At 32.0% G+C, this 144,179-nt stretch overlaps 7 protein-coding genes and 1 pseudogene across 7 annotated transcripts in view; 5 read left to right on the top strand and 3 right to left on the bottom strand.

Annotated features, from left to right (window-relative positions):
- The window catches only part of LOC125830556 (cadmium/zinc-transporting ATPase HMA3-like), a 12,035-nt gene extending 11,707 nt beyond the window's left edge, over window positions 1-328 (top strand). The window contains 1 exon segment of the mRNA XM_049509739.1: window positions 1-328. This exon segment is cut by the window's left edge and continues 437 nt beyond it. Coding sequence (XP_049365696.1) covers window positions 1-198 — 198 coding nt within the window. The 3' untranslated portion in view covers window positions 199-328.
- Window positions 329-28,117: 27,789 nt separating this feature from the next.
- On the top strand, window positions 28,118-34,192 carry LOC125830560 (26S proteasome non-ATPase regulatory subunit 6 homolog). The gene is made up of 8 exons (XM_049509744.1): window positions 28,118-28,364; window positions 28,465-28,579; window positions 31,803-31,893; window positions 32,000-32,145; window positions 32,244-32,463; window positions 32,607-32,715; window positions 33,578-33,746; window positions 33,836-34,192. The coding sequence occupies exons 1-8, from the start codon at window positions 28,229-28,231 to the stop codon at window positions 34,008-34,010; spliced, it is 1,161 nt and encodes a 386-aa protein (XP_049365701.1). The 5' UTR covers window positions 28,118-28,228; the 3' UTR covers window positions 34,011-34,192.
- Window positions 34,193-61,319: 27,127 nt separating this feature from the next.
- LOC125830559 (uncharacterized) lies at window positions 61,320-74,825 on the top strand. Its single transcript, XM_049509743.1, has 12 exons — window positions 61,320-61,667; window positions 62,356-62,484; window positions 63,256-63,450; window positions 64,638-64,685; window positions 64,757-64,885; window positions 66,365-66,489; window positions 66,939-67,049; window positions 72,163-72,271; window positions 72,382-72,500; window positions 72,868-73,021; window positions 74,044-74,188; window positions 74,513-74,825. The coding sequence occupies exons 1-12, from the start codon at window positions 61,560-61,562 to the stop codon at window positions 74,566-74,568; spliced, it is 1,428 nt and encodes a 475-aa protein (XP_049365700.1). The 5' UTR covers window positions 61,320-61,559; the 3' UTR covers window positions 74,569-74,825.
- Window positions 74,826-77,721: 2,896 nt separating this feature from the next.
- LOC125830564 (ER membrane protein complex subunit 8/9 homolog) lies at window positions 77,722-83,908 on the top strand. The gene is made up of 5 exons (XM_049509747.1): window positions 77,722-78,029; window positions 78,395-78,541; window positions 78,652-78,714; window positions 83,313-83,479; window positions 83,583-83,908. The coding sequence occupies exons 1-5, from the start codon at window positions 77,823-77,825 to the stop codon at window positions 83,611-83,613; spliced, it is 615 nt and encodes a 204-aa protein (XP_049365704.1). The 5' UTR covers window positions 77,722-77,822; the 3' UTR covers window positions 83,614-83,908.
- Window positions 83,909-114,279: 30,371 nt separating this feature from the next.
- Window positions 114,280-118,596, bottom strand: LOC125830562 (nudix hydrolase 20, chloroplastic-like). Its single transcript, XM_049509745.1, has 9 exons — window positions 118,289-118,596; window positions 118,148-118,212; window positions 116,588-116,771; window positions 116,381-116,461; window positions 115,663-115,788; window positions 115,297-115,376; window positions 115,060-115,175; window positions 114,728-114,848; window positions 114,280-114,459 (listed from the first exon to the last, which is right to left on the bottom strand). The coding sequence occupies exons 1-9, from the start codon at window positions 118,547-118,549 to the stop codon at window positions 114,390-114,392; spliced, it is 1,104 nt and encodes a 367-aa protein (XP_049365702.1). The 5' UTR covers window positions 118,550-118,596; the 3' UTR covers window positions 114,280-114,389.
- Window positions 118,597-120,077: 1,481 nt separating this feature from the next.
- On the bottom strand, window positions 120,078-122,980 carry LOC125830589 (putative late blight resistance protein homolog R1B-16). The gene is made up of 2 exons (XM_049509769.1): window positions 120,256-122,980; window positions 120,078-120,091 (listed from the first exon to the last, which is right to left on the bottom strand). The coding sequence occupies exons 1-2, from the start codon at window positions 122,906-122,908 to the stop codon at window positions 120,078-120,080; spliced, it is 2,667 nt and encodes an 888-aa protein (XP_049365726.1). The 5' UTR covers window positions 122,909-122,980.
- Window positions 122,981-124,467: 1,487 nt separating this feature from the next.
- Window positions 124,468-126,702, bottom strand: LOC125830568 (putative late blight resistance protein homolog R1B-13; annotated as a pseudogene).
- Window positions 126,703-129,976: 3,274 nt separating this feature from the next.
- On the top strand, window positions 129,977-131,449 carry LOC125830588 (subtilisin-like protease). The gene has a single exon (XM_049509768.1). It carries the CDS (start codon window positions 129,977-129,979, stop codon window positions 131,447-131,449), a length of 1,473 nt encoding a protein of 490 aa, XP_049365725.1.
- The last annotated feature ends 12,730 nt before the right edge of the window (window positions 131,450-144,179 follow it).

Here is a 144,179-nt window from a genome sequence, read left to right as displayed (position 1 = left end):
ACCACCCGATCAACCATCAATATCTTACGGGACAACCATCATCATCATCTAGACTGCAGTGGTCGTAAGGTTTGTTCGCCAATTGAGAAGAGACACATTGGTGGATGCTGTGAAACCTTCAGAAAAGAATGTTGCCCCAAGAACAATCATTTTGCAGCAACTTTTGGAGGAGGTTTATCAGAAATTGTTTTAGAGTAAGATGCAATCTTAAAGTGTAAATATGTTGCAACTTTTCTACCTATTTTATCTTCAAGAAGCTGAGATGCTATTTTGTATTAACATAGCTATTACAATGGCTTGTATATTAATCCTAAAAATGGTTTGTGTATTTGCTGAATTCTAACAATGTTGGAAACTTCAATGTCATTTACATGAAAAAATCAGCTCATGTTCAAGGCCAACTATGCTTATTTATGCACAACTAAATTTTTCAATCCTATTATATATCCCGGTCCAAAATTCAAGGTCATGATGATACCTATCCTAACACGGTCGGTAGGTAAGCCAAAGCCTCCTCCAACACAAAAACACTTGAAAAAACTCTAAAGAAGTAAAGCAATAGATTAAATAGACTTAAAGCTCGATCATTCATAAGTAAAGATATATGAAATGCAGAAGTTAAATAAATCCCAAAACCTAGTGTCACCGGTACAAACGTTGCTAAAGATAGTAAAATTGTCCACTACTACAAGAGTAGTATTGAGTACAAAACACGTGTATCCCATAGGCATCACGCCGATCGAGAAAGAGTTGACAACCATATCGTAAAAAGAATGCTAAGACCAAGGGGAATTCAAGACTTAAAGTTGTTCTTGACATCTAAAATCATATATTAAGAAATTATTATAAATGCCCAAAGGGATTCAAACCCTCATCAAGGAGGGAAAAAAAAGAAGCTTAAGTGGGTTCCATTTCTACCATTGGACTAAGAGGTTAATTTGCTACGGAGTTCCCAAATTTTGTAGGTTTTTTCAATATAAATACTGAGTTTGCATAAAATTTATAGGGTTCTCGAGAAATCCGTATATTCCCATCCAACACCATTTCCTTTCCTGTTGGGCTATAATTGGTATTTATCATCGGCCTCAAGGCTTGAAAACAATACTCAAGGCTTTAGTAACTCATTGTTGAAAATCATTTCAAAAAGGACTCAAAATCAGTTCACAATCACCATTTTACTAAGTTCTTGGGTTCTCCCCAAATTTCTCATTTCAAAAGCTTGATTTGAACACTTAAATTCATGAATAACAATGGGTAATAGAAGATTAGAATTAAGAATCATTACCCAATTGTTTAATTATTTAAAGATAATTTTATTTGTGGATTTGATCAACAAGTAGTAACACTAACACCATGTAATATTGTCTTGTCGATATTTATGATAATATTTTAAAATTATAATTTGATTTAAAAAATTATACTTTTAAAAAAGTAGATTGACCTTGCACAACTCATAGCCCACGTACTTGTGAATTGAGCTAACCATTTTTTGGCCTACAAAAAAAAAGGGCTAGCCTGACCTGGGCCATCAAATTTCAGAGTCTGTATGAGTTAGCCCAAATAGGATAGATCAGCCCATATTGACAGCTCTATTCACCACACTCCAAAAACTCACAATTGTTTGTATTAATAAGATCAGCAAAAACCTTTGTAATACTGGTGTGCTAGAGAACTCAACTCACTAATCATTGATGCTTGATGGTATAAAAGGAATAAAAATAAAATCATACTAGTTATAAACCTTATTGGGAAAAGTCAGAGATTAAAAAAAAAAGACCAATACCAATTTACTTTACTAGATTTAGTAGATCTCATATGTCATCTATAGATAATTTTTAAATTTTCAATGAGAAAAATATTTACAAATATCTTTGTTCAAAAAAAAGTAGAAGATCGTATCTATTTATTAAAGAATTAATAGTAATTAAATTTCAACTATCCAATTTAAATAAGAGGATCTGTAATAAAAAAAAAGCCAAATTTAAGTTGAATGAATGTCAAAATTTAGACTCCACTTTATATTCAGGAAAAATCTTGTTAGGTAGAAATATCTTTTATAGAAAAAAAAGTTATAATGCATTTAAGAATGTGAGATTCTATAATTAGTTTTTTGGCAAAAACTGTATAAGATAAATTAATAAGTCAAGATAAATTATTTTTGACCAAAAAATTGTGTGTGAACTGGTTAAGTAATTAAGCATATAAATAAGTATACAACTAATTGTGTTCTAATTACACTCTAGAAGTATACAAAACAATCGAAGGATGCAAGAAATCTGAGGTATAGTTTATTTTTTTCTTCTTTCGTTGATTTGTTTGAAAAATAGATTTCTATGTTCTTTGAACTCTATCTTCTTTTTCTCATTTTAATAATTTTATATGAATTATTCGGCCTGGTGTATTGTGTGTAGCTGTGTAAAACTTAAAAAAAAACGAAATTCTTCTTATTACCGAACATTTTAGAAATGGTGCAAACTAATAAAATCATGTAAACCGAATAAATTAAAATTCATAGTTGATAAATTGTGCATTAAATTTAATTTTAGATCTAATGCTGTTATACATGTGAAATTCATTAGATCTAACAAGCTATTTATAGGTAGATATATCTATGTATAATGTTTTATTAGGATACACAAACATAAAATTCTGTCATACTTTAATTGAATAATTTAATTTACAATCTAACTTTTTCATCTACATTAGAGATGTATCAATTCTATGTGGCTTTCCCCTATGTAGAAGCATTTTTTTTTTTTTGATGAACTATAGGAAGGTTTTGAAAGACTTTTAATCCATAATGACTTTGAAATATGTATTTGTCTTTATTTGCTTAAAATATGGACTAAAGTTTGGCTTGTATTACATACACAAAATGATGAACATGAATCATTGTGGTAAAGAAGTGATCGTTGAAGAAAAGGAGATAGACAAGATCTCTAATTTACCTAAGGATATTTTCAATGAAATATTTAAGGACATGTCAATTCGAGAATTGACAAAAATGTGTGTTCTATCAAAGAAATGGAAACATTTCTCAGCTATGATGAAAAGTTCATGGAAGAGATTGAATATGATTTTTATAACATAGTTGACAATAATATTATCTTGCAGCATGTTGAATCCATAGTCAAATTTGTTCTGGATTTGTAAACTATATTTTGCGATCATCGAAACCTTGACCTTTGGTTACTTATGTAACAAAAAAAGATGTCAAGGAACTTACCTTAAATAATTACAACCACAATCCTTATACTTTGCCTTTTGACATATTTTCTTGCTCAACTCTCAAGTATTTAGATGTTATCAATTGCATAGTAAACCTACCTTGTCCCACCACATTATTTCCAAATCTCCATGAATTGAACTTGGAGTTCATTACATTTAATCCAACCATAGCAAATCACGTCTTGAATATCCCATTACTTTCAACCTTAACATTCACTTTTTGTGATGGCCTTCATTTCCTCAACATATTTGCTCCTAAGATCGAGTTCTTGACTATTCATGAGAGTCATGAAATTCGTGCAGATTTTTTTGATAACTTTTCAGATATTAGGGTGTTGTGCATGGTCTTATTCCTTGAAGAATCAGGAAACTATGAACAAGGGAGGTTCATTACATGGTCAAGGCTTCTTTGTTTAGGCCCTAATTTGACCAGGCTTGCTTTGAGTAATGCTTGTATTCGGGTAAGTATAAGTTGATCAAGACATATTTCAAAATTTTATTATAGAGATCTCAATGAATGTTTAAGCTCATATATACTTAACCATTAATTTATTTATTTTCATTTTGGTTTTTTCTTTTACCAAACTTTTGGGTGCAGAAATTATTCCAAAGAGTTTTCCATCCAAACTCCACCATTTGGAGCATGTAAAGTTGCGCATTGAGATTGGTGATCTAAACCAAGTCTCTAGTGTTTTTTCCTTGATTGGAAGTTCTCCTTCCGTGCGCTCACTAGAGATGGATGTAAGATTATCTCACCTTCAATAATTTTCGATTGAGTTTAATTAAGTTATGTATACATCAATAGTATTGTAAGAAATTTTACTCTATTGTAAACCAAGTCTCTAGTGTTTTTTCCTTGATTGGAAGTTCTCCTTCCTTGCACTCACTAGAGATAGATGTAAGATTATCTCACCTTCAATAATTTTCGATTGAGTTAAATTATGTATACATCAATAGTATTGTAAGAAATTTTACTCTATCAACTAACTTTTACGTGTTGTAGTAAATTATCTGTCTTATTTTAAAGTGTTGCTATAAGTGTAGAAGTTTTTACACTAATGCATTACTAACCTTTTTTTCTTTTTGCACCATATGAAATTCAATAGGTTTTCAATACCATGAGTACAAGAAGCACAAATGAAGTTATACATTATCTAGCCAATCCAAATTGTATTGACCAACAATTTGAGAAGCTTGAATATGTGAAACTAAAAGAGTTTGAGGGGACACCATGTGAACTCATTTTCTTGAAGCTCATGTTGGCGAATTCCCCTTCACTTTCCAAGTTGATTGTTGGACCTTCTAATGAACTTGATGAAGCCAAGGTAGTGAGTTTTCGTGAACAACTAATGATGTTCTTAAAATCATCAACACAAGTAGACCTCATCGTAGCACCTTATGGTCAAAATGTATATAGAATGAGTGCACGAAGGTGGATCCAAAATTTTAATTCTATGAATTTGTGATTCTAATACTAAAAAGTGAACCCATCATCTTGTTTATGTTAGGGATTCCTTTCATGCTTTGACTTTTAATATCATGTCTCAATGTTAAAGTTCATTAATGAAACTTGTGATTTATTAATTAAAGAAAGAAAATACTATATATATGAAGTCTAATATTCAATAACATTTTATCACGAGAGAACAAAGTACAATGAGATTAATTGTCATTTTATAAGAAGAAAAAATTATACAAAAATTAGTTTTATAAGAAGAAAAAATTATTTTAAAAAGATGAGAATTACCTTCTAAGACATTACTTTAGCTAACTTTGATAGTTTAGGGGTTAGAGATAGTTCCTATTAAGCAAGGGTTTGTAATTAATCTAAAGATATGTTGAGGCTCACTGTTTTAGTGAAGTTGGGACAAATCTTGTAGTGAAGTAGGTCACACTTTTTCACTTTTGTGAGCCGGATATTTTTCACGTTAAATTAATAAACTACTTTATTAATTTTGTGTACAACATATGTAGTACAACCATATCTTGGTACTGTCACTCTTGTACACAAAAAATCTACATTTGGTCCTACTTCTGATATGTTTGAATTTCTGTTGGGAGATTTTATAGAAAAATGTTGTATAACAATAATGGAATATAAAGGTAAAAGGCAGAGAGTACTAAAAAAAAAAGCCTAATAATGCAAAAACTTCATCTTAATATGTAGATTATTTTTGAAGAATTATCATGCCTTTAAATAAATATTGAAATGGAAATTTATCCCCTTTTAAATATTTAAATAAGTTGTATTTATCAGATATTTTTATAATGGGCAAGACTCATCTATTCATTCCGTTAATTGATGGACGTAAAGTTAACACTCTATAAATTAGGGTTAACTTATATCACTAAAGTCGCTAATATACGATAGAGCAAGGGAGAAAAAATAATTTATGTACGAGTCTTTTTGCTGCTCTATCTATCATGTACGCTTTCTATGCTAAAATATATGTGAGATTATTAAGTTCAAATTTTTTATATATATGTCGAATTTATGTAATAGCATAAACATTTGTGTTTATATTTACAATATTTCCTTATATAGTTATGTTAGTTTCCTTTTCAAGAAATAATTACTTACCTTTATGATTGTCCTTAGCTTGTGTTTAGTCAAAGATGCCTAGAATATGACCTCAGATTTTAAATTTTGAAAACTTTTTTTAAAAGTATATCTTGATGGATTTTTATGCCTTATCTTTTTGGGGTTGAAAACTTGTGGTGTTGAAATTTGAAGAAAAGGTGGATGATGGTGATGTGTAAATAACACTTTTCGAAACTGATAATAAATCTAGTAGGATTCTTCTCCATTAGTGTCATGTTGTTTATTACGTTAGTGAGAGGTAGTAAAATTAGCTAATAAAATGGCTCAGTTGATTTGGAGGTGGTTATTGGATAACTCGTGATCAATCATTCTTTAGTATTTTTTATATTTCCTATGTGATTTGCATGCTAATACATAGTGGGGGTTTATCTAGCGCTCACCCGAAGGACAGAGGTTGTAGCGGCCGCGAGTTATCCTGGGATTCCAAAAAAATATATTATAAATTGTCAAATTGTTTAAGTTTGGATTGATTATTAACTCACTCATTTATTAGCTCAATTTATTTTAATCAATTAATTTAAGTCTCAAAATTTGGATTGATATCTAGCCTAAATTGATCCATCAAAAATCTTAGCAAAATACTTTCGAATAGACAATTTTTTTAAAAATTTGATATGTTATATATATTCATAATAAAGAAAAAATAATAATAGTTATGTTAGGTAGTAAAAATTATAAAAGAATAAATAAAGCAATTAAAATTTAAATTTAGTAGTAATAAATGGGTGGATTGGATTTTAACCCGCTTATTAGGCCATTTCAGCCAAGTAACAATGACCTACCCCATTTATTCACTATGTCCATATTGAGTGACACAAATTCAGTTCAACCTATTTCATTTGACATCTATTCAAAACAAATAATGTAACATCAAAAATTTACACGTTTTGCCTTTCAAATAAATTGGTCTTTAATTTTTATCCTTCAAATGACTTGATCTTTAGTTTTTTCCCTGTAGCAATCGAACTTAGTGAAGCATAAGTTACTTAGAAACTGAACTGAACGCATGTCCAATTATAACTTGTGATATATTATGATACGAAAATATACTTATGACCCGAAAAAAAATATTTATCACAAGAGGTATACATTAAAAATCAATACAAAATAGGGGTAAAAGTGAGAATGACCTCCTTAATATTGTGAATAAGAAATAAAGCTGTCATGTAAGTTGATTGTGAACCAAGGACAATTTCTTTGTGTTTACTTCAAATCTTTCAACAAAACATTTCTCTCATCTTTTCTCCTATGCCTTCCATCTTAAAACATAATATATATTTTTTTGCTTATACCAAACACACACAAAAAAAATCACTTATTTTTGTTCAATATCATAACGATTGTACACAAATTCTAAAAGACAGATAATATGAGTTGAAAAACATATATATATATATATATATATATATATATATATATATAACAATATACTAACGTGAGTTTACCATATGCTTTGTTATCATAAGTTGAATTATTTCTAGTTACCATACATGTATATGTACGTCAAGCGAGGAGCTAGAGATGAAGGTATAAGTCTTCAATTCTAACTCCGTCTTTGACGTATATGAAGGTTATTAGAACCTTGTTATAACAAATAATAAAATAAAAATAAACAAGTGTGAATAAGAAATTCGCATGAGAAGAAGAGAGCGAAAGGTAGTCAGGGACAACTTGCCGATACAAAATCTTTAATAGGAAAATTACAAAGAGATCATCGGCAAGTCATCCCTGGCTGCAATCCACTCTCCATTTCTATCATGTAAACTCTCTTCCACACAAAAAAATTAAAACAATTATTTATATGTATCTTACATGGAGTGGTCATATATTACTCTATATATATACTAGCAAAATAATATATTCTCATGTCCTCATTTAGATCACATTGCCTTTTCAAGCACCTGTGGGTCGTTTTATTATTCTGCAGATTTACGTAAATTCAATAATTTTAGCATAAATTTTATATGTATTATGCGTATTCTTTTTCATCTTAATTTATGTGATAGTGATTAATTTTTTAGCGTCAATTAAATAAAATCCTTTTTATCACAGTTCTTTCATATATTTTGTAAATATTTCGAATTATTATGACTTATATATTTTATACATAATTTTTAAATATGTAAATTTTATTTTAAAATTAAAAACTTAAAGATTCTACATGCAAATTCAAGGTCAAAATCGAGTAGCTTGAATCTTGATAAGAAAAAAATTACAACATAAGTTGAGAGTTGAGACCGAGGAATCATTAAAAATTTATTAAATATCTATAAATATCTTATTATGAATTCAGTTATTACCATTATTAACTTAAAATTATTATAGAAAATTTATAAACTTTTAAATTTTGTGTATGTCTCCATTTTACTACAAAATTACTGTAACAGAACCTTTCTTTAGTAATTGACATGTTCTGTTGAGAATCAAACATTTGGACTGACTCACTAAAGAGAAAATATTTTTGGATTTGACTTGTCATATTCTATCGACGTTTTGTATAAAAAAGAAATGGATCTGACTCCTCTTAGGTACTTTTCTCTTTCATTTTGTCAAGTACATATTTAAATAAAAGAAAAATATATTATTTAATTTTTAAAAATCAAGATTGTATTTATATTAATAAGTACGGAGAAGGGCCTAAAATGCCCCTCAATTATTTGAATTGATACAAAATTCCCCTACATCCACCTATCGGTCTTAAAATACCCCTAGCGTCCACCTTTTGGCTTCGGTCCTAAAATATCCCTAACGTCCATCTTTCGGCTCAAAAATACCCTCGATGTAATCCTTTGACTCATATTTGCCCTTATTATTAATAGCTCCCTTAAAGTAAAATTATTAAATATTTATTTATTAAATTGCTTAATGTGATTGGTCCAAATTTAAACGCTCCTCAAATAAATAATAAAAATTCTATTTTTAAAAATTCTATTTTTCTATAAAACCACTTATGATTCATATTTTGACCCGATACACTTGAAAATAATATTGAAAAAATAATTAATTTCATGATATCTTCCTATTGGCCTATTTTAAATCGACCCCAATTTATTATAAATTAACCCAACTCATAAATGGGGATCCAACTAAAATCCATAATTACCCTGACTGATTGTCCATCTAAAAAAATATTATTTTCATTAATATAAAATTTTCTCTCAATTATGCAAATGTCTTGTTCGTTTTCTCTTTTATTCCTTTTTGTAATCTCTTATTCTTAATTAATTAGGATATCCGGGAATCAAACTTGAAATGAACTCACATAATTATATTCTTTTAATTAGTATTATTGTCATGATGGGATGAGAGTGGGGATAAGAGAATATTTTTATTTTTGTATTTTTAATTTTGGGTACACACAAAAGAAAAATGTAATATTTGTACATATTTGCTTAATTAAGTCATCTTTTATTGAACTAATTATTTCTATATGAATGCATCTTATTTTCCTTCTTTTTTTCTCTCTTGTTTGTCTGTCATACATTAAAAACAAAATAAAATAGTGGATAAGATCCAAATAGATAAAAAATGAAAGAGATACAAAATGAAGAGCCGGGGAGGGAGAAGTGTAGAGAGTAGATTTCTAACCTTTTTATAATTTTAAATTTACTAAGAAATTCAAAATCAATTCAATCATGTGAGCTTATATATTAAGTAATTTCAAATTATTTTAAAGGAAAAGAGCCTAAAATGCCTTTAAACTATAAGATTTGGTACAATATTACCCTTCATCTACTTAATGAGCATGATCCGTTAGTCATAAGGGTAACAAATTTTTAAAATGTACTCTTCAAATTTTATAAGAAAAAAATATCCTCCACAAATTTTGATAATCATTAATATCATTTTTTGTATTCAATTGAGCCCTCAAAATTTGCATTTAATGAATGTCTTAATCTTAATCGTTCAGATCCTAGTCATTACGTTGATTTGTTTTCAAGTTGTGAATCTTAATCATTCGGATCTTAATCATTAAGTGCATTTTTTTTCTTTTTTGACTACCACTTAGGGATCGTTTGGTAGAGTGTATTAGAAAAAATAATGTGTGCATTTCGTTTGGTAGAGTGTATAACAATAATCTTAAACATAATATATTAGTAATGTTTGTATTAGTTATACATAAATTATTTCTTATGCATTGTTTTGTTTGGTGTATTAAAAATTGCATGCATCCCATAAAAGTATTTATTTACAAAGATATTATCCACAATTATGATGAAAAAGATGTAAAATGAGTTTTGAGAGGTAATTGGATCTATAACCTTGTTAATGCATGCATTAAATCTCTTGCATTACTAATACCTAGAAATCCATGGTATTAGTAATGCACACCTTAGGGATCGTTTTGTAGTTGTATAAAAAAAAGTCTTATCCATGTATTAGAGTCCATAAAATTAACCTATACGTCATTTGGTATGTGGATAAGAAAAAAGTTATTTCATGTACATAATTAATACGACGTTTGGTAGGTGGATAAGAAAAAAGTAATTCGTGTATAAAATTAATATACGATAGAGCAAGGGGAGAAAAATTAATTTATGTACGAGTCTTTTTGCTGCTCTATCTATCATTTACGCTTTCTATGATGAAATATATGTGAGATTATTATGTTCAAAATTTTTATATATATGTTGAAATTATGTAATAGCATAAACATTTGTGTTTATATTTACAATATTATATAGTTATGTTAGTTTCCTTTTTAAGAAATAATTACTTACCTTTATGATTGTCCTTAGCTTGTGTTTAGTCAAAGAGGCCTAGAATATAACCTCAGATTTTAAATTTTGAAAACTTTTTTTAAAAGTTTATCTTGATGGATTTTTATGCCTTATCTTTTTGGGGTTGAAAACTTGTGGTGCTGAAATTTGAAGAAAAGGTGGATGATGGTGATGTGTAAATAACACTTTTCGAAACTGATAATAAATTTAGTAGGATTCTTCTCCATTAGTGTCATGTTGTTTATTACGTTAGTAAGAGGTAGTAAAATTAGCAAATAAAATGGCTCAGTTGATACCTTTCTCTTCATTTCGTCAAAGAACATATCTAATTGAGAGAGAAATATATGTTGTTTAATTTTTAAAGATCAAAATTATATGATATTAATAAGTATTATAAACATAGTTAAGTAAATAAATTTTAAAAACATACTTTTCAAATTTGATAAGAAAAAAATATCCTTCACAAATTTTGATAATCATTAATATCGCTAATTTCAACTTATTTTTTTGTATTCAATTGAGACCTCAAAATTTGCATTTAATGAAAGTCTTAATCTTAATCATTCAGATCCTAGTCATTACGTCCATTTTTTTCAAGTTCTAAATCTTAATCATTAAGTGAGTTTTCTTTTCTTTTTTTACGACCGCTCAGGGGTCGTTTGGTAGAGTTATTAGAAAAAATAATGCATGCATTTCGTTTGGTAGAGTGTATAAAAATAATCCTAAACAGAGTGTATTAGTAATATTTGTATTAGTTATACTTGCATTAATTATACATAGATTATTTCGCAAGCATTGTTTGATTTAGGGGTCGTTTGGTAGAGTGTATAAGAATAATGTTGAATATGATGTATTAGTAATGCATGCATTAGTAATGCAAGCATTAGTAATGCTTGCATTAGTTATGCTTGCATTATTTCTTATACATTGTTTGGTTTAATGTATTGGAAATAGAGGGCCTTGTATAAAGACTATTAAAAAAATATTTGTTTACAAAAATACCCCCACATTCTTTTACAAAAATAAAATAAAATAATACTAATAATAATAATATTATAATAATAATAATAATAATTATTATTATTATTATTATTATTAGAGGGTAGTTTTGTCATTAGTTAATCTAATGCATGCATTAAAACCACTGCATTGCTAATACCTAGAAATCCATGGTATTAGCAATACACACCTTAATACACAATAGAGTGTATAACTAATGAAAGCATTAGTTATACATAGGTTGGAAAAGAGTACCAAACAAGGTACTAGTAATACACAATGCTAATGCATGCGTTATTTTTCCTAATACACTCTACCAAACGACCCCTTAGTGTATTAAAATTTGCATGTATTGCATAAAAGTATTTATTTACAAAGATATCATCCACAATTATGTTGGAAAAGATGTAAAATGGATTTTGAGGGGTAATTGGGTCTATAACCATGTTAATGCATGCATTAAATCCCTTGCATTACTAATACCTAGAAATCCATGGTATTACTAATACACACCTTAGGGATCGTTTGGTAGTTGTATAAAAAAAGTCTTATCCATGTATTAGAGTCCATAAACCTATGCGGCATTTAGTATGTGGATAAGAAAAAATTTATTCCATGTACATAATTAATATAATGTTTGGTGGTAGATAAGAAAAAAACTTATTCATGTATAAAATTAATACGATGTTTGGTTGACAAATTTGAAATTCGTATAACTAATACATGTATAAGTTATGAGGAAATTTGTGTATTATTCATGAGGAGTAGAAGGTGGAATAATTAATACGTGTATAACTAATACATTGATAAAAATTGAAATGACAATGTTACCCTTATCACTCCCACTTGACTACTTTCTGTAGAAATCTCACATAAGTATGGAGAAATCAAGGATTGTATTGATGAAAAATAATGTTGAGTTACGAGTTCCATATATATGAGAAGAGTCATATTCTAGCTATACTAGGAATCCTACTACAACACAAATATATTCTATACATGATATCCTAGTTGACTTTAACCTCCTACACAATCCAGTAGCTTAGTCATACATAATTTAGGATTTAGTAGTCTTGTCCTAGTATGACTCTAATTCTAACTCGTCAGCCTACTTTGATGGACATGTTCCATCAGTTTTCAGGCTTCCTTCAACACTTCCCCTCAAGCTAGTGATTGATGAACTGTAACTCCTAGCTTGCTGCAAAACCCAAAAAAAACCTTCTTCGTTAAGGCTTTCGTATGAATATCAGCTAATTGATCCTTAGACTTCACAAACTGAGTAAGAAGTTGTCCTCTGGCCACTTTCTCACGAACAAAATGCTAGTTCATTTCAACATGTTTGGTTCTAGCATGCATAACTGGATTAACCGTCATGTACAAGGAGCTCATATTATCACAATACAACGTAGGAACATATCGAAGGAACACTCCAAGGTCATGAATAAGATACATGATCCAAGTCATCTATACGGCAGTGGAGGCTAGTGCTCTATACTCAGCTTCAGCACTCGATCGGGCTACTGTGGTCTGTTTCTTGGAGGTCCAAGAAATACAATTTGCACCTAGGTAGATGTTATAGCCTGTAGTTGATCTCCTAGTGGTGGTACAACCTCCCCAATCATCATCTTAGTATCCATACAACCTACATGGTGATTGTGAAATAATTCTGAGTCTAAAGTGTATAGTACCTTTGATGTACCTGAGAATCTTTTTTACCCCTTGAAGATGTTCAATGTTTGGGCTTTGCATAAACAGGCTTGCTAAACTCACAGCATGGGTGATATCAGGTCTTGTGAGGGTCAAATATTGAAGTCTCCCTACTATCATTATGTACAATGAGGCATCTACAAGACTTCCCACAGCTTCATGCAAACCATGTTTTTGAGCTAAAGGAGTGGCTATAGCCTTTGCCAAAGTCATCTCTATCTTGGCCAGCAGCTCAGCAACATACTTTCTTTGACTTAAGTGAATTCCTCATTCGAAATACTTCACCTCAATTCCTAGAAAGAAGTGTAAAGGGCCAAGATCTTTCATAGCAAACTCTTTCTCAAGTTATAGAACCAATTCTAAGACATGTGATGGATTACTTCCTATGACAATAATATCATCCACATATAACAAGAGAAATATTTTGCCTTTGTAAGCTTGCAAAGTAAATAATGAAGGGTCAGCCTTAGTACAAATGAAACCAAGGTGTAAGAGATGCATGCTAAACCTATCAAACCAGGCTCTTGGTGCTTGTTTAAGACCATACAATGCCTTTTTAAGTAGACACACATACTAAGGATATTGGGATCAATAAAACTAGGGGGTTGACTCATGTACACCTTCTCTTGTGGGAAGCCATGGAGAAATGCATTTTTGACATCTAGTTGTCTAATTTCCCACTTTGAACTAACAACAATGGATAGAACCACCCTAATAGTCGTGGCTTTAACCATAGGACTAAATGTTTCTTCAAAATCTATCCCTTCAAGCTGCGAGAGTCTCCTTGCCACAAGTCTGGCCTTGTACCTATCTACTGTTCCATCAACTTTCAATTTTGTCTTGAACACCCATTTGGAGCCAACCAAGTTTATACTAGGGGATTTGGGCACCAAAATCCATGTCTTGTTAGTATGTAACACATCAATTTCTCCATGCATTGCTACAAGCCAATGAGGTGACCTTAGTGCTTCCTTAGTATTATTTGGTTCTCTCAAAATTTATGTGCTACTACGAGCAACAAGTGATAAGTGGTGTTTCTTCGCCTTGTGTCTGGTGATCATATGAAGCCCCTGTGGTGCAAGAAGTATCTCTTTAGAAAATTGTTTTTCCACCATTTTCTGAAATTTTAGAAAGATCTCAAAGAATTCAGATTTCTTTTTCAGTGTATAAATCCATGTATATCTCGTGTGATCATCAACAAAAACGACATAATATTTCACATGTTGGAAAGATTCGATAGGAGCAGGTCCTCATAAGTCACAACTCAAACCAAATGGAAGTTTACAACTCTTTCCCAACTGATAACTAGAACAAACAGTAGGCATTTTATTCCAACTACTAATATTGATGCAACTATTACTACTCCAAACTTTTAAAGACTTCAAACTAGCTATAGGGTGTCCTAATCTAGTATGCCACATGATGTTTGACGTGTTCCAATCGTGTGCAACAGTTAAAGCATAGAGATTGCTATCTTCCAAAGCATAGAGTCTATTCCTTTTAGATCCTTTTGCCAGCAGTGTCCTTGTCCTCTTGTCCTTTACAACAAAGTTAGTTTCATCAAATTCAAGAGTGCAACAATTATCCTTTGCAAGTTTACTAACTAAGAGTAAATTTTTATTAATCTTAGGAACTACAATGACTTCTTTTAACTTTAGACCTGATCCGGATATGTTCCCAACATGTGTTATGTCTAACTTTGATCCATTCCAATAATGATTTTATCTGGTCCATTGTAGTGTTTAAGATCAGTTAGGATACCTGAGTTATGTGTCATATGCATAACTAAACCCTGCATAGCTAACACTTGTATAACAATTACCTGCATAACTAATACCCACATAACTAATACTCACATTACTAATACTTGCATAACTAATACCTACATAATTCTATTCAGCTACTAAACGATCCCTTAATACACAATAAAGTGGATAAGTAATGCAAGCATTAGTTATATATAGTATAAAAAGTGTACCAAAATAAGATATATTGCTAATATACAGAACTAATGCATGCATTATTTCTGCTAATACACTCTACCAAACAACCACAAATATAAAAATAATATTAAATAAAGTGTATTAGTAAAGCTTATGTTAGTAATGTTTATATTAGTCATGCTTGCATTAATTATACATAGATAATTTCTTATGCATGATGTGATTTGATATATTAAAAATAGTACATATTGCATAAAAATATATTTATTTATAAAAATACCCTTCCCAATATAGACGTAAGGAAGTCTACCTCAGAATATGTTTTCTTGTTTAGTTATGAACCATTAGGGTAATTAGTTAGCTCTAATAATTTCTATATAAACACAGATGGTGTGTAATTAATGGCATAGAGAATATAGCAATCCTACTCTTTATTCTCTCCTCATTCAATTAGGATTTAGGTTATGGTATAGGGGTTGTTCCAACATATTGTGACAATCATCATCGACCAGTAAATTTCAACCGTGAATCATATCTTACTCTTCATCCTAATTTTCCACTTCTGCTATGTGAAGAACAAGTAAGTTCTCTTTTATAGATTACATATGTTATCTAATAATATTTAGATTAACATGTTATGAAATTTTACACAAACAAAATAATGGCTGGTTCGTTTAATTTTTCTATATTAGAAATTTAGAGTTTAAATATGAATAAAAGAACTTGAGCTTCATTTTTCCAATAATTGGCTCACTTCATAACATTTGCTATAGTATTAAAAAAAAAAAACTTGGGAGTCTAAAAGATTCATTTTTTAAAATTATATTGAATTAAAATACGTTTTTGGATCTTTGTTTGCATCCTATTCAAATTTAACAACAAAAATGTAAACATGCTAAAATATAAGGGAGAAAAGGACTCCTAAATCTAAAAGGAATTAAAAGCGGGCAAAAAATTTGCGTGAAACTTGAGGAAAAAAGGATTCGTAAACCTAAAATGATGGAAATTAAAATACCTAATATTATAATAATTATTTAATAACAATTATATTGAAAAATATAACTAAATAATAATATTATCAATTATACATTTTTTTTAATAAAGAATAAAAAGACCAATCAACCATTCTAAAGATTTTTATGTTTCTAATATTGTTTGTTAATTCTCTCAACAAATTAGAGCTAACATTTATTATTAGTATTGGTAACTTGGACTAAAATTTAATATATAGACTATAATATATACATGTTGTACTAGTGTACTGGACTAAAATTTCATCTCAATATATATGTTGTACTAGTGTACCAAATAAAAAGTATATATGTATAAAGATATTGGATTGGAAATGGGAATAGAATATTTTAAAGACATGAGTAGTGGACTTTAATTTATCCAAGTTTGGTCAAATATGCGTGTCATAATTTCCTTTGAGGAGAATAAGTTGGTGGTCCTATGTAGGCAAAAAGAAAGGAGAATTTTTCAATCATTTTTATCAATTTTGAAGCATATTTTAGTAGTGACATATCAAGAAATCCATACAAAGATATTAAAATAAATATTGAAGTGTAATGCTAATTGAAATTTAAAATTGCGACTTAAGCCAATTTTAAACCCTTTTATATTACAATGTTAGAATCTTTTCTTTTTACGTCTAAAAAGATAAGTGTTGACAATACCTCTAAATTTGGCGTGAATTATTACTTAAGTTTTCCAATTATTGACAACCTTAAAAATACATATCTACTTTATTAACTAATTTAAAAACACCCTTCTTATGCCACATGTCGTCCATCCATGCATATACGTGAAATTTTATACTGATATGGTGTACACCCCGGGAAGGTCATTTTGGAAATTTTCATAAAATTATCATTTATACCTCTCGATAGTTGCCCCGAATCATGTTTGATTAGTTTATGATGTTGGTTTTGGAATTCGATTGAAAAGTTGTAGCTTTTGAAAGTTTTGATTTTTTGGAAGGTTCAAAGTTGTTAAAAGTGATTTTTGGTAACAACCAAAGTTTCGAGTCTCGAAATGGAACTTCGTTAGTTCCATCAACTCTTGAATGTGGAATTTGGTCTAGGAGTGTTTGTCATCTTTTATTTCAGAATTGTTTCGTGAATTTGATGCCTTGAGTTGGAAGTTTAAGTGAATTTAGATCTTTGGTTGACTTTGGTCAATATTAGGAGTTTGAATGCTCGGATCAGAATTTTCACAATTTCATTGGATTCAGGAGATGGTTTTAGGCCTAGAGTTTCGAGAGTATTTTGGTATTTTCGAGTGTTAAGTTAGTTTATTGCAACTTTTACAGGTTTCGGGTTAAGGAGACCTCAGATCCATGATTTGATGGTTCCATTGAGTCTGAAACATCGAGTTTAGCTGGATAGCATATCTGATTTATGGACTTAAGATCCCCATCGAATCCCGAGGTTCCTTTGGTGCAAGTTTGTTTCATTAGGTGTTTTAGCTTTTAAGTTTTGGCCTAAGTTTTACTTCGATTAACATTCTTGGAAAACATGCTCTGGTGATAATTCTCTCAGTGCGGTTAGCTTTGAAATGCTGAATTTTGCTTCGAACAGCCCTTTGTGTGGTTCCCCAGGTTTCCAGGCTAATTTTGAGCTATGTTGAGGATTTTGGCTTACAACAGAGTTTTGGTATGGGGCTCATTTTTTGACGAGACAACCTAGGTTAGAAGTTTTGACTACTCAATTGAGTCCAAAATGTCGAATTTGGAAGGATAGCATATCACGTTCGCGTGTAGGGGGTTTCGAACGAATCTCAAGCACCCCACCAGAGATTCAAGACATGTCAAACATAGCTGATATACATCAGTTGGTGCAGACAATAATGACCTTCATGTTCACGGGTATTGGGTTGCAAAGACCAGTTGACCTGGTCATCGCATTCACGATGGGCTAGCTCCCTTACCTCTATAATTGTGGGGCCTCTACCGCATTCGCGGGCCCCCGGTTTCCTTTGCCTTTGAGTTTGTGGGCACCTCACCGCATTCGCGAAAGGTTCTCAAGTCGAGCCTCCGCGTTCACGAAGGGTTAATTGATTTGCTATTTTATTTAAAGACCAGACCTGATCAATAATAGAAGTTACTCTTCAAAGTGTGATTTCTTTTATAGCTCCAAATTTGGTGATTCAAAGCCTGCATTGTTCAGAAAGTGCGAGGCTATGTGGGTGTGTGATCGGGGATCATTGAGGCTCGTCGTTTGTGCTAAAAGTATGTTGTAAAGGACTGCCTTAGTCTATTTCTTATTCTTTAAATATCAATTCGTTGCATGTTGATGGTTTCTGTTATCCCGAGTTTCGAATTGTGTTTCGTTTTGGAACACAAATTCGGGGAACTATTTTGGTCTTTTTGACGAAATTGTCTTTTAGAATTCCGTCGTGGGTCTCACATTTTTCATTTTGACTCTAATTTGGGTTCGTATTTGTTTTATGTGATTTTAGTGTCTAAGCAATTGTATTAACATTGTGATTGTATATTTGATAGTGTGACAATATTCGAAGGCTGCTCGAAAGGGAAAAACTCCAAGACGTGATTTGAAGCGCATACGGTCAGCCTAAAAGTGGGCTACAAATTCTCATTCCTTAGATTGAGCTTGATTATGTGAAAGCATGGTGTTTTGTGTGAATTTGGTGTAGGTATACCTAGTGGATCAATCTAGCTTGCTTAGAATTCATATTTTAGGCTTATATCAGGCTTTTCGAGATTAGTAGCATGTTAATTGCTATTTGTGAGCATCCTTACCTTGTGGCATGCCTTTGTTGATGTTATTATTGATTGTTGAAGCATGTTTAACATTAGTCTAGGATTAGACTAGTCTTTGCCATATACTTGCGATATTTGAAGCCATTAGGCCTTAGACTCTTTTCTGAAATTAGCTCCTTGTAGAATGGTATAGTAGACTTGAGAATGATAGAATGAGCCTTAGATTAGACTTTGACTCAACTTTAACGACCTTCTAGCCAGTCTCCCTTTTTCTATGGCCCCGTGATTTATGGTTAGGATTTCAACTTCGCTTGGCAACTATAAACTGAAATTGATTTGAGCTTGGCGTATTGTGTTGATTATATGAGATCCTTCGGCAGCCATTATAGTCGCAAATTCAAGGTCTGATCATGTTGCTCTTTATCCTCTACGGAGTCGTTGCACATTGACTACATATTATTGCCCTTTGGAGGTTATCCACGGTTTGAGGTCCATGCTCTGCACTCCTTGTCTATGGGCGACTCTTATTGGTTACTTGAGAATCTATCTAGGGTTTGAGGTTCGGGCTACGCATTTTTTAGGCTCTGGACTTACCCTGATATGTTTTAGTAGTTGTAGCTATTTTGTGTACCTCTCGTGCTTATGGGGGTCCACTAGAGTTTTCATTTAAACTTGCGCACATGTGTACCTTCTAGGTTTATGGGATCCAACTAGGTTTAGTTAGTTGAACTTATTTCATTTGTCTTTAGTACACTCATGTGCATTTCTTTTAGCTTTCTATTTTCTTGACCTGTGATGCCTATTGAGTATCTATTGCTTTGGTCCTCATGCTACACTCTGCATCTGTTTCATGATAAGGTTTCGATCATCAGCTACCATTGATATTCAAGCCTGTTACAGCTGTTATTCAGAGGCGAGGGTGAGCACTTGACGTCCTAGACCTACCTGTCTCTATCTATATTTTGATAGATTGTTTTTGCTTTTTGAGACAAGCTTTGTATTTTGGGTCCACTTTTGGGACTTATATTTGTTTATAGTAGAAAACTCTATACTTGTGACTTTCAGGTTCTGGGAGGAATCTATTGTATATATATTTTGGATTCCTTCCGCCTCTTCTCTTATTTTTGTTGTTAATTTATTGTTTTTACTTTATTTATACCTCTATATCCATTTCTTGTTGTTCTGGGTTATGGGTTGGCTTACCTACGGGTGGGTTATAGTAGGTGACATCATAACTCAAGGTATAGTATTCTGACCATCACGATAGTCAATTTAATGAGTTGACCAGTTTTACTCATTGTGATAGCGAGACTTTGGGTCGCGATCGTGATGAGCAAATGTTGCCTGGATAGAATATTTTCTTAAAATCGGGATTTTTTCATATTTCTTTCATTTTTTAATCTTAGAAACTCGGTAGAGGCAATTTGAAGGTAATTTTTTGAGATAACATAATTGGGTAAGTATTTGAGACCCTAAAACTTTATTTCCCATTTATTATTCATGATTTTAAACATCAAATTAGGATTTCGAACTTCAAGGTTTGGAGGTTTTCAACAGCTTAAAGCTTAGATAAAACAGTGATTTAAGATTGATTTCAACTCCATTTTAGTGTGGTTTTCACAATTGATTTCTAATTTTTTTGGGTAATATGATTTTACAAGAATTTCCAACTTTAACCCTAATTTTCAAAAATGGGTTTTGGGGTCAATTTTGCTCCATTTTCCAAAATCTTTGATATGAGTGTTATTAGTTTAGAATTCTTATTGTGATTACCTATTTGATTAGATTGTGTTGATTTGGAGATCCAATGGAAAGGAAAAGCTCAAGTATCAGGGTGATTGATTATTTATTTGAGGTAAGTGGACTTCTTGACCTTTGTTAAGCATATAGAATCTCGTATTTTCTTATTGTATGTGTTGGGGAGTAATGATATTCTGTGAAGGATTTGATAATTATGGTCGCATGTTCATACTGAATAAATCTAATGATGAAAATGGAAATAGAAAGGCAACTTGATGGTATATTGATGCGTGATGTGTTGTGGATGGTTTGAATGATTTTATTGATTCTTTATTGACAATGTATCATGATTATGTTGATATGAATTGTGTATTGATATGAAAATTGTCATCTTATCATTATTGTGTGAACATGCTTATTTGGATCGGTCCAGAAACATTGTGATGAAATCTATTGATGACTATGCCAAAGGAAAATAGTTTCAGTGATGCTGAAGTGAAATGGTTCCGGCAATTGATACGTGTCGAAGGAAAATGGTTCTGATGGATACATGAACCTTGTGAGTCCCCCATGGGTTTCGCCTGAGTCTTAGCGAATGCGCATCGTTAAGAAATATATGTATCACTATAATTGACATTTCATTTCATTGCATTGCACATCACTACTATTTGTGAACCTTGTGAGTGTTTGTTGGGAAATTTGTGATTAATGATTATGATACGATGTATTGGTGATATGTATACATTGTAGTGTTATTATACGTACAATGTGCTATATGAAATGTGAATAGTAGGCTGGGATGATTTTATGCAGGTTGTAGTTGTGGAGGTTCAGTTGGAGTGTTAGGAGTACCAGTATTCTATATTGCTTTTGTGTAGTTTACGAGCTCCGATCTTTGTGATTGCTCCTTCTTTTCTTCTATGTTCGAGGCTTATTGTGGAGAGTTGTGAAGTAGTTGCTTGTCATCTCGACAGACTCCTCTTCCTCTTTTACTATGTTCTTATTCTATTCTAGAAACAAAGACATCTAGACTTCTATTTCTTGAATCTATTGTAATACTTATAGGCTTGCACATGTGACAATCCGATCTTTGAGGGTTATAATTGAGTTATGTTATGTTATCTGCATTATTGAGATTATGATAGTCTTTAATTATGTTTTACTTTCGCATTTATCTTTATATTGGGTTTTAGGTTGACTTGTCTTGGTGGAATAAGATAAGTGTCATCACGTTCATTTTTGGATCGTGATAAATATCTTGAGCGGGTCAAGATCTCCTGCTAACTGAATACCCTACTAGCAATGTCTATTAAATACTGAATAAAATAGATAAACTGGAGTCCTTCAAAAGTAAGGAGGTCTCACCAAATCCTGATAAAAAAAAGTCCTAGTGATGCGTTTGTTATTGATCCTAAATACCTGAACATGCATCATTTAAGGATGTAGAGTCAAATGACGTTAGTACATGAAATGTATGGTATGTAAAATAACTGAATGAAATGACTATGGTAAAGTGACGTCAGGGTAAAAGACGAACTTAACTAATGAATCCAATCACTAAGCCCTTACTAGGGACTTTAGGAGGAGTTGCAAGAATCAACGACATGATCCTATCCTACACTGGCGGCGTAGTTATGGGGTTTGGATTATCTAACCATTACCTAATTCAGTGCTCAATACTACTCTCAAAATAATGTAATAATGCTCAATAATTGTATGATGTCCCATTTAGGAAAAGTCCCACTTTAGGAGAAAACCCTAGCATTGGTGTTTCTTAAAGTTCTTGAGCGTAGGAATTTAGGAGTGAATGCGAGGGTTTAATTATGGAAAAATGATTTACTACATGTTTAAGACCCTCTTTGGATGCATCACAATACACAACAAAATCCTCTATACCCTCTAGCAGGGTCAACCTTGAATAGTAGTCAACCAAGTTTTCAATTCTCGAAAGCTTTTCTCATAAGCCTCAGACTATTGAAATTTTGTCTTCTTTCGGGTCAACTTAGTCAGCGAAGCAACAATAGATGAAAATCCTTATACAAACCTTCTGTAATATCCAGCCATATCCAAGAAACTTCTAATATCAGTTGGAGTTGTGGGTCTGGGACAATTCTTTACCACTTCTATTTTTTGAAAGTCAACTTGGATACCTTCGTTGGATATTATGTGGCCTAGGAACACCACTGACTTTAGCCATAATATACACTTTGAAAACATGGTGAATAACTCACGGTCTTTAAGAGTCTGAAGAACTATTCTAAGGTGACTAACATGATCCTTCTCACTTCTGGAATATATTAAGATATCATCGATGAACACAATAACAAACATATCCAAGTACTGCTTAAACACTTTATTCATGAGATCCATAAATGTTGCAGGAGCGTTAGTCAAACCGAAGAACTTAACCAAAATGATCATAATGGGTTTTGATAGTCGTTTTAGGGATGTCACTTTCTCTAACTTTCAACTGATGATAACCGGATCTGAAGTATATCTTAGAGAAACAAGTGACACCCTGTAGTTGGTCAAACTTATCGATTTTAGGAAGGGGATACTTATTCTTTGCTCATTTGTATTTTGTATTCAAGAACATTATAAATGCAAGTCTTCCAACAGAAAGTTTTTCAGCAATTTTGTATTTGTTGTCTGATAATTGTATTCATCTATATTTGTATATAAAAAAACAATAAATTATTCAAATATTTTGTGTTTTGTATTCAAATATATGGACCAAAATACTTCAAGAATAAATGTACTCACTTACATTTGTATTCAAATGTTAATAGTTTGAACATTTGTTTTGTCTGTAGATACAACTGTTAGATAATTGTATTTGAATAAATACAACTGTTAGGTAATTGTATAAATGAAAGTAAGCTACAATTAAATATAAATAAATTGTTACATAATTGCATTCATATGCAGTTTGCATTTAAATGTTAAAAAAAATGCAATAGAATGAATACTAGTAAGTTGTTACATAATTGTTAGAATACATAATTGTTCAAAATATTCCTGTATGCTAGTGGATGAAAGATTTCCAAGAAATTCTGTTGGATTTTTCTATTTTGGTATAGAATTTGCATCTTCAATTCTGAAAGTTTTTTGAATTTTGAAAATAAACAATTTAACACTATTGTTGTAAACTCTCATTTTAAACTAACAAATTCTCAGGAGTAATTTTAATAATCATATTTGAAAAACACGATTTACTCAAATTAGTTAAGTTGTATTTATATTTTTTTTTTCAAGTTCACTGAAAAATATAATGAAATGTAATATATAGCAAATTTGGACTATAGCTACATATTGTAACTATTGAAACTGTAACTAAGAAGCTTTAATTAGGGTCAAATATTAGTTGTTTCTGAAGAGGGAAACTTCCAAAAACAGCAAATATTAGGCCTTAAATAGAACTCCTTAACTACAATTTCACTCATTACAGTTTGCAACTATACTTTTGTTTGCTACGCATTTGTATTCATTATATTCTTTTGTTGACTGTGGAGAAAAAAATACAAATATAAATTGATTTGTATCAAAATTAATACATATTAGAAGGACAGAGAGGCGAGAGGCAAGCAAGATCGAGAGAGGGAGGAGAGAAGCGAGTGAGATAAGGAGAGGGAGGAGAGAGATGAGCGAGTTCGAAAGAGGGAGGAGAGAGGTGAACGAGATCGAGAGAGGGAGGAGTGAGGAGTGAGGATGAACACATGTTGTATTCATTGTATCACGAATACAATTGATACATAATACAAACATAATTAATACAAAATACAACCACAAATTTTCGAATACAAATTGATATAAAATAAAATGTGAAAATTTCGTATATGACATATATTAGACTAATATTTTCAAGTTATAACAGTAGAATTAAACGTTCAAGTTGTAACAATAAAAAATTTAAGGTTGTAACAATTTCTTAAAAAAAAAAACTTTTAAAAATAATTGTAAAAATTTGTTTTGAAAAAAATAAAATAATTCGTTTCTAAAAAAAAAAGAGGTAAAAAAACGGAAATAAGTGTGTTAATTAAATTTGAATTGATTGAAGATAATTACTAATTAGCATAAATTAAGGAAATTCAAACTAATTAAGAATATTTAGTTTCCTTATTTCACTCTAATTTGTTAAAATTAATTAAAAATTCTGATTTCATCCATTTTCTTCCACGTTTCTCTCTCTTCGATTTTTTCCCAAAAATCTTGTCACTCTCATCTAATTCATATTCGTTTTATTCAATAATCTTTATTTTCTAGACGGCTTCTTATTAGTATTAATAAAACATGGTGGTAGATGGGATCATTCAGGTTAGTGTTCTTTGCGATTTTTTATTTGTATTGTAATACAAACCAAACGTTCAAAAAAATTATGAACAGTGATTCTGGAAAAAAAAATATTCAGATTTTGTTTGTGAATAATAGTTTTAATTATGGCGTTTTTGGTATGAATATTCACTTTTGAAATTACATAAAATTTGTTTGAAATTGGTATAGATTTTTGTTTGAACATTCATTTTTTTTGTATGTTTCTGGTTAAAAAATTACATAAAATTTATTTGAATTTGGTATATTGGTTATACCATGTTGGTACGATTTTAGAATTATATTTGAATGAATTTCGTATACTATTTGTCTAATAAATGACAATTAATAGTTAAAAGTGGTATTATTTTGGTATTATAGTGGCATGATTCTGCTGTGAAAAAGTGACGACTTATGTCATGAAATAGGTATGAAAAATGTGCATGATAATTATATGAAATTTGTATACTGATTTCAGATTTTTTGTTGTGTATAATAATTTGAATTATGACGTTTTAAAAAAAAAATGTATAATGATATATTTTGGTATGAACATTGAATTTGTTCATTATTTGTCTGGCGCATTTTTTTTGGTATATTTTTGGTTAAAAAAATAGATAATTTTTTCTTTGGAATTTGTGTATTTATACTACCAAGCATGTATGACAATCGATAATGTTTTGGTATGATTTTTGGTTTGATTGATTTTTTTTTTGGCATTATATTATAATGAATTTTGAGAATAATAATGTAATGAATTTGGTATACTGTGTATTAAAGAAATGACCATTAATATTTCTAAGTTGGAATTATTTTGGTATTCTAGTGGCATGATCTTGGTATGAATAATTGATAACTTTTGGCATGAAATAGGTAAGAAATGTGTGAATAAGAATTGTATGAAATTTGTACACTGATATAACATATGTGTTTTTACTTTTGTATTCTGTAATAACATATGAAATTGTTTTAAAATAACATATGTATTTTTACTTTTGTATGAATTTTGTAAGCATAAAAATGGTATGAAATTTGTAAATTGATATAACATATGTATAAAAGTTATTTGTACTTTTGTATGATATAATATTGACACAATAATTTATGATGAAACAGAAAAATATGCAATTCAAAAAGTGTCGGAGCAGAAATTATTGTCGCCTGGTTCAAAAAGAAATGTAGGGAGACCACAACTTGTAAATGGTTTGCTGATGTGAAATTCAAGAGGTCTAAGATTATGTGCAGTACATGTCATCGGAAGGAACACAATAAGAAATGTTCAAATTACCCTTCTGAAAAAAAGACATAATTTATTTTTATTTTGATTTGGTTGTTTTATTGTGGCAAACTCATGTTTTGATTTATTTTGTCTTTTAAGTTAATGAATTATAATTTCAGAATATTTATTATGTATGCTAGTTAATCATTTGTGTATTCAGTGTTTTTCAAATGTATACTAAAAAAATAGGTAATGTTTGTATGTGATTGATATTGACTGGAAAACTTAAGTCAAATCTTAGTATGAAATTGGTATACATTTGGTATCCAACTGACGTCCCAGTGGTAAAATTGAAAAAAAAAACAATATGTAATTGAGATTTCAACTGAAATAGCCAACGTAAAACTAGTTAATATTGTATCCAATTTGTATAAATTTAGTATTGAATTGATATCCCATTGGAAAATTGAAAAATCAACATGTGGTTGAGATTTCAATCAAATTAGACAACCTAAACAAGTTAATGTTGTATTCAATTGGTATCCAACGGATATCCCACTTGAAAATGAAAAAAACAAAATGTAACTGATATTTCAACCAAATTAGATAATCTAAAACAAGTTAATGTTTGATCCAATTTATATACACTTGGTATCCAACTTGAAATTTTAGAACAAAGACAAAAAATAAAAATGTATAAAATTAGTATCCAACGGGTATAAATCCGGGAAGAATAAATCTGATTGTAAAACAATGCATATTATATATTGTTGTTAGAAATTGTAGAAAAAGAAATATACATCACCCAAAAATCAAAACATGTAATTAAAAGTCTAAACTGCAATAATTAATACAAGTTCTATATTTTCCTCTCTCTTCAATTTATATTCCATATTCAAGTGTGATTTTTTTTTTTATCATATTTAAGCTAAAACTTAAGAAATCCTTATTAAAGATTTTATGATCTCATATTATCTATATTTATCAACAAATTTCAGAATTAAATATACTTATTTCACCAACAAAACAATATTTTAGATATAGAAAAACACACCCAAAACAAGTTCAAAACTTAAGTAAAACGGTTTTTTTCCCTCAAGAAATCAAGTTTTAGATTTATTAAAATAAAAATCGAAATCAAAATTTCAAAATATAGAATTCTTAAGTCTAAAAAAATCAGATTAAAAAAAACAATATCAAAATTTAAAATAAAAAAAACATCAAGAAAAGCAAAATAATTAGATTAAAGAGAGAGAAAATTACATGTTAAAATATACGATGATAAATTTATTTATTTTTTAAAAATTAAAGGACCCAATAGTCATTAATAAATAAAAGTTATTTGAATAAGTTAAAAAACCCTTTAAAAGGTGTAATAGATAAATTACAAATTGATTCTCTCTCATTAATATTATTTCTTTCACCTATTAATTATATAAAAGTAACTGCAATCAATATAATTAAATAATTAATAATATAAAAATATAAAAAGATTAATCATTTAATAAAGTAAATTTTAATTGATTTTTAAATAAAGTTAAATTTAATTGATATGTTATAACCCGTAATTAAACTGTTATAAGTAAGAATTTTTTAAGAGTAGGTTTAAAACTCGTAATATTATCTCTTAAATGTGTATATGGTGTGATTTTTTTCCAAATAAAAATCTCTCACCTATATTTGATGGAATACAATTGATACATAATACATTTGACATAGATGATGAATTCATATTATATTCGTATGAATCAGGAATAAAATTGATATAAAATACAAATATAGTTGATACAAAATACAAAAATAGTTTTCCAAAAACAATTGATATAAAATACAAATCTCTCACCTATATTTGATTAAATACAATTGATACATAATACGATATCTCTTTTATAAACTTATGGCCCAAAGTTTAGCCCACTCCAAGGCCCATATTATATCCCCTCTCCCCCTTCTTGTACATATTTCCAAAGAGAAGAAAACTTTATACACCCTTTCGCAAGCAAAGTATCTGAAAAACAGTGAAACCTCTGAGAGAGAACTATGGATTCGGAAGAAGGAACCCAGCAACCCCAGCTAGTTCTTGCACACAAACTATTCCTTTTGACACATCCAGATGTCAATGACTTGGATAAAGTTCGTCTCCGTGAAGAAGTCTTGGAAGCTGTGGTCTCCAACGGTACATCTGATTGATAATGTTTCTTTTTAAAGTTTAAAATTGTTGTTTTGATTTATGGATTTGTTTTGATTTGCTTGTAAATGGGGTTTTTTTTTTCCAGATATGGCTCCGTTGTTTGAAACCCTAGTTTCAAAAGGGGTTTTTAGTTTGAATCTGGAGGTTCTTGATCCTATGCGTGTTAAGAATGCTGATGAGCTCAAAAAACTCGATGAGAAGTGAGTACTTTAAATCTGCATATTATGTGATCTCTGAAATTGAATTTTGGTCTTATTTTGTTCCTTTTCGATTGCTTTATTTTTTTGGGTCAAATGTTGGAAAATTTCCACTCTTTAGAACATACCAATTATCAGTTAAAAGTCATGTAAAGTTAACATTGTCTAAGAGAAGACATAATAGAATTGGAGTTCAAAATTCGAAGTAATTAGAGTATTGGATTTTAGTATATGATCATAAAATTTCTCCTAACAGGTAAGATTCATATAGAAGGTCATATTTTGTGAGCTAAAGTAATGAAAGTTGGTACATTTCATTCTAACATTAGTGAAAATGGAAGTGAAGTTCTGATTTTATGATCCACTTGTAATCTAAAGATCTGGCTGTAGAATATACATTTTTGGTATTATAAATAGAGGCTGAATGACACCGAGGGGGGTGGTGGAAAAGAGATGCTCAAAACCTCATTGAAGCTAAGTTTTATCAGAGTTTAGTAATACTGACGGGAGCACCACCAGCACTCTTCTGTGGTGTAGTTTCTCAGTAAGCCCTGCATTTGGGGCATGAGCGTTTCCAAATTTTACGCCTACTTTCTTTTTACGGTATATTCGATGAACACATGGAGTATAATTTGGTGAAACCTATGGTGCTCAGCTAAGTTGCTTGGACTCTCCGAACATGTTGCTACACCCGTGTTGGATCCTCCAAAAATGCACTGTTTTTAGGATCTGACACACACCTTATGACATTTTTGAAGAGTTCGAGGCTCCGAGCAACATCGGTACTCAGAGACGAGGGGTCCGAATCTAGAAGCCGGATTTGTCATCACCTAAATCTTAGGATTTGGGTTTTTACATATAGGAGTTTAGGTGTGGTATTAGGACCCAACCAATACATGCATATTACGACATATACAACAACATACCCAGTGTAGTTCACAAAGTGGAGTCTGGGGACATACATACACAAGTATATGTATTTTGACAACTAAAACAATAAAAAAATGTCAACAATTAATTGAAGTTAGTGTAATCAAATTCTCTGTAAACAGTTAATAATTTATTCATAAGTTATCTCGTGTAATAGCAAAATATTTTAGTGTTGTATGTGAATATATGCATTATTTTTATAACCATGGTGTCCAGGCTAGCTTGCGTGCACCTCTATGAATTCCACGGTGTACCTACCACCTTTTATGTGAGTATGTGACTATATACATATATGACATAAACACAATGTCAAACCAAATACACAATCAGCCTATACTTCTTTGGCCTTAGGTGTAGTTATAGCACACAAGTTGCCCAAATCAGCAAATCTAATTTGAATACCACCCCTGCACCCTAATCATATCGTATCGACCTGGATGCAACAATGATTTTGAAGGGTATGAGCAATAGGGGTGTACACTGGTTTTTTGATATTCAAACCAAACAAAACCAATGTAATATAAACTACATTGGTTTTAGTTTTGTCCGATTTTTTGTGGTTATTTTCAGTTTTGTGTAGACGTGGTTGATAAGTCAAAAAAATTGATACTACCTAACTTGACAATCAGTGTATTCATATGACAAAAGTAGTGCTAGGCACACATAATGTGTGTGTCAAAATTGGTGTAAGACATTCTGGATCTATTGACTAGTTTGCACTAAAAAGAATGTTTTTGCTACTCTTGTAAATGTTCTTTTGATTTTTAACCTTTAGTAAGATTTTCACGACCTATTTATGCAAAATTTATTCCATGGGATCATAAAATTTTACTTAATCCTATGTGAACTCCTTTTCCTGTTCATATATTGTTGTCTTTAAAGATTTGAGGACCACACGATCTTAAACATTGCAGTCAAATCTAACCATTGGAGTACTAGTGTACTCTTTAGCAACAAAGATAATTTTGCCTCAATCACTTTCTCTTCCCCTTTCTGAATAGAAGTAGATAAGGTCTTTGAGAATTATTTGATTTCAAGGACCAAAGTGTTGAAATGGTAAGCAGAAACCAAAAGATATAAGCTTGGGGTCAGTTGATTGAGATCATCATTTTGCAAAATGCTAACACAGTTACAATGCGACTAAAAACAGAAACCAAGACTAACCAACTTTTCTTCATTTCCCAATTATAGAAGCTTATGCAAGCTCCACTTGTCACACCTACCTATTGCATCCAAGAATTTGCAGAAATATCAGAATAATTGATTTTCTTTGTCAATCGATTTTTGAAAAGAATTCTTAACCCCCTCTAGTAATATGGACTTCAAAGTGAATTTTATTTTTGCAATCAGTCCTTATATATATAGCTAATGCAGCACCATACCTTCAAGAAAGCCAAGAGCACTACTGTGCAGAAAGTAACTTACAGAGAGCCTATACAACTCATCTAGAACTAGAACAACATAATACAACTCATCTTGAGCTTCTGTGTTGAAATCTGCTTGCCTTAAAAAATTCTAGCATTTCTCTCTTTCCAAATTGATCAACAAAGGCAAGCTGGCACCATTGTCCACCACCTGTTCCGTTTCACTAATCTTTCAGAACCTCAACAGTGGTAGCTGTTTTTGCAATTAATATCTTCTGCATCGCTAAGCGAATGTTTTATTACTAATGAATATATGTATATATGTGTGTGTATTTGTTGGTTTTGTTTGATTTTCTTTTGTTCAAACCAACCTAAATATTGTCGGTTTTTAAAATTTACAACCAAACGATAGTAGGGTTGACTTGGTTTTTCGGTTCAGTTTGGTTTTTCTGTTTCATTTGAACATCCTCACTGAACAACATAAGGTGAAACTGAGCTAAATGTCCTTGATCCTCAGATGATTTACTGGGACTTATCCTTAGTGACGCAGTTTCTTCTCTAGAGATTTTGGTTGGAGAATGATAATTGAGCTTGGAATCATATTCTTTGGATGCCGAATAATCTTGATTTGTAATAAAAATGTTAATTACAGTTGGTATCATTGTTCATGTTTATCTTTATTTTTACAATAATTGAGGGAAATTAATGACTTGCTTAGTGAATGGGATTATCATTCTTAAAAAGGTCATAGTGCGTACAATGTATGGATGCTCTGAGCCAGTTTGGGCATACCTGGTTGTGCTGTTTCAATTTTTATTATTCATAGTCAAGGAAAGTGAGAGAAAGGTGTTTGGTTTCTTTTGCATAGAATGGAGATACATTGCGTTTTTTCAAAACTTAAACCACACATCTAACTTTATACATTCATCAAGGATTGCTGATGCAGAAGAAAACCTTGGTGAAAGTGAAGTTCGAGAAGCTCATTTGGCTAAATCATTGTTCTACATTCGGATTGGTGACAAGGCAGGCTATCTCTTATCTCTCTCTTTTTCATTCAAATAATTGTTCAGAGTTCATTTGATCACACTGGGCAAATCTCAATCAAGCTTTATTTAATTTAAAATTTCAGGGGAAAGCACTTGAACAACTCAAGGTGACTGAGAAAAAAACTGTTGCAGTTGGGCAAAAGATGGACCTGGTGTTCTATACCTTGCAGATGGGGCTATTTGACTTGGATTTTGACCTCATCTCTAAATGCATAGATAAGGCAAAGAAGTAAGTTGGAGTGTTCACAGCCAGTTCAGATGTTATCAGACATGATGTTCTAAATGCCTTTTTTAGTTATTGAGCTAACTCCCAATGTTTGCTGACAGATTATTTGAAAAGGGGGGTGACTGGGAGAGGAAGAACAGGTTGAAGGTGTATGAAGGGTTGTTCTGCATGTCCACTCGTAATTTCAAGAAAGCAGCAGATCTTTTCCTTGATTCTATCTCAACTTTTACCACATATGAGCTTTTCCCCTATGATACTTTCATATTTTATACTGTCCTTACGAGCATCATTACCTTGGACCGGGTTTCTTTGAAACAAAAGGTATTCAATTTGTACTCTCTCTAATATCCTTGTTTGCAGTAAGAGGAATTTTCAAACTTTGAAAGTTGTGTTCCCTTGGAATATCCTGGATGCTACTGTGATGAATGTACTTGCAAATTCACTTTATTATGTATATGTTGCAGGTCGTGGATGCGCCAGAGATCTTGACAGTAATTGGAAAGATTCCATATCTGTCTGAGTTTATGAACTCGTTATATGAGTGTCAGTACAAGTCATTTTTCTCAGCATTTGGTAAGCTTTTCCATTGTTTATTTTTTTCTTTCGTATGTGAAGTGTTCCTTTGTAGTTTGCAAAGGTCTGCACACAGAAGTTTATGTCCGGTGGGGGTTCCTGATGCATTTTCTGGAAAATTTGGTTGAGAATTGCAGTATTTGCAAGGCCTTGATTATTGATAATCCTGTTTGGAGGTTTTAATCCTCAGATGCCAGTGTTTCCTTTTTGGAGTACCATTTTTTTGTTTTAAAGTCTTTTGAATATCAGCACGAAGGTATGGGGTTTTAGTGTTCTTTATTAGTCATGTGAGTATTAAGCTTGATTAGACTAAAGGGATGTTCTTTCTGGCACATATCAAAATAGTAAAAACGATGATATTTCCGCACCTGAAACTTGTAACTTTTCAAATGGATAATAGTTCTTTTCCAATTGCATAAAAAGTAATATCTCGTCATCTTTGTTAAGTTTGACAGGGAGTTTGTTTGGGTTGGGGGTTGGGGTAGGTGGGTGGACTTGTGATTCTCATTGCAGTTCTTCTTAGCTTGCATAGTTTGCTCACTTCTCCTTGTAATAATAGCTAATAAATCTTAAATTGACTTCTCTTCAGAGCACTAACTCAAATTTGTAGGGCAGTTAAATTCACCTAAATTTCTGAACTAATTATTGGAGATGGGGGCAATGAGAGACCAAGTGACCTTTGCACAAAAGAAAGATGGATACCTATCAATACCTTGTAAAAAAAGATGGACAAACCTAAATGTGTGTCATACACTCGTGATTTGTGATTCACCTCTATGTTGATTGCTAGGGTCATTTATGTGGGCCATGAATGATATATTAGATGCAAAATGGTTGACTTTTTACCTTAACGTGTCTTCAGCTGGCTTGATGGAGCATATTAAATTGGATCGTTACTTGCAACCACACTTCAGATATTATATGAGGGAGGTCAGAACAGTTGTGTATTCCCAGTTCCTGGAGTCCTACAAGAGTGTTACTATTGAGGCCATGGCCAAGGCTTTTGGGGTGTCTGAGGATTTCATCGACTTGTGAGTGCTATTTCATGCTTAGCTGTATACTGGACTGTGTATTCACTATAAAACGTGTAACATAATTGAACTTTTCTGTTTTACTTCAGGGAACTGTCTCGGTTCATTGCAGCTGGGAAGTTGCATTGCAAGATCGATAAAGTAGCAGGAGTGTTGGAAACTAATCGTCCTGATGCAAAGAATGCTCTTTATCAGGCAACTATCAAGCAAGGGGACTTCTTGTTGAATCGCATTCAAAAGCTTTCTCGTGTCATTGATCTCTGAAGCCATTAAACTGTGGCGTTGTACTTGTTTTTTCAACTGTCTGTAGCACTAATATTGATATATTTTGCCTTTTTCATTTTGAGCTCTTGGGAGTACAATTTAGTAATTTTCTGAAATCAAAGAGATTTTCTGTGTTGGGATTGCTCTTATATTTGGACAAACATTGCATCTTTTGAAATGTTATTTCCTTTTTAAGTTTGTGCGCAGCTGATTTGAGAATTCCAGCTAGTGAAGCTAAATAATGCATTTAGGGGTCGTTTAGTAGCTAGTTAGTAAGGTTTTAGTTATTTAATTTGCATAAAATTATACATAAATTCATTTGTTATTTATACATGCATTAGTTAGCGGATTTTAAATTGTAAACTAAACATTTTATTAGTTTTATACAATAATTTACCACCTAATCAAATATCAAAATGTGACACTCTTTGTTTTGTTTTTAATCTTGAGGTCCCATTTTTATTTTTAAAAAATGAACTAAAGAGAAAGTACGATAAATAAATTTGAACGGAGGAAATATCATTTATACATAATTTTACGGGAAGTTATACGAAGTATAGAATTGATAAGGTTTAATAATTTAAGTTGGACCTATTTGGGAAGTTTACTTTGAAAGTTTGACCATAATTGTATGTAATTACACCGTTTTAACGTGTTTGTCTGACTAAATAATTACTTGATCAACGGAAAGAAAAGTAATCATACTCTTCAATTTTTAAGAGAGGGTACAGAAATGTTGGTAATTATACATGGGTAATTACAATGTTATTTTTCAAAAAGAATTCATTTTGTTTTACATTTTTATTTTTTATTCTTTGTAATTTATTTTGAGTTATTCTTTTTAACGGAAAATGGTCAAGAATGTCCTTAAACTAAGCGAAATTGAACAAAAATGCTCTCAGTTAATAGTTTGGTCTAAAAATGCTCTTGCAGTCAATATTTTGGTCCAAAATGCCCTTATCATCAATACTATGGTCCAAAAATACCCTTATCATCAATACTTTGGTCCAAAAATGCTTCTATTGTTACTCAATGAGTCGAAAATGCCCTTTCCTATATATATATATATATATATATATATATATATATATATATATTTATATTAATCACATATATTAATCACATTTCATTCATCTTTTGTTCCTTGACTAGAATGCCTAGATGATTTTCTTCTCCATTTGTACCTTCTTCTCCAGAAGAGTAAAGAAAAGCAATAGAAAAGGAAAAAAAATGAAAGAAGGCAAAGAATGAGAATAAAGAATGAAAATGTGCTTTTGAAGGAAATAATATGCAAAATTTAAGTTTAGGGCACGTGAACTTTTGGTCTCGGGTATTTTATTGTATATATTTTCTAAAATTGATGTTAATATTATATTCTTGCATTCATACTATAAGAAGGCTAAACAGTGCACTTGATTGAATGTTGATCTATAAACGTTGAGGATTAAAGATTAATTTTCGCTTAAAACATTTTTTTGGTAGTGCATCCATGTTCTTAAAATCTTAAATTCGTTTTCATGTATATTATCATAACTAATTTAACTGTGCTTTGACTCCATGTAATAGAGGGTATCTTTGAAAATTCGTTCATAGATTAGTGGTACTTATTCCTTTTCTTCTTTAAGTCATAATTTGTTTTCTTTTTAGAAATATTGATAGACCATTATAAAACTCATGAAAAATTAATTCTCATTGAATAATAATATCATATAATTATTTTCCTAGTATTTGGATATCTAAAATCTAACTATTCCACTTTTTTTTGGAAAGAAAAACAATATTAAGAGTTCATTGGCCATGCAATTGGGATTTCAAATTTGAATCAGTGTTTGTTTTATGAAATTTGAAAAAGAAAAATCAACTACTAATTGAAAATTTGATTTCAAATCCCAAATTCACTTTAAAAATAAGAGTTCATTTCTAGGTTTGTGATTCCACTTTTTAAAGCTTGACACATAAGCTTATACATGCAAAAAAAAATAAAAAATGAATCAATGGATATTTATAAAATTATGTAAAATTTTGTAATAACAAATAATCAAAAACGTTTATCTACAAGGAACATGAAAAAATGTTATTTGTTAATGCGGTGCTTTATGATATTCTAATATCTTATTTATAATTAGTTATGGCTTGCTCATTTGGTAATTATAAGTACTAGGGAAGATGTGGTAGTTTCCATAAATTGTGGAGTTTTCGTACATATCAAAATAATTAAAATCTTTTGAGATCCAAATTGAAGTTCAAAACGTAAATAGATGTAGTTTTATCCAGTAATTTTACCAGTGTCTATCGGTCTTTTATAAAAAAATAAAAATCGCATCATGTATAAGTACAAAAAAAAGGGGGCTACACCTTGTTTTACCAATCCTAATGAGATAATAAAACCTCTACTAACTAATAAGCATGAATAAAATAAGAGCAAGACCGAACAAGATATTTTGTGACCACCACAAAGTTTGTAATACTCTCAATTGGTAAATGGGCAAAGGGTGAAACACTACTTTGGTGTGGATTCGGATCGTGATCGGGAGGCTCTTGAGCTAATTGATGAATGATCCAAGCTGAGTCGTGCCGCGACGTTAAATCAAGTGCTACACGGGAGGCAACCCGTGAATGATATATAATAAGTAGTATTTTTGCTTAATTTTGAAATTTTAGCTTAGTTTCAAATTCCTAGGTGTAGAGTTTTTATTTTCTTGAGTTATTATTTAGATAGGACTTTAGACGTTATAAAGAAAAATACAAAAAGATGAGTCGTGCCACAACCAAAATTAAGGCGATGGGTGGGAGGCAACCCACCATTATTATGTCACATTGTTTGGTTGATGTGCAGGTCATGGGAGGAGAAACTATTCGAAAATAGAGGAAATACGTTGAAAAATGCAGTTTGGGTGCAATTAGGGCGTGCCACGCCAAGGCTAACTTACTAGTGCCTCTTTCTGGCGCACTGGCAGCGCAACGCGCTACCATCGCGCCAGGCCCCCCATAGAATATCGATGGCAGGCGCATAATGGACGCACCATGCCACTTGGTTGGGTGCAACACGGGTGCGCCGCGCCAAGGGCAAGCGACTGCGACCCATTTTGGGTGCACTGACAGCGCGTCGCCCCAGATTGCCAGGCGCGATTTGGGCGTGCCACCCCCGACTCTGGTGAGTAAAATTTTCAGAAAATTCTTGAGAAATTCGTGGGACCCACTAAAAATCCAACCTTTTAACTCCTCCACCTACCCATATAAACCCACTTTTCTAAATTCTCTCTCTCTCTAAACCGTTCCCTCTCCCAAATTCTCTCTAAACCCAAAAGTTGCTCTTCTTCTTCTCCACTTCTTTTCTTCCCCAAAATCCCAAATTCCTCCATTAATCCCAACCAAAACCTTCTTCCCTTCCCTTTCCCTCAACTCTAACACCCTTAAACCCATTCTAACCCACAAATTTTCAAAACCCTCCAAACCCACCCATCCCACTGCCTACCCGACCCCCCACCTCCTTTTTCCCCTATTTTTTTTTCTCTTCTTATATTCTTCCATTATTGAGTGTAAAGATGGATTCTAAGGGCAAGAATGTTGCTAGTGGTTTGGGTACTAAGAGGAGTAGGAAATGAGCGGTTCCCTTAAGTTCTAATCGGGAACCCACCAATTTGCCGCCCCAAAAATTTGGCGGGCAAGCTGTAATGCACTATGGAAAGGATTGGTACGATTCTCAACAAGAATCCAAGTACCTAGGTGATGAGTATGTAGATGAAGGGAGATTGCGACAGGAATTTCCCAACATTCTCGCCTAAATCAATGCTTTGGGACTCCAATATGTCTTCATGGATCAAAGTGAGTGCAATTTAAGCTTAGTTCGTGAATTTTATGTGAATTGGAATACACGTCGTGTTGAGATAAACAAATGGTTCATTAGGGATAGTTGGGTGAGATTTTCTGTTGATGCACTAAATGAATTTTTGGGTACTCCAAATTGTGACACTGTTGTTTTTTTGGCTATGATTGAAAGGCCACCTTATCGTGATATTAGGCATACTTTGTGTGGGGTGAATTTTGTTGCGCGGTGGGATAGGGTTAGAAACACAGGACGTCATTTAACTTTTCACTATGGTCACTTCAATTTGGAGGCTCGCATTTGGTTAAAAATTGTGTGAAGCAACTTACTACCGTGTAAGCATACGACTGATGTCACTAGGGAGATAATGGTTCTAGTATACCGTTTGATGAATGGTTTGCCCGTGAATGTTGGGGCTATTTTGAAGCAAAACATGCTTAAGTTTAGGACAAATAAAATATGGCGTTTCTGTTATGGGAGCATAATTACTAGGTACCTCTGTGCTTTACAAATTGAGGAGGAAGTTCATGATGTGTGCGTCCTCCACACTTAGTGTGCCGCTTGGTTGATGTCACAAGAACTAAAACGCACGATCCATCGCAAGGGACTGTATTAACTGCTATTGATAGGCAAGCTCGTGATGATAGTTAGATGGGGCGTATGTTTGGAATGACTGAGCTACAACTGTGGATAGGTGGCCGTCAGGTGACTGAGGATGAAATGGCGACACTAACGGAGTGTTACCCTTTGATGGATAGCGCGATGTACATATTTTGGATGGGCTCGACTTTCCAAGAACCCATTGATGATGATGATGCCACTGTTGATAAGGAGGATGACTAGGCGGAGGATGAGTCAGATGATATTGGCCCCGGAGACGATGATACTGATGAGGGTGATGGAGATGGTAATGCAGCCTCGATGGCTATGGATTTTGCCACCAATGTGGCAACCCGCTGATTTGAAACACATGGCCTAGAGGCCGACATGAAGTTCTCTTTTACCTTTGCATTTTGTTTTATTTTGCACACTGAGGACAATGTTTTGTTTAAGTGTGGGGTGGAAGTTGAACTTCATTGTACATAGTTTACTGCTTTATCGAGTCCTTTTAATTTTTAAGAGGGCTCCTCACATTTTGTTTTTGGTTCTTTTTTCGAGGATAGTCCCATTGAACCGACTAGGAATAGTTTGTTTAGTTTTGTTGCGTCTTAGAGTCGTTGTAAGAGTGACAGTTCTCGATGATGGATGGATGACGACCGTCTTAAAGGAAAATTAGTCACTAGGAGTAGAAAGGTTGAAATCGACCTTCTTGGCACTTTGAAATCTTGTCTTGATAGTTGGCTAGACGTCATGGGTGGTAACACTTTGTTTGCGATATTTAAATAATGACCTTGAAAACAAACATAATCTCTTTGTCTTGACTCTAAATGGAAAATAAAGAATATGGGCTTAATTGTGTGGAAACACCGTAATGCAATTTATGTGAGCATGCTACAAGTATTGAACCTTTATGTGTGTTGTGATGCCATGTGTGGAGAATATTTGTTGAGTTTTTGTATTGAATATCATCTAGAACTTTCCCCAAGTGTGCCTAAGGAGTAACTCATGTGAATTATGGAATATGATTGAGGCGTTTCTTTGAATAACCAAGTTTGAATTTCCTTATGTGCCTCCAAAAAAAATATCCCTAGCTTAGCCCCATTGAGCCTTGTAGCCTTGATTTTGTTCTAACCCACTTAATTGAGCTGAATCTCTTTTATTGATACCATTAGTTTGATCCCAAAGTAATCCTTAATGCACTATGTTGAGTTGAAGAAAATGATAACTTTGGTTAAAATGGATAGGGTGGAAATGCTTGGTTTTGTGGAGAAGAAAGAGAAAGGTAGACAAATGATACCCCATAAGTCCTAAAAGTTTGTGATTAGCCCTGGTCCTTTGGGACATTGTGCACTTTGGCCAAGGCTAAAAATCCTAAGTCAAAGGTGGCTAATCCGAAAAAAAAAACCTTAATAATGGCCCTGGTCCTTACAAGGACAATGTGCACCTTAATTTGAGTAAAATCAATAGGTTGAGGGTGGCTATTGTTAAGTGTGAAAAAAAATAAATTTATATAAATAAAGAGGAGAGAAAAAGGGTTGAGGGCTCAAGTGAAAGTGAAGGCAAGATGTTAAATTCAATTGGAAAACATCTAATGGGGAAATCAAAGGGGAAGAAAGAGTGGTGAATATTAACAAGGCAAACAAAACATGTGCATTAGGGAGGATGAGTCACTAATTTTACCCAAATGTATCCTTCCTTACCTAAAGCCGATATTACAATCGAATGAAAGTCCTCTTGATTCTATGAGTAACACTTTGTGAAAATTAAAGTACACCAAGGGTAAGCTTATGGCATGTTAGGATATGTGAAAACTTTATTTGTGAGTGTGAGAGTGAATTTTATAAAAAAAAATAGCCTTATGATTGAAATGCATTGTTGTTGGTGCGAAAGAAAGGCTATACTTAAAGTGGTGAGGGAATTCACGAAACATGTTTGGTGCTTAATCTTGTTTGTCTTGTCTCTATGATATTGCATTTTCCCAGAATTATTTGATAAGAGTCATTCGTCGAGGTTGTGAATTGTTGATTGGTAGACTATAAGAAAGAGTTGAAATTATTGCATGTAGTATGTACCACAAGATCATGATTAAATGCGTTTGGCCGATTGTAAAGCGAGGTGAGGAGTCTAAGGTTTAAGAGTGTGATTTGATAAGATAGAGTTTGTTCAAGGACTAACAAATGTTTAAGTGTGGGGTGGTGATCTTGGGAATATTTATATGCCCAATTACTACAAATACCCATCTTTAACGTAAGTTTTAGGACATTCACTAATCTAACTAGCATATTTTGGCTTAAGATTGCGATGATTGCATACTAACATACATGATTAGCTATTTTGTAGGGTTCCAAAGGGAAATGATTGAGTCAAGGAAGAAAAAAAAGTTATAGATGAAAAGCGACGCCAGGAGCAAAAGCCAGGCGTGACTCCCAGCACCACTGGTGCAGCAAGGGCGCGACGCGCCAAGCTCCAGTTGACCGAGGCCACTTTTGGGCGCACTGGCAGCGCAGCGCGCCAGCCTGCCAGGCTTGAATTGGGCGCGATGCCCCAGTCTTGTGCGGAGTTTTAGCGAAAGTTGATTTAAAAAGGACTCCTAGTCGAAGTAGAATTCGACTATATTGTTCCTAACCATTATAAATAGACCCTTAGGGCTCCATTGTTAGGGTTTGACTTTTTATTGGTGTGCAAGAGCAAGTATTAACGTTTGTAATAGGTTTTGATCTTCCAACTCTTCTAGTTTCTGGAAATCACATGAACAAGTGTATTTTGTGGTTTTCTACTAGCATGAGTGGCTAAACGCCCTTGTTCTAGGGCTGTAGCTACAAATTGAATGTTGATTATTTGAGGTTCTTGAATTAATTCTTGGTTGTCATTATAAGTTACTTCTATATTCTTGTTTTAGTATTTTTGCTTGATCACCATAAGATAAATACATTGTCTAATCTTAAAATCGAGAGAGGAGGGGTTAGATAGACCAAAGAATATAGAGAGCTCGATCGACCCATTTGATTGAGGTGATTTGTGTTTAGAAGTGATGCCCGGACGAAAAACTTGCTTGATTACGAAACATGATGAAATATAAATGCTCGCCAGTTAGTCTATTTATCCCCGCTCAATGATGTAGTTAGTAGCTAACTGGAGTAGGCGACTAGAGGTGTGAACCCGACTCATACAATTAACCCTATAAACCAGTAACTTGACAACTGAAATTAGTTCTAAACCAATAATATGATACATGAGATTCAATATATGTTGCAGCCCTGGAATTGACTTTTACTTGCTTGAAACATCATATTAAAGTCGTTCACAATTGGTTACTTTTATTTAATGCATAATTATTAGTAGTTAACAATCATCACAATCTCTTAAACAATTACTTTTACTTTTATTTGTAGAATTAAGTGTTAGATATAAATTGATCATAAGTCCCTTGGGAACGATAACTCGTTCTTTAAGAATCTATATTACTTGCGTGACCACGTACATTTGCGTGTATATTGGGGAGCAACATTAGTCACAACTTGACTTAGCATCCTTATCGCTTCCCTGAACTTAGCATTATTAACTTCTCATTGGGTTGCACTTCAGGTGCATTGGGTACCCCTTGCTCCTCAACATTATGCCTAGCAGGACGACCTCTGATAGCTCTTCGTAGAAGCATGGTTAACTGAAAAACACGCGCATGCACGAATTATAAAGAAACTTTTTAGAGATCAAACTCTAACGCACGAAATGAGTATGAAAGAAGTGAGATTATTCCTAAGTGTTGCAGCCTCTTAATTATAGATGTGGCGCGCTTCACACCGATATCTAGGACTCTACAGACACGACTTCATAGGCTCCCTAGGACTTTTGAACTCTGTGCTCTGATACCAAATTTGTCACTCCCCGAACCTATACCCTGGGCAGGACTGGCACTCGAGAGCCATTTATAACCCCAAGTGAACCCTTGGCTTGACTTACTTACTCAGCGGAAGACTTATACTCAACAAAGATAAATCTATGTAATAAATTAGAATGTTATAAAGGAATATTCAACTGGCCAATAAGGCAAACTCAAGTCTCAACGAAATAGAATGAAAATGAAAAGACTAAAGAAATAACATCTGACTAACTATGAAGCCTCTAAAACAGCTGAGATGGATGTCGGGACAAGACCCCCGATCATCCTAACAAATGAAATACTAAAAAGCAAATGATAAGAAAGGAGCCCTCCGGAAAGCAAGGAGGCTCACCAACTGACTCTGAATGCTCAACTGGATCAACGAGGCACTGGATGATGATCCTGGTTACCTGTGTCTGCATCATAATAAAATGCAGGCCTAGTGGCATCAGTACATTGAATGTACGAGTATGCGAGGAGAATTCTAAAACATGATATAAGCTTGAAAGGAACTGAAGAACTTACATGGCTCAACTCAACTCAACTGAACTCATTTCAATATAAAGCAGTATAAAACAAGTGCAATATAGAGAAAAGCTATTTAAAACATGTATGTCAACTCTGTGTATTTGGAAATACAATAATACTCTCTGTGTATGCAAAGATACACTATAACTCTGAAATGTATGTAAAAATACAAATAAACTGTGTATATAAGAATATAATTTTTTTCGTGGGAGTTTCTCTAACCGACAGCCATCACTTAAGCACTATTGTGATGATACATCGTTTTGCCTCACTGCCAGGGCCGTTCTATACTTTGCCGAGGGTATAAAACCTAAACTACTAAGTGGATCCACTAGTCTATGCTAAAAAGCACTAAAGGAATCATCTAAAAAGTATGACCCTTTTCTACCCATGATGGTTACATGGTTTATGGGGGCTGTGAGTTGTCTGAACTCTCCCCCATATCGGTGCTCAATACTACTCCCAAAATATGATACTAGCTCTTATGTTTAAAAACATACTTCTTTCTGTGATTTGAGATAATTGCTCAAAAATTTAGCTCAAAGGCTATCTTGGAAATCAAAGTTTCCTTTCTTGCTTAATTATGAAAGCACTTACTCTTTTCTAAAACTAGTTCAAAGGCTCTTTGGAAATCAAGGTTTTCTTTTCTTGTTTAAATGTGAACATTTTAACTCTTTGGGAATATATAGTCCCCATATACTTTGAAGAAATGAACTTCAACTTTACTCTTTACTCAATTCAAAACTCAAGTCTTAAAACAAAGTTAAATCATTTGTAAAAGACTTTTGGAAGACTCTATGAACTTCTCTTGACTTGGCTCTTAACTTCTCTTGACTTGACTCTTAACTAATCCTTGAATTGAATTATGGATTCAAGGATTGAGATTTATGAAAAGAAAGATCTCATAATGTTTGAGAGTGTTTTTAGACAGTTAAACACGAGAAAAGATCAAGAAATCACTGCCTGGAAGCAAGTCTGCGACGCGGAGATGCATTTAAATATTTGGTCGTGAAATAAATTTTGAGTCAGAACGGTCCGTGACCACTCCGCTCTGTGAGGAAAAATTGTCAATTCTGAGGAACAAGGTCCGTGTACCCAGATTCTGCCGACTTGTTCCTTCTTTATTTTCTAACCCCAAATCGCCTGAATTTGATTCTTTTTCTCCAATTCTCTTTCGATTCAGATACCCAGCATATGTACACAAGAATCTAATCAAACACAACTCTAAAACCGACCTTAAACTCTTCAAGAACTCCTCAATCTCATCCCAAATTCAAGAACACACATCAAGAACATTCAAACTTTCAACTTTTAGGATGAATTCATGCTGAATTAAACATGTTTGGCGAGTAGGTGAATGAACCCAATGTTGTGTGAACTCACATACCTCGTAGGGATCACCCCTTGACGAAATCCATAAGTGATTCTTGAAGAACTTGACGATTCTTGCTCTTTCTCCTTCTTTCTCTTCTTCTTTTCTCTTTTCTAAAACCCTAACTCAATATCGTAAAAGTGAAAACTAAATCCTATCAATTTAGACCCCAATTAATTACCAAAAATAAATTAAGTCGGGGGGTATGGAAAAGACCATAATGCCCTTCTAAAATTCGGGTTAGACTTTCCTTATTTGAACATCCCAACTTCAGCGGCGTTGGAAAGATTATTCCAAGATATTTCCTATTATATCTGGAAACACACCTAACTCATCCTGAGCTAGGAGTTATGGTCGTTTGAAGTTCACCAAAAACCCAACTTAACATACTTGACATTTTTTTCCAGATTTTTATATTCTTTCTGCATATCTTTTGCTAACTTTCTCTTTTCTTCCTCAACATGGGCGGTACTACCCATAGAAAACCTGCTTAAAGAATCAACAATAACATTTGCCTTACCTGGGATGATAAAGAATACTCATGTCATAATCCTTTAGTAATTCTAACCACCTCCTTTGTCTGAGATTAAGCTCTTTCTGAGTGAACACATATTGAAGACTCTTGTGATCAGTGAATACATCTACATGAACACCATACAAATAATGACACCATATCTTCAAAGAAAATACTACAACAACCAACTCTAAATCATGGGTTAGGTAATTCTTCTCATGAACTTTGAACTGTCTGGATGCATAAGCTATAACCTTGCCATTCTGCATCAACACACAACCCAAACCAATTCTAGATGCATCACAATATACCACAAAACCTTGAGTACCTTCTAGTAAGGTCAACACTGGGGCAGTAGTTAACCTCTTTTTCAATTCCCAAAAGCTTTTCTCACAAGCTTTAGACCATTGAAATTTCACTGTCTTCTGAGTTTACTTGGTCAAATGGGATGAAATGGATGAGAACCCCTCTACAAACCTTCTATAATATCCATCCAAACCCAAGAAACTCCTAATGTCAGTTGGAGATGTGGGTCTAGGCCAATTCTGCACTGCCTCTATTTTCTGAGTATCAACTTTAATTCCCTCTCCAGACACAATGTGGCCTAAGAATTTCACAGACTCAAGCCAAAACTTGCACTTAGAGAACTTGGCATACAATTATTTATCTTTTAGAGTTTGGAGAACTATTCTGAGATGATTAGGATAATCTTCTTCATTCCTCGAATAAATTAGTATGTCATCTATGAAAACGATAACAAACATATCTAAATAAGGATAAAAATACTCTATTCATAAAGTCCATGAATGCTGCAGGCGCATTAGTCAAACCAAAGGACATAACTAAGAACTTATAATGACCATAACGGGTCCTGAATGCTGTCTTTGGAATATCACATTCCCTTAATCTCAACTGATGATAGCTTGATATGAGATCTATCTTAGAGAAATAAGTAGCACCCTGAAGCTGATCGAAAAGATCATCAATCCTTGGGAGAGGATATTTGTTCTTGATGGTAACCTTATTCAACTGACGGTAATCTATACACATCCTAAGGGAACCATCCTTCTTCCTCACAAATAAGACTGGAACGCCCCAATGTGAGACACTTGGTCCAATAAACCCCTTATCAAGGAGATCTTTCAACTGTTCTTTAAGCTCTTTCAACTCTGTTGGTGCCATTCTATATAGCGGAATAGATATAGGATGAGTATCTGGAAGAATGTCTATACCGAAGTCTATTTCTCTCTCAGGAGGGACTCCGGAAAGATCATCAGGAAAGACTTCTGGAAACTCTCTTACTACTAAAACTGACTGAATATGAGGTATCTCAACACTAGAGTCATTAACTCGGACTAAGTGATAAACACACCCCTTGGAAACTAACTTTCTTGCATTAAGGTACGAAATGAAACGACCCTTAGGCACTGCTGAGCTACTTTTCCACTCTAAGATTGGCTTATTTGGAAATTAAAACTTGACAACTCGAGTTCTACAATCAACTGAGGCATAACAGGCATGAAGCCAGTCCATACCAAAAATGACATCAAAATCTACCATGTCTAATTTGACTAAATCAGCCATGGTGTCCTTGTGATTGACGAAAATGACACAATCACTATATACTCGCTCAACTAGAATAGTCTCCCAGGTGTAGAAACACAAAAGGGTTCACAGAGTTTCTTAGGAAGAACATCAAAACTAATTTCAACATAAGGGGTTACAAAAGATAAACTTGCTCCTAGGTCTAGCAAAGCATAAACATCAAGAGTAAAGACTTTGATCATACCAGTAACAACATCTGGAGAGTTCTCTTGCTCTTGGCGACTAGTGATCACATAAAGACGGTTTGCTCCTTCGCTAGTACTGGAAGTAGCTCCTCTAGGTGCAACTGTAATGACCCGAAAAATGATACAGTGAAACTAGAACCTCACATGTGAGTTTGGAGTCGAGAACTTAATGAAATGATTATATTTGAATTTGACCCAAAAAGTTCTTAAAAATGTGCTTCGGAAGTTACCGGAAACTTGTTTAGCTGTATATAAAAAGATCCGTTTCGTTTTTCGAAAATCCGACTTCATATTCTTGTTTAGGGGGTCAAATTGAGTGGGAAATGGGTCTAACCCAAATTTTAGAGCAACCGTATCAAAATCCGAAATTTCCAAATGAAGCCTTTTTCGAGGGTCTACTTTGGAGGGTCATATCTCCTAGCACACAATTTATTTGGGTGGCCAATAATATATCCATGGAAAGCCCTTTGAGTTATCTACCTAACGCACTTTGTTTCATCTCATTCGGAGTTCGGACGAAGAAGTTATGCCCATTTTCGTAAAATCTGTTCGGCAGGAAAAGACAATTTCCAGTAGGCGTGGTTACTGTTCACCCGCCTCATTTTTTTTCTAAGTGTTGGACCATTCTTCCAAAGGACATATATTATTTCCTAGATACCATTAGTTCAATTCCCATCCCTAAAACATTTTCCTCTCTACAATCCTCCATTAAGAAGAAGAAGAAGTGGGAGCTAGGGCTTTGGATTCAAGACTTTCTTCATCAAATTTCGTGGGAGATCATAGCAAAGGTATGGTGACCCTTGATCCTTGATTATCTTTCCTTCAAGGAGTCCATTCAAATGGGTTTCAAAAGTCTTCAAAGAACAAAACTTTTATTTTCTATTCTAGGTATGGGTTCATGGGTAAAATGTTTTCAAAGTTATTATATTGGTGAATTGAAGTTCTATTTATGATTTTAAGATGATTTTTATATGAAACTTCTTCAAGAACCCATGTTTTCATTAAAAGCCTAGAATTTGCTAATGAAGTGGGTTTAATGCCTATGATTTAATGTTGATGAAATTGTGTTTAGATTGGATTGTATTGTTGATTTATATGGTTTTGTATATCTATTTATGATGAATTGTTGGTATATGGATGAATTGAGGATTGTGGCCTTATGGGCAAATTATGGGTGAATCACCTTGTGGTGATAGAATTGTTGGGAATTGAGTAATGGTTATTATGGCTTTGGAGGATGGTAAGTTGGCTTAATCTCATATTATGGATAAAAATTGTTCTTGCTTGGTTTGATCCACTTATGGTGGAGGTGTTTAATTATGGAATGTATTGTGACCATGGCCTTAAAGGCATAGTATGAGAAATTGGAGTGTTATCATGACATTATATGAATGAGAATTCAATGAAGATAATGTGATCATGTTATGAACGTAAAGGTGTTGCTATTGAAAGATTATTTCTCAATTTGACACTCATGAATGTTGATGATAGAATATGAAGGATTCTTCAATATAAAGTATACCTTGAATTGGTAGGGCTTATGCATCATTTTCTTGTATAAATGATTATATTGTTGATTGTTGAATCCTCGGATCGGTAGGCTAGTGGCACCCTTCCACACGAGCTTATAATGAACTTTGGAATCGGTAGGCCTATGGAACCTTTCTATGAAGGTTAATGATGAGACTTGAACCGGTAGGCCCATGGCACCCCTTCAAGAGGAGTTAATGAGCTTTCCTAAATGAACCTTGAAACGGTAGGCTTAAAGCACCCTTTCACGTGTTAATAAATGTAATTTGGAGTTGGTAGGCCAATGACACCTCTCATATGTGATAATGTCAAGGTAACGAACTATTCTATGGGAATGTTGGCTAAGCACCGAGTGGATTTGGTTAGATGGAAACTCCCCCAATAGTTAGGCATGAGTTTCAATGATCGTCTACCTTATCCCATAAACTATGTGCCCGCATAGGTAGCTAGTGGATCCATTAAGCTATATACCGGTCTTCCTTAGGCAAGTAGACCACCTCTTTACGGTGTGGGGACTTATGACACCGGATTCCATGACAAGATCTCATGGTCTATGTCGGTTAAACGCTTACTTCCCATCATGCGAGATTTCATTATGGTTTCTTAATAGGTTCTACAAAGTGTAAGTAGTAGTATGAGATGCTACCTATACATTGCACAAGTAGGCTTGGAGAGGGTCATAGTGAGTTTCTCTAAATCCTAATGTATGTGATACAATTGTGGCCTAAATGAGGTTATTAAAGAATGTTGGCTCTCAAATGCTTAATATGAGATGCATGCTATACTTGGGTTATATTATGAGTTATTTTCCCTTGTCATGTCTTAATTAATGATATACCTCTTATGTATGAATATTGTGCAAATGTGAAAGAAAGGAATGATAAGTTACTTTAAGTGACCTAAATGTGGTGCCTTAGTATGGATGGTGGTATGAGACGCCATCCATACATTGCACGAGGTATAGCATAAGGGTTGCTTGAGGTGAAGGTCCAAGGTAAAGGTTTTCATGTTGATATTGTTTAAATGTGATATTATGACTTACTTGATGTTTATGCTTGTCTTGTATGTATTTTATGCAACTATTCATGATACTTCAAAAAATGGCATAATGCATGGTTTCTAGCCAAAATGTCCCTTTTAAAGCATGTTTTGCATGGTCATCATACTTAGTACTTAATTGTGCTAATTCCATATTTCTCTATTTTCTACTAGTGTAGGTTCCGGAAAGTGAGCGGGTTCTATAGTAAGCTTGGAACTTGAAGTTCTTCCAAGATCTTGTGGTATGTCCTCATATGTCGAGGACAAGACTTTTCTATTCTAATTTTATGATAAGGTCCTTGTAATAGACGTAATAGACTTCTTTTGATTGTAAAAGGGCCGTGTCCCTACTTATGTTTTGTGATTGTGTCTAAGATGACCATGTGAGACTTAGACTTCCGCTGTGTGTTTTTAAAGTTGTTTTAATGAAGCTTGAATGTTTGGATGTAAATAAGTTTTTAATTCCGCACTATTATCATTATTGAATGCAATGAATGACTATGTGGCTTGTATAAGACCCCTTTGGGGTCGAGTACGCCTTGTTACGACTTGGGGGTGCTCCCGGGTCGTGACAGCAACCCTGTCTGGTGGAGCAACTGATGAAGATTGGACTCTATTGCCCTGATTCTCATTACCTTGCCGGTTATTGGGGTACTCAAGCAACCTGTGGAGCCATCGCGACAGTTACCTAGATGGGTTCTATCACACTTAGCATATGCAGGAGCCCAGTTACCTCATTGTGCCACACTACCCTAAGATTAGGCAGGTCTAGCCCTGAAATGCTGGGAATTCTAACTATTGTACTCACTTTTGTTTCTGGGTGCAAGAGCACTAGCAGATGATGGAGCAGGTCCCTTTTGCTTTTCTTGAAAGGACGAACGGTTCACATTACCTCTTTGCTGCCCAGACTCATTTCCTGTCTTCGCTTTTTTGTTTCCAAACACCTCCCTATCCCTCAGCTTCTCTTCCTCAACCTGCTGCACATAGACCATCAACCTTGATATATACATGTCACCTATTAGCATTGCAGCCTTACCTTCCTTACTCGACAACCCAACAACAAACAAGCTCATTTTACTACTCATATCTGCAACCATCTCTGAAGCATAACGAGACAGTTGGGTGAACTTCAACCCATACTCATGAATGTTCAAAGAATCCTACTTAAGTGTGAGGAAATTTCGTACCTTAGCCTATTTCAGTTTTTGGGGAAAGAAACGCCCCAAGAAGGCCTCATCCAAACAAGCCCAACTCGCAAGTGGTGCTCCCTCAACTCTACCATTCTTCCACTGGTCAAACCAAGTCCTAGCAATATTATTCAGTTGATATGCAGCTAGTTCAACTCGCTCAATATCGGCAACGAGTATAACATCAAATACCCGTTTGTTTTAGCAACTTATCCTAAGGTCTCCTTGCCAAGAGCTCCCCGGCGACGACAGAGGAAGCAACCCATCTGCTGTTGTGGGGCAGCTTTTTTCTTTCATAATAAGACCTGAACGATTATCCCTACCTTCAGTAGCTTATGAGTTTTGCAGTTCCTTAATAAAGTTCTCTAGATCCTCAGTAGTGCTTGAACTAGTGAAACTTGGAGGGTTCATGCTCAAGAACTCACGGATCCATGAAGTGTCAGCCTCTTCTTGTCGAGCCTCTCTTTGCCCAACTTGGTTAGTCACAACTTGACTTAGCATCATTATTGCTTCTCTGAACTCATCATTAGTAACTTCTCCTTGGGGTTGAACTTCAGGTGCATTGGGTACCCCTTGCTTCTCAACATTATGCCTAGCAGGATGACCTCTGAAAGCTCTTCGTGGAGGCATGATTAACTGAAAAGCATGCACAAACACGAGTTAGAAGAAACTTTTTAGAGATAAAACTCTAATGCACGAAATGAGGATGAAAGAAGTGAGACAATTTCCTAAGTGTTGCAACCTTCTAATTATAGATGTGGCGCGCTTCACACCGATAACTAGGACTTTACAGACACAGCTTCATAGACTCCCTAGGACTCTTGAACTATGTGCTTTGATACCAAGTTTTTCCACGCCTCGAGCCTACACCCTGGGCAGGACTGGTACTCGAGAACCATTGCTGGCCCTAAGCGAACCCTTGGCCTGGCTTACTTACTCAGCGTAAGACTTAAACATAAGAAACATAACTCATGCAATAACTTAAGAGATAATAACTTAGCCAAAATAGCAACTCAAGTCTTAAATGTATACAACAGAAATGAATAAGACTAAAGAACTATAAATATGTCTATGAAGTCTCTAAACAATGAGGGATGTCGGGACAAGACCCCCGATCATCCTAACAACTGAAATACTAGAAAACAAAGTAAAAGGAGTCCTCCAGAATGCAATGAGGCTCACCAACTGACTTTGAGTGCTCAACTAGATCAACGGGGCCCTGGATGTTGATCCTCATTACTTGTGTCTGCATCATAAAATGATGCAGGCCAAATGGCATTAGTACATTGAATGTACGAGTCTGCGAGGGGAATACTAAACATAACATAAGCTTGAAAGAAATCTGAAAGAAACACTTACCTTGGCTTTACTCAACTCATGAACAACTTAACTCAATATAAAGCAATAAAACACATGCAATAAATAAAAAGCTTTTAAAACAGTAGAAATCAACTCAGTTCGTTAATGAAATGCAATAACAAACTCAACTTTACTCATGTAATAAAGTAATATAGTTTCATTGGGAGTTTCTCTAACCGACAACCACCATTATGAGCCTAAGTGGTGATACAACATCTTGCCCACGCTGCCATAACTGTCATATACTTTGCGGTCATATAAAACACCTTAACTAAGTGGATCCACTAGTCTATGCTAAAATGCACTTAGGATTCATCTAAAAAGTATGATTCTTTACTACCCATGATGGCTACATGGTTTATGCAGACTTGAGTTATTATGAACTCGCATCCCCGTATCGGTGTTCAATACTACTCCCAAAAGATACTTAGCTCATATGTTTTTAAAACAAACCTTCTTTATTTGATTTGAGATAATTACTCAAAACTTAGCTTAAAAGCTCTTCTTGGAAATCGGTGTTTCCCTTTCTTGTTCAAATGTGAAAACACTTTTAGACACTTAGGAATACTTAGTTCCCTAATAATCTTTAAAGAAATGAACTTCGTTCTTTACTTCATACTCCTTACTCAACTTGTACTTTAAGTCTTAAAACAAAGTTAAAAGCATTTGCAAAAGACTTCTTGAAATGACTCTAAAAACTTCCTAGGCTTGGCTCTTAACTTTCCTTGAATTTGAATTTATGGATTCTAGGTTATGATTCATGTTTCTAGATGATTTCTAGATGTTTAGAAGTCATTCGGAGTAGTTAGAATCAATAGGAAGTGTTAGTACACTGTAGGAAGACTTAAACGGGCTAAACGATGAAAAACAGTAGAGATCGACGATCCGAACGCGCAGCGCCAACCCCAACTTACTGGGGCTCATTTTTGGCGCACTGCAGGCGCGCCACCCCAGCCTCTCTGGCGCAGATGGGGCGTGCCGCGCCAGGCCCTTCCCAAGTGCGATCTGACGAACTTCATTTCTCATTTTCTGATCTAAATTTGACTAAACTCGATCCCTTTTCTTAAATACTCTTTAGAATCAGATACCCAGAACATATACACAAGATTTAACTCAAACAACTCAAGGAATCGACACTCTAATCTCAAGAAACTCCTCAATCTAAACCCAAAGTCAAGAACACCTATCAAGAACATTCAAACTTCCAATCTTTTAGAATGAATATACACTGAATTAAACATGCTTGTCACGTGACTGAATGAACACAACAATATGAAAGTCTCACATACCTTGTAGGATCAAATCCTTGATGAATTCCACACGCAAATCTCCAAGAAATCGACGAATCTTGAATTTTCTTCTCCTTTCTCCTATTTTCTCTTTTCTCTAATCCCTAGCATGAACTTCAACTCTTCAAAACTGAATAAAATCTGATTTGACCCCAATTAAACTCCAAAAAAGGATTAATATACTTAGGTAATGAAAAGACTAAAATACCCTTCCAAAATCCGGTTTTAGACTTTCCTTATTTGAACATCACAACTTCAAATGACCATATCTCACTCATACAAACTCGAAATTGCGCAAACTCGGCGGCGTTGAAAAGATTATTCCAAGATATTTCCTACGATATCTGGAAATGCACCTAACTCATCCTGAGCTAGGAGTTATTGTCGTTTGAAGTTGACCAAAAACTCAACTTAACATACTTAACAAATTTTCCATATTTCTATTCTTTCCAAAAATTGACTATTTCCAATTCTTAACTTCTTCCTAGTTATTTAAATTTGCGAGATGTTACAATGATGATACAACTTCTCGCCCACGCTGCCTGAATTGTCCTATACCTTTTTGGGATATAGGTTACCTCAACTAAGTGGATCCACTAAGCTCTGCCCGAAGGCACTAAGGATTCATCTAAAAAGTATGATTCTTTACCCATGTTGGTATACATGGTTTATGAGGAGTGTGAGTTGTCTGAACTCATCTTTATATTGGTGCTCAATACTACTCCCAATAATATATACTCATGCTCAATGTTTAAAAACATATTCTTCCTTTGGTTTGAGATAATTGCTCAAACTATCCTCTTAAAAGAGGTAATTACTCTTGAAATATCTTTGAACTCATAAACTCGTTTAGAAATCAAAGTTTTTCTTTTATCAATGTAAAAATTGATACCTTTGAGAACACTTAGTTCCCTTATACTCTTACTCAATTCATACTCGAAAACTCTTTCTCAAAAATATATCAAAATCATATTGTGATATGATCATTAATGACTCGGGAAGTCATACTACATAACCATTGATGATATATCTAGATACCATACTACTTAAACATTGATGACATACTCGATTGTCATACTAATCATGTTTTAAAAATTCTTTCTCAAAACTCATCTTTACTTCCTCAAAAACTCAGTTTAAAACTCAAGTGTTGGCTTTAAAAAGCTTCTCAAGATTTATAACTCAAAATAGGGTTCATGCTTAATTATAGACATGAACAAATCAACTCAAGGATCTCAAAAACCATATAGAAACTCAAAACTCAGAACTCAGAACTCAACGACACTACTCATCTCAAGAATACTTAATTCATAGGGTTCATGTTGAAATATAGACATGAACGAATCAACTCAAGAATCTTAATGCATAACATATAACAATTCTATAATTAGGAATAGAATTTCAAAAAGAAATAGGAACTCAAAATCAACTTATCTCAAGAATACTCAAACATAGGGATAGAATCCTATATTACTCTTTTACTGATTTGAAAGTAGATGTAGGGAGTGAGGACGAAAAAGTCCAACTATGATAGTCTTACATACCTGAAAGAACAAGGTTCTTTAAGAAGAACTTGATTAGAAGTCTTGAAACCCTAGCTTGAAGTAGAACAATCAAGAAAACCTTTCTTGGGATTCTTGAATTAGTTTCTTGAAATATCTATGGCCAAGAATTATGATTTTCATTAGTGATTCATAATTGTATGGAGAAATTTGAGTTGGAAAGAATGAAATTCTTGGAGAAAAACTTACGTTAAAGAAGACTCTTGAAAAAGATTGAAAGAATCTTGAATGAAATCTTCTACTTTGATTTTTCCTTAGGGTTTTGCCTTAGGGTTTTAGAGAGAAGAGAATGATGTATTAAGAGATGAAAATCTGATTATTTTGGGTCCTTAATTAGTCAAGAAATTCTTTTAGGGTTTTCTTAAAAGTAAAAAGACAAAAATACCCTTTTTAATGTATTTTTCGTCGGCCAATTCGTCACTGCACTGTATCTGGTTACTAAAATGGTCATAAATTTTTACTCGAAACTTGGATCGACGCGAAATGGGTGGAGTTGGAAAGAAGATTCAAATACCTTTTATTTGATATGTTATGGGCCACGTAACTCTTTATATTCTAAGAGATATGGTCGTTTAAAGTTGACCCAAGTAGAATCTTACATCAAAGCTTAATGGGTAAGAAAGCTTTCCACTCAACTTTGTGCTAGGAGTTTCTAGTGACTTTAATTGATATCCAAAATCAATCCCCACTAAGGAATTTACCTTTACACACATGTAAAATTTAAGAATCACGCAATATGACCCTACATATAAATGAAGAATAGTTCGGGTCTTAACTTAGAAAATTTTGGGGTGCTACACATTGATGGCATATCTAGATGCCATATTGCTTAAACATTGATGACATACCCGACTGTCATACTAATTAGTTTTAAATAATTGCACAAACTATTCTCAATATAATGATTTAAATACATGGACTCACTTTGAAATTTTGAAATCAATGAATGAAAAAAATGCACAAAGGATTTCAATAAAAATCTCATCAACTAGGGTTCATGTGAAATATAAGCATGAACAACAACTCAAGGATATAAATACATATAATATTGCAATCTCATACTATAAAAATTTAGAATTCAAAACAGGAACATAACTCATATCAAGAAAATCACAAAACTGAAGGTAGAACCCTAGATTCAACTTTCTATTGACAAAATTGAGATATAGGGCGTGAGGACGAACTATTCCAACACTATGAATAGCCTTACATACCTTATATGCTCCAAATTCTTGAGAAAGGTGAGAACTTTGGATGAAAAGATGGCAAGAATTTGTTTCTTAAACATTAGAGATAAGTTCTTGAGGAGCTTTCTTGAAAATATATGAATTTCATGAGTAGGATATATTAATTCATGTTAAGATGAAGGAATTATGAAGTTCTAAGGTAAAATCTTACCTTGGATGTTGGATGAACCTTGGAGGAAGTTAGTTTCTTGATGTCACGCCCTGAGCCTACACCCCGGACGTGGCTGGCACTCGAGAATCATTGTTGGCCCCAAGCGAACCCTTGGCCTGGCTTACTTACTCAGCGGAAGATTATATGCATATTTATAATGATCAATAGCATTGTACTCACCTGAATAATAAAATACTGAGAATGCTTTAAAAGTCACACATTCAACTTGGCCAAATGGCAACTCAAGTCTTAACATATGAAATGATAATGTAAATACAACTGAACTACTAACTGTCTATGAAGCCTTTAAAACAAAGAGAGATGTTAGGACAAGACCCCCGATCATCCTAACAATGAAACAAATACTGAAACCAAAGTAAAGGAGTCTTCTGGAATGCAAGGAGGCTCACCTACAGACTCTGAACTGCTCACTAGATCAACGATGCGCTGGATGCCGATCCTAGTTACTTGTGTCTGCATCATAATAAGATGCAGACCAATGGGAATCAGTAAATTAAATGTACGAGTGTGCGAGTTAGAATGCTAAACACAACATAGGCTTGAAAAGAATCTGAAGAACTTACCTGGCTCAACTCAACTCAACATAACTGAACTCATTTCAATATAAAACAGTTTAAAACAAGTGCAATAAAAAAGAAAAGTTGTTTAAAATATGATGTCATCTCTGTGTGTATGCAAAGATACATATAACTCTGAAATGTATGTAAAAATACAAAATAAACTGTGTATTTAAGAATACAATTACTTATATGGGAGTTTCTCTAACCGACAACCATCACGTAAGAGCTATTATGATGATACAACGTTTTGCCTCACGCTGCCAGGGCCGTCCTATACCTTGCCGAGGGTATAGAACCTGAACTACTAAGTGGATCCACTAGTCTATGCTAAAAAGCACTAAAGAAATCATCTGAAAAGTATGACCCCTTTCTACCCATGATGGCTACATGGTTTATGGGGGCTGTTAGTTGTCTTAACTCTCCCCCATATCGGTTCTCAATACTACTCCCAAAAATATAAGATTAGCTCTTATGTTTTAAAACATACTTCTTTCTGTGATTTGAGATTAGTGCTCAAAAACTTAGCTCAAAGGCTATCTTGGAAATCAAAGTTTCCTCTCTTGCTTCATTTAGAAAACAATTACTCTTTTCTGAAAACTAGCTCGAAGGCCCTTTGGAAATCGAGGTTTCCTTTCTTGTTTAAATGTGAAAACATTTTAAACTCTTTGGGAATACATAGTCCCCATATACTTTTGAAGAAATAAACTTCAAACTTAACTCTTTACTGAACTCAAAACTTAAGTCTTAAAACAAAGTTAAAACAATTGTAAAAGAATGTTGGAAAACTTTATGAACTTCTCTTAACTTGACTCTTGACTTCTCTTGACTTGACTCTTAACTTTCGTTGAATTGCATTTATGGATTCAAGAATCGTGATTTGTGATAGGAAAGATCTCATGATGTTTAGGAATGAATTAGATAGCTAAACATGAGAAAAGATCAAAAAATCACTATTTGAGGGTGGGTCCGCGACGCGGAGAAACATTTATATTTTTGTTTCGAAAACAACTTTTGCAGCAGAATGGTCCGTGACCGCTCCACGATGTGAAACCATTTTTCCCAAATCTGGGGAGCAGGTCCGCGACACGGAGGCACTGCCCAGATTTGTCCGACAAAATTTCTTTTTCTTTTTTCAACTCTAAAACCTCTAAACTTCGATGGTTCTTTTCCCAAACACTTAGGATCATTTACACCCTCAATATATGATAGATTCAAACCGAAATTACACCCAGAAACATGAATCAAACCCCAAGAAACTTCAACAAAACAACCCACAAGAATTCAAACGAATTTCATCAAGAACTCAAAGGATTTACTTTCAAATCAAACATATTTCGCTAAATTGAATCATGATTGGCGCGTGGGTGAACTAACCCAACGCTATGTGATCTCACATACCTTGTAGGGATCACCCCAAACGAAATCCACAAGCTAAACTCGACGAATCTTGAACGTTCTTCTTCTTTCTCCTATTTTCTCTTTTTTTTAAGCCCTAATGTAAAATTCACTTTTCTAGCTGACTAAAATCTGACTTTACCCCCAATTAAACTCCTAAAAACAAATTAGAATAATTAGGTAAGGAAAAGACTAATTTACTCGTCCAAAATCTGGATTGGACTTTCCTTATTCCAACATCCCAACTTCCAAAGAGCATAACTCACTCATACGAACTCGGAATCGCGCAAACTCAGTTGCATTGGAAAGATCATTCCAAGAGATTTCCTACCATATCTGGAAGTACCTCCAACTCATCCTGAGCTAGAAGTTATGGCCGTTTGAAGTTGACCAAAAACTCAACTTTTCCTAACTTAACAAATTTCCAGATTTTCATTATTTCCAAAAATGACTACTTCCAGTTCTAAGCTTCTTCCTAGCTATTTCAAATTGCAAGATGTTACACTTGAAAACTTCTCTTTCTAGGGTAAATTTATGAACTACGTATTTGGGAGGCTTTTTAAAAGACCCAGAAGCCTGCGCGGAAATCCTCCTCAGGCTCGTAGCCAATCTGTGCAGGAAGGCAGTAACTGCTTCCTCGCTGCGCACGAAAAATGTCTCGGCCACGTGGCCGGCGCGTGACAAGATAATGTCTAGTAAATAAGCATAACTTTTTACTTCGAACTCCAATTGATGGAAATTTGGTAGCGTTGGAAAGAAGGCTCAAATACCTTTGATTTGATATGTTATGGGCCATACAACTCTTTATATTCTAAGAGATATGGTCATTTGAAGTTGACCCAAGTAGAATCTTACATCAAACTTAATTGGTATGGAAGCTTTCAATTCAACTTTGTGCAAGGGGATTGTAGTGACCTTAATTTATAGCCAAATTCATTCCTACACTAAAGAATTGAGCTTTACACATATGGAAAATTTAAGAATAACCCGATACGACCTTAAATGTAAATGAAGAATAGTTCGAGTTTTAACTTATAAATTTTTGCGGTGTTACAGGTTGTTACCTTCGATTTGGAGGGATTTTCTATGTTAAATTTGGTGTCCTTTATTTTTGGGTTTACGTCTCTTTATCATAACAAGATTATTATATAATTCAATTTCAAACTGATGTACAAATGAACTGAAAGAACTTCATATTCATAGAAGAACATAAACAACTTACAAAGATACTTATGAGTTGATTGTAGGAAGCTGCTTATTAAAACCTACTTGTAAAGTTGCTTAGAAAAATATATTTACAACCTTACTTGTATGTTATTTATAGAAACCTGCTTACAAAGCTACTTATAAGCTGCTCGGGGGAGTAATAAATGAATATCCACAATTTGATTGTACTTATAACAATTTTTTCATTTTTACCTTTCTCTTTTATTTCATCATACAAAATGAGACATCTTATTATATATATATATATATATATAATAATAGAGAATCCTAGGCATGCCTACGTGACACCCTTTGAATTCATGAATTTACTTTTATATATATTTTCCTTCGTACTTCTATGTTTTTTACCTTTAACCCGCTTCTTCAACTTTTGTGTCCCTTCAAACTGTTGTATTCCTTCGGTTGCGTCTCTTTAGGAACTACCTATAAAACTAGGCAAATCATACCACTTGTTGTATTTTCTTCTTTGTGACAACACTATTTTTTACCTTTAAATTCGATTTTTCAACTCCTCTGTCCCTTCAGACTATTGTATCCCTTCGATTGTGCCGCTTCAGGAACTACCTATAAAACCTAGGCAAATCATATCCGTTGTTGTATCTTCTTCTTCGTAACAAATTTCATCTCTAATTTCTGTGGAACTTTTTCAGTTCCTTAGAAGTCTACTTTGGGTCTTCACCAAAAAAAATATGGCCATAAAGTTGCTTTAAAAAATATAGTATGAAATATAGAATATGTACTAAATTGGGTATTAAGAAGAAGACCAAAAAACTTTAGAAAATTTGCGGTTTAAAAATGTGAGAGAACTCCTCTATTTATAGCCAACAAAGGGTAGTATGAACAAGTGCTTATTGTGCCTTATCAAAAAGTCATAACCTTTGGAAAAGTCACAACCCTTAGGAGGAGGAGGAGGAGAGAAAATTTGTAGTTTAAAAATGTGAGAGAACTTTTCTAGTTATAATAACAAAGATAGTATGGACATATGTTTATTGTTCCTTATCAGAAAAGGCACAAACTGTTCAGAAAAGTCACTACCCTTCAGAAAGGTCACAACTTATCCAAAATGTCAAAACTTATTAGAAAAGTCACAATCCTTTGAAAAGATAACAACTCATCGGAGAAATCATAACTTTTTGAAAAAGTCACAACTCTTTATAAAAGTCTCAACCCTTTAATATGAAAAGATGTATGTTTTTAATAAATTTTAAAATTTAAATATTTGAATAAATGTAATGTAATATAAAATATAAAAGATATACTAATTGGATGTTTTAAGTTAGGGATATTATAATAATTTAACATTCAAGTTAGAGAGTTCATGCTTTTAAGGTAGTATATATATATATATATATATATATATATATATATATATATATATATATTATCACGTATTTTTCACATATTGCTTCTTAACCTTTCACATTCTTTATTCAGAAAAGTTTAAATGTTTCAATTACTACATTTCTATTCTTTGTTAATGGTTAATACATGAAAAGGTTAGGGAGTCTCAATTATTAAAACTATTGCTACTTGTGACCTTTATTGATTCTCCTATAATTATTTTTATTTCCTATATATTTCCCAGGTGATGCCTTTCAGAATATCAAACACGTGACTTGGTTTGTTCATAATTCTTTAGCTGTTCTTTTTTTCTTCAAAAGTAATGTATTACAAAATATTTTCAGTTTTTTAAATATGATTTAAAAAGTTCTTAAAACCTTAATGAGACCATTTTATGATTTACTAGCTCTAGAATAATCAAGGAACACACATTTGAGAATACGAGAATCTGATATGTTTCATATGATAAATTTGTTAAAAAGGCATATTTAGGGGTGTTTATGGATATTGACGCAAGGAAAACTAGCTCCTATTGTCTAAAGAATGAATAATACGTCATCAAATTGAGTATCTTATACTTTGCATGCACATGTACCAAATAATAGAAAGTGATAATCGACTAATGTAAGAAAAATCATTCAATATTAAGAATATCAAATAATAAGTATTATAATTGAAAATATGTTAAAGATAAAATCCATTAAAAAAAGTTCTTAATATATGTGACATTATCAAATTTCTAATATGCAAATATTAAAAAAATTATCATTCATAATCTTAATGAGGTTATGAATTACCGCGTTTTATCCGGCTGAAATATATACTTCACAAAAACACCCACACAACTATATAGCACACCCATCTCTTTCAATCTCCAAACCAAAATCCAAGAAAATCATTACTCCTTACAAGTTACAAGTATTTCAGCAACCCCATTTAACAAATTTTAAGAACAGATATCCCAGTAATTTTTTCCAGCCACAAGAAAAAAGAATATAATGGGTGAATGGCTATTAATGCCCCTTCAAATTTCTTGCAAAATTGAGCTATGGAGGCTCTCTAAAGAAAGTATTAGGCATAAAAATGGTTTCTTTAACCTTATAGAGGCTACAATAGAATTTACAGAGAAACAATGAGTGTTCAATCTGATTTTCAAGAAAAGGTATCTGCTTGTTTCAGACCTTGGCAACGTTCTTTCCAGTTTTGGGTTCGTGCAGTAGATATATATACTGGTTATAAGGTACCCTCTTCATTTTTTTTCTCAAGTTTTGATTTTGTTAGTGGAACTGATTCATTTTTAATGTGATATCTATCAATCCCATTTTCCCCAAATTTTAGTAAACAGTGGCACTGAATTGAGTTCTATTTTCTCATTCCATTTCCCATACCCCACTTTTTAAAAAAAAAAAAAAATTTAACTTTTTTAGTATGTACATCTACATAACCTCAACTCGGGTCCATTGTATCAGTTGAGCAATCAAAATTACAAAATTATCATCTAGACACTTATAAAATTTTGTGGTATGTCGGTGTCGGATGTCGATGAGACACAGGAGACTGGGAGAGACGAGTTGGAGTGTTGAGTTGACCGTTGAAACCAAAGTTGAGGTGTCTAGATATGTTTATTTGTCAACTAAGGCCAAGTTTAAGTGTCTGTTTACGTATTATGCCTAATTTTTTTTATAATTTGAAGAGTTTTAGGATAGATATACAAAATGATATTAAATTCTACAAATTAGATGGTCTAATTTCACAATTGTTACATCTATGATTAATGTAGAAGAGTGAATTTGGGAATGGACCATTATGTTGTTTTCTTAAAATCTTTATTTTTTTTTGTTAATTTCTCTTTGTGATATGAACGAGGCGTTTGTTGGTTCATTTGGCTCATCGAAGTAAATTTTAGATTTTAATTTGCACTTTGTTAGGTGTTTCAATTAAGAGTTGGCTTTGAAAAGAATGTGCAAAAACAAGAAGCAATGTGGGAGAGGCAGCATGAGGTTGCAGCTGAGAAGATATATAATATGTGCTCTGACCTAGGTGGGTTCTTCCTAAAGGTATAATCCATAACCAGCTTCCCATTTTTCGTTTCCTAATATAGAATTGATTCAATCTCAAACAACTATCGTTGTTTATTACAACAACAAGTGGAGTGTGGAGTGTGGAGAGGGTAGGATGTAGAAAGACCTTATCCCTTCCTTTTAGGTTTGTTTCCGATAGAGCCTCAACTCAAAGGAAGTAATCAAAAGGCGTAAAAGAAAGAGAAAGAATTCATGGTAGCAACAACCCAAACAAGCTGTTAAGTGTTAATGGTCCTTCATTGTTTATTAACTCTACAAGGAAAAGATTCCTGCATTTAGTGTTTTCTTTTATAATAAATTTGATTAAGTTTATGCGGTTATATTGGAATATGTGCACTAGTCTGTGTTGGCTGCAGCATGTACTACTGTGCTCTATTTATCATAATGCTCATGAGATTGTTGTATTGCTTCCATAGTTTAACCTCAGGGATTTGGTCTAGTGGTAAGAGGTGTGGCGCACCCATGATGTGTGGTTTAGGCGCACGTCACGGGTTCCAACCCTGCCGCAAGCAAATTCCTGTTATGTAAATGGAAGGGGGTAGAGGGGTGGACTCATAACCCACTGAGTTTCGAACCATGGACCATTAGCTCATGGGAAGTTCTCTGTTATTAGAAAAAAGAATGATCAAGAGGGTTTAAGTTCTGGCTTCACAACTCATAATTCATCTTAAGATATGGTTTGAGAGTGAGATCTAATTATGTGGATGGTGATGGTAATATTAATATTAATATTAATATTAATATTAGGTTGCTCAACTAATTGGGAAGCCAGACTTGGCCCCTGCTGCATGGGTGAGAAGGTTAGTTACTCTATGTGATCAAGCGCCTGCTACACCGTACAATGTGATCAGGGCTGTGCTGGAGAAGGAATTGGATCAGAATCTTGATGAATTGTTTGAAAGTTTCGATGTTGATCCTCTCGGTTCTGCTTCTATTGCACAGGTAACTGTTAAGCTTGATCTAAAGCATTACTAAAACTCATTGTAGAGCGACAAAAATTTCTTCAAACGTTGACTAGAAACTTCATGTTGTTCAAACAGTTGTTAAAAATATCGACCTTGCAGATAGTAAATACATTTAGATTTGTTGAAGTGTGTGACTATCATATCTAAAAGTCTAAGTTATTACAGGGGTGACACATTTATTTATTTATTTTAGATCTGCAAAATTTTCACTCGAATTCGGACCAACTCTTTTTTCATGGGCTTTTACCTGGAAATTAATTTCCACTAATAGGTTGTGGAACATAATAGGCTCGTAATAGACACAACAGCACCCTATTTCCAGCAATAATGGCAAAAACATTGCCACTTACATGTTAGGCAAGGGAAACTGCCTAAGATATACCAAACAAGTTTTTCAATCTTAGCTGTGGCTGATATATTATAATGTCTAACAATCTCTAGTACATTCTTAATTTTTATGGCTTTTGTTGGCAATGAAGGATATATATTTCAAAAGAATTTTTTGTATATTTTACATGTGGCATTGTATGGAAATGTGGCTCCTTGCATGAATCCTTTTTGTTAAGTGCAAAATTTGTTCATAGCTAACATGCAAGTGATGACAAGTACAACCATGATCATGACTCATGATGATGAAGATGAGAAATATACCAATAAAAAAAATGAATAATGAACCATTTTTAAATCTCTATATATATAACATGCCACAAAATATATGCTAGTACTTCTTTTCAATAAGTTCAACCAGTAGACTATACACTGATACTTTCTTTCTTTTCCTAACTTGCTAATTTCTTTAATCAAGTTTTGTTGTTCTTGCTCCTTCTAACAAGATGGAGGTTTGTTTAATCCTGAGGAAACTTTCAGCTGAAATAGTTTCTTAGGACATCGTCTAGAACTACTCAAGCTGTGTGTGTATCTGTTCATAAATGAATAAATATTCACTTTCTATTGTTCTCCTTACTTGTCAACAGCTTTAACCTTAAAACCAGTGTGATACATGGCTTTGAAAGCCAAATGATTTGGACCTGTAAGGCAGTTTAAAGTCAGATAAATGATTATTTCTAAATGTCATATCTTTGAGCTGTATTCTAGTTATACAGAGGAATTAATATTACTTTGATCCTAAGTGGTTCAACTTGTGTTTTCTCTACTTGGAATTAGGTTCATAGAGCGAGACTCAAAGGTGACAAAAAAGATGTTGTTGTCAAGGTAAGAGAAATTGACTCATAACTTGGCAGTTTTTTGTGATCATAAGGTTCTAAAATTATTGTCTACTCAAGGTGCAACACCCTGGGGTCCAAGAGCTGATGATGACCGATATCCACAACTTGCAAGCTTTTGCACTATACTTGCAGAAGATAGATATAAAATTCGATATATACTCTTTGACAAAGGAAATTGAGAAACAGGTGCATAAAATTTCTGTATATGCATTATTTGAGAAACAGGTGCATCATCTATTGTTTCTCTTTAGCCAGAAGAAGGTAAAACATAATTTCATTAAATAACTGCACCAAGGAGGTGCATGTTACAAATATTTACATCAATATTCAGTTGTTCCTAGTTTCTATCTTGGGAACTAATAAATTGTATCAAGTCACTAGGAGGGACTTCTATTTTCCATAATTCTTTCCCAATGTGATCTTCATTACCTTTTCCAATAAGAGCTTGTTATTTTCTTTATCATTTCTAGTGATAGCCTTAAAAGTTAAAACCTGCCTTAATGAGTAAGACTCAAATTCTGGGTACGAATTTCTAATATGTTTCCTAATTTACAGCCATGTGTTTTCTGTGAACTTCTTTGACAACCAGATGTTCCTGACTCCATATTTAGCATTAATGATGTTTTCCCTAGAAACATATTAATCTAGAGCATACCTACCTTTCTCATGCGCAGAACTAGTAGCCCGCATGCGGGTTTGACCGAACCCAGTAGATTGTCTCAAATAGTGTATTTGTGTTAATAAATTCATTAAATAGTTACAAATATTAAATTTAGAACCAAGTTATTATCACTTCAAATTGTCATTGTGGAATTCAGAACGCATATAGTTGAAATCCTAGCTTCGACTGTGTCATTCATTGCCATTCAAATAATACATGTATTGTGAATTTCCATATTTCCCACCCATTATCCTGCTCTACTTTTGTCATAATTATTTTCTCCCCTCTATGAGATGAAATTTCTTATGCCGTCCACATCCACCCCATAAGAAGTTAAAACGTAATCATCAATAGTTGTTTCTCCACCTTGTGTAGGATGGGGAGAAAGGACATGGGTAGGTCTTCCAATACACTATCTATCAAGGTAAAAGATATTGTTTCTTCCATGGAAGCATTATTTTCCCAAATTTATAACTTATTGCTTGCCACACAGTAGCAGTTTTGCATTTTGCCTCCAGAGGCCAGCCAAATTAGGTGGAAGGAAATGTGGCTATGTTGCATTGCGGAATATTTTCTGACACCTGAAAATTTCCTACTTCATTCACTGGATATAAACATCATTTTTTTCTCTTCTAAGATAACTTTTGTATGAAAGATGGCTCTTTGTAGCCATTGTAGATTTCTGTTCATCTAAATATTGAGGAAATACTTTGGTACAGTAATACCAAATGCTTCATGCAATGTAAGTCTGCTTTATAGGTAGTTTCAATTAGCTGGATGGTGCATTATGATCTGTATTGATGGTATGATCACGAATTACTTTGATGATATCTGTTGTTTGTCACAAATGTCCTTAAAGACAACTCGTCTCAGTTGTTTGCTCATGGCGTGAAATGCAACTTGGTATTTGCCTTGTCATTTCCTATTTCAGCTTAGATTAAGTACAACATTGATTTTGCTTATCCTCTTGCTTTAACAAACTGGTTTCACTTATTACATATTAGATTGGCTATGAATTCAACTTTTTGAGAGAGGCTGATGCAATGAATAGAATTCGGCGTTTTCTCTACGAAAATAACAAAAAGTCCCCAGTTATGGTTCCACAGGTGATTCGAGATATTGTTACAAGGTGAGCTCTCTGTGGAATATTTGACTAGTTGATGTTTTCATATCTAAATATTGGTAGATTTGATCTTCAACGGACATTTGAGATGTCTTGCTGTAATGAGGTGGATCAAGAGATTGTTTGAAACTGATTATGCATTACTGTAACTGTTTTGCTTCGTAAGATGCTTCTCTGTTATTTGTTCAATAATCTTGCATGTCCTTTTGTTCTTATTGTCGCAACTCACAAGGTTCATATGTTAGCTCAAGCCACTGTAAAACTTCCGATGAGTGTGCTGTCTCACATCTTGTTTGCTTTCATCATTCCAACAACATATAGATGTTCGCTAGGTTCATTAACTTTTCGATTAGTTTGTTTCTACTCTCTGTTGGATATATGAACTTTACAGCTTGAGCGTAACTTTCTTTTCAGATTACCTTAATAATCTGTTCTTTCCTTAATATTTTTAAAAGGAGGGTCCTAGTGATGGAATATATTGATGGAACCCCAATTCTGAAGCTGGGAGATGAAATGGCAAAGAGAGGAATCAGTCCAGATGGTAAAATTGCAGCAGTAGCAAGGCAGTAAGAACCTATATTTCTCAGAGTGAATTTGGCTTCTAAATTAGTTTAGGTTACTGTCTCTGGCATATTTGTTATCTCTGCTAAATTAAACTGATAACATTGGCTATAGCGGATGCAATATTTAACTTATGAATGCAATTTAAGCAAATAAAGATATGCGTTGAGTGAAACTAACGCAATAATCCATATAGAACCCGAAAACCTTGTTAAACACTTCAAACACCAGATTAATTCAGGAAATCTGGCCTAAATTTTAGTTAAACCCCACAATCTCATGTATAGAAATGAATTACCTTGTGAAAATCAGGAGTTGTTCAAAAAACAAAGGAGAAGATATTCCTCTCTCGGTAATCTGAAAATGATCATCAAAGCACACTGAAGAATCCCTTTAGGGTGGCTACGAATCTTGTATATTTGGGATCATTATAAAAGTATCAAGATTGTCCCAAAAAAATCTAGGTGGGACATTTTGCCTAGGATTGACACAGATTTGTGCTAGGTTGGCAGCACACTTTCTTCATTTTGTGGCAGAGTGGCGCCAAGGTCAGCATTATTTTTTCTGCGTCGTGGTAGTGCAGATTTGCGCCAAGCTCCATACCTAGGCTCTAACTTTGGCTCCAGATCATCTTCCAACTTGGTCACAAGCACGTTAAAACGTCTATAAGGCATCTCCAAGATTTTTTAGCTCATTTTCCACGCGCTCTTATGTTGGAGTGCTCTCTCAAATGCTATCATAAAATTAATCCAAAAAAACTGGTTTCCAAATTATTCTTAAGTTAGGATAAATTATGATAATCGCAAGCCTTGTTCTTGGTGATTACGTCACAGTTGTCACTCATCTCATGAAAGATTCCATTTTACACCTCTCCTGACTTGTTTGAGATGAGATTCTTTGACATCTCCCTTCTACACCTGAAGAAGTTTTGACGATGGCTCACCACATACCTTTAGAAGAACATAAAGTATATTATCAAATGCTACATAGATTGATATGTTGGTTGTATTAAAATGTTCCAGCACACAAACTTGCTTGACCTTTCGAAGTTCTCAGCTTTTGGCCATGTTAACCGAAAGAGTTAGTTTGGTCCTTATGGGGTCAAACCCAATGGATGAAAATTCCATGTGCCAATTTACTTGGCTAGGAATTGACAAGATTCAAAATGAATTAATGTGAAGATTTGGTAGGAAAATAATTCTTTTTTGGTACAAAATGAAAGGTCAAGACTCAAGATAGTAACTTTATAGGTGAAATTTAGGTAAACCATAAAATGGTTTCACATATTAAACCTTGACATTTTGACACATAGTGATGTCATGGATGACATCAATAGGAAGAATTCATTCCTATAAATAGGTAACTCTTAATTCATTTATAAGACACCTCTAGCTTGTCTTCTCATCTTCTAAGGCATTTGATTTTCTTTCTCTCTTTTAGTATTTCACTTGTATTCTTTTGGAGTGAAATAAATATTGATGTCGTTGTTCTCTGGTGGATGTAGGATCATTCTGATCCAAACCACGTTAAATATTGTTTTTCTTCCTTGTTCTTTATTTTCACGTTTCCGCTAACAATTGGTATCATAGCCAAGGTTCTATCTGAGTATGCTCTGTGGTTGCAGCACAGTCTGAACTTCCACATTAAAAAAGAATTAATTTGGTTTTCTATATTTCCAAATATTTTGTAGTAGAAGAGGAAGAATAAGTAACGATGAGTTCCTTGAAGTTTGAAATTGATAGATTTAGTGGGCGCAACAACTTCAATATCTGGAAGATCCAGATGAGGGCGTTACTGCGGAGGAAAGGTTCAATCCATGCTATTGACGGAAAGTACCTCGATAACACATCGGATTCCGACAAGAAGAAGATTGAAGGAGATGCATTGAGTGTAATCCAACTGTCCCTTGCACCTAACGTGCTTTGTGACGTGAGTACAAGTACCAAGTGTTATCAAAGGCGTGCTTTAAGCACTCTTAAGCCCTGAAGCGAGGCTCAAAACGTGTTGAGCGCTTCGCCTCGCTTTATGTGCGCTTCAATGTAGTCATCAAGGCTCTAAGACAAACTTTTCCTTGCCAATGAGCCTCTTATGAAGAATTGACACTAAACAATTGATATTTCACTTTATAATAAAAAAATACAATTTCATTGGTCATATATTTGTCATTCATGTTTATAATTATTAGTCTTGGACTAATCATATATATTTGTATTTTTTTCTCCCTTTGCGCCTTTTTTCATTAAAGCCCACACTTTATTTGCGCTTTGCGCTTAAAGCCCCCCACTGACCGTAGAGCTTTTTTGTGCTTTTCGCCTTTGATAACACTACAAGTACCGAGGAGACGGGCAAACAATTATGGGAAAGGCTTGAAGGGATTTACTCGGACCGGTCGGTGACAACAAGGATGTTGTTACAACAACATCGTCACACATTTAAGATGGAGTCAGGTACTTTGTTGCAGGACCATCTAGATGCGTTCAATAAATTTGTGATGGACTTACAGACTACTGGAATTAAAAAGGATGAGGAGATGCTTACATGTGCTTTGCTATTTTCATTGACTTCAAAGCAAGGAACTTATCACTTTTGAGCAAGTGCGGCAAGTACTAAACTCTTGTGATGTGCGGAGGCATTTTGAAAGAGACAAAGGTGACGAAGCTAGTGGGCTCTTTGTGAGAGGACGTCCTAGCCATTAGGGAAGGAGCAAATCATCGTATAGTTCAAAGTCTCGTATGAACAAGAAAAATACGAAGTGTTGGGGTTGTCACAAGAAGGGGCACTTTGAACGAGATTGCCCTATGTCAAATTTCATAGAATTCATCGTTACTTGTTCTTCTTCTACTACAAAATATTTGGAAATACATAAAACCAAAGTAATTCTTTTCTGATGTGTGGAAGTTCATATACCATTTGTTAACGGAAACGTGAAAATAAAGAACAAGGAAGAATAACAATATTTAATGTGGTTTGGATTAGAATGATCCTATGTCCACCAGAGAGCAACTGCACTAATATTTATTTCACTCCAAAAGAATACAAGTGAAATATCACAAAAGATAAAGAAGATCAAATGCCTTAGAAGATAAGAAGGCAAGTCAGAGTTGTCTTACAAATGAATTAAAAAGCTACCTATTTCTAGGAATGAATTCTTCTTGTTAATGTCATTCATGACATCACTATGTGTCAAAATGTCAAGGTTTAATATGTGAAACCATTTTATGGTTTACCTAAATTTCACCTACAAAGTTACTATCTTGACCTTTTATTTTTGTACTAATAAAGTAGTATCTTCCTACCAAATTTTCACATTAATTCATCTTGAATCTTATCAATTTCTAGCCAATTAAATTGACACATGGAATTTTCTTCCATTGGGTTTGACCCCACAAGGACCAACCAACTCTTTCAAAAAGGTTCTTGAGAGATTCAATATGCATATGAGCAAGCCTATAAGTACAACATTAGCTTCTCATTTCAAACTTTCAGAGTTACAAATGCCTCAGTCTATGGATGAGGTGGAGCATATGTCAAAGGTTCCTTATGCTAGCACAGTTGGTAGCATAATGTATGCTATGGTGTGCACACATCCAGACATTGCTCAATCAGTAAGTCTGGTAAGCAGGTACATGACAAATCCAGGAAAAAAGCATTGGGAAGCTGTCAAGTGGATATTGAGATATCTCAAAGGAGCTTCTGATGTCGGCCTAACCTTTCGAAAAAGTGAAGGTATTTCAGTTCTCGGTTATGTAGATTCTGACAATGCAGGGGATCTTGATAGAAGGAGGTCCACAACTGGATACATCTTTACTTTCGTTGGTAGTGTCGTTAGTTGGAAATCGGCTTTACAGTCGATTGTCAGTTTGTCTACAACAGAGGCAGAATATATGGCAGCAACAGAGGCAGTGAAAGAAGCTATCTGGTGAAAGGTTTTGTGGCAGAATTGAGTTTGGTTTAGCTGGAATCAACTATAAGATGTGATAGTCAAAGTGTTATTCATTTGATTAAAAATCAAAGATTTCATGAGCGCACCAAACAAATTGATGTCAGATTCCATTTCATTCGTGATGTCGTTGAACAGGGAACTATCAAGGTTGAGAAGGTTATCACAGACTATAACGCTTCAGACATGTTAACCAAGATAGTCCCGTTTTCCAAGGTTGCACACTACAAGGACTTGGCGGGAATATGCATCAACTGATGCAACCCTGGGAAAACAACTGCTAGATTGAGCTAGTGTCTATACAAAGGTTTGATTCTTCTTGTTTCTTACAATGGTATGTCCTAGTAAGCTTAGAGGTTTTGGCCGGAATTGTTCATGCGCATGCTTGGAATGCAAACCAAACTGGAGATTGAAAGAGTTGGTTTGGTCCTTGTGGGGTCAAACCCAATGGATATGAAAATTCCATGTGCCAATTTACTTGGCTAGGAATTTACAAGATTCAAGATGAATTAACGTGAAGATTTGGTAGGAAGATAATTCTTTATTGGTACAAAATAAAAGGTCAAGATAGTAACTTTGTAGGTGAAATTTAAGTAAACCATAAAATGGTTTCACATATTAAACCTTGACATTTTGACACATAGTGATGTCATGGATGACATCAATAGGAAGAATTCATTCCTATAAATCGGTAGCTCTTAATTCATTTGTAAGACACTTCTGTCTTGCTTTCTCATCTTCTAAGGCATTTAGTTCTTTCTCTCTTATAGTAGTTCACTTGTATTCTTTTGGAGTGAAATATATATTGATGCAGTTGTTCTCTGGTGGACGTAGGATAATATTGTTGCTCTTCCGTGTTCTTTATTTTCACGTTTCCGCTAACATTAACTGTTGCAATTTCTCAGGAAAGGAGCCTTATTGTTCAGTAATACTTCATAATGCAGAACTCTGTTATTCCTTTTCAAAGAATTTAGGAATTGAGAAGTCCTTTTTCTCTTAATATGACTCTTTCAATTAAGTTATTTCTACACATATTCTCTATCCCCGTACTGTTATTTACTATTTATAAAGTTAGTAGTTTCCAATTGTTTGTAGTATCATTTCATCCTCATTCTGTTTCAGCATGAGAATATCGTAAACTGGGGTACTATTCTCTTATTTGTTACTTCTACATGCAGGAACATTCTTAAAAGTTTGTCCCTAGCTTATGGACAAATGATACTCAGGAGTGGTTTCTTTCATGCAGATCCTCATCCAGGGAATATTCTAATCTGCAAAGGTGCTGAGGCAAGTATGCATCTTTTCGTTTTCTTCTTTCAATCAGGTTCTCAGTTATCATATATAATTGTTCTTGTTCAGAGTTCTGACAAGGATCATGACATTCTTTTCTTATTAAGGTTGCATTGCTGGACTATGGACAAGTTAAGGATCTTCCCGAAAATCTCAGGCTTGGATATGCTAATCTTATTCTTGCTATTGCTGATGGCGATGCTACTAGGGCAAGAGAAAGCTTTAAGTGAGAAATTTTCCGATTAATCTCTTGTTATAAATTCAAGAATATTTTTCTTCCTGACGAAGCAAAATGATGCAAAATACTAATGGAAGAACTCAAAAGCTTCAAATAACAAATGTTCTTCCAACAAAGAAAACAATCATGATAAACAGCAAAGGAAATAGTAGTAGTTTATGTGCTAGTTATTCAAGTGTGAAGAATGGAAAATGGAGTCGACTTCATGGAGCAAACTAACTACTCTTGGCACTGATAACAAAGATGGAAATGATTTTTGTTTTTACTCTAGTACAAAATTAAAGTTGTTTCCATTATTATATTCTTTTAGTACTGATATGTTTCCAGTCTTTGAACTTCTCACTTTGAATTAAAGGGAGCTTGGCATAGACACCCTAAGCAAATGTGAGGATGAGCAGAAAGAAATGCTTAAATTGGCACGAGGGATGTTTGACACAAAATTACCACCTGGTGTAAAGATGCTGCAACCTTTCTCGGAAGAATCTTCAGTCAAAAAAATTGCAGTTGAGGTACGCGGTACCTCCTCTCTCAACTTATGGTATTTACCAATTCCCAATGTTAAATCATTTTTAGCAAGGGTTGCATTTACCATTCAAGAATCTAATGATCTTTTCCACATGATACTACCTTCCACATTAAGGTCCATCAGTTTGATTAGTGATGGATACTGAAGACAAGAGTTGACACAGCTATATTTTGATAACCCTGACTAAAGAATTTGAACTTGTATCAGTCGTCGGGTCTTTGTTGATGCTTTGTTAATAAGGAACTAGAGAATTAGTGAAGAGAGTATAGAGAAGAGTTTATCTTTTCTGAAGGTGATCATAATTTTGGGACAATGCAAAAGGAGTTCTTTTCCATTTAAAGTTAATAACTTGCTACCATGATTAAGCTTCAAAGGAAAACATACAACAAATACTAAGTACTCAAAAGACATTGTTGCACATGTTTACACTTTGATTGCTATACATACACTAGACATGCTACTAATCTAGTATTCCATAATCTTAATGATAATGGAGAAATGTTTAGCCAGGAATCATGAAAGAGAAAAACCTTTTGACTTCGGTCAGCAAAGGCTGAGTAACTTTTTATTGTTTCCATTAGAATTGTTGTCTCTTGAATGATTGTGGTGCTCTATAAAGAAGAAAAGAGGAAGGCCACATCATGTCGAAATTGGAAGTCTTTCACTTGAGATGCAAATGCAATTATATCCAACCGTCATGAGAATGACTCTGGATCATTCTGAATTTCAGTCTCTTAAAATTTTTGAAAATCTAGCTCAACTAGGTCCCATAAAATCTGGATTTTAGCTTCTGTGACTTAAAAGTGGTCTGTTTTGTTCTCTTGCATTATGCTCCACAAATGATAAGGTGGATCTCATACCTTCTTAAGTTCTTTGTGTCTCTTAGTACAGTGAGTGACGCCTTGTATCACCGGCCTTTCTTATTTGCTGATTAATTTTGTTAAATGTACTTGGTAAATATGAGTACCAAAGTCAAAATGTGAACACAATTCTATTTGATGTTAGGCTTTTCCAGAAGAACTTTTCTCTATTCTTCGAACTCTGCAAATACTGAGAGGGCTTAGTGTTGGTTTGGGAATAAGTCATTCATGTGCTGAACAGTGGAGACCTATTGCTGAGGAAGCTTTGTACAATGCTGGCAGATTGACAGGTTAGTCCTTAATACGACAACGCATTTTTTTGTCCAATTAAATAAGTCAATCTATCGGTAAGCAAGAACATATCGACTTCATTTTCATGCCACATTATTGTTATTTAATCATTTCTTTTGCTGCTGGCTGGAAAAGGAGTATGTAGTGAAACAGATGAGTATTCGAGTGCTAAAATCACTACGGTCGGTTACTAGGTGCAATCTTGTTTGATGATTCATTAGCATCTATACAGCTCTAACAATGAGCCATAGCCATTAGACATCTTATTCATTTCCGGGTTAAAGATCTAACGACGATGTGCAATTTTTACTTTTTTGTTTCAGATATAGATATGAAGCGATCACGTAGACATAGAACTAGAAGAAAGTCCGGAAAATAACAGCTAGCTAGTCAAGAGGAGCAAAGTATGAACGAAATCGGAGATAGTCATGTTGCTAATTTTTTGGAGAAAGCTTTTCACTCAATGGTTTGCATTTGTAGCAAAGTTTTTCAAGGACAAGTGCAATTGATACCACAAAAACACTACATTCTTTGTATTGTTTTCTCTTCCTGTGGCCTTAGAACAATTTCTGTACAACATGGCCTGTAATCAATTGATAATTGGCAAAACAGGTAAAAAGAGATGCATTTTGATCATGTCATTACTTGGCCAAACACATACGCAACCTCTCAAACTCGCCCTCATTTTTCATTTTGGCACTCCAACTTAGCTTTGTTCCATTTTAACCCTTAAATTCCATTTTTTCTGTACCATTTAAACACTAATACTAATTTTTATGATTTTTTTATTTATTTATGTTCTTCAATTGCAATTTTTTATTTTAAAAAAATAGACGTGTGTCTGTTAATTTTCGTAAAAAAATTAAACATTTGCAAACGAACATAAATTTTTTCAAACAATAATATTATTTTTTGAGATTTCTCTGTATTTTTGCATGAAAGTAAATTGACGAAAGTTCTTTGATTTTCTTTCTTAAACATTCAATTAAATTAAATAACACTATTTATTTATTATTTCTTATCATCTAGGCTATCTAAATTTAACGCAAATACTCACCTTTTATTTTTAATATAAATCAATACGAATAAAAAAACTCATCTTCAATACGAGTAAAAAAGACTTTTGTTCATTGCTAATAACACTACTAAAAATTGTTAAAACTTGATTGACTTTAATTTGTTGGATTGTCGGTGATTTTTAAGAAAGAAAATCAACACAATTTCGTCGGTTATTTTTCACATAAAAATACATAAAATTCTTAAAAAGAAATTATTATTTTTTAAAACAAATTATTTTTTGTTAATTTTTTCTTTAACTAAAATTAATTGACACATGTCGATTTAAAATAAGAAGTTGCAATTGAAGAATATATATAAAAATAAAGAAATCATAAAAATAGTATTTCGTGTTAAAAAGGTACATAAAAAATGGAGTTTAAGAGTTAAAATGGAACAAGACTAAGAGCCCGTTTGGATTGACTTAAAAAAAGTAACTTTTTAAAGTGCTAGAACTTATTTTTAAAATAAGTAGTTATGTGTTTGGATAAAAGTGCTGCAGTTGAAAAAAAAGTTGTTGATGTGTTTGGCAAATAAGTGCTGGTAAACACTTTTTTTTTATCAAAATGTCTGAAATACCCTTTAAGTTGTTAACATGATAAAAAGTTGATTAATTTAAGGTTTTTATACTTTAAAAAAAAATTAAAACAAAATTAATTTATGTTTTACATCCATAAGTAATAATATTTTTCTATCATTCACATATTTCTTTACCACCTTATAAGAGGAATATAAATTCATATTTCATAAATAATAATAATAATAATAATAAAATAATAATAATAATAATAATAAAATAATAATAATAATAAAATAAAATAATAATAGTAATAGTAATAGTAATAGTAATAGTAATAATAATAATAATAATATAATAATAATAATTATTATAATTATAATAAACATAATAATAATAATATAATAATAATATAATAATAATAATAATAATAGTAATAGTAATAATAATAATAATAATAATAATAATAATAATAATAGTAATAGTAGTAATAATAATAATAATAATTATTATTATTATAATAATAATTATAAATAATATAATAATAATAATAATAATAATAATAATAATAATAATAAAATATGGGCAATTTGGAAATTGTATAAAAGAATTAAGGGCAAAAAGGTAATATACTTGGTCAACATAAAAGGGCTTTTAAGTTAAAAAAAAAAAAGCTCCCCTCCCCTAGCTTTTAGCTTTTGGCTTAAAATAAGTCATTTTTGACTTAAAATAAGTCACTTTGATAATTGTCAAACACTCTAATAAGTCAAAAACTGGCTTTTAAGCCAGTTTGACCAGCTTAAAAGCCCATCCAAACAGGCTCTAAGTTGGAGTGCCAAAATGAAAAATGAGGGCAAGTTAGTGGGGTTGTATATGTGTTTGGCCTTTCTTTTTCTTACCACAAGGTCCTTTTTTTTAATGGTGGTGTTCAAACCAACTTATAAACTCTTTTCGGCCAATCAGACTGAAAGTGACATAACCGTATTTGATTGGTTGGAACACATTACTTGTACACGCAGTGTACTTCTATTAGTTTAATTTGACTACGCATGCTATGTTATTTTGACATGTGACATGATTTTGTCGTCTTCTTCATTTAACTTGGCATGACATGCCCATTTGACATGTAGCATTGAATTGGTCATCTAAAATAAGATGATAATTTAGGCTTAGCAAAGTGGTTTCATCATTTGTAATTCAAATTAATGAACTAATCCAACAAAAAAAATGGATTTTAATTAAATTCGTATTTGTTGAACTTATTACTTATATAATTGATTAATTTATATTGTTGTTTATTTTTAAAAAAATTATTTTGAATATAATATGATCCGAATTTAATATATTAATTTATTTTGAATTTAATATATATATATATATATATATATATATAGATGAAGAATTAAAAATAACGAGGGTAGAAAAGATTTTGCATAAAAAATGGGGAGAATAATTATTTTTCAAGTTGAGGAGAATATTAAATTTTTAAATCAAAGTTTGTGGTGTAAATAATTTTCACCCTACCTTATATATTATCTTACAGGAGTCATTACTAATCTTACTTATATGAATTAATTGTAATTATTTTTTAAATGATTTAATAGCATAAACAGTTGTTTACACAAGTTCAAGTTGTATGCAAATTATATCCGATGACAATATTTAAACCAAAGCTAAACACCTCAATTATACATTAGAAATTCAGTAAACAAAGATTACATCTTTAGACATAGATAACAATTAAAAAAAATAATCTTCTAATTGATGTTTCACAATAAATAATTTAAGACGAATAAAATATTAAATTATCCTTATTAATTATGTTTTAAAAAACTAAATTGAGTACTAATATTTTATATAGTTACTATGATAATGATAATATTAATAGTAAATGAAAATTTTCTCATCCTTTAATATATTAAATATATATATATATATTCTCCTCTCATAAATAAAATTTATAGCCGAAATTCTCAAGTACATCGGAGTAGTCAAAGACGCAGTCAGATTCGATCGGCCGGCAGCCGGAATAGGGATTTTCAGAGTGATTGTTTGAAGAGATGGGTGGCGAATCGAATTACGAGATTCATCAAAATGCCTACATCAAGTTAATCCTTCATGCCCTTAAGCACAAGACTTCCTCCGTCAACGGTGTTCTTCTTGGCCGAATCTCCGGCAACGGCGACAACGTTGAAATTGTCGAATCCGTTCCGTTGTTCCACTCTCAGATTGGCTTACTTCCACCACTCGAAATTTCACTTATCATGGTCAGTTCCCGTCCCTTCGAAATAAAGTGGATTTTAGTAGCAATTGAAGTATACTAATTGTTTTGATAATGAAATTGAGCATTAGGTTTGTATTTAGTAGTAACTGAAGTACACTGATAGTTGTGATAATGAAATTGAAGTACACGAATTGCTCGGGCTCGGCTCACCTTGATGCCCAGGCCTAATAATTACAGGTTAATACTTGTAGATGTGGGTTCATATCCACTATATCTGTAGGATAATAAATTTGAACTGAGTATAAAGGGATGTTTTTGGAGAATTTTCAACTAAATATATACCATGCCTTCTACTTGTTTTAGTTATTTGGAAGTCTCTTCTTATCATGTTTAATTTTATTTGGATAGATTGAGGAGTACTATGCTGATAAAGGTTTGAGTATTGTGGGTTATTTTCACGCAAATGAAAGATCTGATGATTTTGAGGTCGGAAATGTGGCCAAGAATATTGGTGATCATATCTACAAATATTTCCCTCAAGCTGCTTTACTTCTGGTACCTTTTTTTTTTACTCAACATAGTCCAATTCAAAATGTTCCAATCTTTAAATTGTAAGTTAACAAAGTGCTTGAGGTTAATGTGTGCCACTATCTTGTATTTTACAGTTGGATAACAAGAAGCTTGAAGCTTTACTGAAGGAGGGCAAAGACAGGAGTCCTGTTATGCAGGTATGCACATTTCATTTTAATGAGCTATTGGCTTTTGAACTAAATTAAGTCTTTTTATTCTTCTTCATATTCTTACCCCTTCCAGTTTATTAATGATGCCAAATTTCAGTCATTATGCCATTCAAATTTGAACTTTTGGTGCATTAAGCATTAGTGACTACGTGACCAACTTCCTATATATGGTTTATACATTCCTTGAGAATAATTCTAGCTGCCATATGGTTTCTCTTCTATATCTGTCCCATTTTTTGCTTGGTGATGAAGTTAGTTGGAATAATGTGGTTGCTTTAGTTCTTTTGTTTCTATTTAATGCGGAAGGTTATTAATTCTTTTTCCATTTACTAGAGAACTTTGTGTTGTTATTTGACTATATAGAACTCTGCCCTTTTGTTTTGATAATTATGGGAGTCGAGGAAATCAAGTTCACATCTAAGTCTGTATGTGCACAATAATCTTCATGTTCTATTTCTGCTGGGTGAACAAATAAAAATCCTTATTTTATATTCTATCTGCGTTGTTTCTAATTAATCCAGTCGGCACGAAGGAAAAGCAGTTGATAATCCTACTTCTCTGTGCCAAGGGTAATGAACTACTATGCAATGGCTAATGGGTATAACTTGAGGATTGTAAAACTGATCCCACTAGGACTTGGTATATTTGTGAACTTGGAATGCCCTTTTAGATGTTCTATCTCACAGGATAAAATGATGGTTGGGTTTAGTAACAAAACCTTGAAATCAGAACATAATTGTGATCCTTGTTACAAAAACCCAAGAGAAGTCATTAGCACAATACTTGAAGAAAAATCTACTCCCTCTGTCCCAATTTAAGTGTCTTAGTTTGATTGTCCACAATGCTTATGAAATAAAGAAAACATTTGAATCTTGTGGTCTTAAATTAAATATGTGTGTATTCCTTTAAATCTTGTGGTCTTAAATTTGCCTAGAAGAGTGTTGGAATTGAAAAACTTACTAAAGATAGGAAGAGACACTCTTTTTGGGATAGATCAAAAATGAAAGTAAGACACTTAAATCAGGACGGAGGGAGTACAAAACAATTCCAAGTACACTGTTAAGGACATGAGAGGGAGATTGGAGACTGATCTCAATCTGAATGTGACAAAATCCAAGCTTAAAAGGGCTACGTTGATGGCCCTTGAGAAGTTAGATGGGAGCTTCAAGGATGATTATTATAATCTTGAAATATATCTAAAGGGCCATCCAAGTCATAAATATCAATTTTTTCCGTCCTCAAGCCATACTTATTAGCCATTGCATAGTAGTTCATTATCCTTCTACCTTCCACAATATCAGAAAATGTCATATCCTTCTCCAACTCCCTTAGAATTCTCCAACCTACTAATAACCTCAATTCCTTCATCATACTCAAAATCAAAATTATAGTCCTCAATAACATGTTCATTATCAGATGCTACCTCAACGTCTACATGATATGTTTCGATATGATGCAAAATGATATGATTATGGATGATCAAATTTGTCTCGTCCGCAGCAAACAAGTGTATAACTCCAAACTCATGACAAATAAGGCTCTGCAAAGCCCTAAAATACCGTCATCTCCATCAATAATATAGTACCTACTCGGGGCTAGCAACTAACAATTGTTTAGCTTTAATAAACCCTAGCTCTTTCTTGAACTCCTCACAAGAATCTTTATAAGAAAGCAGGTTTCGGGTCAAACTTATGAAAGAAGTGCGCCAGTTTCTTACTATTGAATAACTGAGGAGAAAAGACTCATTCATCCCCATAGTGGAAACACACTTTCACTTTGTCAATCATGCTTCAATAAAGATCACATGCAATGGAAAAAATGAGGGACCACATCAACAACATACATAGGCTATGCAAAATCTGTGAATATAAAAACTCTAGAATGACAACACATTTTGGGGCCATAAAAGAAAGGAACAAAACCATAAAAAACACTGAAACTTTACATATTAAGCTATGATTTTACATAGACAAAAACAAGAAACCCCAAATTAAAAGATTCTCTACCCACCACCTTAAATAATTATTTAAATAGAGAACCAACCTTTATGAGCTATTCCTTTTGTCCTTCATAAACAAGCTATGAAGCCTCCTTTGGCAATAGTCTTTTTCCCGATCAATCACCAAAAGAACTGAGTTTAGGGTTAAGGATTTGGGTCTGGTCGAGTAAGGGAATTGAGGAGAATGGATTATGGGTTTGGGTAAAAAGATTACTGGGTCGGGTTCTAATATGGAGCGGTTAAAGCTAATTGGGATGGGTTTAAAATAAGTGGGACATGTTAGTGATGTGGCCTGTTTAATTTGATGTTAGTGTCCAATTCGGTATTCTTAAACCAAAAATTGGTATTTAAACTGGCTATTTGAGCTGTTAGTGGTAAGTGGCACGAATGTGCAAATTGTGTCACGGCAATGACAAAAATATGCACAACTAATAACGAGTGGCATGGCAGAGCCATTTTGATAGTTCGATGGTATATTTGTTCTTTTCTTCTTTTACAAAAAAACATGGGCAATCTTGTCATTCAGGTGGTTTTAGTGGTCATGCTAATATACTGAGTGGTAACCAAGGTAGGTCTCATAAATCCTATTGGGCCTCAGCTTTGATTAAGAAATCAAATGCTGGGATTGCAAACAAGTAGGTCACAAGAAAGCTGCTTGTCCCTGAAAACGAAACCAGGTGACCATTTTTCTGGACCAAACCATAGCACTACCATCAAGGGCTTAACATGATTGGCCCGATGGTATCAAATCCCTATTTATGGATATATTCTACACAATCATTTTCCATATAGGACACTAAATACATTATATTCTTAAATAGTTGAAACTCTTCCTTAGGGTTCTTGTTAAGGTCTCGAAGGCAATATCATTTGATAACAAAGAGATTGAAAATTGGATATTCTCTTTGTATTTCCATCGAAGATGTGTTCATTTCTATAACACATTGTTGAGGAGAACAACTTGTTCTTGAAATCATTCTTGGCTACAAAGATGAACATAATGATGGGTTGATGAAAGATGGAAAGTTGAGAACCCATCTGAGGTGGAAAAATTGAGGGTAAGTACAATGAATAAAGTGAGAACTCATTTAGTTATGGCTCAATGATGGGTTTGATGACTTTGACCCAAACTTTTTTTATCTGGTTTGTTGAACTATATTCCCGTTGTGTTTATGAAGATGGGCTTGTTATCCAATGTTACTTGGTTGAGTCAAAAGGAATTGCAAGCCAGTCAAAACATTTCCTACAAAAATTTTGATTGATGAGTTTGATTTTGTTTAAATAACTTAGCTTTGTTTCTGATAATTGCTTTTAAGTATTGGTGTTAAAAAGGGGATTAAAAAAGGAGGAGATGAGGCAATCATTGAAGATGTGAAGGCGACCATAGCAGGTCGGAGAGGATGACAAACAAAAGGAATTAATATAAGTTATATCAACCGAAAATTATGTGTTCATGCACTTAAAATTTAGGTGTAGACATGCACGTATCGTGCCGGTGACAGGCGTGCACGAGATATATTTTTGTCAAGTGGAATTGTTCAAATAATCACTATGAAAGTTAGTGGTGTCTATCTGAAAATTGCTGCCAAGTTTGAGGTATCTCTGTATTTGCCCGTGAATGTAAAAAGAATTAGAAAGCCCATTGCAACATCTTCAGGGGGAAAACAATATCAGCACCCAAGTTTGAATTTGAAGTGGACCGTATTTGCTCTGTTTTAATATGGGATGAAGATGAATCACCGTGCTTATCTTGCAACAGAGGAGAAAGTTGTTTTAACTTAGTCAGATGAAATTAAGTTTTCAGTTGCTTTCATCTTCATGTGAAAAACAGAGAACTATCTGGTATGAGTACTTGGCTTCTTATGATGAGTTCCAATAGACCGCTGGCCTGAGAATTTTGAACTTCAGATTCTTCTTGGTGTAGTTTTGGAATTCCTTATCAATAAAGCATTGCTGGATAATTAATTTGTTTGCATAATCTAAATCAGATTCTCTTTATGATGCCCCCTTTACCAATATTTCCAGCAGTTCACTTTTTTGTTTTTTTTGGGTAATCGTGGTGTTCGGTTTCGGTTCAGTTTGTGCACACGTTGACTAGTTTCACGGGGCACGTACTATCTTTCACCAACACAAGTATCAGGTAATAATGTTCACCAAGGCTTGGATAGATGGGAAGAAAGCGCCTAGGACTTTTATCTCCGCTGTCATTTCAACCACTTCATTAACCATTAGGCCCACACCCTTGCATACATACTCCCGGTGGTGCTAGATGTGATTATTTTGAAATCTGTTGGACAACAATTTGTGATACTTGATTGTCAATGTCACTATTCTCTGTATTAATCTGGTTCTCCTTACTTTTATAATTGTGTTACATATTGCACTACAAGCTAATTCAGAGGTCCAGGTTCTGCTTGACTTTAAAGCTCGTTCTTGGCAATTATTTGTGTTTTCATAATTTAGTCTTGCTTGTATAAAAATACTTGTCCTGCTTGTATAAAGCTGTGATTTTATAGTTGTGTTCTTGAACAAGTTATTCATGTCATTGTAGTAGTTTCCTTTACTTTAGTTCTTTTTCATTATTCAGCTTTACACTAAGGAATCATCTAGGAGCTGGAAACTAGCGGGAGCTGATGCAAGCGGCTCTCTGAAAATCAAAGAACCATCTGCAAATATTGTTCTTCTAGACTATGTCTCATCTGGGAAATGGAAGGACATCGTGGATTTCGATGACCATCTGGATGACATTAGCAAGTAACAGCTACATACAATTATCTGCTTGAACTATGCTTACATCCACATTGTTTTCGATAATTTACTTATGATTTCTTCTTCTTCTGCTAATTCATTTTGGTAGGGACTGGCTGAATCCAGAACTCTTCAAGTGAAATGTCTACGGAGGATGACACAACTATCCTGTTGTTACCGCGTGTGATATTTGGTGTTTATCCCTCCCGCGTAGTTGCTGAGTTTATGAAGAAACAATCTAATGGCTCTGAATTTGCAGACTGTTGAAGATTACCAATTCCCTAATGGCTTTGGAATATTATTAGAAGATAGGGTTCATATCGTTGCAAAATTATGCGTTTCTAATAGGTCAAACATGTTTTTTTGAGCAACACAACTTAATTTTGTACTGAATGGAACCATAAATTTTTATTTAGAACTAAATCATTTTGCATGCTTGTTTCATGGGTGGTAATTTTTAGTTTATGCAATTCGTTTGGTAGTTTGTTAGATTAGTTATTCCATTTTCTACTCTGCGTAAAGATACTACACCAATTTCCTTAGGTATGCAAGTATTTGTCATATACAAAAACTTTAAATTGCAAATCAAATATTGTATTAATTTTATGCATAAATAATTTATTTTTTAACTAGTTACCAAACATTGTACTACAACTTATACATAAAGTAATAACTTCTTTACTAGCAATCTTGCATCAACTATAATAATAATACTAGTCATTGTACCCTCATTTGTATCAAGTGCATCACATCATCAATTGTACATGAAAAAGTACTAAATAGGGTGTACTAGTAAAATTTGAAATTAGTTATACTGATATTATTTCTAATCAATTGTTTGATTTGTTGCAATGATACCTAAACCCAACTCGGTAGGTGAAGCAATTCACATTAGATCATTTTCCATCAATCACATTAGATCGTTTCTACAGTAGGGTCTTCATAGTTTGAGTAAAAATCTATCCAAACTGAAAAATCAAACCAAATTAAATTGTTTGCGCCCCCTCCCCACCCCACACCCATCACCACCAAAAGTTATAATATCTGAACAGGTTCCATTATGATGAGAAAATGGAGCACTTCAACCAATACTTTATTTACATGTGGTCCAATATTATCCTTCCACTCTATATATCCTTTGGTCCAAATTGGACCATATTCAAAGTTTTAATTTGTTGTGCAATGCATTAGGCATGGGCATTTTCCACTTTTGGTAAAGTCAATAAGTCATGTTTATTTTGGGACATATATGAATAAATTCTGTCTCAATACTTTTTTTTTCCTCCTTTGCCTATAAATAGTCACAACAAGTATGCCCATTGAGTCAGTCTAAGAGCTACATGAAATTTGTGATCCATAATAAATCATTTTCTCGTATTCTACTTGTGGAGATCTCTTTTTTGCTCATAAATTGTCTAGAGAGTCATTGCATGAAGAGGTAGGGAGTGGATTGCAGCCAAGGATGACTTGCCGAGATGTTGTAGCCCAATATTGCAATGACGTATCGGCAGGTCATCTTTGGCTACATTTTATTCTCTCCTATTCATGTAAAGCTCTATAAGACGTATATGTATGTATATATGTATAGTCGGAAGTCATTTGAGTGCACGTGCACTCACAACCCAATTGGAAAAAAGGTATATATATAGTCGATTCATTTCGAGTTAATTTATGTTCATATAATCTTGTAGTAAGACTATGTAAGACACATACATATAATTTGAGGTGAAGTAATTGGTGCACTCACACCATTCAAAAAAGGTACTCCCTCCGTTTCAATATGACACGGTGTTTAAAAAGGTAAGAAATTTTTGAATCTTGAGATCCTAAATTAAAGATATGTATACCAAAATACCTTTTAATATTGCGGTCTTAACCATATCATGCAAAAACTTAGAATTAAAGAGTTGTCAAAAAAGGAATGAGCCGTTCTTTTTTAAAAAGATTATAAAAGAAAGTACGAAAAATATGTGGCCGTTTTACCCTTCACTTAAAAACTATCCCTATTAATAATTTTGTACAGAAAAGTTCTATAAAAGAAAAGTTGAAAAGAAAAGAAAAATCCTTCTGTTGATGATAATTTTGCTGCATTGAATCATATTAATAGAGAGGATTGTTTCATGCACCTTCCAACAATTCAAATATACTATTCTAAAAAGTGTGAAGACCCTAAATTGAAGGGGTAATTAATTAATACTACCAAACTTAATTTACTTGCTCAATTTTTATAGGTTCAGAGAATATCTAAAATCATTGGCCAATCAACAAAGAAGTCACTCAAATAGGCTGATTGTTCATTTATTTCAATTTGTATTTCCATACTAAACAGTTTGTGATACTCATAACCATGCAGTTTAACATGACTCATATTACAAGAATCAATTTTTAGTTGAGATTCAAGTGCAACACGTGTCCAAAACTAGTATATATATATATATATATATATATAATATGTCCATTTGTGTTGAGAGATGTCGAGCTAATTAATATACTTTTCATATACTCATACCTTGTACAATTCATCATCTTCTGCTCATGTAAGACTCAATAAGACATACTGTATTAGTAGTATTATTTCTAAAGGATAGACTGTATCGTTTTTCGTCATTACATATATAATGTCACACTTCAACAATCTAAAGGATAAATCTAAAGAAATGAACGATACGAGGAAAATATATTATAAAAAAAATGTAGGATAAAAGATTAATGTAATGACACAATCACACAAAATCAATCGTTATGGAACTTTGCGTCACTACACAACACTGAACTTAATGACATAAAGTCATAAACATAGTATAATAAAATTTAATTAACAATCGCAAAAATATTGTATAATACAATATAATAGGTAACAACCATTCAAACAAGTTGGATTATTGTTGTAAGGTTATTATCATTAAATTCACCATACAATTGAAATTAGGGGTTTAAAAATTAATATTGGTTGAGATTTTAGTAATTATATATATATATATATATTAAAAAAATTGAATTCAGTCGAATTCGTAATTGGAGTCGGTTTGAATTATGAATTATGTTTGCGTGGAAAAGGAAGTTGTTTCAACAACTTGACAGATTGATAGTACTATTTCTATATTTAGGTTTCAGTTACTGATTGATCATATACTATAAAGTTTGGTTGTTACAAAATTTGATTTAGTGTAGGAGTATCTTTTTCTTATGTCATGGATATGTGGAGGATAATAAACACTACTTTTTAATATTGAAAATAATTTCTCTATTTTCTCAAAATCGTGACAAGATCTACACACACCACTGGTAATGGTATGGAGGAAAATATTTTCTAGATCTATGTTTAATTTTCTTACGTTTGATTAGTCAAAAACATATCTCGCAAATAAGTTCATTAAAAATGAGAAAAATGGCTTCTCTGAAAAGCAAGTGTCATTTCAAGTTTATTATCTCCATCCTACACGCTCAATTTCCCCAACCCTTGACCATCCCTCCTCCGAACCCCACTCCCCATCTCATCCAGTCTCCATGGTGTTTTGCTAGATAACACAAAACTTTCATGATAATATTTTCTTGCTTACTTACCAAACAATAGAAAATAAGTAGTATAATTTACATAAATCTCATAATGTTAAGAGCTAATTACATTATTTCCCTACTCTTTTTCAAATTACAAAAATCTCTTAAAAATTTATGAATTTCGGATACATCACTTGGACTTCCGGATACATCACTAGACATCCAGATACATAAGAGAGGGATGTATCAGAGAGGGGATAGGACATCCAAATACATAGGAGAGAGATGCATCTGAGAGGGGGAGAGATGTATTCGAGAGGAGAGGGATGTATCCGAGAGGGGATAGGGATGTATCGGCGAGAGGGAGTGATGTATCAGAGAAGGGAGGGATATATCCGAGAGGGGATATGGTTGTATCAGAGAAAAGGGAGTGGATTTATGTGGCACTTTTAATGTTTTCAATTTTTTTGTTCAAGAAGTAAAAAATCACGATCAATCTAAAAATTCAAACAATTTTTAGATTAAAATTCTATAACCAAATTCCTTGAACCGTCGATGTCATAAATCAAAAAATCATTTTTGCACTTGAAATCTGCGTGGTGTCAGCTGATCATTAGACGTGTCTAGTCTTTTGCGAAGGATCCGGATTAATTGAACTTCTATAATCCAATTTTTTAGTATACATGATAAAGATCTGGTTCTTTAGTAGTTGTTGTTCAATTATAAACACTACAATTCTTATTTAACTCATGCACGGAAGATTAAGATTGTCATTCTTATAAGTTATAAATCAATGTTCACAATCAAAGATGAAGTAGGGGCAAACATCTTGGTGATTGTAACATACAAGATTAAATTTTATTTGATCGTAATTATTAGAGTGGTCATATTTTAACTTCTTGTACTAGTACATTCTCTCTAGATATTGAACGGATCAAGTAGAGATGTTTGTTTACATTCTGAATATTAAAAAACAAATACTCAAGTCCATTACATTTACTTAAATTAATCTTAATCTTGATATAATTATTATGATCTATGTAGTTTGATTTATTATTTTAATCTATTAAAAGGTGAGACTCTATTGTTGAAGGAGAAGGAAGTTGACGATTGGAACAGGTTCAACGAAGTTGACTGACGTATCTACATCGAAGTGCTGAAGATGAAGGAAGCTGATGATTGGAACATGTCAAAGGAACAGGTCCAAACTACGAGTTTACAACACTGCTGTAGAATTAGAGTCGCACTAGGATTAGACTACTTATATTAATTAGGATTATATTACGACTATAATTAGATTCCGATTAGGATTATAGTATAACTAGGATTAAATTATTTATAATTATTTTATTATTATAGTAGTAATAGGTATTGTAGTAGGACTCTAAGTATAGTTAACTTAGGACTCTACAATTGTTTCCCTATATAAGGAGCTTGTAACTCAACATTATTTTCACCAATACAATCCTTGATTTCTCCATACTTACGTGAGATTTCTACATCTATTATGAGTCAATATATCTGTAATAGATTGGATAATAACGAAACAAATTAGTGAAATAATAATTAGTTGATTTGAGATAGAAGACAACCCCTTATGATTACTTATAAGTTTTTTACGTGAAACCTAGCAGGTGAATTTTATATCCATCATGTGAAATAAGTTATGTATAATAATAAAGGATAAAGTTAGTCAATAAACTAGATTTAAAAAAAAATGATTTAATTGATTGGTGCCGGTAATTCTAACAGAGTTAACTAAGATGAAATGATAGATTTCAAAATTTAATGGAGGAGTGCAATTACAAATTTTTAATGGAATAAAATATTCCTTGAATTGTAGTAGAGGAAAAATATGAGAAGTATTATATTGTGTTTATATTTTGATGTTAGTGTAGTGAAAGAGAGAATTGAGACAAAGAAAACATTCTAAGTCTCCAATTTATTTACTTTTTGCCTAATAACGGAAGGATTTTATTTAATAGTAACAATAATAAGGTTGATCTATATACAAAAGAGGAACTAATCTAAAGTAGTTCCTATAGTATCTCTTTCGAGTGTGGAGGATATAAACAGAGGAGTCTCTTAAGCTAATCTAGAGTTGTTTAAGTCACACGACGTTGTTGGACTATTCGTATCCTGGAAGGGACAACTCAACAATATACTACTTGACTGATGAAAATTATATCTTGAATCCCCTTAAAGAGAGCGAGATATCTGCACCTCAACTTAAATATTTGTTTGTTCATTTTTATCATTTTATTTTCAACGATAATTTATTATAATTTGTGATATATACACCAACCCTATCTAATATTCAGATCTCATTTCGATTTTCAAGTTGAATTGACCAAAAAGATGCTATGTAGATTTGTATTCTTATCTTATCTCTATCCACACAATCATTATATATATGAGTTTGGTCAACGCAATGCCACCCATATTCTGAGTTATATTGATTAGGAATATGGACTATCATTTTAAATTTGAATAAAATGTGTCACATTTATTATTATTTTTTTACATTTTATTTTTGTGAATTAGATTAGGAAGTTTAATATTTAACGTTGAAACTTGCACTTCAGAATATAATTTTGTTTTTAAGATTTGTAGAATTATTGATGTTCAACGTAAATATTGTGTTTATAATCGAGATCAGTTTCATGGTCCATTACAGATTTTCTTTTGATTATGACATTATGTCATATAAAATATAAAAGATAAAATCAGTAAATAAAATACAAGAGATTTTTATATAACATTTTCTTAGTTTATATTATAACGAATCTTAAGAGATCATTAATTTTCTCAAATTAGAATTTGTAAGTCCCTTGTTTTGTATCTCTACATAGAATCTCCATCTCTTCGATATGTCTGGAGCTAGGATACCGTAAGGAGTGTTGGGTTATGAAGGGTGATTAGGGCGTCATGCGGAAGCTTACAATTGCAAATAATATGGTTGATAAATTAGACGACACATAAAACTATACTAAAGGATATAGTATTATTATTTGATATGACCATTGGTCTACATAATTAAAAACTAATAAAAAGCATAAAAACTGTAGAGAGAAAATCTCCCCATAAACAAAACTCTCTAAACAACTACATTGTGGATTCTATTGTGTTATGCTATGAGAATAGGGATCTTCAATTTATAGATCTCCAAATTATTCATCTAAGGAAAGAATAAACCAAATATAAGAAAATCATATTTTCCTTTCAGAAAAAGTTCAAGCATTTATGATAATACTTTGACTTATCTTTAAGGAAAAAAATAAATTTCAAATAAGGTAAGAAAATCACGGCAAAATCCTAACAAGGAGTTTATCCGAATATTCTTCATAAAATAAAGTTATATTATATTTTGCATATATAATAGATGTTAAATTCTTTTAATTTCTTTGCATAAACCTATGGCAGTGTTCAAAACATAAAAGATATGATGCCCCATCGATAGCAAAATTGGTGCAAAGTGTTGCCTATGTTCACTATACTTTATTATCACAATAGAAGCACATGACTTGGAATAAATATATAGTTTTAAAACTATTATTTTCTAAAAACATGTTATTTTGAAGATTGATAAAAGTCAAACGTAATAGGAATTGAACATATAAACTTGTGGAGAACAAAATCCATTAAGGATAGAATGAAGTTGACATACTTATATATCTAAGATAAAGCATATAAACAACAGTTATTATGTCGTTTGTATGTATGTGCATGAGAGTTGGGACAGGAGAACACTTCACAAAATGTGCTTTGACAGTGAGCAAAATCTTGAATTTATAGCTTTTGACTTATAAATTAGGAATTATAACTAATAAATTTTACCTTATTTTTGTCCTTTTGATTTAAAAATACATGCTTGAAAATACATTTTTATTTTACTCAAATACTATTTGTGGTCATCTTGATCAGATGTTGATCATGGTCGATTTTTACTTCCTTAAAACTCAAAATTCCAACACCAATGACTTGAATGCCTTGGGATCCATATCAACCACTAAGGTGGAAGAGGGATATGCCTCTCTTACTCTTCTTGATAGAAAGAGGAAAGATAATCCACTATAAAGTCAAATAGTTCCATCTCTATTTTTATTTTATTTTCAAGAAAAAAAGCTCAGATATATCATCGTATTATTAGAAATGATTTATTTATATCATTTTTAATAGTAACATTTAAATAAAACTCATAATAGGGTCTGATTTTAATTTTGATTTTAGTTAAATATTGAGTCTTTTTAATAATTAGGTGACGTTCCATGTGACATAAATGATTTTGCAAGATGTATTTTCTGTTAAAAAATAGTAGTATGTACGAATGAACCTTTTTTTGTAAAGGCAATAGTATAAATGAGCCTAAATTGTAACGGCATAGATTAGTTATTTCTAATAATTTGATGATATATTTGAGCCTTTTCTTTTTTAAATTAGTATAAACACATGGAAATATAGAGGTGATAGTTGAGACAGAATTTAAGGGCATATTGTTTAAAGAATAATATAGGTTGGGCTACTTTCCTTTCATGTAATGGTACCAAATGTCATTCATTAGACTCAAATATGACAAGACTAACTTTTTTGTTAGCTAATTACTTATTTTATCTATTACTACATCAAAAATGATCTTTAATTACAATTAATTAACGTTAATAGCTCAATTGCTGCTAAATATATACTTTTAGCAGTAATTAACACTCTTTGTAAATGTCCCTAAAGCCTATAGCCACATTGAATCTAAATATTAAATAATATTGGTAAAGATTGTAACACTCTTTATTAATGTATATATTTAATTTATTACCGTTAAAAGTTATTTTTATTATAGTGAGTGCAGGGGTTAGTTTGTAGATAATTATTTCCTAACCCTCCTTTTGTGAAGGATAAGAGTTTTATCCTTGTGTTGTATATTGAGGTATGGTCAAGCCCTCATCTTCTACTTATTCTCACAATATATAACACCCCTGCTCACAAGGAAAAATTGATAAAAAATAATTATAATTTAATAATTTTTCCGTTTTAATTTATATGTCTTATGTTCTTTCTTAGTATGTTATATATTTATGAATTACTATAAAAATTATACTATAAATTATAATAATTAGCAAAATAAAGTATTTAAAAAATATATTAAAAATTTGATTGACTTTCAAAATACAGAGGAAATAACATATGTTATTTAAAAATTATGTTAAGAATACTATACATCACGATTACTTTATTATAATATAGAAGCGAATAGAGGAGCTTAGGGTCAATATCCGGAGACCATGAGGGAATATTAGTTGGTTATTTTTGTTGGAGCATTATTCAATAACTTTAGGACAAGTGTACAATTTTTAATTTTTTTTTTTAGTATAGGATAATATAAATACTTCTTTTACCAATATACTCAGAAAAAATTCCCTATTTTTTTTGCATCAATTCTTACATAGATCAATATTAAAAAGTCTAAATTGCTGGTTATGACTATTCATTGACCATTCAAATATTTCTTTTGTAAATGACATCGACAGAATATGACAAGACGAATCCAAAAATATTTTCTCTTAGTGCAGTGAGTCCAAAAGTCTGATTCTCAATCAATTATTAAGGATAAGTTGCTACTACAATCTTTCGTTAACGAAGTGAGATTCAATATTTAAAGTTTTTGAATTTTTATAATAATTTTAAGTTAACATACTGTAATAATTGTATTTACAGTAAAATATTTATAAATATTTTACTATTCCATCTATGTTCATTTACAGGTACTTTGTGCTAATCAGAATTCAAACATCTTAATTAATTTTGACCATTAAATTTGGATATAGAATCTTTAATTTTTTTGAAACTAAAGATTTTTCATTTGACTCTCGAGATTCAAGTATTGTCACATAAATTGTAACACAGAGAGAGTGCATATATTATATATAGGGTTTGAACGAAAATTACTGATTTTCGATCCATAAATCCACAAAACATACTAGACCCGACCCGGGTGATAAAACGACCCACAGATGCTCGGAAAGGCAATGTCATCTAAATGAGGACATGAAAATATATTCTTCTCCTGCAAACTTCTTATTCACACTTAATTTGTACAATATTGTATTATTTATTGAAAACAAGGTTCTAACCTTTATGTATATCAGAGACAAAATCAAAATTTGAAGCTCATATCTTTATCTCTAGCTCCTCCCCTAATGTACACATATATATACACGCATGTATTAATAAAAAAATAATTCAACCTCTAAGAGAACAAAGCATATCATAAACTCATTTTTAAGCATATTATAAAAATATATTTTCTCAATTCATATTATCTATCTTTTAGAGTTTGTATACACCCGATAAAACATTTTTAAAAATGAAAAGAAAAGTGAGGACTCCAAATGCATGGTTGAGAGGATATTAGTTGATTTTCAGAAGTCTTGAAAAAATATAATTGGATGGACATAGGGTGTGTGACTCAGGATACGAAAAGAAAATATTTTTTAAAAAATAGTAAATTTCTTACTTATTTTTTTATAACTTAAGCAAAAAGAATATAATTCTAAATTAATTTATATATAATATAGACAAATTCGCGAGTTGAGGTAGGGGTGTGGTCATGTGGAATATATGTCAATTGTGGTACTTAATTGTTTTATTATTATTCTTATTAGATAAGTCATTTTTCTTATTTTTAAGGAAATTATTTTTTAAATTTTTTACAAAATTTTTGAAACACGAATAAAATTGAAAAATATTTTTCAATTCCCCCCATACCGATCGAACACACCCTAGTGTAAGACGAAAACAAAAAAAAACTTCCTTTAATTTCTTGAATGCAGTAGAAATAGCATGGTACACCCTATTTTTGCTCTTGTTTTATTGTTAAAAGTTTTTTTTTTTTAAATGTAAATACTGAAAATTGTTCTTGCATAATCCACTAACATGACAACTTTGTTTCTTATTGTGCTGTCCTTTAATTTTTACACCCACCCACCCACCCTCTTTCTTCTATTTTTCCAACTTTATTCAAATTAATTCAAACATTCCTTCTATCAATGACCATTCTTTTATCCAACAGCGGATTCAGGATTTTCATTCAAGAAGTTCAAAAAATAAAAGTATAAACGTATTAATAAGCCAACAAAACACAATTCTAAGAAGTAGTGTATATATATAGTATAAAAAGTTAGCTCCGTTACAAAAGACCTTTCATCACGTTTAAATTTTCTTTCATGTTTAATTTTTTTTTGGGTTTAAATCTACCCTTTTAGCAGGTTTTTATTAGTCCTGAAACTAAATGAAGAGAAGCTTAAAAAAAATTTCACAATGGGTTTAAATCTGAAGCTTAAAAAACAAAATGTTCACAATGGGATTTAAACCCTCGACATGAGAGTCAATTTAAAAGGAGATCTACCACTACACCACAGTTTGCTTCTTGTTCATGAGGGTGTTTAAAATTATTATATCTACAGAATTACACAAAATTTATAGTATACATATAGTGTAACTTTTTTGCTAAGAGGGTTCAGATATCCCTGAAACCCACGTGGGTGATCCGCTCCTGCTTTTATCCATCACTAATTGGGACCCTCCATACACACTCTGAAGAACAAGTTGCAGTAATTCATAATTGGAAGGTTTTGGATGATAATAATTTTGTACCAAATAACTTTATGAGCCCATAATTGGAGGGTTTTGGATGCATATAGTAAGCTTTTTCCTTTTTGGGCATGTTACCTTAGATGGAAAGCATTTTCAGACAGGATGCAATTTCTTACAATTAGCTACAAAACATTCCATACTCATTGATTATTCTTAATTATGTGTATCAACATTGCTAGTGGAAGTATTAAATTTTAAAACATTGACATTGCAATAGGAGTATAGTTTCAAATGCATGGAGTTAATAATATTTTCAATGTTTATGTACAAGATTCTTTTTGAGTTTTCTACCCAAAGTTCAATGTCAATTTTGTGGCTAAAATAAACTACAAAAAAAATGCTCAATTTATGGGGTCATTTTGTCAATTTGTGGCGTTTTTGGGAACCCACAAATTAAATTGTGGCGGTTTTTTAAAACGCTACAATTACTCTTGCCACGAGCATATTTATAGCGGTTTTAGTAAACCTCCACGACTCCCCCCACAAAATGACTAATAAATTTGTGGAGGTTTTATAGTATCAATTTGTGACGATTTAGAACCTTCACAATATCATCTCAATATTTTAAATTTTTTGTTTTTGTAGATTTAATATTTTGTGATATAAGATCAATATTTACATAATTTGATTTGTGGAGTTTTATAAAATTATTATTATCATAATAATAAAAATGGAATTTGATTTACATTAAGCCTTAAAAATACTATAAATAAATAATCTTATTGAATAACACACTTAATGCAAATAAAATTTCACTAAACAAATTTATATTTATAAGATTCACTAGTTCAAACTCATGTCAAATAAAAGTAATACAAACTTGTATATAATAACTTCAACATTACATTTTAAATGATAAAAAATTCATAACAACTAAATATAAAAAATTCTATAGCATTTGTTTGGTGATTTAGGTTGTTGCTAGTCAATCTCTTATCCAAGGTGAAGTAAGCTCTATCCCCGGATCAATCTGAAACAAAAAAAAAAACATAATTAGATAAATATATATTGATACATATATATTTTTGTATGTCTTGAAAAAATTAATCAAAGTTCAGTTCATTCACAAAGCAAATTCATATAAAGCTTTGGTTTGAAAAAAATATAAAATTATGGATGAGAGAATTTTATTTTGATGTTCTCTCATACACACTTATGTGAATAATAACGATTTCATGATTATTTCTACGGAAACAAAACTAGGTGTACGGAATAGGAAAATACATATTTTTAAGTTATACTTGTATTGATCACAATCTCATGTGCAAAATTATCCTTTAATTTGCACTAGTCAAATTTCAATCAAGAATAAAACTATTACATGATATTTAACTAAATAAAAATAAAATTGAGGCTTACCTGAAATCAATTAAAGGTCCCCTATAAATAACTTTACGATGTGATGAAAATTTTAACAAATCCTAAAATATGTAAAGGCATTAATGCATTAGGTTTAACAACTTGTAAAATACGAAATGTCTACAAATTAAATAATACTAAGATCAATATTTACATTTAAAAAATTAAGATCAATATTTATATTCAAAAAATTATTTACCATCTATTCCATTGTGCAAAACCTACAGGAGAAAAAATTATTTAGCAAAAACTTAAAATTCACACTCACCCAAAAGATTGCCTGAAAATGAAGTAAAAAAGGAATTAGAGGTAAAGGTAAAGAGGAGAGTGTGAAGGAAAAGTAATAAGTTTAGGGAGAAAATGATATGGGATTTGGGTGTAGGAATTTTACGTGGGAAGTGGGGGTAGTTATTTGGTTGGTTTGAAATTTTAAGGGAATTAGTGGGAAATTTTTGTTTTAAGTCTATTTTTAATGTTTTGGAGGGAATAATATTACTATTTATTTTTGATGCACAGAATAAGCTTTTTATTTTTAATGATTATTAATAAGTAACTAATTGCTTAATTTGACTTTAGTATTACAAAAGCTTAAATAAAATTAAAATTTAAGCAAAAATAAATATTAATGAATATGGCTTTATAAGATATCTTAATACAAATTGTAGTACTACTATATATAAGAGAAAACTTTGAAGTGAAATTGGATATACAAAGTAGAAAAAATATTTAAGTTTATCTTAATAGATTAAAAACTAAAGAATAAAAGATTACAATCCAACTGAAATGAAGAAGGAGAATGTGTATATATAATGAAATTAACTTTCAACATTAATTCTTTATATATATAAATTTGAAAAGTAACAAAACAAATTTTGAGGGGTCGATAATCGCCACAAACTATTCTAACTTATGAAAATTCTCTAACCCCCTTAATAAAATTACCACAAAAAGTTTTATATTGTGGGAGTTAGAAAAAACGCTACAAAATGTATTAATAGTGGAGTTTTTAAAAACTCCCTCAAGTTAACCGCCATAAATTGAGCATTTTTTTGTAGTATATGAATTTGTGTTGAAAAGTTATATCAGCTTAAGCTTTTTAAATAAAGACAGTTTTATTTATTTGATTCAAACGTGAGAGTCTTGGTAAAGAATGGAGCAATATTATTCATTTTACCACAAACTTTTGAGGGTATCTTATGTGCAAGATTCATTATTTATAAACAAATAAAAAGAATCAAACAAAAATTGTACAAATAATGTGTCTTACCTTTTTTTTTATTTATAATGATGGTGTTGAGAGTTAAATTGCACATATGTTGATTATTACAAAATGTATTTGATACCTTCCAATACACAGGTATCAAAAAGCCTTAAGTCGATGGAAAGAATTTTATTTCTGTTAAAATTTAAACCATGATAAAATGAGTAAATATCTTAAAAGGTCACTCAAGTATGTGAAAGTATTTGAGAAAGTCATTCAACTTGATTTTATATCAATAAAGTCACTCAACTTCTGGATTTTCTTTTATAAAATCACTCAACTTAAATTATTTTTCTAGAAAATCATTATAGCCAAAGATTAAAAAAATAATTGCACAAACTACCCTTCAAGTTTAGTTTGGTAATACTTACTTCTATTGTAGTTTAATATTATGCTTATTTCTCTTATTTTATTTTTAGTAATTGTCTTAACTTAATTAATATCAACTCAATTGTCCAAGCATTAACCATTAATTCACCTTGGCTCGGGTTTCATCATATTTTATCATAATTTATACCCACCAATATATACACTTAATATATTTTTTTGATAATAAAATGCATATACACCAATACTTCAAAATTAATCGGACAAATCCAAATTTGATGACTCCAAAACCGAATCATCTCCTCATCTCCTCCCAACCCAACTGGAATTGGACATGGATGACATGATGAGGCTAAGATAAACCCCCCACCCACCCCTCAAATTCTTCCCTTTTTTTCCCCCACCCCCCAAATTCTTCACTCTTTTTCTTCCTTCGTCAACCTGAGATGTTTTTAAGAAAAAGAACAATTCATTTTTTCCCCACCTTGCAAAAGTTTTTTCAAAAAATTATTTCAACTAACTATTGGATACTAGCTAGTTTTTGAATATCCCTTCAGTAGTTCTGTTTGCGTGGTTTTGAATTAAAATTTCATTTTAATTTATGGGTCGAATATTTGATATTAGTGTTTAATATGATATTATTTAGTGTGGCGTGCATATTTATATAGAATAAAAAATGAGTTTGTTTTGCGAAGTTAGATTTTTTTGATAACTTGAATAAAAGATGTTATAACTATTTAAATTAAATAATATATGATAAAGGAAAATTTAGTTAAATCATAAATTTTTGTGTTAATAATAATTAGGTTAAGGAAATAAATATTAAAAATAAAAAAAATATTTAAAATTTATAAAATTAGAGAAATAAACATCATATTATAAACTATAATGGAAGTAAGTATTACAAAACTAAACTTGAAGGGTAGTTTGTGCAATTATCTCTTTTATCTTTTGGTTATAATGATTTTCTAAAAAAATAACTTAAGTTGAGTGATTTTATAAAAGAAAATCCATAAGTTGCGTGACTTTCTCAAATAATTTCACATACTTGAGTGACCTTTTAAGATATTTACTCTGATAAAATATACATTGACATGATAAAGCCCCTAATTATTTTGGTGGATGTTAAATGGACCTACTAGCCATGTCCAAAACGTACAAGGGTGGGACACGTATATAGCAATCACTTAATTTCCTAGCCTATATATACTCACCTTGCCAACATCCATTTGATAGACAAGTCTAAAATGTTTGGTTTATAAGGTTTGCATGAAGATGAAGAGAGTGAAATTACAGCCAAGGATGACTTGCCGGACCAAAAGTTGTGAGCATTTTCTGGTTCCGGCAAGTTGTTTTTGGCTATAAGTTTGCTCTCTTCTTCTCATGTTATCCTCGTTAGACCTATTTTTTCCTATTTCTCTACTAGAATATTCAATTTTGAGGGTCTTGAACATCTTCAATTAAGAGCACGATCACTTTGGGTTAGGTCAGGCCATTTGGGTGATTCGCCCTTTTGGTTAGGTGATTGCTAGTGTGGAGTTTATACTTCTTTCAATGTTTTTGGCTTTTCTTTCATGTATTATGAAAAATATTTTTTCATAAGTATCTTTTTTTTTTAGAAAATGAGATATCTTACTCTCTTATAATTTAAATAGAAGAAAATGATCTTTTAAAAAATTTTATATGTGAAAATTAAGTTCTCTAAATCTCGTGTAAACTTTTTAAAAAATTGATAAAGAACTATTTCTCTCGTTTTTTTTTTGTGCGTGTGTTTATAGTTAAGCATAAAATTTACTAAATGATATATATATGTAATTAAGATAAAAATTATAGAGTTGAAGTTGGGGGTAGGGTGTGAAAATGGTGGGCATTGGGGGCTAGTACTAGGGGTGAGATGTGTCGGAAGCCGGAGTGGAGCTGTGGAGCTAGTAGAGGTCCGGGGGTTTATCTCCGGCCAATTATTACACAATTTATAGAATCGAAAATTGAACCAAACCGCAAATCGAGTCAAATCGAGAAAAAAATCCGACTAGTGGTTGGGTTGACTTGGTTTGGTATTGGAAAAAAAAACCCCGACTATATTTGGGTTGGTTTGGTTTTAACTAAAAAAAACCAACCCGAGATCAAACTAACCCGACATTATAAATATAATTTTAAAATTTTATTTTATACATAAAAATATTTTCTTTGATATAATTTTTAAATATTTCTTATACTTTATCATAGTTTTTATCTTTTAATATATTATTTCAAGTTTGAAACTTAGAATTCTGAATGGTTCAATAAAGATTATAGTCCACAGATGTTGGTAATTATAATAAAGCTTAAATCAAAATCAAATTAATACTAATACGAAAAGAAAATCAATTCAACACGAAGAATGACAATAATATTGAATATTTGTTCCTTTGTTTTACATTAGTTTAGACAATTCAAATACATAATCTAATTTTAATTTCCTTTAATATTTAGTCATGTAACTAATACTTATTAAATTTATTTTAGCATGATTTAGTACTTTTAAATTATGATCATTTTCATTATGACTTGTTAATTTGTAATATTTGTTTTACGCAATTTCATTATTATTATTTTTTTGTTGGATATTTTAGTGTCATTACTCATATCATATTTTGTGTTATTTTCTTAAGTAACACCTTAGATAGTTGTATTTTGGTAGGACTAAAGAAATATTTGAAGTATAAATAAATTATATGTTTGTATGAATAATTTACCGGAAAAACCCGAAAAAACCCGAAAAAATCCGAGTTTAATTGGTTTGATTTGGTTAAATTTAAAAATCCGATACAAATAATTTGATTTGATTTGATATTAAAAAAAATCGAACCAACCCAGCCCTGTACACCCTAAGTATAAACAGTGTAATACTGTATATGGTTAATCAGAAAACTATTTCAATCCTTTTTTTTTTTATTATTATTATTATTATATATACAATAAAAAAATTATATAGAAAAATAAGTAGCGTTATATTTTCAACTTTAGAGATAACTTTGCGGCGCATGATTATGGCGTCGTGTTTTCTACTTTTGGTGAATTAATGAATTAGGAAAAATCACATCCTACAAAGTATCATGTTTCCCTTTATCATGAAAAAATAAAAAGGCTAGTGTACTAAAGTTTCCACTTGTTCAACACAAGTTGATGTTTGTATTCTGTTCTATTTTAGTGACCCACCTTTGATGTACAAGTTATTTTTTAATGTTTTAATAGGTGATTCATATTTATTTTGAAATTTGATCAATTTGAAAATTCTATTGTAAGAATAAGATATTTTTATTTAAGGAGGCTAAATTTCAAAAGCTTGAATTGATTTTATTCGTAACTTTTCTATCCCTTAATCGGTAAAAGTATTTTTTAAATTTATATTTTTTTTTAAAAATAGGTGAAGGGTGATTGTAATCATTATAATTTTGAGATAATGCTTGTCAATATGTTGTAAATTACTAACACTTGTAAGTTTAGTCTAGTACGAAAATTGTATCAAGCTTCACCTCCGCAACATCATCATATGTTACATATTTGAATTTGCAATTCAAGTATTGTATCTTTAATTTGTTGTCAAACTCAAAGCTTAGCATTTACTCCATTGTGAGTCTGAGCAGTATGTGTCATCAACTGATAACATACCTCCTGGAACCTCATCGTAGATACACTGAGTCGATTCATTCATTATCAAGAAAATTAAAAATAGGCTAAGAGTAGTTGATCCCTGGTGCAACACCATCACAATTTTAAAATGTTGTGTCCCGACTCGGGTTTTTCTAGATTTTTTTTGGGTTTTTCCGTTAAAGTATTCATACAAACATATAATTTATTTGTACTTCAAATATTTCTCTAGTCCTACCAAAATACAACTATCTAAGGTGTTTCTTAAGAAAATAAAACAAAACATGATATGATTAATGACACTAAAATATACAACAAAAAATAATAATGAAATCGTGAAAAATAAATATTAAAAATTAATAAGTCAATGATCATAATTTAAAAGTACTAAATCATGCTAAAATAAGTTTACTAAGTATTAGTTACATGATAAATATTAAAGAAAATTAAAATTAGATTATACATTTAATTGTCTAAACCAATGTAAAACTAAAAAATAAATTTCAATATTATTGTCATTCTTACTGTTGAGTTGATTTTCTTTTTGCATTAGTATTAATTTGATTTTTATTTTGATTTAAACTTTATTATAATTATCAACATCGATCTATGGACTATAATCTTTATTCGACCATTGGGAATTCTAAGTTTCAAACTTGAAATAATATATTAAAAGATAAAAACTATGAAAAGTATAAGTTATATTTAAAAATAATATCAAAGTAAATATTTTTATGTATAAAATAAACTTTTAAAATTATCTATATAATGTCGGATTGGTTTGGTCTCGGGTTGATTTTTTTTAGTTAAAACCAAACCAACCCAAATATAGTTGGGTTTTTTTTTTCCAATACCAAACCAAATCAAACCAAACTGCTAGTCGGGTTTTTTTTCCGATTTGACTCAATTTACTATTTGGTTCGATTTTCGGTTTGATTTTATACCCTGATCATTAGCACTCAAATCTGTTTAGTGTAAGACAATGGCTAGAATTGATCATTAGCACTCTAATCTGTTTAGTGTAAAATAATGACTAGAATTGGAGGATATCTCTTATTTCAACCAACAAAAAATGTTTTCATGATTATGCTTTATTTGAGAAATTTTCCTATCTTTACCTTTAAGGGTTAATTACTAGCTAGATATATTTATTATTTTATATTTTAAATTTCCTTTTATAAATTCTGGCTCTTGGACTGTTTCAAGGAAAAGAATTATTGAATAATATAATACAAGAAGGTGGAAAAAACAATGAAAGGTAAAATGAGTACTTCACTATAGAGTTGATCAAGTAGACACATGAATTTTATGTGACATAATACACATAGGACACAAATTGTCATGTAGGATGTCACGTAGGACGCATGTGTCTATTTGTTTAACTTTACACAAGTTTAAGTGTCTACTTTTGCACATCCAAAGTTGGAGAACGTAAATGTGAAATGAGACCAAATTAAAGGACATTTTTATGTATTATGTCCTTTAATTTGACCTCAATTTACACTTATGCCCTTCAACTTTGGGTTTGCACAAGTAGGCACTTCAACTTTTATAAAGTTGAACAAATAGACACGCACGTCCTACATGACATCCTACATGGCAATTTGAGTCCTATGTGTATTATGTCACGTAAGACTCATGTGTTTACTTGTTCAACTTTATATAAGTTCAATTGTCTACTTGTCCACACCCAAAGTTAAAGGGTATAAATGTGAACTGAAACCGAGTTAAATGACATATATAAATATATCCTTCATTATGGAAATGGTTAAAAAGAAAATTAAAATATATAAATTGAAACAAAGAAAATAGTATATTATATATATGTTCAAAATCTGTCATTATAGTTCATGTTTATTTCATCAACTTCAAATGAACTATGTATGCACTCAAAATTTATGCATGTACCAAAGTTGTTGGACTAGTAGTTAGCTCACACAAAAAGCATGCATCTACTTTGACCAGAAAGAATTATACACCTACAAAAGGAAAGTGTCCATATGACCCAATGGATCCCATCTTTTTTCTAAATTACTTGTTTCTAGTTTTCAAAAGTAAGACAAAATAATTTTTCAGCAGAAAATAACATTTAAGCATTTTCAGCAAAATGAAATGCTATAGTTTGAAAGTTTTAAAGATTTCGGATGATAGTTCCAAAGTAACAAAGCTCGTTTGGATGTCTTGATCAGCTTATATATATTCTTCCAAGGTCGTATCAATCACAACTTTAATTTTTCTCTTTTCAATTTCTTTAGTGCTATCTCGGGCGAATAACTAGAATGCTTGTTGATAGCAGCGTCCTTCTAGCTATTTGCTTGACATAACATTCAAGAAATTGAAGGAGAAAAGTAAATTAGTGATTAGTACGACTTCGGAAGAACATATATATATATATATATATAAGCTCAAGACATCCAAACGAGCTTTGTTACTTTGGAATATCTCTCGAAATCTCAAAAACTTTTCAACCATAGCATTATTTTTTGCTGAAAATTTGTTTCGACAATATAAACCTGACCATCTGTTTTGATGAATGTACTTATGGATTTGCAATTTAATCATGTGCGATTTCATGTATTTAGAAGAGTTGAAAAATCATAGTTAATTTTATTAATTATCTCTGTGATTTTTGGTACTGTTTGTTTGTTTCTTTTTTTCAAGATAAACTAAGGAAGTTTCTCATATTTGTGTATTCTTTGTGTTAGTTTTGTTCATTTTCTTTCCTTCATTTTTACACTTTGCTTAATTTGATCTATACTTTCTGGAGCTATTCATGAGTTTTAAAAATGGAATTATGTTAATTATTTGAAATTCAATGTTACAATTGTAAGACATCAGACACACATGATATATTGATATGTGTGAATGAATGATCATTCTTTGACAATTCTGCCAATTTACTTTCTCATGTTTGAGATTTTGAAGTTATATGCTTTTTTTTTAAAAGGAGAGAAAAGATACTTTTTTGTTTCAATTTATTTGACTCATGTTAACTTGACACAATATTTAATAAATTTCTTAATTAGGCATGTGTTTACTAAACTAATCTTATTAATAATATTTTGAAATTCTAAATTTGACAATTTCTTCTTTATATAGTTATTTAATACGAGAGGTGAAACAGAAAACTATATATAATAAAACTCTCTTGATTTGCTAATCTATCTATAAATAATAGGAGAGGAAAGAGTGCCGCATGTCAGCATCACAAAATTTCTAATTTCTAATTATATTAAATAATAAATAATAATCTAATTTCTATATATATATATATATATATATATAAAATAATAAACAACCATTTTAAAAACTATACAAAATTTTAAGACAGTTTAAAATCATGTACGTTACAAACGGTTGATTTAGTCTCTTTTTGAAAAACAATAATAAATTGAATTTATTCCTTATAAAATGCAAACTAACTACTTTTTTCATGTTTAAATTTAATACAATTTCCCACAAAATTTTATTTAATATTTTTAAAATAATTAAAATTAATGATGTGTAATTAGTTTGAATAATAATCTACTATTTTATTTTTTGAAAATAATTTTATATAAATTCTTAAAATTAAATGAGATATTATATTATATATTTCGTATTATTAAAAAAAGTATTGTATTTGAATTATTCTCAATTTTTGGATTTTAAATTATAATAATAATAATAATAATAATAATATATATATAAAATAGGAGAAGAAAAAATGACACATGTCAGCACCACAAATTTTCAGAATTTTAAATTATAAATAATTAAATATTATATAACTAATTAAATAATCTAAATTCAAAATTTGAAATAAAAATACACATGTCAAATAAAGATCAATTGGTTATAAATCTCCACTTCAAATCACGTTAAATAGATTTTTTTTTAAAATTGAATCTAGGATAGATTTACTATTTTTTTTAAAAAAACTAACTTATACTACCTTTTTTTTTTAAAAAAAAATGCACTTATATAAACACTGACAAATATCGTCAATTTACATAAACACTGACAAATGTCAGAACACAAAAAAAATCTATATTTTATTTTTAAAAAAATTGAATTTATAAATTTGTAAATATTGATTTTCTTTTTAAAACAATTTAATCTAGGAAATTTTAAAAATTTCAAAAAATATCCAATTTATAAAATTATATCTATATATTTATATCTCTCTCTATATATATCTATCAATATATAATAGGAGAAGTAAAAAATATCATGTGTCAGCACCACAAATATTCAACAATTTTAAAATATATATATATATAATAGGAGAAGTAAAAAATGTCATGTGCCAACACCACAAATATTCAACAATTTTAAAATTCAAAAAATAATTTTAATTTCTTAAGTTTGTATCTAATTGAGAAAAAAAATTCTATTAAAATATTATTTTTTTTCAAAATAAAAAATTTACAGTTTCTAAAATCAATTAAAGATTTATTTAAATTTGAAATTAACGTGCAAACAAAAAATGAATCGTCACTTGGTATTAGTTACCTTTTTAAAAATTAAAATTTACAGTTATTTTTTAAGATAAGAACAAATTTCAATAGTTGCCAAGTGGCAAATTAATAAGGCGCCAACCTATGAAATTTAAAAAAGTACTTAGATTTTTTTTAAGGTGTACATGGTCCAATTTCATCAAACATTTTGCAAAGTATCAGTTTCCCTTTTGGACTTTGGTATTATCCATTATATTCAGATCAATTTCACATCTATCTATATATAATAAGAGAAGAAAAAAGGACACATGTCAGCACCACAAAATTCAAAATTTTAAATTGTAAATAATTAAATATTATATAACTAATTAAATATTCTAAATTCAAAATTTGAAATAAAAACACAAGTGTCAAAATCAATTGGTTATAAAACTCCACTTCAAATCAGTTAAAATATTCAAAATTCAATTTAAAATTTTTTTATATCTAGGACAGATTTAATATTTTTTTTAAAAACTAATTTATACCTTTTTTATAAAAAAAAATGCATTTATATAAACACGGACAAAATGAATGTCATCTATTTTTATATAAAAACGCTGACAAATGTCATCACAAAAAAAAGTCTATTTTATTTTTATTATCGTATAAAAAAATTGCTTTTTAATATCGTATAAAGCTGTTTTTTAAATAACTTTTAAATCTGCTTTTTTTTTTTTTTGGATGCTGATTTTTTTTTTAAAAAAAAAAGTAGCATTGAAAAAAAAACTGAATTTGTTTAGCAGATTTCTAAAAAGTGCATAAACGGTTTAAATTCACAAAAAGAGTTTTAAAAATAAATTTTATATTTCAATAGAATTCAAACACACGATTTGCAAATCTCTCTAATTAATGAGTTTTAAAAAAACGGTTACAGAATTGAAACTATTTATTTATATATATACTAATACTACAGTGATGTTGGCAAACCATTCTTTCAACTTTCTTTTCTTTGTATCAGTTTTTGTTCTTCTTTTATCTGTCTTATTTATATGTATATTCATTGTTCTTCATTTTTGCTAAAATTGTTCAATCTAAATTTTAAATTTTGATATTTTTTTAGTGTGTTTGTGTGTCACTTCAAAATGTGACAGTTTAATATTTGGAAGATTCTTGGGGTATAAAATCAACACTAGAGGTAAGTATTTATAATTTTTTATTTTAGAATTTAACAAATTTGTTCACCGTATTAATTTATTTTTCTTTTTTTTATATAGATTTTTAATCTAAGCGCAAGAAAAATTTGTCATGATCATAAATTTAATACAAAATTTTAACATATGTTTTTATTTGATTGTGTAAACAATCATGAAATGATCTCAATATTTTGTTGAAGTTATCTAAGATTCTATACTATTTTAGTAGTATATTTTGAGTTTGTTGGTTTGATGCTTAAGTTTTAATTAATCGAATAATTAGTGTGTTGATTTTGTTTTTTTGATACTTTCTAATAATGAAGTAAGAAACTATTTAAAAATTATAAAAATTATTTTTTTAAAGAGTTACATAATATTTTTAATTTATATTTTTAAATTCTAAATTCAAAATTTTGAATTGAGAGTGGTTAATTAATTTTTAAAAAATATAAGTTTAAAATTAGAAACAAAATATTTTAGTTTTAAAACTAATCATAACCGTTTAAGGATAATATTTATTATAATCTTAAATTTTAACATTTCTATTTAGACTAATTAATTAGTTGGCCTAATTAGTTTTAAGGATCGCGCATTATCCAGTCTTTTAAGCCTTCTGTTTATTTAGTTTAGTTTTTATTTTATGGCCTTTAAGTAGTATTGTTGTGAAGAGTATGATGTTTAAACATATGTTATTTACGTTTTCCTATAAAGTTCGATAAAACTATTATTTGTCTTATAGATGGGACATCTTTGATAATTCTATCTTTTTTTATTAGAGCATGTTTGGATAAATTTATAACTTATGCTTTATAAGACAAAAGTCACAAAATAGAATTCCTAAAATCCTATTGCATCATAGAAAAATATTTTCCTTATTAAAATTAATTATTTGTAATTTGTAATCATATTAAATTCTAAACTAAAATTTTAAAAATTAAGTTTTATTAAAGAATTACTTAAATTTATCGTGATATAACCATTTAAAATAATATATAAAATTTATATTAACATAACGATTAAAAAATTTAAAATTTAAATGATCCGCTTTAAAATTTTAAAAAATATTTATATAAAATGTGAATATAAAACTGAATTACTAACTAAATATTATCATTTTTTTTCTAATATTAAACTTTTATTTACAATTAGAATTTAAATAGTCGATTTTACAACCTTCCATTTCATTTCCACCTATACACGAACTCTTTAAAACTGATTAACAAAAAATTAATAAAATAAAAAATTAGATTTTGTTAAGAATAAAAATAAATTTATTTATTTGCAAATTCACTAAATATGCTTACTAGAAAAGTGTAAATCATGATTTTTTTTTACCCCTTTTGAATAGCAACTACAAGGCAAGTTTTTGTCTCCTGTGATGATTAAAATTAATTAATTTATCTCCAATTATTATTGCAGTTATTTTTTTTAATTATTAAGCACAATTTTAAATTTTCGTATGGTAATTTTATGAAGGAATCCTTCAAAAAAGGTAACTGATTAAGAACTGCTTCGCCTAATTATTTTGGATCATACTTTTATCATGAAAAAAATTTTCAAAGTAAATTTTTAAAGTATTTATTATTAACAATAGATAATCAAAAATTTCACCTGCTTAACTTATCCATATTAAAAATTACAATTTTTTTTCAAATAACTTATCCAAAAAAACATGCTCCTAAATCATAGGTGCACAATAAATCATTTATCTCCAACCCAAAATAACATACATGCAATAGAAAAAAAAATAACAAACATGAAAATTAAATCTCTTTTTTCAAACTTAAATAATTATAAAAATAAATATGGATAGTTTTTTTAAAAATAATTATAAAAATAAAGATAGATATGTTTTTCTTCAAAAAGTAAAGGCAAAAGAAAATAAGACATGCAGCATATATGCTGGGTTATTCAATTATGAATATGAACAGTACGTATTAGTAAATATATTAATTTTTAAAAGAATTAATTTAAAAATAAAATTTATTTATTTTTTCAAAATGGGATAACTACAGTTATATAAACTGCATACAAATAATTAAATAACCTCATTAATTTTTATCATAATAAAGCACTACAAAAAAACATTATGTTGATAAAAATAATAACCATATCTTTTTTTATAAATAACAGAAATATTAATGGGTAGAAAATAATAAGCTATAGTTAAATATTTTCTTTTAAAATAAATAAATTATAGAACGAAGTGATGAAATCATATTATATGTTATTTATTTGAAAAGTAATTTTTTTAAACTATTAGTATACTTAAGATAAATGAACTGTCTTTAACTTTTAGAATATAGAAATCTATCCATAGATTCTTAAAGAAAATTGTACAAAAAAGAACTATTATTTTTCAATTCTAATCTTATACTAATTTAAGGATGTAAAAAATATTTTGAACCTTTTTTATTCAAAGAAAATAATATGCAAAAAAAGGTCATTTAATAATATTTCATGTGAAAAGTTTGAACTAATAAATTGTTAATATGAATTTTTTTTTTTTTTATTAATACAACATAAAATTAATACATGACAAACGTGTAAAAGTATTTGAACTATTTTATATTTTCTGAAATTAAATAATCAAAAAATTAATATATCCGCGCAACGCATGGGTACGTATACTAGTATTTTTTAAGGAAAAAGTCCATCTACATTTTGCAGGAAATTGGAGTTGAAACAGACGGTAATTGCAATTTGGCAACATAATTTAAAGGTGAAAGTTCTACGATTGAACTTATTTATTTTAGCACAAAAGATTTTATAGTGAATTCTAAAAAAATGTGTTCTTACGAATGGAAACTTACTGGCTCATCTCTATTTATGATTCAATTGTGATGATAAACTATTCAAATTAATTTATTTCACTGAATTATAAGGTTGGTAGTCAGCAATGTTATGTTCTTTTCAAGGCTTGATGATTTTTATGAGCATAAAAGAAAGTTAGTTTTTCCATATGCTATCATTATAACAAAAATAGTGTTTAACTATATTAAATATGCACATTAACAAAAAGTGGTAAAGTTCTATCAATATTAGTTAATTGTCATAAAATTCAATATTTTATATTTTTATAGGCTTTAGAAACATATACCAATTGTCTCTAAAAAAAAAGAATATATTTAATAGTCATTAATTAAGTGTCGCTATAGATCATTATTGGTTTAATGTACTTGATGGTATATATATTTATGTTTTTAAGGCTTTATTTATTTGGTATTTTTTTATTTTAAGATAGACCATCATTTTGAATACTTTAATGTACCGAGTTTGGATACCCAAGGTTAAATGCTTATTTACTCCAATATTGATTTATTGATCTTCAGTCGGAATTGCAATGCATTCTCTTTTGATATGACACGCTAAAATTGCACGCTAAAATATCATTCATAGTTAATGTTTTTTTAATGTATTCATTGATCATGATTTCATTCTTATTATATTTTTTCTTCTTCTGAAACAGGATTGTACCAAATTGAGTAAAAAGAATATCGGATGATGAAGATATAAATGCTTGGTTATTTGAACGTTTGTATTGGTTATCATATTCCAAATAATCAAATATGTTATATTATATTCAATAAAGTTTAAACTCCTCCGCTTGCACTTTTGAAACTACTAATCTAATTTTTACTATTATTTTAACTTTTTATCGTTTCTTAAAATTCAATTTTAAAACAGTTCTAATAAATAGGGTGTGTGATTCCTTTTTTTTGGGAAGTTATCATATTTTTAATTCAAATAATAATAATTATAATAATAATAATAATAATAATAATAATAATAATAATAATAATAATAATAATAATCTTAATCTTCTTTTAAAATTATTTTAAAAGTATTTTATAGAATTATATTAAATTTTGAATTTAGATGTTAATTAGTTTTAAAATATAAAGATGTAAAATTTAAATTTCAACAAAAACAACAACAACAAAAATGAAACTCTATCTATAATTAAAAGGTGTTACGAATATACATACCAAAAAAATTACACTTGACAATTAATAAGTATCATCAATTATTCATTTTTGTGATATATTTTATCCTTAAATTTTTTGCCTTAAAATATGAACACATTATGACAATATACTTTATTCTTATAAAATCAAGTATTTTTATAAAATTTAAGTTTTAAAATTATATTTTTATAAAATCAAAATGATGTAATGTATTTGAACAATTAAGTATTTTTTAGTAATATCCGTGCAAAGCACGGGAACGTATACTAGTATAGGAGAAGTAAAAAAAAAATTACACATGTCAGCACCACAAAAAATAGATTTTTTAAAATAATTAAAATTAATTACATGTAATAGAATTAAATAATAAATCACTATTTTATTTTTAAAATGATTTTAAATAAATAATACGTGTCAACACTATAAAAATAGACTTTTAAAACAATTAAAATTAATTACTCATGATTTTATTGCATGAACGATTTAACATGACACATGTCATTGTTAAGAAAAAACTACCGTCCTTCATCATAAAACCATTTTTAAAAAGTTCAAATGTCACGGATTTAAAAAATTAGTATGTCACGGATTTTAATTAGCCTCTATCCATTTTATAACCTCCCTTTTTAACTATCAAGCCAATAAAAAATTATAAACCTCCATCTTTTACTCCTTTTGAAAACCTGTGAAAGGAAGCACAATTATAATTTACGCTAAAAAATTTGATAGAGGTAAAAATCTTCTTTCAATTTTTTACTGGTACAAAAATTTGCATCTTTTGATTGTTATGTTGTTCAATTGTTGAATAAATAAATTCTATTTGATATTTATTCTTATTAGTTTTCCAGATTCCATCAAACATTGATAAATCAACAACATTAATCATTATTTATTCTTATTAATTTTCCAGATTCTATCAAACATTGATACATCAACAACTTTGATCATTTTGGTGAATTTTATAAGGATTTCAAATAATTCTATTTATATAATCATTTAGTTGATTTAATTAGTATATTTTATATCCTCTTTATCCCTTAATAGACTGCTAGATCTTTATATGGAAAACAATCATACATATGTGAATATGAGTTATTGTGTTAGGCATGTTAATTGAGATACCCTCATTTTTTGTTCTAAACATATGGGTCCAATTTATACATATTGTGTGTACATATCAATTGTGGTATCAAATATGTTAATTATGTTGGTAAAACTCTGTGAAGATGCACTACTTTTATTTTACAAAAATGTATATAGTAGTATTTGTTAACTTACCGTTTCAATTCGTATATAATTTTGCACATATAAATTTATAATAAACATTATTATCACAGGCTAATCTTTTACATTAATTATGTCAACAGGTTGATTGATGAAGGAAAATTGATAGATACTTTTGCAATTTCTGACCATTTCGTTCAAAATGGAATCGATGAGTTGCTTAAGTTGCTAACTGAACGCCGAGAAGAAATTATAAATGAATAGATGCAGAGTTGTTTAGTATATATTATTTGGTACGTTCATAATTTTTATTTTGGATAACACATCCCACATAATTTCTATATATTATCTTATTCCTAAATTTTCAAAGTTAGGTATCAATTCACAAAAAAAAAAATAAAAAAAAAAATACATTGCAAATAATAAATTATAAACTCACAATTACTTTTCAAACTAATTATAATTTTCAAATTTACAAATTAACTTATCTTATTCGTAAATTTTTAAAGTTAGTTATCAATTCAAAAAAAAAAAAAAAAAGAGAAGGAAGAGAGATACATTGCAAATAAAAAATTATAAACTCACAATTAATTTTCAAACTAATTATAATTTTCAAATTTACAAATTAAATTATACCAATTAACGTTCAAAATTATTACATTTAAAAATAAAAAATGCTTAAAAACAAGAATTACTATCCTATTTTCTTTAATCTTTGCATTATATTTTTTTAATTTCCTACTTTAAAAATATTTTTAGAAAAAGAGCAATAATATATTTCCACATGTTAGCACAGAAGAAAATCAATACTTTTATAAATTAAATATTATAAAATTGTTTTTTTTTTAAAGAAAAAAAAAGACACATGTAATTGTAATTAATTATTTTCAAATTAGTTTAAATTTTTGTTATTGCATTTATCTTTTTAATTTTGAGTTACAGGGAGTAATGGTTCCTAAAATATAGGTAACCGATTAAGAATTTTCTTCTTCATTTTTAAAATTTCCATAATTTTTTTAACTTATAAATTGAATTTAACTTGAATAAAATAAAATCATTAACTAAATGTACTGCTAAATAAAAGATATAAATCACAAACTAAATGTACTGCTAAAAAATTCTAACACTTTAAACTATTTATTAACAATTAATACAATATCTGTTTATTCTTATTAAATTAATAGTTGCTTATGCTTATTAGTTTTAAAAGAAGTCCTTTTATAAATTTTATATAAATTAATATGTTAATTAAAAGAAAAAACAGTTCAGAACTCCCCATTACCCATTCATTACTATGTAGTCCTATAAATTTATGAAAAACTATGTTGATAACCTTTTATTTTATCAATAGTTATCTTAAATTAAATTTAAAAAATACGAAATAAATAATTACATCAAATTAAAAAAAATAACATTATATTTTCGTCTTTATTTAGTAAACTTATGTTTGTTTATGATTATTTTATTTTATAAAAATGAAAGTATAATATTATATACTGTTAAACAATAATTATACACAAATCATTTACTTTTCACATATTATATTTCAAAATATGAAAAGGTAACATTTTAAATTTTTTTTTTTTTCAGGATGATTGGCGCGGGAGTTCGCTGGATTTAAATTTTTATTTTTATTTTTGAGATATTGTTAAAGTTATTATCTACACATATTTAAAGTTTAATATTTGTTTGATAATAATATTATTTAATAATTAGATAAATTTTGAAATTGTCTATAAATCAATATTAATGATTATATTTATCAACTAACCGCGCAATGCACGGGCACATATACTAGTTAAATGAAAAAGTAAAAGAAATATATATTTTTTGTATAGGATCAAATAAATGAAACGGGGTAAGTATATAGAAACTTTTCTGAAAATCAGTTAAAGAATAGTATTGAAGTTGTAGTTTTATTTTCTTCATTGTTATTTTTTACGAGTATTCCATCAAATTGTATATTGAATTTGCAATAGACATTAGTTAAGAAATATATAACGCTTTTTAAAATTTCTGCAACAGTGGTGAAAATATTAAGCAGTATAATTTTTTTTTTACTATTCTTAGATGTAACTATGTACATCAATTAGATCTATCCCAACAACGACTATTTCTTCGCAAATGCACACCATGAAATTGACGACGATAAGCTAGCCATCATAAGGAAGACATACGTTGATTCATTTTTTGCATAATTTCTACAAAACATTCGACAACTTATTGACATGTAACAGTAAAAGGAGGCAACAATTTTTTTTAAAGATATTACAAAAACTTTTAAACAAGTAATTTGCAATCATAGACGAAGTTGCACATACTCAAATTTATATTTCTTTGTGTGGTGTTCTCTTCTACCTCAACCATCAATATAATTTACAATTATACTTAGGAGCAATATCCACTTCTCAAATTCTGCAGTAGCTTCAGGTACCCAAACACTTCTGGTTTGATGTGCCTAGTATCATTTCAAATGAAAATGTGGTATTAGAATCAGAGGGAACCACGACGAGATCATAAATTATGCATTTAGAGGGAGAACAACAAAACAGAATCATAATAGGTAAAATTGTTTCAATATTTGAATTTCTTCGGAGATTTCAGAACATTACTTTAAACTTCATAACTGAAGTGGTGTTTAATGTGTGGCAGGATGGGAAATAGAAAGAATAAATGGCTCATAAGTTGGATGAAAAATATTAAAGTAAATGGTATGATATGCCTACCCATGCCGGAAAAGGAAATCAGTAATGACAAGATTGCAATTTGCTTTGAAGAACGATGTGTTTTGAATGATATTTGCAACTTTTGTGACTGGGACCAATCGAAAGCTTTCTACCTCCCCATCTGTCACAAACACACAAAAGAACAGAGATTGACTAAAATTGTTTGAGCATCTGAAATAAGTAGATAGAAGCCATTCACCTAGAACAATGCTTGTTCCACGTGAAGACCAATATCAGAAACACAGCATTTTAAATAGCTTAGCTGAGAAACTAAATACATCTAAAGCTTTGGTTTAGTGGTTGGATACATATAGAAAATTTAGTAGGCTTACCCTCGTTATGAGGAATGAAGCCGTCAGGAAGCTTAAGATCATAACAAAAGAGGACATCTCTCTTCATCCTATATCCTTCTATGTCAACGTAGGACACAGCTCCAACTGGCTTAGCACTGATCATGACAAGAAATGGAGAAATATGAAGAAACATTTATACCATAAAAAACATCAAAACAGATAGTCGAGTGCCTTAGATTAATGGTTATTATTTCAAAAATGGAGAATTGATCTTACGTATGGGAAATAGATCTTGGTATCCCTGCTTCCTCTTCACATTCCTTAATAAGATTTTCTCCACAAGAAATATCATGTGGCTGCAGGCAAAACCGCATAAATGAACATTAATCAACCAAGAAACAATCATGTTTACACAATATTGACTACTATACTACAGTATGTTCCGCACCAAAGAATAGTTAATAGGTTTCTTGGATAAGGAATGAACAAAATGCAGTTTATGAAGTGGCAAAAGAATTTTCAACTGAAGCATGTTTAGATCCAAGGCAAGGGAGTGACTAAATCCGTTATACCAGTAAGGCTACAGGAACATATATAACGATAATCTGTGATAAACCATTAACCTTGAAGGGTGATACATACCAATCCCCCAGCGACTAAATGATCAAGCATTCCAGGATAGGTGGTTTTTTGTTCACTTCTCTTTCCTAGCCATAAAAATTCCTTCCCATCTTTCTCAAGATAGCCATTCATATGAACTCCATAAGCCTGCTATCAACAAAGAGTCATAAAAATTCATAGGCCTCTAGAGAGAAATGTTTGGATGGCCTCTGGAAAGAAATGCTAGGGCTTATAATCGAAGGGTCTCAATTGTCTCTACTTCTCATAAACAGAGATCAAATGATGGGAAAATGTGTTGTAACTGTAAAAACCAACCTAGACATCAACTCAAGAAGTTCAAAGGATTTCAAGAACTGGAAAACTCAAAGTGATATAGTTGATTAATGACCTTATCTCGACATTCCAGAAAAAATAAAAACAAGAACTGCTAGAAAACTCCCTCACTTACCACCATGAACATCTGATAAAGATAGCAAAAAGTCACATGATAAGAATTGTTAAATGGGTTGGGGACCTCGTTAGAAAAGAAAAAAGGCCTTCTTAAGCTATCACACTAACACTAAGTAGTTAGTATGAACATCCATCGTAAGCTGAGAAAACAAGCCCATTATGACATTCATAGAAGTGGTCATACCAAAACAAAGACTAAAAATCTATTTAGAAAGATTTTTATGATTTATAGCCACATATTATTAAGAGATGATGTAATTAGTTTAAGTGGGAAAACTGAATAGCACACCTTTATCCCAAAGTATGGCGCAGCAGCTCGTTCCAGTGCAAAAAATATGTGTTCCCCGAAAGCTGAAGCGACCGGATATAACTAACCCGTGATCAACGTAGCAAAGATGTTATCATGGAGGAAGCACACGTTAGTCTTTGGACTTTTAGCTAAAAGATTTCAGAAGTTGCAGATTTATAGAAAAAGGTATCAAATGGATTGAAGTACCTCATTTCTTATGCCGGGGATCAGTTCGCCCAAAGACTTAACGACATTGGCTACAGCTTTGGTTCGATCGTTGGGTGTACTCAGATTTGGATGTAAAGTGCAGTAACATCCAAAATGACTACCATAGGTATTATCTTGTGGGAAAATGAATACATTCTGAAATGGCTTCAGAAAATCAGCAAACCTAAATAAACCAAATATATTTACCTTCTCATCAAACAAAACACAAAATTTTAAATCACTAAGAATAGCTATCTGATGCAAAGATAAACCACTGACATAATACACAAACATACACTCAAACTTGGCACAGCTAGCAAAGTCAGCACTTCAACTTTGAGAGAGTACATCCAGGGGCGGCTCTTGCTTATAAAATTTAAGGCATTGGCCTTAGGCCCCCCGTTTTTGGGGGCCTCAAATTTCTACAAATAAAAAATTATGTATTTTAATTCCATTAAAATAGAAGAAATCAAGAAAACATTGTTTTGGACTCTTACATTTTTTTCGCTAACACTCACATTATTTATTATTTTTAACTCTTTTTTGCACTCTATTTTTTCAAATCTTTGATAGTTAGAGTAGTACACTCTCAAAAATATGAATCAATAGTCGAAAAGTGTTGAACAAAGTAAATTACAAATTCTTTTTTTATTTCTTCGTAAATTTTCATATTAAAGTAGGCATACAAAGTTATCAACTTTTTGAATCAGATTCTATGATTCTAACTCTTATCTTTAAAGTTTATCAACTTATTACTTATAGAATTATGTTCATAATTCATATAATAATTGTCTTAATAAAAGGATGTTTTTCAATGTTGAATTGATAAAATCTTACCTAAAATAATAATTGAAAAAAGTATTTGAAAAAATTATTTATATAAAAGATATTTAGTAGTAATTTACATCTAAAAATTTAGAAAAATAAATAAATACAAAGAAAGTTTATTTAGATTTTAGGCCTCTAATTAAAATTTTGCTTTAGGCCTCGAATTATATTGAGCCGCCCCTGAGTACATCTAGACACCTCAACATACAACTTACAAAATGATCATCTAAACACGTCCACAATTTATGTATCACATCAACATCAGGTGTCCACGAGACACAACGGGGATAAGTTGGAGGTTTAGTTGTCCATTTTGACCATGTTGAGGTGACTAGACGTGCACTCTCAAAGTCAGAGTGCTTACTTGCCAACTGAGACCAAGTTCGAGTGCATATTTATGTATTATGCTAATTCTATTTTGAATGGGCAATGTTATCCATAGGAGTTGAACTCTGAACAAGTACGATTGGCCTTAAAATTCTGGAATTCAACTTCATGTTCAGAATTTTCAAGAATTCACTTTTTCACTCCAAATTACTTCTAAAAAGTCAAAAAAAGAAAACTCCAATTTATATTCAAATATCATTTTTCATTTTGAAAACAAAAACTATTTTTTTTTTCAAATTTCACAATCAAACAGGACCAAACATTGAATTGTTTTTTTTTTTTAGTTAAGAGAGAAAAGAAAGGTGCATTATCCACATAAAAAAATTAAGGAAAAATTGAAATTACCCATGGTGAACGTAGCCAATTATTTGGTCCTCAATCACGAAAGGCATGAACTCACATTGCTTCTCCTGTTAAAACTTGTTATTTTCATCAATAAAAAAAGCACAAGGCTCTATGAAGAGTGAAAAAGAGTGTGGGGAATACCAAATCGCGATTACAAAGCTTGATTTTATCGAAAAAACCAGAGAGGGCGGAGTCGTCATTTTGAGGAGATTCCGGTACTCGGAAAACGTCGTCCCAGGTGAAGCTATTGCCGGCGGAGATGGAAAATGAACGGGATTGTCGCCGGCGCCGGGAAGGGCAAAATGGGGATTTATGACTGAGAATGGTAGGGGCAATTGGGGTATAATAAATAAAGTTAGGGAGTCTGTGAGAAACGGAGCGATACAAGTAATTGCAACTCATTTTTTGGAATAATAGTTCACTATTGAAATGCGTAACTCTTTTTAAAATAATATATGTCAAACACAACTTTAATTTTCAATTTTAAGGCTAGTAGGATGGTACCATAATGATGGTACAAATAATTCGGAATCATCAACGTAAAAAATAAATTTGAAATACACATGAAGAGAGAATTAGTTGGTTACTTACCCAACTTTATCTTCAAGGAATACTACTTATTCGCCTATAGTCCTATACTAACCAACTAAAAAAATAAGAAAAAGCAAGGTGAGAGGAAAAATGATTGATACTAATATAATAAGGTTCTAATAATTAATATTAAAATTCTTCATTTTGCATGTTTAATTCTAATATATTAGTCTAACTTAATGTTTTGTGCTAGAGGTAGACCATCATATAATCGTATGATTTAAAACGTTGTTGATCAAATACAAATTATCGATATAAAAATTTGAGTTGAGTGATTTTATAAAAAAATTAAAAATTATTGACTTTATTAGATAAATTTAATTCCTAAGTTTATATCATGGAATCCTGGATAAATGTTGTGATAAATTAATTATCTTCTAGTATGTATCATATATATGGGAGCAGATTAATCACCCTTATAAATAGTGTGCTTAATAGAATTCCAACATATATACTATTTATTTTTTTTACCCTCCCTAGGAGCTCCCATCCCTTTTGCTCCCTTGGTGACTCAAACTCGCAACCTTCGGGTTGAAAGTGAGGGGTGCTTACCATGCGAGCAACTCCCTCTCGTCATATATACTATCATTAGTAGCCTAAAGTAGAAAAAGCTAAATTCAAGTCAATTCTTATGGAATAGTCGTCGTCCCAATAACAAACAAATGCATTTAGTAAAATGGAAAACGACTACACGGGCTAAAAGGGATTTATCGTCCATCCAGAGAATACCAATCGTCCAATTTTTGAAAGCATTGACCTAGATAACGGAGAAGGGGAACTTCAACTAAGAAAGAATGATGAATTGTTTAAGTATGGCCATTTTGTGTTAGAATTCTATACTGCCAAGGCACTGCTGGATGCTCTGATCAATAGAACACGAAGAAGAGGAAATCAAATTACATATGAATTATGATAAGCTTGAGTCGAGTCAAAAACTTGAAATTACAAAACAAACTTATATAAAGTCATTGCACATATGAAAATGCATGTCTATAGCATAGAAAATCTTACACAAAGAAATTCATGACACAAGATGCACATCCAAAAGAGAATGGTCTATATATACCATACAAAATCTTACACAACAGAAAAGCCTCAATCAATCCCAAAAGCTAGCTCATGAGGGGAAAATTGCCCAAGTCCATATAAGCAGACCGTCAACGATGGAACTCTTCAACTCTGAAGAGCATCGTACAACAGCATCAAAGATCCAGTCACTATAATTTGATGATGAAGAAGTCAAATGTGATCACAAGCTAAGAATGAATGATTCTGCTAGAGAGCTACCTGCGGACCACTTTCTCTTACCTAACATGATCATCTCTCTTGATCTAAGCATTTAATGATCCCACCCTGCAAGCAAAATGAAGTCATCATTCTAGAAGAGATCAAAGACGTTCAAAGTAACGTAGGATCATGTAACAAATGATGGATTAGGGGGATTATAGGAGTTCTGTTTTCGTACAAAACAGTTAAACTTATTAGCAAGCAGTCATTTGAAATTGTTTGAATCTTACAAGGTTTGTCGTGGATACGGACACTAAGGCAATCATTTCCCATGCTCTCTTGCTCTTCTTGAATTTCTTTGACGGATTTTGCTGCTGAAGTTCTGCAATTAAGCAACTCTATTGACTCCAAGGTATAAATTTCCCCAATGTCTTTAGGGATTTCCTCCAGGTATATGCATCTGTTCAGAACTAAGCGTTGCAGTTTTGGAAAGTTAACACTGCCAGCTTTCCAGCGTTTCAGATTTGTCCTATCAATTAGGAGGAATTTAAGTTGATTGAAGATTTCTTCATCACTTAATCTCCATGCATCACCATCAAATCCATTGTCTTTGATTTTAAGCACTTGAAGGTTTGGCAACGTAACGATATTTGCCAAGTCTTCCCATGGTAAATAAGTACATCTTAAAGTTAACCTCATCAGAGATGTAGGCAGAACATACTTACTTGGCAGTGGGTGAGGGTATAATTTTCTGGAGCATATGATCTTCAATATTTCAAGTTCAGTTAAACAGTAGAGGCTATTGAGCGTCTGAGATATCGTATCTCTTCTGCATTCTTCCCAAGCTCCATGAAGTTTGAGCCTCTTTAGATTCGGAGTATGAGTGAACATTTCATTACTACAGCAGGAAATACTTAAATCTGAAAGTACCTCAAGATTTTGTAACTTGGAACTAGACCCTGTCGTATACGTACTTGATGGAACAGGAAATGAAGAGATCTTTTTTACCTCAAGATGCTTCAAAAGTTTCATCTTCCAAATCTCCACTGGTAAATCAGAGTGTCGTCCGAAAATCAAACTCTGCAGATTGTAAAGCTCTGATACTGAGCATTGAAGATCATCATGACAGTTGAATTCAAGGTATCTGAGATGTACTAATTTTGTTATCTCAAGAGGGAAATCTTGAAATGTATAATGAAGGATTGCAAGAACTCTTAGAAGTTTGAAACGCGCCAAGAAAGGTATTTGTTTAGAAGGGCGCGGTGCATGTTTTAGTCCATTGAATAAGTACAATGTTCGGGTGAGACTAGATGTTGAATTCCAGCAATCCCCCTGAGAAATCCGAGAATGTGAACTGTAGCGATGAACATGAGGCTTACTAGCTGTATCAATGAATCTTGTAATAACATCATGAGTTCTTGTAACCTTCAAAAACTTCTCCTTCTCACCTTGTCTTAGAATCAAGTCGCGCACCAGATCATGAACCCCACATGTTATAAGCTCACCATTAAATCTCCTCTTTCTAACCAATATCAAGTTCCTACTAATAAGATCCTCCAAGCATTCTTGTGCTACTTGTTCCATACTTTTGAGCCTTTCATGTCTTAGAAAACCTTCAGCAACCCATAACTGGATTAGTCTCTCGGTTGCAATCACAAAATCTTCCGGGAACACTCCTATAGAAAGGAAGCATGCTTTTAGGTGATGAGGCAAATAACTATAACTCATAGCAAGCACTCCAAGACATTTATCTGGTTCACTAGCAACAATTTTACTAATAGTTTTGGCAACATCATCCCAACATTCTCGTGTTCTAGAAGTTTTGGAGAGATGCCCTGCAACCACTAGAAGAGCTAATGGTAGTCCTTGGCACTTTTGTGCTACTTGCTTTCCGATTTTCTCTAATTCACAGGGACAAACATCATGTTGTGAACCAAACACCTTGTCATGAAGTAACTTCCAACTATTATCTGAGTTCAAGAGACTCATCTCATGAGGATTGCTATCAGGATCTGCATGCTCAGCAACCTCTTTGTGCCTACTTGTCAAAATAATGCGACTTCCATTGTTATCATCTGGAAAAAATCTTGTCATAAGATCCCATATGCCTTTACTCCAAATATCATCCATGATAACAAGATACCTCCGATACTTTAACTTTTTGTGTATCATATCCATCAGCTGATCATCACTACTTTCTTTGATCTCATCTCCCACAGCCAACCGATAAATCTCATTTTGGACCTCATTTTTCAGCTGAAAAATACAGGAAAGAATGCCCAGTAACAAATCTCTAGTTTGATACTCTTGAGATATTGTTATCCAAATATGGACGTCAAAGCGATTCCTGACTTCAGGATGATGGTATACTTTTTTAGCTAGAGTAGTCTTACCTATCCCCCCCATGCCCAAGATTGAGACAATTTCTCGACCAGACGGTGGCCCTGTTAGTCTTCTCATGACTTTCATCAAGTCATCTTCAAGACCTACGACAACATTATCTATATTCAGACTTGCAACACGCCTAGATGAGGAATGACCTAGCAAGTAATCCCTCGATGGCAGATCCTTATTTGTCACAAATCTCGTCATCTTTCTCTTCACAAAATCAATCTTTTCTACAAGGGAAGGCAAGTCATCGCATAAAGGCTGGCGTGGCAATCCAACTCTTGAGCAGTGCTCCAGTAGATTATATTCATGCATCTTTAGTTCAATCACATTCTCCACGTCGTTCACTGCAATTCTAATCACTCTTTCCAACTCTTCAGAATTTCCAAAGACTTGTCTTCTCATGTAAGTCTTCTCAAGAAAGTTTTGAAAATAATCAGCACTATTAAGGAGAGATTCGATCATTTTTCTAGTATCACCGATTATCCAACGTGGTTTTTGCTGCATAAGTTGCTTCAAAGTTTGAATGAGAGAAACCACATCTGCATAAGCCATTTCTCACACTAACTATAGGACAAAAAAGACTACTTCACAAACTCAAAAACTATTTATTAATGAAGTTTGATGTAAACATTTTTGGCAAAAACCATTTTTTTGAAGCAAACACCACCTATAACTCTCTCTTTCTAAGTGTTTCTTTGATCAGACACAAAGAAGTACTAATCCATCAATTAAGAGAACTGGTATATAAGAGTTTTGAACCTCAAATTCTTACCTAGATAAAAACAACGCTTCTTCAGATCGACCCCACGACAGCCTGCAGACGAATCCAAATTGATCCTGCTGCTTTTTTCTCTTTTAAAAGAAAATGCTAGAAATCATAAATATGATCAAAGAAGATGAAAGATTGACTATAATTAGGGTAGCAAAACTTCAGTTCTTGAAACTTGAAATGCAAAGAAAATTATTACATATACATTAACATGGATAAAAAGGAGATTTTTCTTGGAGAAAAAGATATAACATTTCTGATTTCACAGTAAAAAATAATCATCTTCCTCTTCATAGAAGTTACAGGACAAAAGTCACATTACAGTCCAAACAAGTAGTCTTTTTTTATTAAACAAGTTTTAAGTAGTTGTCTGGTCCCTTTAGCTTCTTGTTCACATGTAGTTTATCATAAATAAACAAACAGCCCATCTTTTTCTCTAAACTAATCCCATTTTTTTTCTCTTCTAGGCAAAACTTACACAATGGGGCAACTAGGAATGCTAAAATTTCATATTCAATTTAAAATTAATCACAATCTGAAAAACATAGAGATATATGACCGATATTTTTTGCTCCTTAGCTGGTGAATTTTGGTGTTATCTACAACCTTTTAACTCTTTAATGACAGCAAGGTGAGCAGGAACTAACTGTTTTACCCCAGAAAATATCCAACTTTTGAGATGCATATATATATATCAGGTATATGTTCATATGACTTCGATAAAGATAAGTGATACACTCTCGATTAGAAGATTTACTACTTCACTTTCGATAACTGCAAGGGACTTGAACTAGTTTGTAAACAAGAACTTTGATTATGCCTAGATATTGACTATTAATTTGAAACTGAGTTTCAACTGTAAATAGAAACCATACTCGATGTTTGGTTCAGCTATGGCCAATGAGTCTGCAACCTGATTGCTTTCTAAGTAGCAGTATACTATTTTCCTTCTCCTTCCATGGCACTATCCAGATTGTACTTATATACCGTAGTATTTCCCACAAGTTTAGGATGTGTTTCATACTGAATTAATCAGAGACTTATATGACATGAGACTCGGTGAGAAAGGGAAATGGAAATACTGAAAACTGCAGAGTGAAGTACAGAGGCATATAATATGCACTCAGTAATTGAGAATTATAACATAACGAACATGTTGATAAACAGTCCAGTCAATCATATCTAGCTTGCAAGAAAATTATAAAAACAAAGAACAACAACTAGCAGCATAACACAGGTAAAAGTTAGGTCATTTAGTTATTGTAAAAAAAAAAAAACAGAAAGAGACTAAAGTTGCTAACAAGTTACAAGTAGCCTCTCCCCTTCTAAGCTAACAAACGGAGATATATTGCTTCCCACGCACACTGCATTCCTTTAACTTGCATGATCAGCTCCTCTACTGCAATGAGAAGCATATCAATGAGCATTTAAATTGTGAATATATCACGAGCCAATGTAAGAGAAGAAACAAGGCGCATAATTAGTGAGCAATAAATTTAAGACAATTTGAGTCTTACCTACAATCATCGATGAGGACACTAAGGCAATCATTCCCCATGCTCTCTTGCTCTTCTTGAATTTCATTCACGGAATTTGCTGCAGTTCTTCTGCAATGATACAACTCTATTGACTCCAAGGTATAAATTTCTCCAAAGTCTTTAGGGATTTCCTCCAGATATATGCATGTTCTCAGAACTACGCGTTGCAGCATTGGGAAGTTAACACTGCCAGCTTTCCACTGCTTCAGATCATTTGTCCTGATTAGGAGGAACTTAAGTTGATTGAAAATATCTCCATCATTTAATCTCCATATATCACCATAAAATCCATAGTTTTTGATTTTAAGTACTTCAAGTTTTGGCAACTTCACAATATTTGCCATGTCTTCCCAAGGTAAGTAAGTATAGCTTAAAGTCAAGCTCCTCAGAGATGTAGGCAAAGTATACATACATGGGATTGGGAACAAGTATAGGTCTTTGCATCTGATCTTCAATTGTTCGAGTCTTTTTAAACAGGCAAGGCTATTTAGGTGCTCAAACATCTTCTCACCCTGGCATTCGTTTTGACTTCCACGAAGTTTAAGCGTCTTAAGATTTGGAATAGCGGAAAACAATTCAAAAGTACATCTAGACAATCTTAGAGAGGAAAGTCCTTCCAAATTTTATAGCTTATTTGATGGATTTTTAGGGAGAGAAATTGAGTGACTCACCTTAAGATGACTTAAATGTTTCATTTGCCATATTGTCTCATGTATAGTTGGAGGATTATAACCTAGGCTTCCAACAATGAAGACCTGGAGATTATAAAACTCAGACAACGAACCGTGAGGATCATCACAACTGTGTAATTGAAGGTATCTTAGATGTACTAATTTTGTTATCACAAGGGGAAAATCTTCAAACCCATACTGAACGACTGACAACACTCTTAGCAAGCACTCCTAGACATTTATCTGATTCATTAGCAACAACTTTACTTACACTTTTGGCAACATCTTTCCAACTTTCTTGTGTTCTTTCAATTTTAGAAAGATGCCCCGCGACCACTAGAAGAGCTAAAGGTAGTCCTTGGCATATTTGTGCTACTTGCTTCCCAATATCCTCTAGTTCAGGAGGACAAACATGTACTACCCCGAACACCGTTTCATGAAGTAACTTCCAACTGTCATCTGCATTCAGGAGGCTTACCTCATGAGGTGGGGTGTCAGGGTCAGCATGCGTTGCCACTCCTTTGACCCTACTTGTCAAAATGATTCGACTCCCATTGTCATCGTCAGGAAAAGTTGTTGACATAAGATCCCAGACCTCATTACTCCAAATATCATCCATGACAACAAGATACCTTCGACCCTTTAACTTTTTGTATATCATATCCATCAATTCATTATCAGTCTCTTGTTTGATCTCATTAAAAATACAAGAAAGAACACCTAACAACAAATCTCTAGTTTGGTATTCTTGAGATATAGTCACCCAAACATGTATGTCAAAGCGATTCCTGATTTGAGGATCATCATATGCCATTTTTGCAAGAGTTGTTTTGCCTATACCACCCATTCCCAAAATGGGGATAATCTCTCGAGTAGACATCGACCCTTTTAGTCGTCTAATGATTCTCATGAGGTCATCTTCGAGACCAACGACAACACTTTCTGGATTAAGTTTTGCAACATATCCTGTTTGCAGATCCTCATTTGTAGGATTACTATAACCTTGAACCTCATTTGTACCAAATCTACTTCCCATCACATTCCTCTTCATATCATCAATCTTTTCTACTAGCAGTGACAGAGTTACACATAATGCCTCTCTTGCATTTCCTTTTTCCAGTTTGTTAATTTCATATATCTTTAGTTCTATCGCGTCCTCTGCTTCATTAACTGCACTTTTCATCTCTCGTTCCAACTTTACACAATCTTTCCTTCTCTTGCTAGTGTTCTCAACAAAGTCTTGGAAATATTCAAGACTTTCAAGGACAGAATCAACCATTTTCCTTGTTTCATCACTTATCCAATGGGCTTTAGCTGCACAAGTTTCTTCAAAGTTAGTGTAAGAGAAATCACAGCATCATAAGCCATCAAGATTTAGCAAATTGAATAAATGCAATCAAAATAAAGAAGTAAAGAAGCCGAAATGTGAACTATGGATTCAAGGTAGCTAAAAATTTTTGTTCTTGAAATCTGAAAAAGAAGCCACATGACCATTCAGACATGTTTGTCTTTTAGTAGTATTAAACAAGTTCAAGTGGTAGTGTGCTAGTCCAATGGGATTTTTGCACATTAAATAAATGCAATCTATGGCCTTGAGACTTGAGAGCAACACTTTGAGTGCTCTCGATTTTAAGAAAATGATCTAGTTTGACTTGACACAAAATTTAAGAAAATAGAAAAGATTTTTTAATCTTGTAAATCTTATTTAAATTTATGTCAAACGTATTAAAATGTTCTTTAATCTTATAGTTTTAAACATGTCACGTGAAAAATTGAAATTAAAATGTTGAGAAAGGGGTTATTCTTTTTTAAACAAACTAAAAAGAAAAATCGGTCATTCTTTTCGAAACGAAAAAAAGTAGTAAATTAGGAGAAGGAGGGAAAGATGCAAGTTTGAAAATGATGACCAAAGTCACTTTCATTTTTTTTATGGAAAAAGGTCAAAATTGCCCTTGAACTATGCGAAATAGATCACTTATACCTTCCGTTATATTTTGAGATCAAAAATATCTCTGCCGTTATCCCAAGAGACCACAAATATCCTCAAGAGTTAACATCTCAAATTTTTAATGACGTGACAAGCCACGTGAAACTGATCCATCCACCTAAGCTGCCAACTAAGATTCCCACTAACCCATTCTTGTTAACCATCAATTCACCCTCCCAAATCAAACCCTAGTTTTGAGAGAAAAATTAAATCTTTTCCATTAAAGTTTCAAGCAATGAGTTTTTTAGTTTAGTTTTCAAGCAATGGTTTTCATTAAATTTTATTTGTTGATCAGGTTTTTAATTTTGAAGAATGTTACTCTTCTTTGTGGTCATATACACTACTTCATGATGTGCATTGAAGATAAAACTTCTGTCACTCGGACAAGGTGAATAAGGTAATACTAATCAAGTTATTGCTAACTTGTTTTGGTTTTAGAGGTGTAATAATAAATTATCACTAATTGAATTCATGAAAGAAAAAAAAGGGTGTCATTGATGGTAAGGGTAGAGCACTGTAGATTTTAGAAGTCAACAATGAATAATGAAGGGAAGGGGAATTTAATTTGATTTGGGAAGATGATGGGTTAGTGGGAATCCTAGTTTGCAATTTAGGTGGAGGGAGTAGTTCCACGTGGCTTGCCACGTCATTAAAAATTTGGGATATTAACTCTTGAGGATATTTGTGGTCTCTTAGGATAACGACGGTGGTATTTTTTATCTCAAAATGTAACAGAGGGTATAATTGATCTATTTCGCATAGTTCAAGGGTAATTTTGACCCTTTTCCGTTTTTTTTTATAACAATAAATTCATTCAGTAATTACAAGGAAGTCTCTTATAAATCATCCAAGACTTTTAAGGCACTAAACTCATTTTATTTGCTTATTTAAACCTAAGTAGCTATTACAACAGACTTCAATATACCAAATTTAACTAGGCTATTACAAAGCACAAGCACTAATTATTATTTTTTACTACTATTATGCCCTCCTTTATCTTCCATGTAACTTGTCTTGACCCAAGAGGGTGGATTATACAAAACGAGTTGATATGGGCTCATCAGGGTTTATAAGTCAAATAGTCAAGTCAAATCCAATCGATAAAGAATTAAAATGAATTAAGTCAAATTGAAAAAAAAATCAATTTATGATTTGTTTAGATTAATTTGGCGTTGAAAATAAAACCTGACTATTTTTGGATTAATTTGTATGTTGTTTTATATTTAGAATGGAAGTTACAACTACATTGTTATAGATTTCATATCAAAAGTTAACAGTCTTTACTTCATATATATTTTATTTTGTATTCAACTTGATTGTAGGCTTTAATCATACAAATTTAACATATTACACGTTGATATCTCAATATAAGTATTTTGTACTCATGTGCTACATTCTTTTTGAAGATTCTTATTCATTTAATGTTTTTAAATTAAGTTTTAGCCTATCACATAGGTAAGTGAAAAATATATTTGATCTATTTTTCAATCACCGTATAATTGTAAGAAAATCGAAAGAACCGACTAAAAGCGAAACCTAAAAAATTGACTGTATGTTGGTTTGATTTAGTTAATAAATTTAATAAACCGACATAATTAATTTAGTTTTACTTTTTAATAATAACTCAAATCAAACCAAATTTCTGTTCCAGAATTTTGCCTCTGCTGATATGATAGAGTTAAGAAAATATTTTTTTTAAAAAAATTATAACAAGAAAAGTTATAAAATAGAGAAAATCCGGTAACCAAAATCTTTACAGGTAAAGCCAAAAATCAAAATATTGAATAATGAAAGTATTTAAATAACATTGAAGATTTGATAAAAATATAATTTCTCATGTACGTCGTATGTCGATCAGTAATTAAAATTCAAAATCTTACGTCCATGCTGAAAGAAAAAAGAGAATATTCATTGCCAATTGACGTACTACAAAAATTATTAAAATCATAAAATAATGGTAAATTTAAATAATATAAACATTCCAAGCAACAAATTAAAATTTAAAAATATAACTAAAAACTTTCGATCGTTAACTTCTAATTATAAATATAAGTAATTGTTAAAACCAAAATTATTTAGAATTGCATATTTTATTTTTTTTATTTAATTCATGTCTAGTTATAATTTGTTCATATAAGGAATAGACGGTCCAACTTCAAGTTAAAATAGGATTTGCACTATTATAAATAAAGGTTCTTACTACTTATTTTTCTTATTTTCCTTCTCACGTAAGTCCATGACTAAATATATTTTCCAAATCTTTTATCAAGTGTGATTTTTTTCATACTTTTTCTTCAATCCTTACTAATATTTTCAAGCAATGATAATAATAATAACAGAGAAATTTACATTGTACATCTTAAGTCGTCACCTAATGACTCGAATTTTGAAAATTTGAATAAATGGCATCATTCATTTTTGAACCTAAACGAATCGTCACAAATTGTTTATTCTTATCGCAATGTGTTAAATGGCTTTGCTGCTAGGCTTACTCTGCAAGAAGTTGCAGCTTTGAAAAATAGCCAAGGGATCTTATCAGTCCGACCACGACAAATTTTTCATCCACAAACTACTCATACTACAATTTTTTTGGGGATACAACAGAGTAAAGGATCATCAGGTAGCTTATGGGAAAAATCAAATTATGGTAAAGGTATGATAATTGGAGTTGTAGATACCGGAATTATGCCTGATCATCCATCTTTTCACGACGAAGGAATGCCCCCTCCTCCTGCTAGGTGGAAGGGGAAGTGTGAATTCTACTCTCGGTCGTCTTGTAATAACAAACTTATTGGAGCAAGATATTTTCATGAATCGGGTAATGGGACACCTCTCGATGAAAATGGTCATGGTACACATACTTCAAGCATTGCTGCTGGAAATTTCGTCAATGGGGCGAATGTATTAGGTATGGCTAATGGTACAGCATCTGGTATGGCACCGTTGGCACACGTTGCTATGTATAAAGTCTGTTCCAGTATTGGATGTCCTGAGACTGATGTATTGGCTGCGATAGATGCTGCAATCAAAGATGGGGTTGATGTACTATCGATTTCCATAAGCTCAAAGTTTAATCAATTTTGGTCAGGTGTTATTGCAGAAGGTGGATTTACTGCTATGCAAAAGGGGATTCTTGTTAGCTGTTCAGCTGGCAATACAGGTCCACTACCAGGCACTGTAAATAATCTAGATCCATGGCTTTTCACCGTTGGTGCAAGTACTACTGATAGAAAACTAAGAGCCACGGTACGTCTTGGTGATGGAAAAGAAATTTATGGGGAGTCAGGATTCCAGCCCAAAGACTACTCCGAGACAATGTTACCACTGGACGTTAGAAATGTCAGTGATGCATTTTGCAGCGCAGAGTCATTGGAGAATATAGATGTTAAAGGAAAAATTGTTTTGTGTGTATCTGATGGTAATACTTCTAGAATTGGTAAGGGACATTATGTGAAGAATGCTGGTGGTGCTGGAATGATACTCGTGAACGATGAATTGCACGGGTTCACTGTCTCTGCCGAACCACATGTTGTTCCAGCAGCACATGTCAGCTATACAGATGGACTAAAGATTATATCGTACATGAATTCAACATCAAATCCTCTCGCCACATTTTTATTCAGAGGAACCATATTTGAAGATGATTTTGCTCGAGAAGTTGCGAGCTTTTCAGGCAGAGGACCAAACAGGGCAAGTCCTGGAATCTTGAAACCAGATATTGTTGCTCCAGGTGTTAATATTCTTGCTGCTTGGCCAACTAAGTCTACTTTGAACATCGCTTCTGGCACGTCAATGTCTTGCCCTCATGTATCTGGAATTGCAACATTAGTAAAATGTACACACCCTGACTGGTCTCCAGCTGCTATCAAATCAGCAATCATGACGACTGCTGATCTTGATGAAAAGAGTGACTTGTTCGCCACTGGTGCAGGACATGTTAATCCGTCAAGAGCTAGTGATCCAGGCTTAATCTATGACATCAAACACGAGGATTATGTTCAGTATTTATGTGGTTTAAAATACCCAAACAAAGCAGCTTATATGTCTATATTGAGAAAAGTGAATTGCTTGTCAAAAATTGCTGAAGCAGAACTAAATTATCCTTTGTTTTCAACTGGACTTGGATAAGAAGCTCAAACGTATACAAGGACAGTGACTAATGTTGGTGAAGCTGTCTCGTCCTACGTTGTAGAGATCGTGCCACCCCAAGGAGTTGATGTGATAGTTGACCCTCCTCTCTTGAATTTCTCCGAGTTGAACCAGAAGAAAACATATAAAGTAACATTTAGCAGCGGATCAAGTAGTTCAACCACTAAATTTGTTCAAGGATACTTGAGATGGACATCATCCAAACACTTTGTTAGGAGTCCAATAGTAGTTACCTTCAAGTAGTGGTCGATCAAAATGTATCTTTCATAACGGTTTTCCTTACGTTTTCTAGTTAGTATATCAGATTTTCCTTAGTGTAATTTGAGAATTTTGTTTCAAGTTTTACAAAATCAGATAACACTATAATGAATAAGGATTTTTATGACAATAATATAATTATCGTTACGTTATAGACATTATAGTTAACGGTAATAATAAATATGTGATTTATAAACAATATTCTATATAAATGTTGCTAAAGGTTTTAGAGTATTAAGAGATTTTTGTAAGGTGTATATATTTAGGAGATTATTACTCCATTATTTACAATAGTTTTTCATGGTCATCAAGGTTTAGGGATTTGTATATAACTTTGGCTACAACCTATTTAATAAGAAATACAGAAAGCATTGTCACCTTTTGTACATTCTTTCATGGTATCAATGGCTATAACCTAGAAATTAATTGGGCGACGATAAGTATAAGAATAAAGACGGAGGGGAGGCACTGGATCAGAAAGTAGAATCCGACTTCTGAATATTTCTTGCTTTCAGCAGATCACACATGAATATGTATAACTCCTGTGGTACTGAAGGGCGACAACTATTATGAATGGGCTAAGGTGGTGAGAAACACTTTTAGAGCCAAAAAGAAAATTGAGTATTATTGGGTTTAAGTAAGGTGTGAATTGAGAAATAGGGCGAACCAAGTGAAGGAAAATGAAAAGTATTTTTCCCTCGTTGGTAGAAGAAAGGAAAAGTTTTGTCCTTATATTAGGAAACACTTCCCTAGCTTTAAAGGGTTAAGCAGAAGGTGCCCTCGTGCCATTGTTGACTGGACCTTGGCTTCGGCAAATAATTTGATTGATAATTTTTTAGACAAAATTTATTTATCAATCTCATTAATTAATTTCCTTTTCTTAATATTAATTTGCTGAATTATTTATTAATTAATTAAATTCGCGTAACATAATTGACTAATTAATTCACTCAACAGAATTAATTCAAAATTCATGAACTGTTTTGGAAAGGACCTATTCCTTACGAATTGACATTTCTTTTCCCAAAAGACACCATGCATGTAGGGGTGTACGTGATCAGGTTAGCTCGGGTTTTTCAAATATCAAACCAAACCATTTGTGTAAAATTTTTAAATTTATAAACCAAATCAAACTAATAAAATTCGGATTTTTTCGGGTTTTTCAACCTCGGGTTGGTTCGGAATTTTCAAATACCAAACCAAACCATCATGTCGAATTTTTAAATTTATCAATCAAACCAAACTAATAAACCTCGGATTTTTCAGATTTTTGGATTTTTTCGGTAAAGTTTGCATACAAACATATAATTAACTTGTGCTCCAAATATTTCTTTAGTCCAACCAACATACAATTATCTAAGGTGTTTCTTAAAAAAATAACACAAAATATGAGATGAGTACTGATGACACAAAAATATTTAATAAAAAATAATAATGAAATCATCATATTAAATAAATATTGCAAAGTCATAATGAAAAATAATCATAATTTAAAAGTACTAAATCATGCTAAAAAAAGTTTAATAAGTATTAGTTACATTACTAAATATTTAAGGAAAATTAAAATTAGATTATGAATTTTAATTGTCTAAACCAATGTAAAACTAAAGAATAAATATTCAATATTATTGTCATTCTTAGTGTTGAATTGATTTTCTTTTTTGCATTAGTATTAATTTGATTTTGATTTAAGTTTTATTATAATTATCAACATCTATGAACTATAATGTTTATTGGACCATTCCGAATTCTAAGTTTTAAACTTGAAATAATTAATTAAAAGATAAAAACTATGAAATAGTATAAGAAATATTTTAAAATTATATCAAAGTAAATATTTTTATGTATAATATAAAATTTTAAAATTACATATATAATGTCGGGTTGGTTTGGTCTCAGGTTGGTTTTTTTTAGTTAAAACCAACCCAACCCAAATATAGTCGGGTTTTTTTTTCAATACCAAATCACTAGTCGAGTTTTTTGCTCGGTTTGACTCGATTTGTGGTTTGATTCGATTTTCGATTCGGTTTTGTACACCCCTACATGCATGTTCTAAGCAGGTGAATTTGCACCATTCATTGGTTATAATTAAATAGAGAGGTCTCGTTTCAGTTTTCTGCAACGAATTTCCTCCTTCTTTTACATACATTTTTTACAAACAAAGTAGAGTCTTTGTGTGATTTCGTTGATAACTTTTGAGTTCACTGAAGTTATGGAAGTGTGAGACATCACTACATCTTTAATAGGTTTATCCGTTTTATCCTGGAAAGAAATAATCCACAACCTCGAATACAGTGAGGGGATTATATATATTCCATAAGGACACACAAGGAATTCTGTAGACTCGATTATTTTCTTTCTTTTCATCTTAACAGTATTTCTGGTTTACCATTCTAAGTACAGGGATAAAGAGTTTAACAAATTTAAATTTATTTATATTTCTACTTCATCTTATATTCTGTTAGGACTGGAGAATAAATTGAAAGATTTTCTACTCCACTGATTAACTTGGTTAAAGAAATAAAATCTGCATCAAGTTAATTAAGTTCTGTTTCTCGCGATGCGAAGTATTTGGTAATTCTGTTGTTTAATATTGATTTTGTATTTTCAAACAGAATGGGAGAACCGAATGTTTTTAGTTATGGAGCAAATTGTTACGATCCGAATCTACACCCTAGACGTGACCGACGCTCGAAAATCATTGTTGGTCTCTAAGAGAACCTTCATTCTGGTTGACTACAAGTGAAAGACTAACTCAATCATTCGCAAGCATCAAACTAAAAGAAATGCTTAATCAATAGTTTATTGAATCTCAAAACTCTCCGAGTATACTGGTAGGAAACATAAGTTTTAAGTAAAACATTTGAAATTGAAAGAACTCTCCAAAACTATCTATTTATGAAGCTTCTACTGTATAAAGATGAGTGTCGGGACAGGACCCAAGACACATCCAAAAAGCTACTACTAACAACTCATAAAAATTGAAGTCCTCCGAAAGCAAGGAGGCCTCACTCAAAAGCTGACGGGCGGATGAAGTGATCTGAAGGAAATTCCTGTTGAAGATCCTAAATACCTGAATCTGCATCATAAAAAATGCAGGTTGAATGACATTAGTACATTGAATGTACGAATATGTAATATAGCTGAAGTGAAATAACTGAATGAAAGGACTACAATAGATATAAATATATATTCAACTGAATGTAAGGAAATAAAAGAGTGAAATTATTTTAACTTTACAAAATACTTACTCATCCCTAAACTCAACATATTAAGTGATGTGATAAAAATACACTTTTAACTCTATTTGTGAGATTCTCTAACCGACAAGAATCACTATGAGCAACGTGATGATATAACATCTCGTCCACACTGCCAGAACTGTCATATACCTTATCGAAATATAGAACATCTCAATTAAATGGATCCACTAAAATATCACAAGTCGTATTTAACATGATTATTTCTTCCCCACCCTTCAATACATCTCTGATTTCACCCATCATAACACCCCCTACCCCACCTTCAACTCCTATAGTGTTTTCCTATGTTATACACAAACGATTTTTTAGATAATACGTACAAAATATTTAAAAAGTGATTTTAAAAATCCTTCATATCAAATAATACACCCTCGAAATTGAAAATTCTTTTGGAGAAGTAGGAAAAAATAGGTCTAACGAGGATGACATGAGAAGAAGAGAGCAAACTATAGCCAAGAACAACTTGCCGGAATTAGAAAATCCTTGCAATTTATGGTCCGGCAAGTCATCCTTGGCTGCAACTTCACTCTCTACATCTTCATGCAAACCTCATAGACTAAATATTTTAGACTTGTCTATCAAATGATATTGGCAGGGTGAGTATATATAGGCTAGGAAATTAAGTGATTGATATACAAATTAAGTTAGTAGGTCCACATCAGCAAAAATAAAGGGATTTCTTTTGAAAAACAAAATAATTAAGGGGTTTTCATAGCAATGAAATGAGCGGAAATCATAGGAGATGAGGGTTAAATTTCACTAAAAATAGAAAATATTAGTAATTTTTTCTTATCTATTAAAGTTTTGGTAGGTAATATAAATATTAAATCTTGAACCTTCTAAAATTTTCTGTCTTTTCCCCTAGGTGGAGCCATGAAGGTAATTATTGAGAAAACGATTCAATTGAATTTCCTTCGTTGAAATTTATATTGTGCTAACAAAATAAAATAATTCATTGATTTATTTTAAGCTTTTGAATTCACTTAACATATCGTTAAACGGTTAAAAGGGAAGTTCAAAGTTATTTTAGGTTTGTAAGTCCTTGTCCATTATGTATGTATGATCCAGTAAAAAAAGTCTCACGTACATGTTATTGTTTAAAAGTTATTTAAAAGTTACTGCACAATGTTTAATAAAAATCTATGTTCAACTTTTATTATTTTTTTACCTATCTAGAAAAGTCAATCTTGTACTCTTAATGAAATGTAATTGTTTCTTAAAAAAAAATTGATACTTCCACTTAGAAATCGACAGGACATTTATAATTAATTAATTAAGAAAACAATAGTCAACGAGTCCAGCTAGGAATAATAGTCTGAAAATGCTGTGTCTGAGGTAACATGCCCAAAAAAAATAAATTGCTTACTATATGCATCCAAAACCCTCCAATTATGTGCTCATAGGATGCAATTATTGTAATTCAAAACCTTCCAATTATGGATTGATTAGTAGTGCAACTTGTTCTTCTTAGTGTGTGTGGAGGGTCCCAATTAGTGATGGAGAAAAGAACGGCCATTGGTGAAAGGAATGTTTGAATTTGATAAAGTGGAAAAAGTAGAATCAAATCGTTGAGGAAAGAGAGAGAGGAGAGTGGGTTTCTTTTTGGTTCCATTTTTTAATGTAATATTTTTAAATAAAATGGCATGCTATTAGTATTTTGATTTGTCAAAGTCAGTAAATCTTTACTCCCTCTATTTCATATTAATTGAATTTTTGGAATTTTGTTTTTGTTCAAAGCTTAACACCTTGTTTGGATGGTTGTTACTCGTTGTAGTATATTGTATTGTTAGTTTAAATTCAATGTTTGTTTTATTGTTACTTTAGTAATATTGTATCGTATCGTTTAAATCTATCGTTACATAACGATGAAAAAACTCATTTTATGTAATAATCGATTTGGTGTGATCGCATCGTTACCTTAATATTTTCTTCTCATTTTTTCTTTATTTATTATTTAATAATTATATTTCATCTTTTACCCTACAATTTCATTGTAGCTCTACTCCGTACCCTACTTTTCTTGTAGGTTTTGTTAGCTTCACGATATTTTGCAAATGACAAGTTTACTCCGTTGCAGGAAATCAAGAACTGTGTATCTGTTAAGACACACAAAATCAGGAAGATTGATTTATCAGTATCAATCCAGCATACGCTTGAAGAGAAAGTTGATTCACCTACATCAATCAAATATCAATTAAAAAGGAAAGAAGATCAAGCAACAATCAAGCAAATCAATTATCAAAGAAAAGAGATCTTCTATGGAAGGAAGGAAATCACAAGAGATATCAACTATCAAATCACTTGGAAGAGACTACGCTGAAAAGGAAGATAAATATGCTCAAGGCAGAAGAAGAAATCAACGGGATCAAGAAAAGGCAAATTATAACACGAACATATCTGATAAATGGACGTGTGCAGCTCAATCAAGGAAACACTACAAATCCTTGATTGGAGGAAACTCCCTTGGGTTTTCCTATTAGAGTTAAACGGTCACCTCCCGACGTCGTATATAAAATTTGATACAATGCGTAGATGAGTGTAGATGATTAGGAATATTAAAAAGTAGTTACTACTGTTCATTAGTCACAAAAACAGTTATCACTGTTCATTGTTTGTTAGAGTTTGTTAGAGCAGTTATTTCATTAGATTGTAGCTTTAGCTTTCAATTCAACTCTATAAATAGAGATGTAATACAATCGTTAAGGCATTGAATGATATATGATAATTCTTCTCTTCTCTCTTTTACTCTGTTCTTCTTAGCTTCTATCTCGGAATTGCCCTCATATAGCTATCTTCTTCTTCGAGGTTCAGCCTCCTAGTTGATATTATCCTTTCGATTACTGTTAATTGGATCAATTGGTATCAGAGGTGCTAGTCCTCGGCTAAGAAATCATGGTTGCTAGGGAAAAAAATCAAGACAAATCTTCAGAGGAAATGGAGGGAAAATTGTCTCAGATACAGGAACAATTGCAGAAGTTGATGGAAGGTATGGTGAATATCAATGATAGAAATGTACAGACAGATAAGGAATTAATGGAGTTGAAGCAAGCCCTAGGAAATGCGAAACAGAAGGACAAGGAGATGGATCAGAATAGAGCTGAATCATTTGTGGGTGGAGACAGAGAACAGGGGTTTTGCAATGCAACTGGGAATTTCCAAAATTCTAATGGTAAATTTCTTACCCGATGTTCTAAACTTGATTTTCCTAGATTTTCGAGGTCGGATTTGAGGGCATGGTTATATAAAGTGGATCAGTTTTTTGCCTTGGATGAAGTTCCATATGATCAGAGGGTGAGAGTAGCTTCTATCCATTTGGATGGTGAAGCTATTGCTTGGCATAGATCATACTTGAAGTCTAGGAACTCAGTTATAGACCCTTCTTGATCTGAGTATGTGTTGGCTGTTAATGAAAGATTTGGGGAAGAATTTGAAGATTTCATGGAAGCACTTAAAAATCTACAACAAAATGAGAATGTTAGAACATATCAGGCTGAGTTTGATAGGTTATTGAATGGGGTTAATTTGTCAAACGAAAATGCTATCAGTTGTTTTCTAGAAGGGTTAAAAACTGAGCTCAACAAGGCTGTTAGAATGCAAGCACCCAAAACCTTAATGCAAGCCTACAAGTTAGCTAAGTTGCAGGAAGAGGTTTTTGATGCTCAGGCTAAGTCTTGGGGAATTAGAAATAGCAGGAATCAGAATGGTCTTCTCTCTACTCCATCTAGGTTTCAGGGTGTACAAAAACCTACTTTCTCTAGCACAACTGTCAAGAAACCTTATGAACCTAATGCTAACAGGTTCAATAATGATAATACTGGTAGAAGATTATTGACTGCTGTTGAGATGGATGAGAAAAAGGGCTAAAAGACTGTGCTTCTTGTGTGATGAGAAGTATATGCCTGGGCATGTTTGTAAATCCAAGAAACAATTATATTTGGTTGAAGTTCTGGAGGATGGGGAGGTAATCATAGAGGAAGAAGTGTTAGAAGTGGATGAGTGCATGACAATTTCCTTACAAGCATTTACTGGAAGTACATGGTATCAAACAATTAGAGTAACTGGATACCATGAAAAACAACCCTTACAGGTGCTTATTGATACAGGTAGTACTCATAATTTCATTGATGAGTCAATGACAAGGAAGTTAGGTTGTAAAGCTTTGCCTATACATGAGCAATGACTGATAGTAAGAAGGTTCAAACTGTTGCAGTGTGTAAAAATCTGAAGTGGTTACTGTAGGGTACAACTTTTTCTTCTGATTTCCTACTACTACCATTAGGGATTGTTGACATAGTGTTGGGTGTGCAGTGGTTAAACACTTTGGGTAGGATTTTGTTTGATTTCAGAAATAAAACTATTGAGTTTGTGCATCTGGGGAGGAAACATGTTTTAAGGGGAGCCAGTAGCCAGATCAAGACCACCAAGGCCTAATCCTTAAACAAAAAGAGTGCTGATTTAGTTCAAGTCTTTATGCTAACCTTGGTGACAGATGCGACCTCTAATGTGCAATACAACAGTATACAAGTAACTCAAGGTACTGATATTCATCATATATTAATTGTTTTAATGGAACAGTACAAGTGCCTCTTTGATATGCCTAGTAGATTACCCCATCATAGAGGCATCTTTGATCACAAAATACCACTCATTGACTCAGTTACTCATGTTAACAAAAGGCCTTATAGATATCCTGGAATGAAACAAGATAGTATTGAGAAGCTAGTACAGGAAATGTTAGATCAAGGTGTGATACAACCTAGTTCTAGTCCTTATGCCTCACCTGTAGTCCTTGTTGGGAAGAAAGATGGGAGTTGGAGGCTTTGTGTAGACTATAGAGATCCCAACAAACTGACAGTAAAGGACATGTTTCCTATTCCTATCATTGAGGATTTGTTAGATGAACTAGGAAGAGCTGAAGTGTTTTCTAAGATTGATCTTAGAGCTAGTTACCACTAATTAAGGATGAAGGAAACAAATATCTATAAGACAGCTTTTAAAACTCATGAAGGTCATTATGAATTTCTGGTTATGTTATTTGGTCTTACAAATGCACCTTCTTCATTTCAGAGTCTTATGAATGTTGTATTTAAACCATTCCTCAGGAGGTCAGTACTGGTTTTTTTTAATAATATATTGGTGTACAATAAGGATATGTCAGCCCATGTGAACCATTTACAAGCTGTGTTTGATTTGATGAAGCAACATCAGCTGTTTGCCAAAGGTTCTAAGTGTGCTTTTGGGGTACCTGAGGTAGAGTACCTAGGTCATTTCATCAGCGCTAAAAGGGTAGCTACTGATCCTAAGAGGATTTCTGCAGTACAGGCTTGGTCTGTCCCTACAAATATCAAACAATTGAGGGTTTCTTGGTTTAACAGAATATTATGTGAGGTTCATTCTGAATTTTGGATTCATTGCTAAACCTTTCACTGGATTATTAAAGAAGGATAAGTTTGTGTGGAATGAGGGTGCTACTACAGTTTTTCATGTTCTCAAAAATGCACTAGTGACTGCACCTGTCTTAGCATTACCAGACTATGATAAACCATTCATAATTGAGACTGATGCAAATGGTTCAGGAATTGGTGTTGTCTTGATGCAACAAGGCATCCAATTGTCTATATTAGTAAGTCATTGGCACCTAGACATCAGGTTATGTGTGTATGATAGAGAGCTATTAGCCATCATATTTACAGTTACTAAGTGGTCTCATTACCTATTAGGAAGACATTTCATTGTGAGAATTGATCAAAAGACACTAAAACATCTCCTGGAACAAAGTATTCATACTGATTTTCAAGTTGCTGGTATTTCTAAATTGATGGCCTTTGATTTTACTATTGAGTTCAAGAAAGGGACTGACAATAAGGCTGCTGATGCATTGTCAAGAAATCAAAGTGCTGAGTTGTTGGCTGTTTCACTCTTGACTCCTAATGATACACTTTTGGAGAGAATTAGCCTAACATGGACATCTGATGCTGAGTTGCAAGCTGTTATTCTTAAGTTACAGGCAAAGCCTTATAAATTCTATACCTGGATTGGTTCTCAACTAAGGTGGAAAGGCAGACTAGTAGTAGGTTTTGATTTGCAGTTAAGACAATCCATTATTCAGTTGTGGCATTCAACACCACAAGGTGGTCATGTAGGTATGGATGCAACTATTAAGAGGCTACAATCCCTCTTCTACTGGAAGTCATTGGCAGATGACATTAGGAATTTTATTCAGAAATGTGATATTTGTCAAAGGCATAAGTATGATACATCAACTTACCCTGGACTGCTTCAACCATTACCTGTTCCTGATGATGTATGAGTTGATATCAGTCTAGATTTCATTGAAGGTCTTCCTAAGTCCAAAGGGAAGGATGTCATTTTAGTAGTGGTGGACAGATTTAGTAAGTGTGGTCACTTCATTGCTATTGCACATCCTTATACTGCTGAATCTATAACTCAATGTTTTTTGGACAATGTTTTCAGATTGCATGGTATGCCAGCTTCTATAGTAAGTGACAGGGATCCCATTTTCTTAAGTTCTTTTTGGCAAGAGTTATTTACATTACAGGGGGTCTTACTACATAAATCGACAACATACCATCCTCAAACTGATGGTCAAACAGAGGTTCTTAACAAAACCTTGGAGACATATTTGAGATGTTTTTGCTCTGATAGTCATACTTAGGCTACGCAACTACCACTTGCTGAATGGTGGTACAACACTACATACCACTCTACTTTGAAATGTACACCTTTTGAAGTTTTGTATGGTCAAAAATCACCAATACACTTGCTTTACTTAGTTGGTGAGTCTTCTAATGACATGGTTGATAAATCCCTGGAGGCTAGAGAGGCTGTGATAGCCTTGCTCAAGTTCCATTTAGCTAGAGCACAACAAAGCATGAGAGATAAAGCTAACAAACACAGGTCTGATAGGCAATTTATGGAAGGCGATTTGGTTTACTTGAAGTTGCAACCTTACAGACAGATTTCAGTTGCTTCTAGGCCTTTCAACAAGCTTGCTGCAAAGTATTTTGGTCCTTACTTGGTACTTTCTAGAGTTGGTGCAGTAGCTTACAAGTTGCTTTTACCTGTTGATGTTCTTATTCATCTTGTGTTTCATGTTTCTCAACTTAAAAAATGTTATGAGGTGCCTACAATCATTAATCATCCCCCTATTTTACATCTTTCAAGTCCTTATTGTCCCAGTCTTGAGTCGATACTGGAGAGACGGATGGTCAAAAAGGGTAATAAGGATGTGTGTCAAGTCTTGGTTCAATGGTCTGGTTTGGATGCTTCTCAGGCTACTTGTGAGTTCCTGTATGAGCTGCAGCACAGGTTTCCTGCATTTCACCCTTGAGGACAAGGGTGGTTTCCATTGGGGGTATTGATACAATGCGTAGATGAGCGTAGATGATTAGGAATATTAAAAAGTAGTTACTACTGTTCATTAGTCACAAAAACAATTATCACTGTTCATTGTTTGTTAGAGCAGTTATTTCATTAGATTGTAGCTTTAGCTTTCAATTCAACTCTATAAATAGAGATGTAATACAATTGTTAAGGCATTGAATGATATATGATAATTCTTCTCTTCTCTCTTTTACTCTGTTCTTCTTAGCTTCTATCTCAGAATTTTCCCTGATATAGCTATCTTCTTCTTCGAGGTTCAGCCTCCTAGTTGATATTATCCTTTCGATTACTGTTAATTGGATCAAAATTAGTCCTGCTTCTCTAGTTTTATTTACGCAATTCACTTGAACTTGTATTGTTGTCTTCTTTCATCTTTCATAAAACTTTGTATTCATTTGATTGTACAATTGAAAATTAAAGAGAAAGAAAGAATTTGAGTGTAAGTTATACTGGTAGAGGCTGTGTCAAGATAGTAACTCTGATTTGCACATCAGACAAGATTCTAGGTTAACATTCTTATCCAACCAAAAGTTCTCATCAAGCTGTAAAGGAAACCCTTGAAACTCAAGGGGACCGGACTAGGAACCACATCGGTGCTCCGAACCATGATAAAAACATTGTGTCTTCTTTTATATTTTGTTTCTTTAATTATCTATACTCTGTGAAACTAGCCTTGAAGAAAGAGTCGACTATGATATTTTAATTCACCCCTCCTAACTTTCAATTGGTATCAGAGCAGGTATCACTAAGTGAAGTGTTTAACCATACGTGAGCAAAGATTTATGGTAAATTATCAAATTTCTGATACTCTCCTTCAAGATGGACATTCTTTAAACCGGTCTCCTTACTTCAATGGTCAACATTACTCTAACTAGAAAGACAAGTTCATAATCTTCATTACATCAAATGACTTCCAAGCATGGGTTGTTATCAAGAAGGGACCAAAATCAATTCCTGATCTCACTGGAAAAGAATCTGTCTCCAAGCAAATTGACCTGGAATCCTTAGATATCATGAAAGAGCAACAAGAGGTAATTCAAACTAATGCTAGAGTTATAAGTTTGTTTTAATATGCAGTTAGCGGAGCATAATACGATAAAATCTCCACTTGTGAAACTGTAAAAGAAATGTGGGATAAATTTGAAGTAACTTATGATGGAACCAACAAAGTGTAAGAAGCACGAATCAGTTCACTAATAAATGATATGAACTATTCAAAATGGCAGATTATGAGAATATAGAAAACATGTTCTCAAGATTTAACAAAAATCGTTTTCGACTCAAATCTCTGAGAATGATATACACAAATGGACTACAAATGAGTCAAGGCTTTCTGAATGGCTTGGTCAATGATCTTGGGCAAAACCTTCTCAACCCGGATAGCTCTAACATTTGTTGACCGGGCAAGGGTTCCCATTTGATAGATCAATGTTTGGGTCAAGGTGGGACGGGTAATAGGAGAGGAGGGAGGCCTCACAGTAGAAGCAACAATAATAGTCTTAGAAACTGTAAAAACAGTAGTGCAGGGTGGTGTAGGGATACTTGTCTGCTCCACAGAAGTAGCTAGTGAGCTGGTCTCAAATGCCAAGGTCGCAAGGTCGACCACAGGGGTAGCGTTTGGTGGTGGTGGCTTCCTCCGAGCCGCATCATCTCGCACACTTTGCCTCGATCCTCCGAATGTCACTGGATGAGGCCGGTGTGACTGTCACATTTGTAAAAGCCCGAAAATGGACTCCTTCCCTCTCACATAACTACGTGATCAAAATTGGAAATGGGAGCGATGT

This window comes from Solanum verrucosum, unplaced genomic scaffold, assembly GCF_900185275.1.
Source record: "Solanum verrucosum unplaced genomic scaffold, falcon-dt-bn FXZP01000004.1, whole genome shotgun sequence".
Classification (NCBI taxonomy): domain Eukaryota; kingdom Viridiplantae; phylum Streptophyta; class Magnoliopsida; order Solanales; family Solanaceae; genus Solanum; species Solanum verrucosum.
This window is presented reverse-complemented; position numbering and strand designations above follow the sequence as displayed.

What these genes read in the sequence shown, in the direction of transcription:
- LOC125830559 (XM_049509743.1), top strand. Translation starts at nt 61,560, where the DNA reads ATGAGTGTTCAATCTGATTTTCAAGAAAAGGTATCTGCTTGTTTCAGA. An exon ending in AAAAAGATGTTGTTGTCAAG is followed by an intron (nt 64,686 to 64,756) that starts GTAAGAGAAATT and finishes TGTCTACTCAAG; the next exon opens with GTGCAACACCCTGGGGTCCA. An exon ending in AGGGCAAGAGAAAGCTTTAA is followed by an intron (nt 72,501 to 72,867) that starts GTGAGAAATTTT and finishes TTTGAATTAAAG; the next exon opens with GGAGCTTGGCATAGACACCC.
- LOC125830589 (XM_049509769.1), bottom strand. Translation starts at nt 122,908, where the DNA reads ATGGCTTATGCAGATGTGGTTTCTCTCATTCAAACTTTGAAGCAACTT.
- LOC125830562 (XM_049509745.1), bottom strand. Translation starts at nt 118,549, where the DNA reads ATGAGTTGCAATTACTTGTATCGCTCCGTTTCTCACAGACTCCCTAAC. An exon ending in ATTGGCTACGTTCACCATGG is followed by an intron (nt 116,772 to 118,147) that starts GTAATTTCAATT and finishes TGGTTTATTTAG; the next exon opens with GTTTGCTGATTTTCTGAAGC. An exon ending in CCAAGATCTATTTCCCATAC is followed by an intron (nt 115,176 to 115,296) that starts GTAAGATCAATT and finishes TGTCATGATCAG; the next exon opens with TGCTAAGCCAGTTGGAGCTG.
- LOC125830564 (XM_049509747.1), top strand. Translation starts at nt 77,823, where the DNA reads ATGGGTGGCGAATCGAATTACGAGATTCATCAAAATGCCTACATCAAG. An exon ending in TCGAAATTTCACTTATCATG is followed by an intron (nt 78,030 to 78,394) that starts GTCAGTTCCCGT and finishes TTATTTGGATAG; the next exon opens with ATTGAGGAGTACTATGCTGA. An exon ending in CATCTGGATGACATTAGCAA is followed by an intron (nt 83,480 to 83,582) that starts GTAACAGCTACA and finishes TCATTTTGGTAG; the next exon opens with GGACTGGCTGAATCCAGAAC.
- LOC125830588 (XM_049509768.1), top strand. Translation starts at nt 129,977, where the DNA reads ATGATAATTGGAGTTGTAGATACCGGAATTATGCCTGATCATCCATCT.
- LOC125830560 (XM_049509744.1), top strand. Translation starts at nt 28,229, where the DNA reads ATGGATTCGGAAGAAGGAACCCAGCAACCCCAGCTAGTTCTTGCACAC. An exon ending in GGAAGCTGTGGTCTCCAACG is followed by an intron (nt 28,365 to 28,464) that starts GTACATCTGATT and finishes TTTTTTTTCCAG; the next exon opens with ATATGGCTCCGTTGTTTGAA. An exon ending in TGCATAGATAAGGCAAAGAA is followed by an intron (nt 32,146 to 32,243) that starts GTAAGTTGGAGT and finishes GTTTGCTGACAG; the next exon opens with ATTATTTGAAAAGGGGGGTG.